Source organism: Crotalus tigris, unplaced genomic scaffold (assembly GCF_016545835.1).
Source record: "Crotalus tigris isolate CLP2741 ecotype Arizona unplaced genomic scaffold, ASM1654583v1 scf7180000024427.8105951120:4207309, whole genome shotgun sequence".
NCBI lineage: Eukaryota > Metazoa > Chordata > Lepidosauria > Squamata > Viperidae > Crotalus > Crotalus tigris.
The window spans coordinates 2,945,610-3,067,505 of record NW_024100595.1 but is presented as its reverse complement, the minus strand read 5'-3'; the positions used below and the strand labels follow the sequence as shown (position 1 = coordinate 3,067,505).

Here is a 121,896-nt window from a genome sequence, read left to right as displayed (position 1 = left end):
GCAGCGCCATGGCGGCCATGCCCTCTGCCTGCACCCCACAGCATCAACTGTGCAGGATGGGGTGTGAGGGCAGTCTTGGCAGAGCTGCTCCGTGTGAGCCACGCTCAGGGATGACTCTCCTTCAGGGGGGCTGCTGGTGAGGAGGGGGTCGTGGGGGGAGGCGAGGCTGGGGCAACGGCATGTGTACGCACAGAAAGGGCTCTGAGTGCCGCCTCTGGCACACATGCCATAGGGTCACCACCACTGCCCTATACCATTTCAGATAAGTGACTGTCCAGTCTCTTCTTAAAAACCTCCAGTGATGGAGCACCCACAACTTCTGGAGGCAATCTGTTCCATTGGTTAATTGTTCTCAGTGTTAGGAAGTTTCTCCTTAATTCCAGGTTGCTTCTCTCCTTGATAGTTTCCATCCATTATTTCTCGTCTTGCCTTCCGATGGAAAATAAGTTGACCCCCTCTTCTTTGTGGCAGCCCCTCAAATATTGGAATACTGCTATCATGTCACCCCTAGTCCTTTTCTCTAGAGTAGCCATATCTAGTGTCTGCAACTGTTCTTCATGTTTTAGTCTTATATTTATTATATATTCATATGTTTTATACCGATGCATCCATTTCTGAATCAGTCTCTCTGTAAAAACAGGCCACTGTGCTAATCCACAACATAAATGCTGTGTCAGAAGTAAGTCTTCATCCTGTTTCATCCAAGCTGGGAATAAATAGGCAACATGGAGACTGCTTTGGGAAGAAGGTTACAGTTTATTGAAGAAGCAGAAAGATGGTACTTGCAGGAAGGAGCAGAGGAAAGGAAAGAGAGAGCACATGGGCAGTAGGGTTTTTTATACCCTCTCTAGCCTTGTTTGGAATAGTTTCCTGTTCCTGTGGCATGAACCTTGAGGCTGTTTCTGAGTGTTTGTCTAGGCCTTGATATCTGTGGTTTAATCCTATTATCATATCCTGCTTCCCAGGTGATGGGGCTAATGACTCCTAGAGTTTGGGTGGGGTATGCAGATCTTCTCTTTGTCTTCTTGATTGCTCTGGCTCCAACTTTCTGATGGTTTTACCTCTGCATTTGTATGGGGCTAAAGTCTTGCTTGGGGCAGAGAGATAGATTTGGGGCCAGGTTTGGTTTTAAAAAGTCCTTTTGAGGAAAAATATATTTTTCTGCCCTTTTTAATATTTCTTTCTCTGGGCTAACTTCCCTCAGCTGCTTAAATTCCATGTCATCAATGAAATGAAATGCAAGCAACTCTTGAGGATTATAGTGGCAGAATGAGAGAAAGGAAGACAAGCCAGATGGCGCAAAATAGCATTTATTGCACATGGGAAACATAGCAAACATAGCCTACCTTGTCATCCTTGAGGAGCTGCCCCAGAGGCCACCACTAAAAGGCCCTGCCTGCTCCAAGCACTCCCCAAACCCTCCAATGCTGATCCCAGGTTATGCACGTATAAGCTGATTCAGGTGGATTTGTGGCTTTCTAGGTCAAAACAGCTACTTTCAGTAGCAATGAAGGAGAATATTTCTAGCTCAGGGCTGACATGAGGGTCCCTTAGTGCTCTCTGAGCTTTCTTTCTTGCGAACATTTCATTACCCTATCTACTATAGGTAACATCAACAGTACTGTCAGTTTATATTCTGGTGTCTTGCCTCTCTGGGTGAGTGGGGGCAGTCTTAGGGATTCTTTGGCTAGGCTGTTTACTGATGGCTCTGTGGCAGTTTCTTGATTGGGGTATTGCTTACTTGATTGTTGGTCTGAAGTTGACCTTGAAGTTAATCTATACCAGTGATGGCGAACCTTTTAGAGACTGAGTGCCCAAACTGCAACCCAAAACCCACTTATGCATTGTCGTGTGCCAGGTGGGCGTGGCCCATTGGGTGGGCATGGCCCATTGGGTGGGCATGGCTGCAGTGGTAATGGCAGACTGGGTAGGACTAAAAAGTTCAATCAATCAATTCCAACTTTGCAAGATCTTTTTTTCCACCAGAAGTTGAAATTGACTGATTGAACCTTTTTTTTTTTTTGCACACAGAAGTGGAGGCCTAAAGCAAAAAGATTTTATAAAACCCAACTGAAGGCCTAGGACTGGGGTGATGGTGCACATGCCCACAGAGAGGCTCTGAGTACCACCTCTGGCACCCGTGCCATAGGCTCGCCACCACTGATCTATACTGATATGAGTGCTGATTACTGATGGGGAGGTGCTGGAGTTTTTTTCTCTTTGGGGCTAGTTGATTGTCTCTTTTGCCTATTCTATAGATGGTGTTAAAAATCTATGTGTCTGTTGATGGCTGATTGTTGATGGCTGATTTGTCCCTGGAATTTTTAGACTTGGTCTGTTCTAGGATTGTCACATTTTCCCAATTAAAACTATGGTTAAATCTGTCTACATGTTGTGAAATTAAAGAATTTTCCTTATGCCTTCTGACGGTCAGTTGGTATTCATGGATGCATTCTGCCAGTCTTCTGCCTGTTTGTCCTACATAGTGATTGTTGCAGTTCTTACATTGTATGTTGTAGATGACTCCTGTTTTTTTCTTCTGGGGTTGCTGGGTCTTTTGATTTGCTTATAATGCTCTGAAGGGCTTTTGTTGGCTTGTGTGCTATGTAGATAAGTAGGCTTAGCAAGATCGGAGGCTGAGCTGCCAGATTTTTGCCCCAGCGCTGGCTAGAGTTTCGGAGCCCTTTTCAGAAGCGGAGCGTGCAAAACTGCACCAGGCGAAAAAGGGTGGACCCCCTCAGCCAGATCTTCTCCCCCTCCCGACCCGAACGAAAATGGGCCTGAAATGCAGCGACGCCTTTCATGGTGCTTCTGTCCTCTTAGAAGCAACCAATGCTGGATTCCCAGAACAGCTCAGAACTAGATCCGGAGTGTGCTAATCCCTGCGGTCTATAAATCCGTTTTAAATGCTTCTAGATTCCTTTGACATTTTATCCATAGGGTTGGTGGGGTTTTTTTTGGGGGGGCGCCTTTCAAAAAAGACGCCACCCCCGGTTCCACAACAGAGGCTCAAAAGGACAGCTTCTTTCCCTGATTTCTCTTCAATTCCCCCTCCCACTTCGTCCTTTGGTTGCGCCCAGGCTGTCGTCGTGATCTCATGCCCACCCAGCAGGTTGGGCTGATACCATTTCGATTCTGCGAGGGGGGGGAAAGCAGTTGGCTTTCTAAACTTCTTCCCGCGGAGCTGGAAGTATTATTTCCAAATAAAGAAACTTCGGGTGGAAGCTTGCATCGGCGAACAAGAGAGTCTTTTTTTTTTTTTAGAACGCAAGGCAATTAGCCTCATTCAAAGGACTCCCCTGGTCACCCCTATCATCTAAGATGGTGCTGCCCAAAAGGAAAGGGGAGGGGCGGGTATATTTGCCGCGAAGGGAGCGGCCAGGACAGGCGGTGAAGGCGACGCGGAGGGAGGTTGCTGGGAAGCTGCAGCGATGGCATCCAACGGTGAGAAGGCCAGGGGAGACTCATCGGTTTTCCGAAGAGACCGCGAACGGGATGCCGGGCTCTCCAACCGTTGCAACGGGCGGGGGCGCGCGCGCAGGGTTTTAGCATGATTTCAGCAGGATCAAGTCGCTAGTCCTCGTGGTCACCGGGAACGGGCCATGGGGCACTAGGGCAAATGGGCTTCCGTGGAGAGGCTTTACCACGGGGTGCCAAATCAGGGGGATGCATTGCGGGGGGGGGAGAAAGGAAGACGGACGTGCCTCGAACAGAACCCGGAGCAAAAGAGGACGCTTCGCCCTTTCATGCTTTTGGGTGGGACTGCTAGAAGAATCCGCGAGTGAGATTTCAGGGCTTCCGTTGAGGCGGGGCTTTGAGAGCGCGCAGGGCGGCCGAGAGGCGAGGCATCGGTCAAGATGAGGAGTCGGAGTCGCGTCTCTGCCCTGTTTATCGTGGGGAGTGGGACAAGCCGCCCCCTTTGACATGTGGATGGGGCGGTCAGAGCTCTCGACGTGAGGCTTTGGGCTGGTTTCTAGAGCCTGGCCTGTAAAGAGAGCAAGAGAGAAGATGCGGATGCTCTTACCGGGGAAAGGAGATTGAATGAATAACTTTTTCCCTGTCCGCGGAAGGGTTTGCGCATCACCATCGGTCTTAACTGCGCCATCCGCTGCGGCCATTTTAGGAAAGCGTGTGACCCGGGGGGGGGGCAGGGAGCAGAGAGAGAGAGAGAGAGAGAAACGGGGTTTCCGCGGAACTCTTGAGGGACAGGGACAACCACGCATGCGCAAGACGGAACGTTCGAAAAATCGGGGAGAAGCTGGCTTTTGAACTAGGCAATCGGGAGTACGCATGCGCTGCCTCGTCTAGCCTGGCCCGCGAGTCTGTGGGCCGACGGCGCGTGCGCGTAGAAGCTGCACTTTTTTTGTCGCAGTGGTACATCCGGGTTCTTCCTCCGGTTGCGCCTCTGAAAAGAGTTAGAATGCCGGCTCGCCCACGCGCCCTCAAACGGCTGCTTGGCCGCTGAGGGAGCGCGCGCTCCTCCCCGCCCGTTTTCCCTAGTGGGCTGTAAAAGGAGCTGCTGGGCTCGGCCCCAATTCCACACACTCCTCTTCAGCCAAATCTAAGTCTATTTAAGCTCGTAACTGAGCCTTAACAGCTGTTTCTGCTCTTATGGGTAGGTGAATTATTCCAGTCCTTGTTAAGCTGTCACTCATTTTGACAGCGCTGCCTTGGTTTTTTTCCCCCCGCTGTTTTTATTAATTGCTTGTTATTGCCATCATGGGCTGTTGGATGGTTTTTAAAAAATGGACCTTTGAACAAGGAGAATTGGAGAACTTAGGAATTGCTTGCTGTCCCAGACTAGAGCTGAAGGAAGACCTTATTCACTGAATTTGAGAGAAAACACTATTACATATGCAAAGGTGATCTTTTTCACCTAATCCAAAACATGGAATGCAGTAATTGAGGCAAAGCAAAAAAGCATTTATTAATAGGGAGGATCAGATATTTTTATAGAGTACAGAAACAAATGATGGATACATTAAGTACATGTGAAACATCAGTAAACAAATGATCAAACAGACATTGATTATATATGAGACTTAAACAATAGAAGACATTGATTCTCATATATTCCACAAGTGGCAGATTTATGGGTGACACACTCCCTGTCCTAGTCAAGTTTGTATCTCAACACTTGCAAGTATATTCAGGGACTTCCAGAATAGACTTTTGTGTAGTTGCTAAAAAAGCAAGTTCTTGACATACCAAAATGGCCTTGACTAAGAAGAGAAAAACATGCTTTCTTAAAATTATGAGAAGAGGCCTAGATTGCAATTGTTAAAAATGCATTGTTAAAATTGTTAAAAGTCTAATAATAATGAAGTCTAACATTCCAGGTAACAGTTTGTTCTCTCAAACTTTTTAATTCCCACCCCCTCCCTTTCTGGACTGAAAGGATTCTTGAATTTTGCCAAAAAAGAGTTCTGCAAATCTGATCGAACCAATCACCAGAATCATCCCCAGCTGTTGCCTAAAACTCAAGCATCCAGATTGGTGTAAAGATGAAAAATATGGTCTCTGAATTTGGAAAGAGACACTAACTTTGCAAAGTTCTTTTTTTTCACACATGCACTCCATGAGTCATGGATACTTCAGGCAAAGCAAAAGATGATTATTAAAGAGGGAGGGGGGTCAAGTTTTTGTAGATTACTAAAATGATGCTTTCAGTATATCTGATGCATTAGAAAACAATAAACAATAGAAGATATTAATTGGATATGAGAAATAGTAGAAAGTACTGGTTCTAGGTAACATTTTGCCAGCAAGAAATTTATGGGTTACATACATCATGCCTTTTCTGAGTCAGGTTTCTATGTTTTTTAATATTGGCGAGTGTATCCCAGGATTTCTAGAATATGCTCCTCATTTAGTTGCTAAAGGTTGATTTTTTTAAAATATTAAAAATATTAGTTTGGTTAAAAAGAAAAAAAACATGGTTTCTGGAACTTCAAAAGGAGGCATGGATGCCATGTTTAAATGCTAATATCATCATTAAAAAACTAATGAAACCTGAAATTCCAGATAACACAGCTACAACAAAGTTAAATGTGCTGTTACAGGGCAAGCTCTGCTTTTTCACATTTGTGTTGTGCATAAGGGGTAGCATTTGAAGTGTAACAATATATTTTATTGTCACATTCTGCAAACCTCATGCCAAGGTGGCACACAGATTTTAGAATTTTTTTATGCAATATTGTGAACCAGCACTTGGATACAGCTCTTTGTACAGATAAATGGGCTACAGCGCTGAGACTGCTTTGGTCGCACTGACCGATGACCTCTGGCGAGCCCAGGATAGGGGTCATTCCTCTATCTTGGTGCTTCTTGACCTCTCAGCGGCTTTCGATACATCGACCATGGTATCCTTCTGTGTCGTCTTGGGGAGGTGGAGGTGGGCGGCACCGTATTGAGGTGGTTCTCCTACCTCTCTGACAGGTCGCAGTCGGTGTTGGCAGGCGGACAGAGATCGACCCCTAGGCGCCTCGATTATGGGGTGCCTCAGGGCTCGGTCCTGTCCCCCCCTCCTTTTTAACACCTACATGAAACCGTTGGGTGAGATCATTCGGCGACACGGGGTGAGGTATCATCAGTATGCGGATGATACCCAATTGTATATCTCCACCCCGTGTCCTTTCAGTGAAGCAGTCGACGTGATGTGCTGGTGCCTGGAAGATGTGAGGGTCTGGATGGGGGTGAACAGGCTTAGACTCAACCCTGACAAGACTGAGTGGCTCTGGGTCTTGCCCCCCAAGGGTCATCCTGATGGTCCATCATTGGTCCTGGGGGGGGGGTAAACTTACTTCCCTCAGTGCAGGCACGCAACTTGGGTGTCCTCCTGGACTCACAGCTAAATTTGGAACAACATCTATCGGCTGTGGCCAGGGGGACCTTTGCCCAGGTTCGCCTGGTGTACCAGTTGCGGCCTTATTTGGACCAGGAGGCTCTACTCACAGTTACTCATGCCCTTGTCACCTCAAGACTGGATTACTGTAATGCGCTCTACATGGGGCTACCCTTGAAGAGCGTTCGGAGGCTGCATTTGGTTCAGAATGCAGCCGTGAGAGCAATTGTGGGTGCACCAAGGTACACCCATGTGTCACTTATCCTCCGCGAGCTGCACTGGCTTCCTGTGGGTCTCCGGATGCAATTTAAGGTGTTGGTTATCACCTTTAAAGCCCTTCATGGCTTAAAACCAGGTTATTTACAGGACCGCATACTGCCACATAGTTTCCAGAGACCGGTGAGGTCCCACAGATTGGGCCTCCTTCAGGTCCCGTCGGCCAGACAATGTCGGCTGGCGGGCCCTCCGGGAAGGGCCTTTTCTGTGGTGGCTCCGACGTGATTCGAATTACTCCCATCTTGCCGGCCTTCAAGAAAGCCATTAAAACTCTCCTGTTCCGGCAGGCCTGGGGTTGATGTCCCCGGGGGTGGGGGGGGCGGGACACGATTGGGACATGCTGTATGAATGCACTCATTTTTATTGTTATATTTATTGTTTTAATTTTGTATGCCGCCCTGAGTCCCTAGGGATTGGGCGGCATATAAATTTTATAAATAAATAAATAAATGGCCAATGCTATACAACTTGTGACATCTCAGAAATTGAAATAAAACTCTGGGCATCTATTGGCCCTGATTCTTGGGGATGCTGGGAAGTGTAATACAAATTGGGGATTGCCTTTCACTGTGTTAGGTTCTCTCAAATTTGTAAAGTGGATCTGTTTTAATTCCCCCCCCCCAATTCTCTTGCAGATTATAGCCAGTCAGCAGCAACACAGAGGTAAATAACATTGGAATTAATTTTCTATTTATGAGTAACATGTTTATTATATTTTGTTTATCAAATTTAGCAAGTAAACTGTACTAATAACCATAATTTCTTACAAATAGTATGTCTAACCCAGTTGCACTTAGGGGCTAAAGTACAGAAAATTGCTTAAATTAACTATCTTAACTGTGTATCAAATGCATTAAAATAGTGTGTATCCATATCTTACTGATCCTTAGGGAATATTGCTTAACATTTCATTTATTTTAGAATATTCATTAAATTTCCTAATGCAATTTGATAACAGGATGACCCCATAATGCTCAAGTTTCCAAGGGCTGTTGGAAAGCCATTAAAATTGTTCCAACCATAGAGAATATTAAAGCTGTTTTTAAAGAAGTTTATAATGTATTGCCTATTTCTGAGTATTTCCAGAGTTACACAGCACATTTGTGGAGTTATCAGCTATCTTGGAAATGCACCTACAACTTTTGTAATTTAAATGGAGTACACTAGATATACAATGAAAAGCAAAAATACAGTCTGAAAGTTAATTGTGGAAATAAGTTCCTTACTTGGCTGATTTTTATCTCTTCTTTTCCACTAGTTATGGGGCCTACCCAACTCCACCCACACAAGGTTATTCTCAACAAACTAGCCAGCCATATGGACAGCAGAGTTATGGTGGCTATGGGCAATCAGCGGATACTTCTGGATATGGCCAAAGTAGTTACAGCTCGTCTTATGGTCAGACGCAAGGCTGTGAGTACAGTAGTCTTTATTTTTCAAATTCATAACTACATAGGAAAATGTGAGAGATCAGTTGAGCTGGGGAAATAAGTGATTCTGGCTTGTTTTTTCCAAGTCAGTTCTATAACACGCCAACATATAGACTTGGTTTATAGAGGCAAAAGTATGAAAATGACGCTGTTGCATCCCATCCCACGATAAGGTTTGGTGATAATTATTGCAATTTCTTTGCTTGTTCACTAAAATGATAGAATTTGATTTGGGATTAGCAAAATGACTACCTGTAAGGTTGTGAGACCTTTTGTATTTCCTCACTTGGCAATGGTATCTGTTCATTAAAACATCCCTGTTAAGGCTGTGCTGTACTTCAGAAGCAAATGCAGCACCCCTCTGCGTTATTAAAGTAACCGTGTCATTTTGCAGGATGATATAGCTATTGTCGAAAGGCTGATGCAGCTACGTTGTCTTGGCAACAAATATCTCTTTAATGGGTTGTAGGCAGGTGTTGTGTTACATGCTCCTGCATATTCCAAACAAATATACTTTTCGAACCAAATAACAAACTCTTGTATTTAATTCAAAACTATAAGTAATGGTAGGAAATCCTGCAGCCATTCATATGACACCAGATTTAATGCTGATTTATTGCTGAACTCCCCTTCCCTTCTTGTTTTAAACATAATAGCTGGATATGGCACTCAGTCCACACCACAAGCTTATGGCTCATCCACAGGATATGGCAGTAGTCAGACTTCACAGTCGTCCTATGGACAGCAATCATCCTATCCCAGCTATTCTCAGCAACCAACCAGTTCCAGCACTGGAAGGTAAATGAGCTAATTCCTTTTGTTGTTGTTGTTGTTGTTGTTGTTGTTTTCTGTTCAGAGTTGTGGGATGGGCCTGGAGATGGGAACCTGAAGAATCCTAATAGGATAAAAACATGAGCGTACTTTGAATGAGCTAGAACGGTATTATTTACGCTTGTTTTTTTGTGTGTGTCTGTGTGTGTGTGTGTGTGTGTGTGTCTGAAATCTGCAGTTATGGCACCAGTTCCCAAACTTCCAGTTACGGGCAACCCCAAAGCGGGGGTTATGGCCAGCAGTCAAGCTATGGCAGCCAGCAGCAAAGCTCTTACGGGCAGCAACCTTCCTACAACCCACCTCAGAGCTACGGCCAGCAGAGTCAATATGGCAGCAGCAGCAGCACTGGAGGAGGTGGCGGCAGTTGTGAGTAGATTTTTTTTTTAAACTCATTGTCCTTCGATTCACACATGTGGCTTCATCTTGGTTTAAATTTTGGCAAAGGGGAAGTCTACAGAATATAATGTCTGATTCCGGTGAGATGGGGAGTAGGACCACTGCAAGAATTTTATTCTTCCTACTCGTGTTTTCTTATTGTCGGAAGTCAAAGATCATGTCGTGTAATCTAAAGTGGGGGGTTTTTTTGTTCTGTTTTTCCTTCATTCTCCAGCTGGTGGCTATGGCCAGGATCAATCCTCCATGAGTGGAAGTGGTAGTGGAGGAGGCTATGGCAGCCAGGATCAAAGTGGATACGGGTCTCAACAGGACCGCAGCCGTGGCAGAGGCAGTGCAGGAGGAGGTGGCGGCGCCGGATATGGTAGAGGTGGCTTTGATCGGAGTGGTGGTAGAGGTGGCAACAGAGGTGGCCGTGGAGGTGGCATGGGGTAGGTGTCTAATAGGTTGTTGTGGTAGAGGGAGCGGGTTTTTAATTTTTCTTCTTCTTAGTATTTGAAAAAAGCTAAGTGTTTCTGGGAGGGTACAAAATTTGAAAAACGAAAACAAGTTTTGGTGGAAAAGGCTGGGAAAACCACCTTGTACACAATTGGTGTGCCTTTTTTTTTTTTTAATCCGGGGTGAATTCTTAATGGCTGTCAAAAAGGTATTCTGTTACCTGCATGTGAAGGAGTTAAAATTACTTTCTGACAAATCAGTCATTACAGTAAACAAGTTGGTGCATGGGGTCAAATACGGTATTTTCATCTTGTAATCCTACCTGGATTTGTTGACCAACCTCAAAGGTGCACTTGATATGAGTATCAGTACCGTTCCTCAAAGGTGGATTATACTTCTCTGTGACACGTGTTACAGTCGTGTACAAGTACGTAGAGGATTCTCATACTACAAAACACAATACTACTAGAATTTTTGCAGAAAGGAGATTGATAATAGGATTGTCCTTCAATTCCACCCCAGCGTAAACCTAACGAGGGACATGGAAGGGGGCATGGTTTATATGCTGATAGCAACTTGAGGTTTCTATGATTGTTTCAGCAACATGCTTCTGGGCAAATTGTAAGCCAGCTTTCCTTGGGGTGAATGCTATGGTTTAGCCATGTAATGGCTGTCAAAATTGGGTTTAAACGGATGTGTTCATGTTTACTCATTTCTTGTACTTGTGGTTTACGAGTGACCATGTAGTATCCTCAAACTGTTCTCGGGTACTTGTACTGCCTCCTTTTTTTTTTTTTTTTTTAAATCAAGGGGTGACTAAAGTTGGTATTTGAAAATAATTGCCAATGATTGCTAAGCAACATTGACCATGTGGGGTTCTGATTGGGGGAGACAAGATAGTAGAGAGGTGAGTATAGATCTGGGTAGTTGAAGGGTTGTTTGCTAATGAAAAGTTGTTGCTCTGTTAACAATACCTGCTCTGTTAACAAATTCTGCATTTTGTGTGCCACAGGTGTGAAAGTCAATGAACTTTAATCAAATCTCCACCTTCCACATGTTAGTTAAGGGTCTGAGGAAGGGAGCGAGATCTTTAATGGCAGGCAGATAATGCAGTGTTTAGAGCTGAGTGATTTAATATTATGAGTATTCTGATGAGAGAATGGGTTTTTATACATGCTTTCAAAGCAGATATCTGCATGTAGGATTGTATACAACAAAGGCTTTGCAAAAAACAATAATTTGAGAAAAGTGACCTAGAAATACAGTGTGCACGGTATGCAATATTTTAAAAACAAGCTTGGTTCACCAGTCATGCCAAGACTAGGAACACCTACAAGGAAAACAACTTTGTCCCAAAAGCTGCATCAGGACGCCACATGTAACGGGTTCAAGATCGGAAGCAAGATTGACTAAACATTAGCAATTGCAAACCTTTTCAAGGGTATCATGCTTTATTTAAAAAAAATGCTGAGGGCAAGAAAAAGGTGGAGCAGGTTGTCTTTAGATCTTCAGGAAGAATCAAACATAAGTGTTGGCCAGCATCTTAATGGATATGGTGTAGTTTCTAGCAACAAACCTTTTTAGCCATGGAAAAAGCATCATTATCTTCTAACTTATCTCCTCAGCGGTGGTGAGCGAGGTGGTGGCTTCAATAAATTTGGTGGTAAGTCCAAAGAGTTCAAAAACTTGAACCACAAAAGTGTATTTCTATTATATTATTTTTCGGAGACTCTGTTTGTATGCCAAAGAAATGAAAAGCCACCGTTTATCAGATTAAAAACCTATGGGAGCACTCCCTGTTGTGGCACATATGCCAAAATGGTTGGTTGTATCTGTGGTGCCGATTTCCACGTTCTGGGTTTTCTACTCAGCCAAGTTCTTCGGGCCAATTTTGGTTGTATGTTATGCAACAAGACTGGAAAAAATATGAAACCTAGACTTGTGTTTTGTGGGAGAACACGTGGAAAAATTCACTTCATAAATGTTGGGCTTGTGTGTTGTCCCTTGTTAGAAACACACATGCAAATGTTGGCTTAAAAAGTGTTAATGGAAGTGCATGCAGTCCTGAAGAAACATGGAAAAAATGAAGGTTTATGTTACCTTGTTTAAAAAAAAACTACTGGTACAAGAAGGAAATGCGAGGGGCCGCTCCCTTCAAACCGGAATGTATAATTTTGTCTGTATGAAACTCTTAAGAGCTCTTCGACACATAAATGTTTTCATGGGCTTCTATTTTAAAGAAAGTTTGGTTTTAATATCATGAAGTTTCATAAAAGGTGGTCTTTTTTTTTTAAAACGTGAATGTACCAAAGTAAACTAATTGGTTTTAAGGAACGTTCCCATAGTGTTTGCTGAAAAAGGCTTGGCACAAAAAATTTTAAACGGTCTGCATAGGATTGTTAATGCATTTGAGACCAGTGTTGGGCATACGCTTTCAAAAGTAATTATGATTGGATGTGCTGAAAGGTGTCAAAATGTTTTTTAAAGAAATCTGTGTATAATATGTTAATAGAATGGTGGATGTGAGTAAAGATAAAGATGGTTTATCAAAACTAAAGATCTAATCTTGTAAAAGGACTTACTCAAAATGTGTTATGTGGTATAATGTGGTGTGTCTACTTAAAACACATAGCTCTTGTGTTCAAGAAAACGAAATGGAATAAGTTGCAGAATTCTGCCACAGGCCTCATGGTGCTGGAGATTTAAAAAAATAAACTGATCAAGGGTCAGTAAAAGACTCTAATGTGACTAATGTATGCTATGAAAGTGGAAAAAGTAGATTCCTCTGGGTGGTTTCGTCCCGTACCGTTTTGAGTGTGTCTCTGGAGGCCATGCTCCTCCCTTCCAAGCTGCAAAAATTAGGTTCTATATGTCCTGGCGGAAAGAATGCTTAAACTGGTTATGTAATAATCTCATCGTTAAGACATGGAGTGCTTCTGACTGGGCGGGTATGTTTTCCTATATTCTAATTGTGAGGCTGCATATGTTCAACACTGGCCTGTTTCTAATGTGAATCGTGATGGTGATGTGAAAAAAAAGGGGAGCCCACTCTCTGTCTAACTGAATCTTTCCTTCCTTGTTTTCATGTGACAAAAGGACCACGGGACCAAGGCTCACGTCATGATTCTGGTAAGTGGTTGTTTGACTGGTATACTCATGCCACTTAATAATCGAAACAAAGCTTTGAACTGATCACAAGTATTCTGTCTTAAGGACTTGTGTTCCTCAAGACCAGTGAAGCAGTGCTCAAGGATAACTTGAGACTTTGATGGGCATCTTCAAATGGGCCTTGTGATCTCTGGGATGCTTGTGAATACAAACTATTAAACTAGCTGATTTCAGTTGTGTTAAAAACCACTGTAGAAGAAATAAACTTTAACATAATAATGCAGGATTGAAGATTTTTGGTGGCATTTAACCAAAGAAATTTCTGTTCCCTTTGATAAAATGGAATGTGGAAATGGAATTGAAAATTTGTACAACCCAGAATGGTTTGATACTAAAGTGTTGTTTGGGATTTATTTTGTTTAAAAGTCTTAATTCTTTTCTTGCAGCTAGTGAGCAGGATAATTCTGACAATAACACCATCTTTGTCCAAGGACTTGGTGAAAATGTAACCATTGAGTCGGTTTCAGAATACTTTAAGCAGATCGGCCTCATCAAGGTAAACAAATACTCTGCACTATCATGGATCCCTTTAGCAATACGCTGGTGGGACTCCAGAGGACCACCATCTAGTTTGTGAATCACATATAAAGACAAAATTTGTGTTGCTCTTGAAGCAAGAAAATAGTTGATTCCAAGATGATTTCACATGTTTTTATTTGTAATGTTATCTTTCACCTAAAGGCTGGTTAACATTTTCATACTTCACAAGACAAAATTTATATAACAAACAGAAAAAAGGCCCTAAACATTTGGTGCTCTACTTAAGACTGGGGCTCCAGTGCAAAATGGGAACGCTTCTGTTTGTTTGCTTGCTTGCTTATTTGATTGATTGCTCTTTGTTGATTATACAGTAAGTGTCAGCTGCTATGGTTCTGTGTTTTTATTACTTTAATTTAAGCTGCCCGGAATCCTATATTTGAGATGGGGGACAGTCTCCAGAAATGAGCCGCAAACCAATATTGTCCCTAAATAGTTGTATGAGCAGGTATGGTAACATGAAAACGTCATTTGATCAGGATGTCATCTCTCCTGTCTTTTTAGATGAACAAGAAAACTGGGCAGCCTATGATTAACCTGTATACAGACCGTGAGACAGGAAAACTGAAAGGAGAAGCCACGGTTTCTTTTGATGATCCCCCATCTGCAAAAGCTGCCATTGATTGGTTTGATGGTAGGTCGCTGATTTGGAATTGTATTTTTATTGCTGGGAATTGGTCTGGCTGTGTTCAAGGTGATAGGATAGGATAGTGATGGCGAACCTTTTAGAGACCCAAGTGCCCAAACTGCAACACAAAACCCACTTATGTATCATCGGGTGCCGGATGAGTGTGGCCAATTGGGTGGGCGTGGCTGCGGTGGTAATGGCAGATTGGGTGGGACTAAAAAGTTCAATCAATCAATTCCAACATTGCGAGATTTTTTTTTCCTGCAAGAAATTGAAATTGATTGATTGAACTTTTTTTTTTTTTTTTTTGCACACGGCAGAGACCTAGAGCGAAAAGGTTTTATAAAACCCAGCTGAAGGACTGGGGCAACGGCGTGCGTGCCCACAGAGAGGGCTCTGAGTGCCACAGGTTCACCACCACAGGGATAGGAACTGTCTCAGTGTCATTGGAATTTAAATGAAATTAAAAAGTAGTGTTAATGATGAACACAGTAGTGGACAAAAGTGTTTTTCCCCCCAATTCTATAGGGAAAGAGTTCTCTGGCAACCCAATTAAAGTTTCATTTGCCACTCGGAGAGCAGACTTCACCCGAGGAGGGGGGAATGGCCGTGGTGGAAGAGGCCGTGGTGGTAGAGGAGGTGAGTAATGGAACTGAACTGAACTGAACTGAAAAGTAATGAAGCATCTGCTTATCCATCTTCTTGCCGTGCTACATATTATTGTCCTATTTTAAGAGAAGAGCAAGAATTGGTCCTTCAGCACAGCAGTGAAGGTGAAAGAAGGGGCCAAGTTAAGTGGTAGGAGGTGGAGATAAAATGGATGGAAATATCTTACAATGTAGTACTTCTTGACCTCAGCAATTGGAAGATGTTTGAAATGGCCGAGGTTGAGAAATGACTGTTAACGATGGACGAGGCAGTAAATCCTGGCAAGAAAACGTTCTTAGTTGCTGCCTTGAATTTTCCTTCAGGACCAATGGGCCGCGGTGGATTTGGTGGCGGCGGTGGCAGTGGCGGCGGCGGCGGCAACAGTGGCTCCAGTGGAGGCAACCGGGGTGGTTTCCCTAGTGGCGGAGGCGGCCAGCAGCGTGCTGGAGACTGGAAGTGTCCCAATCCGTAAGTTAAAATCTGTAGCAATTTGGGTGGCAGGGAAGACGGCAGCGAGTGGTGAATTTATTTGATTTATCGTGGCTTTCTTCCCATGATGTCTACTGTAGGACGTGCGAGAACATGAATTTTTCGTGGCGCAATGAATGCAATCAGTGCAAAGCACCCAAACCAGATGGGCCTGGGGGACCACATATGGGTGAGTATTAGAGAGTGCATCGGCTGCACTTAACTACTACAGTTCTTACCACCAGAGAAGCATCATCTGCAAGGAGTGAGATTTCTCGTTTGCGTTGGGTGGGGAAGGACACAAATGTACGATGGTCTTCGGCCGAGATAGTTTTTGTTTTCGTTTTGTGAAACGCGTAACATGCTTTGTCATGGAAAGGTCTAAAGATAGGAAAATAATAGTTGTGCTTTTGAGATGAGCAATCTCTTCTCTTTTCCCAGGGGGCGGATTTGGTGAAGAACGACGTGGGGGACGGGGAGGCTTTGACAGAGGCGGTTTCCGGGGAGGCCGAGGGGGAGATCGAGGTGGATTCCGCGGTGGAAGAGGCGGAGATAGAGGCAGCTTTGGACCAGGAAAAATGGACTCAAGGTAAAATTTATTTCTAGGAGTGGGATGGGATAAAAAGTCTCCCAGAGGCTGTATTAGGATCTGTATCAGGCTTTTCACTCCTAAACACCTACCAGTTTCACCCATAATAGCTTGCCTCTGGAGCACTGCTAACTATAGCTAGTAGTCACAATCTGTAATTTTAAATTGAATTTTTTTTTCCTTCTCACTCTGCAGAGGGGACCACAGACAAGACCGTCGGGAGAGACCTTATTGAGCCAACATAAAGATCCCAGACCATGTGAATTTATAAACTTTTTTTATTTTGTATGATGTCTAACTTCATTGCAGATTGTGTACCCCATGTTGAGTTTGTGTACAGACTTTGTATGCCTGTCCTATTTTTTTTTGTTGACTGTACTTGGACTAATCCCAGATTACAAAAATATATTTTAGTTGTGTGGTTGTAATTGCAAGGCGGGGGCGGACATAGAGCTGAATAATAAAGATGTTTTCAGTCAATTCTCAAAATAATTGTATTGGTTTCATGTCATGCAGGAAATGCTACGCCAAAGAGATTGCTTTAAATTCAGTTTGTCCTTCAGAGAGACTCCCAGGGCTAATTTTGTAAATTTCAGCATACATTTTTCCTGTAAAAGGTTTTTATAAATGTTCTGAGTAAAAACCAGTGTAGAAATGTTGGCATTTATTAGGCTCATTTGTTTTTAAAATCTCACATGTAAGAATACAAGGAACAGAGTCTCATTAAGAGTCTGATGTTGCCATTCTACTTACTTACATCACTGAAATTCCCATGAAGTACAGGCAGTCCTTGTTTAGCCGCCACAATTGGGACAAGCGGCTTGTGACACTAGTTGCTTACGATGTTACTTCAGCTGTTCTTTGCTTTACAGACCTGCAAAAGTTCTAAGTATGAGAACTGGTCACAAAGTTAACTTTTTTTCATCAGTGTTGTAATTGCAGATGGTTGCTAAAAGAGGTCTGCCTTCACCGAATGCAAAAATTGACCTTCACTGGCCTTTTTAATGTGTGAAGTGCAAATAATTGAGATTGTAACCTGGGCAGACCTTTGTCTATGCAAATACAGAAAGATGGGAATGTGGATGTACAAATAATCTCTCATCTTTACGCTGATTGTGTAAAATGGATGCAACTAAGGAATGAGGTAAAACGCCTACAGAAAGATGGATGCATTTTACAGTAAGTCTGGAAGAGGGAGAGCAGGTTCTAAAAAGGAAGAGGGAAAAACAATCCAGATTTTTTTTTTTTGACACAAGTTATCGGAGAAAACAGAATAAGCGTTGATAGTTTCCCTGTCAAGGACCAGGGAAATCAAGAGATCCATGCAGTTCCAAATGTGTATAAAGATTTATTGTAAGCTTAAGCTCTCTATAAGAATCTGAACTATTAACGGAAAAGGGTGATAAGAGAGGTGTTTAAGGTGAGCTGGCTCAGCCTGGTCATCTACATTCCCAACTTCCAAATGTATCAATTTCAATTCCTAGATCTCTCAGCAAGAGTCAAGCTGGCTGGGATATTAACCTCAACAGGATTACATAAATCAGTGGTGCCCATTGTCCAACTGTTCATACAGAAGAAAGATTATGGCCTTAGTTGCTGGTATAATTATAGATGTTGCAATTGAATATTCTAGACCTTCCACTTAGCAGTTCTTGCCTTTGTAGTGTAAGTTTTTCATTACCCCCATCTGTTTATTAGATTTATATGCTGCCCATGTCATCTAGAGGTGTCTCTGGGCAGCTTACAAACATTAAAAAGTGGTAAACATTAAAACGATTAATAAAGATGAGCCATACGCTGTATTTTTGTACGCAGAAATTGGCTTAAGAGAATACTTGCTTGTAATCATTTGAGAATTTGGTTTCATCCTGATTCTGACCCCCTTCGGTAATCCTTGCATCCCTGTTGAATCAATTAACCCAATATTAAAACCCTTCTTCAGGATCGATCCTTAAACATTCTTGCACAAGATCACGATCCAGTTCTATCCTGTTGGTCCAGGTCTGTTCCATTTCTCTGTTATTTAGAAAAGAATATCAGAGAAAGTAAAGCTAAAGCATCCTCGATTCCAAGCATTTGGGTGTGCATCAGATAAACTAGTTTACCAAGGACTTCAAACTGGCTCGTTTACAAATGATCCGACATTTCTTTCAGCCCTTCCTTAACTGCATAAATTTGGTAGGCAATAACAGCTCAGAAGAAGTCGGAGATCAAACTGGGCCATACAAACAGGATAGGGGGGAAAAAGGACATTGTAGAATTTGGTGTAGATGACACAGTATTTTTGCCTGAGGTAACATCCTATCCTTGGGTGCACATATACACATGCGCACGCACGCTCACACACTTGTAAGTCAGCCTGATACTCACCCTGGAGATAACTGCATTTCAATGCTGAGAACAGATCCTTTTGTAAGTACTTGTTTCCGTCCTTCAGGTTTAATAAGATACCATGTGATTGTCAATTATTCAATTACTGGAGGCCACAATGTTCTGTAATGGTGGATTTCCGGCTGTCGGAGAACTGGAGACAAGTTAGGATTATGTAACGACACAGAGGATGTCACTAATATTAACCCTGTGCATTCCATCAATTCCCTTTGTGACTAACAGCTGAGTAAGGGGGATCGTGGCAAAGCAGGTGCTCCTTTGGGTTACACAAGGGTGAGGTGGAAGATCAAAGGGTAGTGACAAGCAGAAGAGTTGACAGCAGAATAAGATCAATTAAGCCCAGTAATCCAGTTTTAAATTCTTCAGCACGATCCCATTAAATCAGCTTGAGTTGTCCTTTATCTCTGCCTCAATAAACTTGCTGTAGAGGAAAAAGTACACTTGCCCTGAGCAGTGTTATAACACAGGTTTCTTAATTATGATTTATCCCATCTTTTTGAAAGAGGTTTTCTGAATATTAAGAGTTAATCTAGGGAGAGCCAAGTTGGATCTTTCAGCTTTGGAAAATTATACTGCTTGGAAAAGGATGACTGACTGATTACAAGACAGGCAAAGAATTGGGTGGGTGAATTCTCTGTGAATTCCTTTTTTTTTCTTTGCAGGCCACTGAAATGGAAATTCCATTCTTTTCTATTTTCTGCTTGATCTTTCCCATACCTTAAGGCAGGTATATCACATTTAGCAAGCAGAGCAGTCAGAAAAACTACCACTGTAGTAATTACTACCCCAGATTATTTTCCCCCAAAGAGATATTCCCTGGACACAAAGCTCCAATCTGCATCTGGTCTTGTAAAACCAGTTTTTGGCGACCGCCACCCTTGGGGGGAAAAATGGTATTCTTGGTCAAGATCAAGACCTGAGATAAATCCCTTGATCTCAAGTCAAAAGAGTTTTGCATGAGAAAACTGGATTTGCCAGTTGCCCTTTGCATATAATCTGCAAAAGGTTGTAAGGCAGTGACTCCTTTAGGTCAAGAATTCGAAAGCGGAGAAACAGTTTTCTGCAAGAGTCAGTAGACATAGTACTAGAGTCGCCAAGAAGCAGAAGATAAATTCATTCACACCTGTTCATTTAAAACAGTGGTTCTCAACCTTTCTAATGCCGCGACCCCATAATACAGTTCCCCATGTTGTCGTGACCCCCAATCACTTATACATCACCATGTGCCAGGGGCATGGCCAAAGGGGGAAAAAATGGTGGACAGCCTTGTTTGGCGACCCCCGTGAAATGGTCATTAGACCCCAAATGGGGTCCCGACCCACAGGTTGAGAACCACTGATTTAAAACAAAAGATTCTTTGAAGCTTCAGTTGGTCAAATGGTTCAATCCAATGATATTGTCCAGCTAAGAAGATAAATTATCCTGGCAATAGAAATTTATGTTCTTTGGCTTTTTCTTCCCAGATAGGCAAGTCTGAAATATCAGCCTCACCTGAGAAAATTTAGGCAGCCCTTACATACTTGTACATATTTTTTTTTTTCGATTTGTCTTTGTCTCTCAGACAAGAATTTCTATTTGAGCCAGCTCTGGGTCAAAGGAGGCATGGAAACTTTGCAGAATGCTCCAGCTTGGCTTTGTAGCCTCCAAAAGGAGTAGAAAAACACATCCCATTGTCATGTTCTTTTGGGGGTGTGGGAAGTCATCCCCCCAGAGAAGGAAATATTAAAAGGGGAGAAAAATATATTTCCTCAAAGGATCTTAAAAACGCAGAAAAGCATGCCCATTTTTCTTAATAGCTCCAGGTCTCCCTCCCCAAAGCAGAAACTAGCTCTGTACAAATGCAGATGGAGACTATTCAGGAAAGTTGGAGCTAGAAGCTTAGGAAGACAAAGACACCTAAAATCTACATACCCCACCCAAAGTGTTAAGTCAGGACATAATAGGATTAACTCACAGATGCCAAAGGGACAGAGGTCAAAATACATGACACAAGAAATACAAAGTCTCAAACAGGAACAAGAAATAACCTCCAAACAAAAGGCTCCAGACGGTATAAAAACCCACTCCCTACATGTGCTGGGCCCTTTTTCTCTTTTTTCTGCCAGACCCATCTTTCTGTCTGGCTCTCCTCTTCAATAAACTGCAACCTTCTTTCTAAAGCAGTCACCATGATGTTTATCCCCGGCTTGGACTGAACCACGATGAATACTTTTCTTCCAACGGGGATCCAGAAACCACGTGAGAGCAGGGCCTTCATGTGATTTCCAGGGGGTCTAGAGCACACCACATTCTTATGTGGCCTCTGGAGCTTCTGAAAACTCTGTGTGCTTTTGGGAGGCTGCAGGCGTTACACAGTGTAGTGTGCTCTTTCTTGCACAAACTCCAGACTCATGGAACAGGACAACTTGCCATGGCCAACTTGGCACAGCCAACTCACCATGGGACAATTCAATAAATGCAAAAGTTAAATTAATTTCAACGGAACGTGGCCAATAATAATAAAGTCAATCCAGAAATACAAGAATTAACAATAATTTTGATGAAAACATGGTCGCCAATAATAAAAGTGAAATACAGTGTTGAATTGTCCCGTGGTGAGTTATCCCATGATGAGTTGGCCTTGGCGAGTTGGCCACAGTGAGTTGTTCTAGACCCCTCTAGTAATCACAAAACAAGGCCCTCTTCTTGCATGGCCTCTGTGGCCTCCAAAAATAAATTAACAAGTGCCAAAAAATTGTACGTTGGATTCATGCAAAAACTAGAAAGGGATTGGCTGGTTGGTTTTAGTTCTCTGTGATTTGTGAGCTCAGCTATTATGGTCTGTAAACTACAGATTGCAGCTTAATGCACTATGTGGGCCTATCCAATTGTAGATTGTCCAATAAGCCATGGTTTCATACAGCTTAACTGATGGCAGGCAGGTTTCTGGCCTCTGCTTAAATGCCTCCAGCAAAACAAGGGAAATCTACTATAATGTGGAACAACGCTTAACTAGTAAGATGTTTGTCCATCCAGAAATAAGTGACCTCCAACATCTACTTTTTAAAAGATAAATCTTTGCTTCCAGTAGGATGTCAACTAAATTAGTGGTCCTCCAGGGGCCCTAGGACAGGGCTTTTCAACCTTTTCACCCATTGTACCACTTTTAGGATATGGCAATATCTGAGTACCACCAGTCGCCTAGCAAGGTGTCGAAAACTTGATGACAAAAAAAAGGAAAAAAAGTGATAAAGTACAGGTAGTCCTCGACTTACAATAGTTCGCTTAATGACTGTTCAAAATTACAATGGCACTGAAAAAAGTGCCCCCCAAGCACAGCCAAGCAAGATACCTGCCTGCCCACCCGGCGGCGCTCTTCCTCCTGTCCGAGGTTTTCATTGTTGTGAGCATTTCTGTTGAGGACTGGTGGGGGGGTGGGGGGGTGGTTTTTATTCCGTGGTTGCAGCAGGTTTTGGTCACTTCACATGACCCTGGGACACTGTGACCCTCATAAATATGAATCAGTTGCCAAGCATCTGAATGTAAATCACAAGACCCTGGAGATGCTGCAACATTCCACCTGATCGGCACTTCTTCTGGGCTCAGCAGAAGCACCAGGATCAGTGCTGCTTTCCAGCTGATAGGTGCTTCTTCAGGGCTCAGCAGAAGCACCAGGATCAGCGCCGAGCTCCAGCTGGAGCCTGGCGCTGATCCTGGTGCTTCCACTGACCCCTGACAGTCCCGAAGAAGCGCTGATCCTGGTGTTTCCACTAAGCCCTGACAGTCCCGAAGAAGCGCTGATCCTGGTGCTTCCGCTAAGCCCTGACAGCCCTGCAGCTCCAACCATCTCTCGCTCAGGCTTGTGCGGTGCTGCCACCAGTTCAGCTCATTCCCCTCCCTCGCTACCACTTTTCTAGGATGGTCGCGTACCACCTGCCAGGTGCCAATGTACTACAGGTGGTACCCATACCACTGGTTGAAAAACTCTGCCCTAGGATATATCAAGGGGGCTATAGGCAGGGCACAGAACAACAAAGTGTATTATATTACAAATTTATTTATTTATTTTATGAGACTTATATACCGCTTTAAGTGCAAGCACTCTCTAAGCGGTGTACACCAGTAAGCAATGTATATATATATTTTACATTGCCCCCAACAATCTGGGTCCTCATTTTACCTACCCCGGAAGGATGGAAGGCTGAGTCAACCTTGAGCCGGTGAGATTTGAACCGCTGACCTGCTGAACATAGTTAGCTAAAGTGGCCTGCAGTACTGCAGTCTAACTGTTGTGCCACCTCGGCTCGTGTCATTGACTGTGTCATTGACAACCAAAACTGCACTAGCTGTTGCCTGACGTTCCTATTTAGTGATACGGGCTGGACAGGATTGGTGGTGTTGGGGATAGGAGAAAAACAAAATTGGAGGGGGGCCAGAGGGGAAAAAAGTTGAGAAACATTGATCTGCATTTCCCCTGGAGATGCTGCAACATTCCAATTTTATTATATTTCTCTCTCTCTCTTCCTAGCAAACGCTTGGGGTGGTATACAGAGAATTTCCCCTGCCTACTTTATCACCCCAAAAATGCTATGAGAAAGATTTGATGCAGTCAAAGATCACCTCAGTATTTTCTCCGTGAAGCAGGGAGCTGGACCCTCACTGTTGAGACTCTAGAAAGAGTACAGAGAAGAGCAACAAAGATGATTAGGGGACTGGAGGCTAAAACATATAAGGAACGGCTGCTGGAATTGGGTATGTCTAGTTTAATGAAGAGAAGGACGAGGGGGGACATGATAGTAGTGTTCCAATATCTCAGGGGCTGCCACAAAGAAGAGGGAGTCAAGCTATTCTCCAAGGCACCTGAAGGCAGGACAAGAAGCAACGGATGGAAACTAGCCAAAGAGAAGCAACCTAGAACTAAGGAGAAACTTCCTGACCGTTAGAACAATTAACCAGTGGAACAACCTGCCTCCAGAAGCAGTGAATGCTCCAACACTGTAAGTTTTTAAGAAGAGACTGAAGAGCCATTTGTCCGAAATGATATAGGGTTTCCTGCCTGAGCAGGGGGTTGGACTAGATGACCTCCAAGGTGCCTTCCAACTTTATTATTATTATTATTGTTGCAGAACAGAACATTAATTAAAGATGACGAATCTGCAAACTTTCCATTAAGGCCTCTCTGTTACCCCAAAAGACAGAACTGACATACTCTATCCATACATGGAGAATGGATTTTAAAATAATGGGGCAAGACCTCTTATTTTCTCCCCTTCATAGCAAATGGTGTAGATCATAAAACAGTCTTCAAGGGGGAAGTGTCCTTCAAATAATAAGATAAAAGAGTTGGAAGGGACCTTGGAGGTCTTCTAGTGCCACCTCCTCCTCAAGCAGGAGACCCTATACCTGTGGTGGCAAACCTATGGCACGCGTGCCACAGGTGGCACGCAGAGCTCTCTCTGTGGGCACACGTGCCGTTGCCCCAGCCTCGCCTCCCCCCGTGACCCCTCCTCACCAGCAGCCCCCCTGAAGGAGAGTCGCCTCTAAGCGTGGCCCACGCAGAGCAGTGCAGCCAAGGCATGGCAGCCAGGCAGCGTAGACAAGACTCTGCCCTCACACCCCATCGTGCACAGTTGATGTTGCAGGGTGCGGGCAGAGGGCGTGACCGCCATAGCGCTGCTGGGCTGCCTGGGCGATCTGCGGTGGGCCCTGGAGGTGGTGAGTGACCCTGCGGGCAGGTGAGGTTGGGGATGGGGGGGCGGGGGCGGGGGCGGGGCAGGGGGTGGAGCAGGGGCGGGGCCAGTTTTTGGGCACTCGGTCTCTAAAAGGTTTGCCATCACTGCCCTATACCATTTTTGACAAGTGGCTGTCCAATCTCTTCTTAAAAACTCCGGAGATTGAGCACCCATAACTTCAGAAGGCAAGTCGTTCCACTGAGTAGATAGTAGATGATAACATGAGAGTAGATGTTGAGAAATGGCATCAGAAGCAGAGAAGTGTACTCATCATTGTGGGCATGCTCATCACAGCAACCTTGCGTGCAAGTTTAGGCTGATAGTGAATTGTCCAAGACCTGTTTTCCGAACTGATTATGAACTTTTTCCACAAGGCAACACTTGAGCCACCCACATCACCCAGCTCCTAAACACAAATCTCCTTTGCATCCGTCTAGCACAGACATGTCAAACACACGGCCCGGGGGCCGGATGTGGCCCGCGAAGCGGTTTCATGTGGCCCGCAAAGCCATCCTGAAAACAGTGAGGGAACGGCCCCTTCTGCCTTGGCCCTGGCCCAGGCCAGCTGGGAGCCAATATACAATTTTGTGGTGGCCATCTATGCTGAAACGCATTCAGTCTTAGCTCCATAAGCCCCCTCCCCCCTGCATGGCCTGAGAGGAACAGTGAGGCTCCTCCACTGGACCATGCCTTGGCCCTTGCCCCGGTCCCACCCCCTTGTGCCAGAGACCCTCAGATCTATCCCACTCCTGCCCAGGCCCCCACAGGCGACCTTAACACGAATGATGTAGAGCTGGCCACACCCACCCAGTAGGCCACACCCATTCCATCCATGCCCACCCAGTAGGCCGCACCCACCCTGGCCACACACCCCCGGCCCCCTGAGGGCAACCGCAATGCTGATGCGACCCTCAATGAAATTGAGTTTGACACCCCTGATCTAGCAAAACATAGCATACACTTTCAGAAGGCTACAGCTTCATCCAGATGTGCTGGTAAACTCATCTGGGAATGTTAGTAGCCAGGAATGCTTCTTGTCCCGAGGCTTACCTGCTGTGGCCAACAAGCTGACTCATGTGTCGCGAGACAGGAAAACTTTAATTTTCCTCTTGCTTCCTGACAGACATTGAGTCATTCCTTCGTGCGTGTCATTTGACCGGAACACAAAACTTGGGAACTCCTGGAATGTGTAAGGATTGAAACAGCCTCTCTGGGATTGTAACAGCTGACACCAGCAGATCTGTGGGCCAAGAAACAGAAGAAGAGAGAGGGTTATAGTAAGAGAAATGGGATCTGAAGTCCAAAAATACCTACTTCCTTCAATTCTGTCTGAGTCTACTTTCTTGTTTGCCTCATGGTTGCTATCAATGAAAGTATCGTTCTCTTTCAACCACAGATTGAATATGGATTCCACTAATCTGGCCTTTCCATTTACCAAAGTTTTTTGCACCTCTGTCCCTCTTCTCAAAGATGTTATCTCTGGCACCCATTTCTTCTTCAGATTCTTGATTCCCCACTCAAGTACCCCATCATCCCATTCTTATCTCTGAATCCAACAATAATCTTTCCTCCCTTATTTTTGTACTATCAATTGCAACTTGCAGGATTCTCCCAAGGCAGGGGTGTTCAACTATGACCCCTTTACAATTTGTGGACTTAAACTCCCAGAATTCCTGAGCCAGCCATGCTGGGAGTTGAAGTCCACAGGTCGTAAAGGGGCCCTAGCTGCCCAATCCTGCCCCAAGAGTAAATTTACCATGGTTCGTTCAGTTCTCTCCATTTTCGGGGTTGGAACGAAAAAACAGATCCATAAACTAATCGCAAAGGGTGGGGTTGGCCCATCAAATTGCCAGAACCACCCACCAAGGTTACAGTAACCTAAGTAATTTACTTAAGTAGTTTTTATGCAAACACCGTCTCCTATCCAAACATGCTATTTGTTCTCTAGAGTTCATATAGAAAATTTATTTCAACCGAGTTTCCGCTTCCTGCTTGGGAACTCCCTGTTTCGTCAACATTTATATTGCGGACTGTTTAGTTTTATATATCAGAAGATTTGCAAACATTTTTTTTTGCATTGGGACAAGAGTCATTGATAGAAGATAAATATTCAAAATAATAATTGTCGTACTGAACCAGACCCAAAGTCCACCTCTTCTAGTTTCTTCGTTCCCACAGCGGGCAACCAGGTGCTCTTGGAAACCGAAATAAAGGATTCATAAGGACAGGGGTCTCCAACCTTGACAATGTTAGGACTTGTGGACTTCAACTCCCAGAATTCCTCAGCAGCCATGCTGCTGAGGAATTCTGGGAGTTGAAGTCCACAAATTGTAAAGTTGCCAAGGCTGGAAACCATTACATAAGGACAGTCATGTCTCCTATCTCTTTGTTTTTAAAGGACTGGTATTCAGAGATTGATATTCTTTTGTGGCAGTTGTATAAACCATCATGACTCTTTTTAGTCATTTATTTAGCTGCCAGAAGTAATAATTCCTTTAGATGGCATACCTAATACTCAATGTTTATCTTATTTACATGGATGTGATGTGGGCCTTAAAACACATGGATAATATAATAACAAGATCTTAAGAGTTGTAACTGGGGCATCAAAGACCACTAAAACCAGTATGGCTTCCCAGATTGAGTTCATCTCTCATGTAGAATCAGCATGCAATTTGTTTGGCATGGGGTGAAGCCAGCACTGTGATTTCTAAAGCACGATTTAGGGCTTAACAACTTAACAGCTACAGTGATTCATTTAACAACTGTGGCAAGAAAAGTCATAAAATGGGGCAAAATTGACTTAGCGACAGAAATTTGGGGCTCAATTGTGCTGGTAGGTCAAGGACTATGTGTAATGTAAAGATAGTAACACAAAATAATATAGCTGTTCCACCCAAAATATCAATTTGGCGTATTCTCTCTCTTGTCAAACATCATCCACTTATCATCCATGGTGATAAATGCTTATATTTTGCAGTTTTCCTGCTCTTTAGAAGAGCATCACATCAACAATACCTTCTGAGAATCAGGTTGATGTAACAAGTTAAAAATGGAGTCCAAACATTTTGAATTCACCTCTATCCTTGAATGGAGCTATGGAAGTTTAGTATATTTTTGCTTCGCTTTCCATTTGTAAGCCTGGGTCTAAAAGTGATCTCAGAAGACTACTGTGTCAATTAAATTAATACTGGTTATCATAATGCAACTTTGAGGTTTAAGGTAGGAAACCTGATAGCCTTCCATCCAACCTGGCTTTTTGCCAGCAAATTGATTGCCAGCTTTTTGCCAGCTGCATTAACAGAGGGATAGAATCAAGATCACGGGAAGTGTTAATACCACTTTACAATGCCTTGGTAAGGCCACACTTGGAATACTGCATCCAGTTTTGGTCACCACGATGTAAAAAAGATGTTGAGACTCTAGAAAGAACAACAAAGATGATTAGCGGATTGGAGGCTAAAACATATAAGGAATGGTTGCTGGAATTGGGTATGTCTAGTTCAGGGCTTTTCAACCAGTGGTACGGGTACCACCTGTGTATATTGGCACCTGGCAGGTGGTACGTGACCATCCTAGAAAAGTGGTAGCGGGGGAGGGGAATGAGCTGAACCGGTGGCAGCACCGCACAAGCCTGAGCAAGAGATGGCTGGAACTGCAGGGTTGTCAACGCTCAGCGAAAGCGCCAGGATCCGTGCCGCTTTCCAGCTGATCGGTGCTTCTTTGGGGCCGTCAGGGGTCAGTGGAAGCACCAGTATTAGCGCCAGGCTCCAGCTGGAGCTTGACGCTGATCCTGGAGCTTCTGATGAGCCCAGAAGAAGCACCAATCAGCTGGAAAGCAGCACTGATCCTGGTGCTTCTGCTGAGCCCAGAAGAAGCACCGATCAGCTGGAATGTTGCAGCACCTCCAGGGTCTTGTGATTTACATTCAGATGATTCATATTTATGACGGTCACCTTAGTTCTCCTAGAACTAAGGAGAAACTTCCTGACAGTTAGAACAATTAACCAGTGGAACAGAAGCAGTGAATGCTCCAACACTGGAAGTTTTCAAGAAGAGACTGGACAGACATTTGTCTGAAATGGTATAGGGCAGTGGTTCTCAACCTTTTTAATGCCGCGACCCCCAACTGGTCGTAAGTCGAGGACTACTCAACCGGTAATAAGTCGAGGACTACTCAACTGGTGCAGCACCGTTTCAGAATTGGACTTTTGGTGGGCTCAGCAGGGCAGAGACAGCCTGGACAATTCCTATTGGCTTTTGAAAGCCAACAGAATTAGACTCTATTCAAGACCCAAATGGGGTCCCGACCCACAGGTTGAGAACCACTGGTATAGGGTTTCCTGCCTGAGCAGGGGGTTAGACTAGATGACCTCCAAGGTCCCTTCCAACTTTATTATTATTATTATTATTATTGTTGTTGTTGTTGTTGTTATTTTACAATCCCCATTGTCTCCAATCTGTCTGGAATTGTTATCCATAATTTTTAATTAAAGGCATTTTTAACGAAGTAAAAACCATGAGAGAGAATACAGCTAATAAAAAATATATCATAATCAGGAAAATAGAAAGAAAAGAAAGAAAAGGAAAAGAAAGATTATAAGGGAGATATTTCTGATCTTCTTGACAGTGGTTATAAAATTTTTACTTTGCTCCTCTTCTAGGGATACATTATTACTTCTTTATTTCCATAAGCTACCCTTTCTGATCTTGAAACCTCTAAATCAGAAGTTCATTTTTCTTTTTTCCATCAAAAAGTCCATAAAGGGTTTTCAGTCACTAATAAACAGTTGTTGATCTTTCTCTAATCCAACAGATTAATATGCTAGTTCTATTATCTTTATCAACCACTGTACTGCTGTGAATAGTTCAAAGTATTTCCATTTTTGCTCATACAATAACCATGCAGCAGTAATCATTTTTAAAAATAATCTTCCATGGGTGTTTTCTAATTGAATGTCTATTAATTCCAATGAGAAAAATCCTGGTTCCAGTTGAATGCTGATCTTTAAAAATTTTTGTATCATTATATGCATCTGAACTCAGCAATTTCTGCCCTTTCCACAAGGCCCCTTGACATGTCCATGTAGTCCACATTTCCAAAAGAAATTTGATGAACGTTCGTACATTCTAGACTGTTTTTCTGGAATCACACACCAACCTTTTATAAATATTCTCTTTTCAGTTATAATCTACATTACAGTCCTTTTAACTACATATTTTCCCACTGTTCCATCAGTATGTTGGAGACCATTTTATCATATAATCGTTCACTTCTGTTTCAGATTTCCATAAAAATCATCATATCAATTATATGTTCATCAGGTGTACACAGTTTGAGTTAAAATTCTGTCTTCTGCTGCTTAATTCCAAATGTCCAGTCATCTACCTTAAATCTTTCTCTTAGTTAGGCATACAAAAACTGCTGAAAGTTAAATTCCTCGGTAGCCAGTTTTCTCTTGATTTCATTTTATATTCCTGTTCTAGCAACTCTTGATAAGGTACTCATTTTTCTTTACCTGTTGTTTCTTTTCTGTAAAATGTTTCCTGTGCTGAGAGACATTTTCAGGTGCAGTCTGGTTTTATATTCTCAAAATGGCACTTCCAAAATATAATGATTCTTAAATCAGCACTTAACCTTAACTTTATCATACCACAGAAGACCTTACCTGAGAATTGTTATCCAACATATTTAGAAGTTGGACATTATAAACTGATCCAATTTCACATTAACTTCCAAAGCTCTTAGGCTGGCTTATTCCAGATGTGTTGAACAATTTATGAACGCAAAACATCATGGTTGAAGCAAGTGATCATGGGAGTTGTAGTCCCAGCCTACAGCAAGCTCCCTTCCAACTCTGTTATTCTGTAATGAGTCCGATATGGAAAGATATTGTTAAGAACTGTGGCAATCTACAGTGGCAAAAATGTCTATCTGTCATCTGTCTATCTATATCTATCAATCATCTATCACAGAAATCTGATAGCATTTTTTTAAACTAACAAATTATATTAGAAGGCAGCTTCATGAAAACTTATTCTTTTTAATAATAACACGCTAGTCAGAAAAGGTGCTGCTGGATTATCCTTAGATAACTGGGAGATTGTGATTATCTGGTTTACTTCTCTCACAAGTCTGTCGTGACAAAGAAAATTAGGGGACATCAAATATATCTGTTCACTTAATTCCTTGGGCCAAATGGATTAAGAAGGAAAATACAATCGGGACTTAATTTAACATTTCTTACTTTAGTGAACTTCAGAATAAATCGATACAAACAAGATAGATGGATCTTCTATAAATTTCAGACAAGAATGGAACTAACATCAAACAACAGGCAAAGCTGCTTGAAGTTGTTTCCCCTTAAACTGGCTATTTACCGTTATCAGAATAGTAGATTTTTCCTCATTCAACAGTTTGAAAAAAAAATCCCATTTGCTATTTAGCCGACATACGGCTCTATTCTCTTTGTTAAGCTGATAAGAAAGTATAAGCAACATCCTTATAGCATGACTCTAAGGCTGGCCCAGTTTCTCGGCTTTGCATCTGAATGATGAAATATCAGAGATCCCGTATCGGAATTATATAACAAAACCTGAAAGCTGGCCCTCCTTTAAGGTGTTAGTTTCTTTACTCGTCGAAGCTTCTCAAACTGTTTTTTCTCAGTCTTGGCCACTTTAAGATGGGTAGACTTCAACTCCCAGAATTCCCCAGCCACCCATGAAGTCCACCCATTTTAAAAAACGCTATTTTAGAGCCTGTTTGCCTTTTGACGACCATTACCCTTTCCACAAACCTTAGAGAAGACTCAAAGGGAAGCTAGCAGGGTGATCCTCACTCCCTTCAGATGCCTCTTCCCAAAAGCCCCGGCGGGGAAAACTCAATTTGGGGGTTCGTTGCTCGTGGACTGAAAAAGCCAGGGGTGGCTGGCGGGTTCTGCTTTGACCCCCCCAAAGCTTAAGCCAGCAACCAGGTGGCGGCGGCCGCCAGGTGAGGGAGGACGGCCCTTATGCAAATGAGAGCGTGTCTGCCACTTCTTACTGGCTCTGGCCCGAAGGACAGCCCTTCCCCGACAGGTTAGACGGCTTGTCCGTCATCGGCGAAGGTAGAGCCGCGAACGCCGCCTCCCGCCTCAGTGCACCTGCCTGCCGGGCTGTTCGAAGGATCCTCCCGCTGGGGCTCCCTTCGCCGCTTCTCTTCAGCGGGCAGCGTCGTCGCCGTCGATCCACCTGGGTCCCGCCATGGAGGGGCTGCGGGGTGGCCTGAGCCTCGCCGGGCTCCTGTCGTTGCTGCTCGTCGCCTGCGGTACGTAGAGGAGGCGAGAGCCGTCTGGGGCACCTTGAAAAGGCAGCGGGCATCTCCTCTTGCGTCCCGCGCACCTTGCAGTTTGGCCGCGGGCCACTTCTCGCGATCCCGCCCCGGTTTGGAGCCGAGTCTCGTTTGGCAGCAGAGCAGGCTTCGGGCTGAGTGGCTAACAGCCGCCGCAAGTTTCCTTTGGTGGGGCGGATCTTTCAAGTTTCCAGTCCTCAAGGCTTTAGGAGCCAAGTTGGTTTTGCAGCGCAGGGAGGGGCATCAAAAAGCATGTCCTTGCTTGGGGGCAGTGAAGAACTTGGTGGCTTGGATCGGAGAGAAGGGAGGTGGGCTCCATGCAGATTATGCTGGTGGCAGCCCTGAGATTCACCCCTGACCGTTGTATCCAGAAATATATTTCTTAACACAGAGAGATCGTAGCTTACCTGGGGTGTTTAGCTTTTAAAGCTTGATGCTTCTTGTGCCCAAGGCCGGGGTTGGTTGTTCCTGCCCACGGAAAGATTTCCTGCTTTAAGAAATCCTTTCCTTAATTCTGTTTCTCACGGTTCCAGGCTTAATTTGGATCGTCTTTTGAAAGATCTTCCCAAGGTGGTATGATCAGAAAAGAATACAGAATTAACAGAGTTGGAAGGGACCTTGGAGGTCATCTAGTCCAGCCCCCTGCTCAGGCAGGACGCTTGTACCGCTTGTACCGTTTCAGACAGATGGTTGTGCAATCTCTTCTTAAAAACTTCCAGTGTTGGAGCATTCACAGCTTCTGGAAGCAGGACTTCAGATTGAAGTCTTAAGCTAATTTGTGATGATTAAAGGAGACCCCCCAAACGTTGTATTCTTTGTTCTTGTTTTGAGTTGTATGGAAATGTGCTTTTAGTGCAGTCCTCTGCTAGAGGGGTGGGGTGACAGGTCTTCTTTCTGAATGCTTGGGCTGAAAAGCCCTCAACTCTTCTCGGGTTTTATTTTAGGATTAACACTCCTTGTTTTCCCACCCTTCTTCCTGAAACCAGCTTTTGAGCATGACTAGCAAAGGGTGCCTTGCCTAGAAGATTGCAAGGGGGCAAAGGTCTGTGCATGGGGGAAAACACAGACAGAAAGAGAAAGGGGAGGAAATGTTCCTTGGAATGTCTTAAGGAAGAAGAGTTGCCATCTTATTTCCCCCCTCCCCCCTCCCTCCTCCCCCTGTAGATTTCCTGCTTTTAGGAAGATGTTCCCCAAGGAAAGTTGCTTAGTTGTTACATCTCTAGCCCTGGAAAAGCTGCGCTGACTGTATTTTTTTGCCTGCCAGAATTTTAGAAGGAAAGCTGCAACACTACTCTGCGCTAAATATTTAAAAGGAAGGGCTTGTAGGAATAGGAACCTCTGGTCTGATGTGTTAAGATCCTTTTTAGTTACTCTTTGAAAAAGGTTTAACCGTTTGTGCGCAAGCTCCAAGCCTTCAACACCCTTTCCAACAGATGTAGAAATATAATGGTATCTGTTGGAGGTGAGAAGTGAGATTTTTTTTCCCCCTTCTCTTCCGGAGGGAAATGCTTTCTTGCAATGTGGAGGGGGGAGCATTATCTCCTTTTTGGTAGCTACACCCAAGTCTTTTACAAGTGATCCAGCCAATGGGGCTGGCTTCTGAACCTTGCATTATCTTCTTCCATCAACGCTGAAACTCAAATACACTTCGTAGAAGTGGCATTAAAATCCAAGTTGTTCCTGGAATGTTCTGCACGTGTGTTTACGTTTGTCTGTCCTTTCAAGCCTGCAGTTGGCCATGAGGTCTGTAATCAGACAAAATAAGATATAAGATGTTTTGCCCTCAGGGCTCACTCCGTCAGCAGTAGCAGTGCTCAGTCCTGGAACGTAAGAATAAAGTCTAGGTCAGTGATGGTGAACCTTTTAGAGCAGTGGTTCTCAACCTTTTTAATGCCGCGACCCCCAACCGGTCGTAAGTCAAGGACTACTCAACTGGTGCAGCACCATTTGCAGAATGGGACTTTTGGCGGGCTCAGCAGGGCAGAGACAGCCTGGACAATTCCTATTGGCTTTTGAAAGCCAATAGAATTAGATTCTATTCAAGAGAGTCTATTCTGTTGGCTTTCAAAAGCCAATAGAATAAAAGGGAGTAGCGCAGCTAAGGAAAAGGGGGAAAAAATGGCAGACTGCGTTGTTTGGCGACCCCTGTGAAATGGTCGTTCGACCCCAAATGGGGTCCGACCCACAGGTTGAGAATCACTGTTTGAGAGACCGAGTGCTCAAACCGCAACCCAAAGCCCACTTATTTATCGCAAAGTGTCAGGGCCCCATCAGCACTGTGTTGTCCTCAGGAGGGTGGGGGGTGACCGTGGCCCACTGGGTGGGCATGGCTGCGGTGGTCATGGCAGACTGAGTGTGGCTGAAATGGGCGTGGCCGCCTTGATATAGCCCATGGGGGGGGACTCCTGTGGGGGCTGGGCAGGATTGGGGGAGTTCCAGGGGGTCTCTGGTGGGTGGGGCAGTCGTCAGGAGGCTCGTCCTGTGGGGTGAGGCAGGGGTGCCATTGCTGTGGGGTAAAGCGAGGCAGGGGCAGCTACTGCCTGACACCATCAGCCCCTGCACACAGAGGCCAGCAAGCGCATGGGGGCGTGCTCTACCACCTCTACTCAAACTTGCTAGCCAGCTGCTTCACCTTCTTTGTGCTGGGTGGGGCCGCCACTCTGGGTGCCAGCGGTGGCCTAATGGACCTGCATGAGCTGGCAGTGGTGGCAGGCGTGCCCACAGAGAAGGCTCTGAGTGCCGTCTCTGGCACGCATGCCATAGGTTCGCCATACTGATCTAGGTAGTCCTTGACTTAAAACAGTTCATTTAGTGACCGTTCAAAGTTACAGTGGCACTGAAAAAAAGTGACTTATGACCATTTTTCACACTTATGACCATTGCAGCATCCCCTATGGTCACGTGATCAGAATTCAGATGCTTGGCAACTGACTTATATTTATGATGGTTGCAGTGTCCCGGGGTCATGTGATCTCTTTTTATGACCTTCGGACAAACAAAATCAATGGGGATATCAGGTTCACTTAACAACTGCAATGATTCAGTTAACTATGGCAAGAGAAGTTGTAAAATGGGGTAAAACTCAATTTACAACGGTCTCACTTAGCAATAGAAATGGCCTCAGTTGTGGTTGTAAGTCGAGGACTATCTGTAAACAGCATCCTTTTCTTGACCTTGAGTCACAACCTCCAAACTCTGATACAAAAATAATGGGATGTAATTTTCTGGAGTTTGATGCTTCCTTGTATTTTAGGTTGGCAAAGGGGGGGGAAAATAATTTCATAAAACATAAAGCACAAATTTAAATTACTCGAGATCTGTAAAAACTTATTAGTCAATAAGAAATCAAATTATATCAGGTTGGTTCATGCATTGCGTTGAGACATGATATGACTTGCTTAGTTACAGCTTAGTGAGATCCATGAACCCCAATCATGGCATGTAAACAGCCATTATGGTATGTAAACCAGCCATCATGGCATGTAAACCAGCCATCATGGCATGTAAACCAAAGTTTACAGTTTATTGCTAGGTTGAAAGAAGGATAGAATGGGTTGGTCAAACCATGATTAAAAGTAACAGCGACTTAGCACAATGTTAAAGCTAGCACCTGATTGATAGGGATTGTCCTGGATTGCTGTCTAATTTGGAAATGCGAAGGATTGAATTTAAGTCCTTCCTCATGCATTTTTTGACATCTGGCACTTAGTAGGTGTGGTCCTTTGGGGGCTATTTTCTTCCAAGGTTACTCTACCTCCAAAACAGGTGCAGGAGTTAAATGTTGAGTCTAAAAAGAGCTTCATGGATGGCGCTATTCTGAATATTCTCAGAGAATTTGCCAAGCACTTGGAGAATTCAGATTTTTCTTGTACTTGTGTTCTTCTTACTAACAGAGATGCCAAATGATAGGATAGCTGTGCCTGTTGTTGTTGAGAAAAAGCGCATTTGTTGAAATTCTACCTCCCAGGTCCACAGGGAAAGCAGAAAACAATGGATGTCTCTTGGCCTTTTTATTTCTCGACTTTAAAAAAAATGGTTTACAGGTAGTCCTTGATTTACAACAGTTCATTTAGTGACTGTTCAAACTTACAACTTCACTCCCAAAAGTGACTTAAGACTGTTTTTCACATTTACGACTATTGCAGCATCTCCAGGATCACGTGATCAGAATTCGGATGCTTGACAACTGGCATGTATTTATGACGATTGCGGTGTCCCAGGATCACGTGATTGCCTTTTGCAACCATCTGATAAAGTCAATGGGGAATCCAGATTCGCTTAACAACGTTACTAACTTATCTACTGCAGTGATTCACTTAACAGCTGAGGCACACAAGAAAGGTTGTAAAATGGGGCAAGCTCACTTAACAAACATCTCATTTAATAACAGAAATTTTGGGCTCAGTTGTGATGGTAAGTCGAGGACTACCTGTATTTGGAACCAGCCACGTCAGCATTTTAACACCCTGAGAAGTAAAGTTGGTTGTCATTTGCTCACGACTGAAGCTGATGGCTCTGAGAATAATAATAACAACAACAACAACAACAACAGACAAGCACCTGCAACATAACACCCAGACTTAACAATTGTCGATAAGAAAGACAAAAAAGTCTGGATAGTGGACGTGGCAGTGCCTGGAGACAGCAGAATAGACGAGAAAGAACTGGAGAAGATAACAAAATACAAAGACCTACAAATAGAAATAGAAAGACTGTGGCAAAAGCAAGCAAGGGTAGTACCAATAGTAATAGGCTCCTTGGGTGCAATCCCAAAACAACTGGAGCACCACTTGAACACCATTGGCATTGACAAATTCGCTATTAGTCAATTGCAAAAGGCGGCCTTACTAGGAACTGCTTCCATCCTGCGACGATATCTGTAATACCATCAAACATCCACATCTGCCTATCCCAGGTCCTGGGTAAGGACTCGATAGGTAGACAAAATGCCAAATCCAGTCTGAACATCTGGCTGACTGTGCAATGATCAATAATAATAATGATGATGATGATGATGATGATGATGATGTAATGCAAGTGTGTCCCGCAGGTATTCAGTTCTTGCTAGGGCTGAGCCCTGGGAGGTGGGTTGGTGCAAGAGGGCATGAGTAGGTCAGGCTGGTTTCTTTCAATGACTTTTCCTTAAGGGTGTGGCAGGTCTGAACGTCATGAACAGGTAGCCTAACAAGTCTGCCTGGATCTGTTTTTAGACATCCTTGTTGCTCATGCAGCCACAGTTTTGTCATGAAGGATCAGATAACAGGATTGGCTTGAAGCCCTCAAAATAGCTACTGGATATCAGCTTTGACAAGAAGCTTTTTCAGGGTGTTACATTGTGCTGAGGACGCTGCTCGATGTGGGAGCAGATTTGTGTGACAAGAAACCTCAGTCCATGCTGAGGTTGTGCTGCAGACATACCAGTAAACGCGGTGTCCCCCAAAAGGACGTTGTTTCAAAAATCCTACCATAGGAGATCAGGATGGTTGGGCCAAATATTTTTATGTGCAATAAAGCAGGGATCCCCAAATGCCACATGGCATCGATGGATGAACGTTGACATCACATTGGATGTACAGAGATGCTGCTGGATGAAAAAGGATGAACAATAGTTGGTCAAAAGCCCATTTTGATTATCTAGCTCAGCTTGTCTTAGTGGCTTCCAGATGTGTTGGTCTCTGATTTCCATTATCCCCTGCCAGCATTTGATTAAGAGAGGTTAATCTACCTGTCTCAGGGTAGACATGCCTCAATCTTTTCAACAGAGGTACTGAGATTATGGAATAATTGCGCCTCATCATCTGTCCAAGTTGTTTCACCTCTAATTTATAGGTGCTTGTTGAACCTAAAGTCTGACAAGGAAATTCTGGTTCAGTTCAGGCTTCTGTAGTCCCATAATATCAGCAGTGTTCAAGAACTGAACAGACTTATTTATACCAATAGAAGAGAATATTTGTGGCTCAGGGCTGAACTGTGCGATCCCCGGTGCTGTCTAATCTTGGTGGTTTTCTTGCAGATGTTTTATTAATCCAATCTCATTAGTGCTAGGTATGATGATATTCAGCGCTAGAATTGATGATGTTACTTAGTTGGGTAATGAAATGTCTTCAAGAAAACAACCAAACTCAGAGAACAACAAGGAACCCCTCAGACTTATTTGTGGTTCAGCAATGGAATAGTTGAAACAACAGAAAAAAAAATAATGTTTTCTTTTCATTTTTTCTTTGAAACACCATGACTCTATGAAGTCGGGATGGGGGGTGGGTTCATTCTCCATTTGTAAGAATTCTGCCTCAGTTCATCTTCCATCTTCTGAGCCTCAGCCACTTTTGCAGGACTTGCTTGATGACTTTGCAGCTCCCCTTCTTAAGAACTGTTTAGATATGTTGTTTATTTATCTATTCAATTTGTTCGCCGCCCATTTTGCTGTGATGTGTGTATTACAAATAGAACAAGGCTAGTTAATGCAAAACCTATCCCCTATCCTGGGCATCACAAACCATTTCTAGGTAGAGAAGATAATTTTTGGAGAAAGACTGAACCACCCTCAGAATAATTGGGAAGCACCCCTCTGAGGAGGAACAGACGTTCTGGAATTCTCTGGAATGTTCTTGTATTGCACATGCAGAAACCAATCATGATACACATGCTATGAAAATAAGGACGTGGATGGGTGTGGTTGATTTGATTATCAGATAGAGATCCCCTCATCTGGAATATTCATTTATTTAATATAGTATTCTTGTTAAATAAGGATAGGAAAGCTTATAACTATCTGTAGACCCATTATGTAAGGCAGTGGTTCCCAACTTTTTCTATACTCCGCACCCTTAGAACGCTTCTGATATATTCTCGCACCCCTTACAAAAGTTTGAAATAATGGCAACAAATTATGCGTATACACTAAATTTTGACATTTCTAAACCCAAGTTTTCGCACCCTCTAGAATATCATCTCACACCCCTTGTTGGGAACGCCTGATGTAAGGGGAGGAGAATCTATCAGGTTTTTTTTTTATTTTTCTTTTCAGCATCCAGCCGGGGTGGATAATGTTTGATTTTAGATTTATTTGATATTTGGGTCATTTCCCCCCTTTTTTGTCCACAATTCCCCCCCCCCTTTTTGTTATTAGTGTTGGACGTATGTTTTTCTGTTTTGCATTTAATTCTTGTTGATAAAACAAAATAAATACATATAACAAAAAAAAAGGATGTGGATAGGTGCATGTGCATAAGTAATATATTTTCACTTTTGTGTGGAGTGGAGCTGAGGGGATATTTTGACAATGCAGGACTGGGACAATGCAGGCCAGTGATTCAGGAGAGTGATTCAGTGATCACGAGAAGAGTTAATATCATTCTCTAATGCCTTGGTAAGACCACACTTGGAATACTGCATCCAGCTTTGGTCTCCATAATATAAAAAAGATGTTGAGACCCTAAAAAGACTGCAGAGAAAAGCAACAAAGATGATTAAGAGACTGGAGGCTAAAACATATAAAGAACTGGTTTCTGGAATTGGGTACATCTAGTTTAATAAAAAGAAGGATTAGGGTGATATCGGAGCAGTGTTCCAGTATCTCGGGGGTTGCCACAAAGAAGAGGGAGTCAAGCTATTCTCCAAAGCCCCTGAAGGCAGGACAAGAAGCAATGGATGGAAACTAATCAAGGAGAGAAGCAACCTAGAACTAAGAAGAAACTTCCTGACAGTTAGAACAATGAATCAGTGAAACGAATTGCCTCCAGAAGTTGTGGGTACTTCAACACTGGAGGTTTTTAAGACGAGATTGGACAGCCATTTGTCTGAACTGGTATAGGGTTTTCTGCCTGAGCAGGGGGTTAGACTGGAAGACCTCCAAGGTCCCTTCCAATGCTGTTCTTCTGTTAAACTGCTTTTGAGAGATTGACTATTGAAAACAGGGCTTCAGAAGTTGTATACTGATGCACCTTCTTGCTTGGGTCTTTAATCTCCTTGTTTGATTTTAATTTTGCTTATCATGGTGCAGCCTTCAGCCAGTGGGGCATGATAGGGTTAGTGATGAAATGAGCAATGAAAAAGAAGATTTAGCCATGTTTCCTATGTTCCTGATGCCGCTGAAACTGGAATGGACTTCAGAGGAGTTTGGTATGGGTCTAGGACAGGGGAAGGCCACCTTGGCTCTTTTATGACTCATGGACTTCAACTCCCAGAATTCCTGAGCCAGCCATGCTGAGGGGAAAAAGAGAGGTTTCCATGCTGAGCCATGCTGGCTCAGGAATTCTGGGAGTTGAAGTCCACAAGTCATAAAAGAGCCAAGGTTGCCTATCCCTGGTCTAGGACAACTCGACATGGCCAACTCACCACGGGAGAAGAGTTACACGAATATCAAAGAAATGGTGGAACAGAATCATCAAAGAAAGGATGCCAAAGGCGGGACAAAATGAAGTCCGAATGACAAAAATTAAAACAATTTTTAAAATAATTTTAAATAAATCGAATTACTGAATTGTCCCGTGGTGAGTTGGCCATGACAAGTTGTCGCATTCTGGTTCGGTGTAGCCTCGCAGGTCAGGAAATAAAATTCTCTGGAAGCAGAGTTGCCGCAAGAAAAATCCGGGCAGGAGCAGAGAAGAGACTGACTCAGATTCCTTAGCGCAACCTCAGGAAGAAACCTTGGAAAAGCCGGCGAGAAATCACCTTTCTCTCTCTGTCATGATATCACCCGGTGTAATTTCTAAAATGAAAAGTACACGGGCTTTGATACCGTCTGCTACGGGACCTTTGCTCTAGAAAGGGCTGCGGCTTTATATTTTATGATCTGTTTCCTGCATCTTGTGAAAGAGGCAGAATGCATGGGATGAGGACAGCTTCCTTCAAGGAGGCTTCTGCTGGATTTCCACCCGTTGCCCCGCTGTTCGAGGCAGAGGGGCTTGGGAAGGTATCCTGAGCGAGTTCTTAGGTTGCAGTGTGCTCAATTCATTTCCTCCAAGATGCTTCTAAAGAAAAGTTGTGGCGCAGCCTTGGGCCCAAATTAAGACCAGATCAAAGAGTTAAGGCAGGGGTGTCAAACTCAATTTCACTGAGGGCCACATCAGCATTGTGGTTGCCCTCAGGGAGATGGGTGGGTGTGGCTAGGGTGGATGTGGCCTACTGGGTGGGTGTGGATGGAGTGGGTGTGGCCTACTGGGTGGGTGTGGCCAGCTCTACATCGTTCGCATCAAGGGTTCTTGTGGGGGCCTGGGTAGGAGTGGGACAGATCTGAGGGTCTCTGGCAGAAGGGGGTGGGACCAGGGCAAGTGCCAAGGCATGGTCCACTGGAGGAGCCTCACTGTTCCTCTCAGGCCATGTGGGGGGGGGGCTTGTGGAGCTAAGACTGAATGCGTTTCAGCATAGATGGCCACCACAAAATTGTACATTAGCTCCCAGCTGGCCTGGGCCAGAGCCAAGGCAGCAGGGGCCGTTCCCTCACTGTTTCCAGGATGGCTTCGCGGGCCACAGGAAACCATTTCGTGGGCCGCATCCGGCCCCCGGCCCTTGTGTTTGACATGTCTGAGTTAAGGCCACACGACCAACAGAATCAAGGGAAAATTGACTTCCTGTGTACATTAATTAAAGCAACACACTACAGGTGTAGATAGGCAATCCTTGACTTTCAACCATTTGTTTAGTACCCATCCTCAGTTATAACAACATTGAAAAAAGTGACTGACGACCATTTTTCACACTTACAACCATTGCAGCAGCCCCACGGTCATGTGATCAAAATTCAGACACTTGGCAATTGATTCATATTTATGACGGTTGCAGTGTCCTGGGGTCATGTGATCGCTTTTTTGTGACCTTCTGACAAGCAAAGTCAATAGGGAAGCCAGATTCACTTAACAACCGTGTTACTAACTTAACAACTGCAGTGATTCACTGAACAACTGTGGCAAGAAAGGTCGCAAAATGAGGCAAAACTCCCTTAAGAAGTCTCTCGCTTAGTCGCAGAAATTTTAGGCTCAGTTATGATCCTAGGTCAGGATGCAGCTTTCCCATCATGGTTATAACTTGTGATCGTAGTCAGTTGGGTTACCCATATGAGGAATTCAACTTTACGACTTTTTGTGATGGTCATTAAGTGGTTGTTAACTGAAGCAGTGGTTCACTGGAAAGCTGCATCCGAGTTGTAAGTACATTCAGGTAACTCCACCATAACTCTAAGTGACTGTAAGTTGAGGACTGTCTGTATGGGAATGGGAAAAGGAGTGTCCTTCTTGTTTATGAAAAGTGGTTTATATAAATCACTTTTCATAAACAAGAAGTATAACCGAGACATTACAAGGTGTCTTTATGTCCTTTTAATATTGTTTTTTTTTCTTCTGTTTCATGTTTTGTTCCTGTTTCTATTCTGCAGTCATGAAAGAGGCCAGCACACAAGGTAAGAAATTTGTGAACGTTGCACATTCCACCTGTCCTCTTACCTTTCCTGTTTTCCTGCTGGCTAGTTGAACTCTGCCCTCCCCTCTTTAAATCCTGATTTGGTTTTGTTCCTAACAATCATAGTTTAATGATCATACTTCTTTCTACGAAAATCCTCAATTCTGTGACTTTTCAAAATGGGAGTCTCACTTATTTATTCTTGGCCTTCGAGACTGAAGTGACTACGTGCATGTGCTTCCACGTGTTAGCTTTTCAGCAATAAAAACAGGAAGGTGCTGTTAAAGTAAAGGACAGAGATTTCCTAGCTGTTGATTATATTTCTTCTGTTTCCTAGCTGTTGATTATATTTCTTCCCCTGGAACAGAAGCATACTCCTAATTTATCCCATGGCTGTACTTGGCGGCCAACAATGAATGAGGCAATGCAATGAATTCTAGAATGATTTTTTTTTCCACTCATGAAAATTTCATCTGTCTGCAGTGTTGTGTGGAGTGCCTGCCATGGGACGGATCGTGGGCGGTTCTGATGCTCGAAGTGGACAGTGGCCATGGCAGGTCAACCTGAACTTCAATCGTGATCATGCCTGTGGGGCAACCCTCATTGCCCCCCAGTGGTTGGTTACAGCTGCACATTGCTTCCCCAAGTAAGTTAAGTATCCCTGAAAGTTTGGTCTAGTGGTGAAGGCACCAGGCTAGAAACTAGAAGATTGTGAGTTCTAGTCCCGTCTTAGGCATCCAGTTTTGATCACCATGATATAAAAAAGATGTTGAGACTCTAGAAAGAGTACAGAGAAGAGCAACAAAGATGATTAGGGGACTGGAGGCTAAAACATACAAGGAACGGTTGCTGGAATTGGGTGTGTCTAGTTTAATGAAGAGAAGGACGAGGGGGGACATGATAGCAGTGTTCCAATATCTCAGGGGCTGCCACAAAGAAGAGGGAGTCAAGCTATTCTCCAAAGCCTCTGAAGGCAGGACAAGAAGCAATGGATGGAAACTAACCAAAGAGAGAAGCAACCTGGAACTAAGGAGAAACTTCCTGACAGTTAGAACAATTAATCAGTGGAACAACCTGCCTCCAGAAGCGGTGAATGCTCCAACACTGGAAGTTTTTAAGAAGAAACTGGACAACCATTTGTCTGAAATGGTATAGGGCAGAGGTCTTCAAACTTGGCCCTTTTATGACTTGTGGACTTCAACTGCCTGAATTCCTCACCAGTGTGCCTGGCTGAGGAATTCTGGGAGTTGAACTCCACAAGTCATAAAAGGGCCAAGTTTGAAGACCCCTGGTATAGGGTTTCCTGCCTGAACAGGGGGTTGGACCAGATGACCTCCAAGGTCTCTTCCAACATTGTTGTTATTGTTGTTATTATTGCTGGCTGGGTCATTTTGAGCCAATCTCTAGGAGACAGTGAGTTCTAATCCCGCCTTAGGCATGAAAGCTGGCTGGGTGACTTTGGGCCAATTATTCTTTCTCAGCCTAATCCACCTCCAAGGTTGGTTGTGAGCGAAGTAGTAGTAGTAAAGTACAGGTAGTCCTCAACTTACAACAGTTTTCTTAGTGGCCATTCAAAGTTACAACAGCACTGGGGATGCTGCAATGGTCATAAGTGTGAAAAACGGTGATAAGACCCTTTTTTCAGTGCCGTTGTAACTTTGACTAGTCACTAAATGAACAGTTGTAAGTCAAGGACTACCTGTACAGTTCAGTTTGTGGCTATGTCTCATACTAGCTTGATGCGGTCTTACTGTTAAGAAGTAGGATATATTTAAACATTGCGGGGAAAAAGGTGGATTATTATTGCCTTCTTGCCCACGCTTGGGTACTTCCTAGGGAATCTGTTTGACCCTCATTGGAAAGAGAAGGATGGATTTGGGTGCACTTGGGATGATCTTACAGTCTTAGAATCTCAGAAATGATGTAAACCAGCTTCCTCTCTGCAGGGCAAATCCAATCGAGATGTATGACGTGACACTGGGGTCCTTCCAGCTGAAAAACCCCTCCCCAGACATCCAAGTGACGCTAGTAGAAGAGGTGATTAAGCATCCTGACTTCCATGAAGATGAAGGCTCTCAAGGGGACATTGCCCTGGTGAAACTCAAAACCCCCATTACATATTCTCGGACTGTTCGGCCGATCTGCCTGCCTGCCTCTTCGGTCACCTTCCCGCAGGGCATGACCTGCACCGTCACCGGCTGGGGGAATGTTCTTGCAACTAGTAAGGACAAAAGATTTTTATCTAAAGATTCCACCTAGGGCTGTAATCCTTATTCTTTGCCAAATCTAGCGCCTTTGGGTGGTGTGGTAGTATAAATCCCAGAATTTCTCATTGGCTAGCTGGATAAATGTGGCGCTTGTAGCTTCAGTTGTACCCAAAGGATGCCATCTTCTTTTTCTTGTGCCATATCCGTTATCTGATGTTGGCGATCACGCTGGCGATCCTGTTTTTATCAGCAGCCGCACGAAAAAGTGCTGCTGACTTTTGTCCCAACCAGTCCCTTAGATTTTGAAGCCACGATGTTCTTCTTCTGCCTGGACCTCGTTTGCCTTCCATCTTTCCCTGGAGGATTAAATGGAGTATGCCGTATTTTTCTGGGTGTCTGAAATATTCTAACTTTTGTTTTTTAATTGTTTTGATGCTTTCCCTTGGCGTTCCCAGGCAGCTGATTTAAAGTATGCAAGGATGCTGATATATCTGAAATGGGGAACCACTTCTATCTAATGCAGGTTTCCTTGCTGCAAATTCTTGCACATTCACGATTTAGTTTCCTTCCCTTCTTATCCCAAATGATGTTTGTCCAGTTTAATATTAGAGCAGTTGATTTTGGGTGTCTAACATTTTACAAGTGGTCCTTGACTTACAACAGTTCATTTAGTGACCAAAGTTATAATGGCGCTGAAAAAAGTGCCTTGGGACTATTTTTCACACTTAACGACCGTTGCGGCATACCCGGGGTCAGGTGATCAAAACTGACATGCTTAGCAACCGACTCACATTTATGACAGTTGCAGTATCCTGGGGTCATGTGATGACCTTTTGCACCCTTCTGACCAGCGATGTTTATGGGGAAGCCAGATTCCTTTAACAACTGTGTTGCTGACTTAACAACCACAGTGATTCACTTAACAAGTCTGGCAAGAGATGTCTTAAAATGGGACAAAACAAATTGCTGTCTTAGCAACAGAAAGTTTGGGCTCCATTGTGGTCCTGGTTGAGAACTACCTATATTTCTATGGCATCCGTTTTTTATCCTTGTCTAAAACGCCCGAAAAGCTCGAACAGCATTCTTCAAAATGAAAAAGGTCTTCTGCAGTCACGACAGAAGCCTGAGACTGAAAATCAGGTTTGTCAGATGCTATATTTTTTCTATCCTGCTCTATGGAGAGTTGGTCTCTGACAGAAGGCCACCTGAAGAGACTAGAAGCATTTGAAATGTGGATTTACAGGTGGCTGTTATGTATATGCTGGGTTGACAAGATCAGAAATGCAGAGGTGATAAGCTGCCTGGGAAAGCCAAGGGAAATCATCAAAACAATTAAAGAACGAAAATTAGAATATTTCGGACATGTGATGCGACACCCAGAAAAATACGGCATACTCCATTTAATCCTCCAGGGAAAGATGGAAGGCAAACGAGGTCCAGGCAGAAGAAGAACATCGTGGCTTCAAAATCTAAGGGACTGGTTGGGACAAAACTCAGCAGCACTTTTTCGCGCAGCTGCTGATAAAAACAGGATCGCCAACGTGATTGCCAACGTCTGATAATGGATATGGCACAAGAAGAAGAAGAAGATCTGTTTTTTAAAAATCAAAAATAAGAGGAGCTTGCAAGGGTATAAATATGTAAAAGAAAACAATAAAAGGAGACATCCTCTAGTAATAATGATCATTGACAATCCATGAACCAGCTGGGTTATTGTTTGAGAGATATTAACTAAACTGAGAAGCAGAATGACCATTGGCAGGCAGAAAAACAGTGGGAGCAAATTCCGACTTTCTGCTGGCTTCCCACAATGACTTGTGGGGAAGCTGGCAGGGAGCATTGGAAATGGCAACCCCGTGACTTGGCCAAATCTCAATCCCACAGAATAATAGGTCCTGGATTTGGACGCTTTCTTTAAGTTAGCTCATTCAAGATAGGATAATTAAAAAAAAAATTGTTACCCTATGATGCACTGCTTTGCCCAATTAAAGATTAGAAACAGATGAACAGGGGAATTTTAATAGTGCATGGATAATAAAAATAGAGCAGCAGTTGGAAAACTTCTAGAGAAGGCAGTCAAAGCTTTGAGGAGCTGCAAACAGCCCTAGTTGCCAGAAATTATAGTGCCAGATTCTTCTAGACCAGTGCCAGAGGCGTCACTCAGAGCCCTCTCGGTTGGCACACGCGCCACTGCCGCCAGCAGCAGGTCCATCAGGCCACACCGCTGCCCGGAGCAGGAGCCGCACCCAGCACAAAGGAGGTGAAGCAGCCGACTAGCAAGCTTGAGTAGAGGTGGTAGAGCAGAGGTCACCAACCATTGTCGATTGGTGGACTGGAAGAAAAGGGAGGGGGAAGCATTTTACATGCGTGCATGCGCGCACGGGGCTGTGAGCATGCACCTGCTGCAAATGGGGTAGGGCTAGTGCCTGCGTGAAACTCACTAGCCCTGCCCCATTCTTGCATGGGTGCAGCACCTTGTATCTGCACCCTGTGGTGCAGCAGCGGCCGTTTTTGCGCCTTGCAGCACGGTGGCCCATTTTTGCGCCCCCAGTTTTTGCGTGCCATAGGCGGCACTCAGAGGCACCCCCCTGCCCCCCCCAGGGCACCACAATGCTGATGCAGCCCTGGCACTTTCCGATAAATAAGTGGGGTCTGGGTTGCAGTTTGGGCACTCAGTCTCTAAAAGGTTCGCCATCACTGTCCTAGACAATAGTTTGAAGCCATTAATGGGAAAATGCAGATGAATGTAAGTCAACATTCAGAATGCCCGAATGCCTCCTTTACAGGAAAAGGCTTTAGAAAAAGAAACGGTTTGGGATGGTTCAGCCTGGAAAAATGTCGACTGATCAAGGTATAGGAAGTCACGTATGGCATGGAGAATATGGACAGGGAGATTGTCTTCTTCTCTGGAAAGAGTTGGATCAGGAAGACTCTAATGAAGCTGGGAAGAGATTTAGAATAGAGAAAAGAAAGGGCGTCTTTACGCTGCCCATAATTTATTTTATTTTATTTTTAAAATTTATAAGCCGCCCCACTCCCGAAGGACTCTGGGCGGCTAACAATAAAAAACACATAAAACATAACAAAACAAACAATGCAAAGACAGTCATCCAGGGGCCAGGTTTTATAAACCCCAGGCCTGCCGGAAAAGCCAGGTCTTAAGTAGCTTGCGGAAGACCAACAGGGTGGGAGCAGTCCTAATCTCTGGGGGGAGCTGGTTCCAAAGCGTGGGCGCCATCACAGAGAAGGCCCTCCTCCGCGGCCCCGCCAAATGGCACTGCTTGGCCGACGTGGCCTGAAGGAGGCCCAGCCTGTGGGATCTACCGGACGCAGGGAACTATGAGGTAGTAGGCGATCTCGCAAATAGCCTGGCCCTGAGCCATATAGGGCTTTAAAGGTAATGACCAACACCTTGAATTGGACCTGGAGACCAATAGGCAACCAGTGCAGCTCACGGAGGATAGGTGTAACGTGGGTGTATTGAGAAGCACCCACTATCACTCGCGCGGCTGCATTCTGGACCAACTGTAGTCTCCGAATACTTTTCAAGGGTTGCAGTAGTCCAAACGTGAGGTGACAAGGGCGTGAGTGACTGTAAGGAGAGCCTCCCGGTCCAGGTAGGGTCTGTGGAGTCCATTACCAGAAGAAGTACTGTGGAGTCCATCAACCAGAAGAATTGATCTGTGGAGTCCATTACCAGAAGAATGGGGATGGTTACTGGACTGGATGGAGACTGGACACATTCAGGGAGAATAGCTCCATCAAGAACTGGTGGTCTTGAAGACGTAATGTTATTTCTGGGTTGGAAAACAGGGAGTCTACAAAGGGTAGCTGCGATGTAATGACAGAAGGAGTCAGGCTTAGCTCTGGGAGCTTTCCAGAGACATCTGGTTGGGAGAGAGAAAGTGCTGGGCTAAGAAACATGTTGGATTAATCCAGGAGGAGATACTCTTTTGGTTACCTGAGGTTGGTCAGCAGTTGTAGAGGAGAACCACTTGCCTTCCAGGAATTTCTGAAATCTAGCATTTCTTAGTTTGGGTTCCCCACCCAAGGGAAGACTGTCCCTCCTACTTAACGCTTAGAGATACATCCTTTGGGAGGCCTTGCTTCCACACTGACGCTATACCGTCTCCTTCCCTGTAGCGAGTCTTCCCTCACCCATGACACTTCAACAACTCGAAGTGCCCATCATTGATCTAGACACCTGCAAGTGCCTGTACAGAAGGAACCCAGATCCTGAGGAGTCCCACACCCTCCACAATGACATGATGTGTGCTGGCTTTGCGGAAGGCAAGAAGGATGCCTGTCAGGTGAGGCCACTGAGAGGAGAAAAGGTTGGGGGTGCCATTAATTGGCCAAATGTGGTGATTGTGGTAGTGTCAACGCTGCAAATATTGTATATTCTTGCTTTTGACAATAGGCAGAATTGTCTGGTAAATATGGGGTTAATAAAGAGCAGAAGGGCCGTTGGGGGTAAAGTCCGGGAAAGAAAGAGGAAGAAAACATTTGACCTTCACACTAATTGGATAATGTGATATATGATGGCTAATTTAGGGAGGGAGCATGCTGATAATTTAACTGCTCAGAGGAAGAGAACTTAGATCCTAGCATCCCTCCATTGTGCCTGTGCCGACATTTTGTAACAATAAAAGACTTTTAGGAAAATAAATGCCTGGAAGTTCTTTGGAATGTTTCATTAGCCGGAACCACATCAGGTAGGACACGAGGTCCTGAAAACTGCAGGAGTTCTCAGTCATTTTACTAGGATTATTTACTAGGGTTATTAAATGAGGCTAATAAACAGTTGGGTTTTTCAGCGCTTTAGGCTAGACCAGCATTTCTCAACCTTAGCCTTGTGTGGACTTCAACTCCCAGAATTCCCAGAGCGCTGAGAATTTCTGGGAGTTGAAGTCCACACATCTTAAAAAGTTACCCGGTTTGAAAAGCACTGCTTGTAACCTCTCTCCATTTCTGATCCCTCTTCGTATTGTCAAACCGCATGCTTACGGAGTCCCTACTTCTTTTCCTTTGCAACTCCCCGCCCCCCAAAAAAGACCCCAACTTGACTTTTAATTCCTTTTTTCTTAGGGTGATTCCGGAGGCCCCCTTTCCTGTTTTGTTGACAACTCCTGGTTCCTGGCTGGCGTGGTGAGCTGGGGAGACAACTGTGGGGCCGCCAATAGACCTGGCGTTTACATCCGCCTTCCTGTCTACGCCGACTGGATTAAGGGAAAAGTCCCAGAAGTACAGCTTCAACAAGTGACAGTCCCTCCAAGGCCCACCCCCGAAGAGGCTTTGTGCTCCAATTCTACAGGAGGGGGAGGCCCCTATGACGACATCCAGCCCTCCCCAGGCTGGAACCGGCCCCTTAGCCCGGACAAGAACCCTCCCAACAGTTCCGCTTCCATAGCCTGCATGGTTGGTCTACCACTTCTCCTCCTCCTCCTCCAGAGCTGCCTGTGGTAATTTTTTACTCCCACCTCAAGTTGCGCAGGGAATGTGGTTGTCTTCCTGTTTTTTATCCTCCTGGGGATGGTCTCACTATTTCATCGCCTGCTGTGCTTCAAGCTTTCTCTCTGCACCCATGGGGTGCAGAGAACACAGCGGGATTCCATTAGGAAGCGGTACGAAGCCCAAACAGACTCCTGAGGTGGTCATTGCGCGTGCCTCTTGTAAATCCACCTGCGGTCTGGGTCTAGCATGTGGTTTTTTAAAAAGTTCACACTTCACTCCTATCCGTGGCTTTTACTCTCTAATTCATAATTTCCGGGAGTATCTTTTTTTTTGCCTCTTCCCCACTGGCCACGACTTGCTTGGCCTTTTAAAAATCATAGTTGGATACAAATCTGTAATAAACCTTTTTTTTGCTACTGCGGACATAATTTCATAAGTCAGTGGGAGCATAGTCTCCTTTTTAGGCAAACTGTATGACTAATCTCTTTGTTGAGTATCTGGCGCTCTTCTCCAATTGCATTCCTGGCATACATTTTGAAACGTGATCGGTTTCAAGACAGGTTCCTCTCTCTGCCCAGTTCCTCCTTTCCTGCTCATAATGTGAATGTGTAGCCTTCCTAACTGTTGCTGTGAAGGCAAGGTCCTCCACAATAGTTGGGACATTGTTCGAGGACCAAAGTTGAGCCCTTTGAAGAGAATCAGTCAACCGAATCCTTTCTTCCTTAGGATTCAATTGAGATCGCGCTCGGGTATCTTGCCCAACTGGACAGTTCAGAGAGCAGCACAATGTACCCTAACGTAATTTCTCCCTCTTAAAAGATCCCTGTCTTGCCAAGTATATAATGCCATTAGTAACTTGGATGATGGGGGATTTTCACAGGGTTAGCAGTTCTACTCTTAGGCTGTTATGGTCTCAGCTTATGAGGAAGAGGTCAAGGACACTGTTGGATAAGTACAGTGCAGCCACCAAGCTCTGAAAAAGGCATATATTCTATAGGGCCCCTTCTACCCACGTTTGGTTTACTTGACCCTCATTTTTCTCTCTTCCGGGCTCCCTCTCTGACTTGGTATTTACCCACCCCTCCTTCTGGCTCACAGACTGAATAAAAAAAAAGACTCAGCGGAGGTGCTGGGACTTTGAAACCAACCTGTTGCCTTTTGATCTTTGGCTGGGTGATTAGGCCCACTTCTGCTTGCAGCTAGCTTTGCGGTTTTGCCTGATTTAAGCTGGAATTGTGCAGGGGTGGAAACTTAGCCTCTGGATGTTTCTGCTGTGTAATTTATGAATCCCTCCAAGCTGGGGCGAAGGCTGAGAGCAGAGATTCTGGGCTGTTCTTGTGTGTGGACACCTCAGTTCAGAGATACCATCGGGTGGTTTTCGTTCTGGGTTACCAATTGTCAGCCTGACAGATTTATGGAGTAGTACGACTCCCGATGTGAAGGAGATGAAGGGGATTGCTTTTTTCCCCAAGGATGCTTGGACAGAAATGCTGCCAGCATGGACGCCAAATAAAAAGGAGTGGGACTCCTTTGCGGGAACTTCAATGATGATCAAAATTGCCCTCTCAGGGGAGGGGGGGGAGGGTTGCAATTGTATTAGATAATTTATGTTTGCACACACTTTAAAAAAAAGAGTAATGTACACATCATCTTTTAAGGAAGGATTGAAATCAGTTGCTGCTTTTGAGATGAAGGGTTTTAATAAAGTAAATGGTAATTCTACACTAATAACGGCGTTTATTTGTTGCCAAAGGGAAGCTTTGTGGACTTTTATCTCACAAGAAACGTCACGGGGGAACTAGAGAAAATGTACAGATTGCGAAGCAGTTGCTTATGAGTATTAAGATACACAGGTAGAGTTCTCCAAAAGGCATGCAGGAAGTGGATGCCAAACAACCGGGATCTGGATTGTCTACAGCCGAGCATAATGACTCATGCAATTGATCTTGTCACGTGAGCTGTACAGTGAATACCTGGCATGAGGTGGTCAAGAGTTTGGGATTATGATAGATGTGCAATTCTTACACAAAACTGTCACCAGACCCAAGCTAATCAAGAAAAACAAACCAGTCATATTGGGCAAGTGAGGCTTCATTAAGGTTGACTGTTAGGACGATTAACACCTTGGCATGCTGCTGTTAGTCAAACCATGTGGAAATGAGGAAGAGGTGCATTAGTTAACCCCTTCACAGCAGGGTGACAAGTGATAACTACCTGTTGTGAAAAGGACATAGTTTCTGTGACCTAAGCTTATTGATACAAAGCCAGTCTTCACTTCCTGCTATGGGATTGTTCCTCTTTAGAAGGATCTTTTCTCTAGTTTACCTTTCCCAGGGTCGTTCCTTGTCATTTACAGGTTTTTTTCATTGTGCCCCCATTAAAGATCAGCTGTAATTCTGGTACATTAGTCATAAAATGGCACAGTAACTTGTGTTATGTTTTTTTTTTATTAAAATATTTCTTAAGCAGAACACACTATATATATATGGTATACACATTAAAAACTACAGCAACTCTGTGAATAGATGTTCCTACCCAAGACATCCACCACAAGCCTCAGGGTCCCTCCCCAAATCACTCTCCCCCAAAACAACGAAAGTATGCAAGGACCTCAGCGGAAACCGGTGGTGCAAATAGCGACAGGTTTTTCTCTTCGGTCCACTTGATCGCTTCAAGAGACTTCTGATCTTTTGGCAAAGTCCCTCCTCAGTTGATCACCACCAAACGCGGTTCATGCCATGGAAGGGGAAATATCAAGTAATTCCACCATAGCCTTGTAGTCAGTTTTCTCCAATCCGGAGTTCGTCCATTCGTCTGAGTAAAGGCTGTGTTTTAGAAGGGCAGCTAAGTTTAAAAGCATGTTTCCCCCCCCCCCGCTGCTCTTGTTCAGCGTTTTGTTCCAAGAAAGAACCATTTACTTTGAGGCACTGTAAAAGGAATTGGTAAATTCCTTTTAGTTACATCATAGAAGCCAACACTGCACTATGGAACAGCCTCGGAAGTGACATCAGACTTTTATATGTGCCTATTTCCACTTTCCTGAGTCTTTAACACCCAAATCCTGACTCTCGTGCTACGGGTTACCAAGCATTGTAACTCTAATACATCTTATATTTTTGTCAGCACTGACCTTAAATGTTGACTGTGGAGCAAGTGATACTACTTGAAAACATTCTCTCCCTCTTTTCCCACTTTGCTAACAGCCGTGGGACAGTGGAAGGATTCAAGCTACTTATCTAGCATAACTAAGAACATGTATGAGCTTTGATAGAATGTACAAACTTGCCTCCCTTTGAAGATATGGAGAGCGACAACAGATCTACCAAGAGGGACCATTTTCTCAAGAATTACAGAAGACACAGATTTTTTTTCTCTTCAAAATGTTGAGCAAGGCTGATTGTTTCATATTTCAATAAGTTGGAGATCTCTTTTGGAGACGTCAATCTTCCTTCTTATGATAATCAATAATCTAGTTTTCCTATTACTGATAGTAATCACGGCTTCCCAACTTTTGTTGACTATGTGCTCTCCAAATAGCCAATCCCTGCATTTATTTACTGCTCAGGTCTCGTTCTGCCACAGTTCTGCCATACTGAATGACCCGCTTGATTCTGGGATTGGTAACATCCCGAAGTCAGTTAGAACTGTCAATTCGAAATAATAAAATGATTTATCTGCTCTTTTTATGATATGAATGAAGATACCAGTTCCGACTTAGAGAAGACACCAAGTTTAGAAAGAAAGAAAGAAAAAAAGAAAGTTCTGTATCGAGCAACAGAAAAAAAGGGGGATAAAATAAGTAGTCTTCATTCAAATGAACCCACCTGTTTTCAGGTGTTTCTCATAACCCCAAGCTACCTGTTCCATGTATGCCTTTTCAGTACAAGACTGACAGCAATGTTAAATTAGTGAACGTCTTCCAAAATAAAAAAAAGCAGATGTGAAGCCAAACCCTTTCCATTTTTCAAGTCAGTTTTTCCTTCACTTCTTGGAAATCTTGGCTTGCTTGTGTTTAGGAGGTGCCCATCTCAGGCAGAGAGAATCCACTGGAGAGAGAGAGAGAGAGAGGAAAAAAAAAAAAGGGGGGGGGAAGGAAATAAGAAATCTTAATGGGTCTGAACAGGTAAGTGGAAAAGGGCAGAGCAGTCAAACAAAGTCCATCACTATTTCAAATATCATGGGCATGGATGTCCTTCCTGAGTAGGCTGATGAAAATTCAACAGGTTAATCAAATTGAGTGTTAGAGAAAGCGCAACAGATACCATCCTGAATAAAATTATGCCTTGGACTAGTAACAGCAAACACAAAGGCAGGTGTGCCCTTTACCTACAAGCGTTCATTTAGGGACTGTCTGAAGTTACAACAGCATTAAAAAAAAAAAAAGACATATGACTATTTTCCACACCTACAAGCGTTGCAGCATCTCCAAGGTCACGGGAACAAAATTTGGATGCTTGGCAAGTGGCTCATATTTATGACGGTTGTGGTATTCCTTTTGTGACCTTCTGACAAGCAAAGTCAACGAGGAAGACAGATTCGCTTAACAGCCGTGACTCTAACTTAACAACTGCAGTGAGCCACTTAACAGCTGTGGCAAGAAAGGCTGTAAAATGAAGCAAAACTCCTGTCTCGCTTAGCAACAGAAATTTTGGGCTCAGTGGTGGTTGTAAGTCGAGGACTACCTGCAAGGGCCTGGCAGATTCATTCTGGATTTAAGAAGCCCTCTTGGTCATGCAGGCCACCGCGCAAGTGTTTATGCCTTGTTTGTACTGTCTTCGCAACACTCGTGCCCCTCCCAACCGGCAGCTCCTGACCGAGCCGCTTTTTGAAAAGGAAAGAGATCTGGGAGGGGGTCCAAATAATCTCCCTGCAGCTCCTGTTACATAAATGACAAATACCGCAACGTCATCCGCTCCCTGGGGGGGGGGTGGGGTAGAAATAACAATACCTCTTTCAGCAAAAACCTGCAATATCTTGACTTCTTCTGAGATAACTCTTAGTAGATACCGGGCATGATTGCCAATAAACTGAAAAGCGAATTCTTTGGCTTAATTGAGGAAATGGCTTTATAGTGTGGTGAAGAGCCGCTGAAATGTTTCCCCTTTGTAATATACAAATATTTCAGTTTATTTGTGTTTATATTATACCGCAGCTTGTGCTGCAAAACAGGAAAGATCAGGTGTGCATAAACTGCGGTGGTATAAAGCCGAGCCAAGGTTAGATAAACATCCAGCTCTGACTGGAAACTCTGACAAGAACTGCATGCCAGAAGGACACACTATTTGCTGAATGATTTACGTCCCACCAAATATCAAAAGAGACATGCTCTTTTCTAGGCTGCTGTGTTTTTCCTTGGGGGGGGGGGGAAGCAACGCTTTCTACCGAAAAAACAATCTCGGCCTGTGAATGAACATCACTAGCAATAGGCTTCAAATAAAAGGCTAGCATTCGCTCAGCACCTCTTCTGCAATTCCAATACGGTAAACTGAATAAATAATCCTCCCCGGCTAGCTTATGGGAGTTAAGTATTAACTGCCCAGGTTAGTGCAGGGCAAATGAAACCAGTTGCTTCGGAGACTTAACAGTTTGAAGTCCATTCCTTGGAAGGAATCCAGGAATGTCAGTTTAGTTGGGAATAAAGGGCACAGCAAAGACTGGAAAGCAGTTCCATGAATCAGGAAAACTAAAAGGACAGGTTTGGAGCAAGGAGCCTTCAGTGTAGGCAGTAGCTTGAGGAGAGTCCCCATAAACACGAAGGTAAAGAATAGGCAAACTTATGGCACGGGTGCCAGAGGCGGCACTCAGAGGCCTCTCTGTGGGCACGCGTGCCGTCGCCCCAGCCCCGCCTCCCCCCACAGCCCCCCTGGAGGAGAGTCGCGCCAGGCAAGGCCTGTGCGGAGCAGCACAGCCAAGGACACGGCAGCCGGGCAGCGGGGACAAGACTCCACCCTCGCACCCCATCTCGTGCAGTTGATGCTGCGGGGCACAGGCAGAGGGCGTGGCCGCCATGGCACTGCTGGGTCGCCTGGACGATCTGCGGCTAGCCGTGGAGGCAGTGAGCGGTCCTGTGGGTGGGCGGGGGCGGAGCGGGGGTAGGGCAGCTGGGGACGGGGTGGGTGGGACCAGGGCGGAGGGGGGGGGGCAGGGCGGGGGCTGTTTTTTGGGCACTTGGTCTCTAAAAGGTTTGCCATCACTGCCTTAGACCAGTGATGGCGAACCTTTTAGAGACCGAGTGCCCAAACTGCAACCCAAAACCCACTTATGCATCGTCGGGTGCCAGATGGGTGTGGCCCATTGGCTAGGTGTGACCAATTGAGGGGATGGCCCATTGGGTGGGCATAGCTGCGGTGGTAACGGCAGACTGGGTGGGACTAAAAAGTTCAATCAATCAATTCCAACTTTGCAAGATCTTTTTTCCCCCAGAAATTGAAATTGACTGATTGAACTTTTTTTTTTTTTTGGCACACAGCAGTGGAGGCCTAAAGCGAAAAGATTTTATAAAACCCAGCTGAAGGATTAGGACTGGGGCGATGGTGCACGTGCCATAGGTTCGCCACGAGAAGTTGAAATTGACTGATTGAACCTTTTTTTTCTTTTTTTGCACATGGCAGTGGAGGCCTAAAGTGAAAAGGTTTTATAAAACCCAGCTGAACGCCTAGGACTGGGGCGACAGCGCGCGTGCCCACAGAGAGGGCTCTGAGTGCCGCCTCTGACACCCTTGCCATAGGTTCGCCACCACTGCCCTATACCAGGGCTTTTCAACCTTTTCACCCATTGTACCACTTTTAGGATATGGCAATATCCGAGTACCATCAGTCACCTAGCAAGGTGTCAAAAACATAATGACAAAAAAAAGAAAAAGAAAAAAGTGATAAAGTACAGGTAGTCCTCGACTTAAAACAGTTCACTTAGTGACTGTTCGAAGTTACAATGGCACTGAAAAAAGTGCCGCCCAAGACACAGCCAAGCAAGACACCTGCCTGCCCACCCAGCGGCGCTCTTCCTCCTGTCCGAGGTTTTCATTGTTGTGAGCATTTTGTTGAGGATTGGCAGTGGGGGTGGGGTGGGGGGGGTGTTTGGTTTTTATTCCCCCCATCTGCTGGGTGGTTGCAGCAGGTTTTGGTCACTTCACATGATCTTGGGACACTGTGACCGTCATAAATATGAATCAGTTGCCAAGCATCTGAATGTAAATCACAAGACCCTGGAGATGCTGCAACATCCCAGCTGATCCGCGCTTCTTCTGGGCTCAGCAGAAGCATTAAGATCAGCGCCGAGCTCCAGCTGGAGCCTGGTGCTGATCCTGGTGCTTCCACTGAGCCCTGACAGCCCCGAAGAAGTGCCGATCAGCTGGAAAGCGGCACTGATCCTAGCGCTTCTGCTGAGCCCTGACAGCCCTGCAGCTCAGGCCGTCTCTCGCTCAGGCTTGTGCAGTGCTGCCACTGGTTCAGCTCATTCCCCTCCCCCGCTACTTTTATAGGATGGTCGTGTACCACCTGCCAGGTGCCAATGCACCACAGGTGGTACCCGTACCACTGGTTGAAAAGCCCTGCCCTGTACCATTTTGGACAAATGGCTGTCCAGCCATTTGCCTCCAGTGATGTAGCACCCACAACTTTGGAAGGCAAGCTCTTCCACTGATTAATCATTTTGTCAGGAAGTTTCTCCTTAGTTCTAGGTTGCTTCTCTCCTTATTAGTTCCCATCTGTTGCTTCTTGTCTTGCCTTCAGGCGCTTTGGAGAATAGTTTGACCCCCCCCTACTCTGTGGCAGCCCTTGAGATATTGGAAGACTGCTATCATGTCCCCCCTCATCCTTCTCCTCATGAAACTAGACATACCCAATTCCTGACAACTGTTCTTCTTAAGAATGCTGCTTAAGGAAAAATTGGGAAACTGAATTAATTACAGTTAGTCCTCAACCACAATTGATTCCAGAACTACTACTGCTAAGCAATGCAGTCGTTAAGTGAGTTGCGCCCCTTTTTATGACCTTTCTACCACACTCATTTAAGCAAATCACACGGACATTAACCGTAACCAGCTTCCTCCGTTGACTTAGACTTTGGAAACCACCAGGGAAAAGTCACAAATGGCAATCACGCAACCCTTGGATATTGCAACTCTCGTGAATACAGACCGGTTGCCAAGTGCCCAAATTTTGATTACAGGGATTACAGGGACACTGCAATGGTCAGGAGGGTGAGGACTGGTCATAAGTCACTTTTTCCAGCACTGTGGTAACTTCGAATGGTCATTAAATGAATGATCATAAGTCTAGGGCTTAAAGAGATCGCTCTCAAGAACTTTAGAGCACTGGAGATCAGGAAAAACTACAGGCAGTCCTCGACTTACGACCCACAATTGAGGCAAAAATTTCTGTTGTTAAGTAAGACATTTGTTAAGTGAGTTTTGCCCCTTTTTTGCCACAGTTGTTAAGTGAAATCACTGCAGTTGATAAGTTAGTAACCAGGCTGTTAAAGTGAATCTGGCTTCCCCACTGACTTTGCCTGTTGGAAGGTCGCCAAAAGTGATCAGGTGAAGGTCATAAATACGAATTCTGATCACTTGACCAGGGGGATGCTGCAAAGGTTGTTAACTGTGAAAAATGGTCATAAATCACATTTTCCAGCGCTGCTGTAACTTTGAATGGTCACTAAACGAACTGTTTAAGTTGAGGACTACATACATATGTTTCTGAGAAAAACAGACGTATCCATACTCACGCAAGAAAGCTAAAATGACAGAAAACACCACGCACGAGAATAGTTAAAACTGGGAATTTGAAGAAGCAACAGGTGGTGACATGTAGCATTAAAAAGGAAGTCAGTGAGAGACAACACAGTTATTATAAGAACTGCATAGACCAGTGGTTCTCAACCTGTGGGTCGGGACCCCATTTGGGGTCGAACGACCATTTTACGGGGGTCGCCAAACAACGCAGTCCGCCATTTTTTCCCCCTTTTCCTTAGCTGTGCTACTCCCTTTTATTCTATTGGCTTTTGAAAGCCAATAGAATAGACTCTCTTGAATAGAGTCTAATTCTATTGGCTTTCAAAAGCCAATAGGAATTGTCCAGGCTGTCTCTGCCCTGCTGAGCCCGCCAAAAGTCCCATTCTGCAAACGGTGCTGCACCAGTTGAGTAGTCCTCGACTTACGACCGGTTGATTAGTCCTCGACTTACGACCAGTTGGGGGGTCGCGGCATTAAAAAGGTTGAGAACCACTGGCATAGACAAAAAACAAAACAAAACAAAAAGGTTGGGGATTGCAGGCCCAGAAGTTAAATCTAGCAAATTTTAACAATCTGGCAGGAGTTGATTTCAGTTCTGCTCTCCCTGCAGATCTGGAAATTGTACCCAGGCAAAGAGAGAAAGAGAAGGACGAATACCACCACGTTAAAGAGCCCGTGCGGATCTAACGCCGCACATCAGGCTTTCTGAGAGCATGATTAATCACTAGTGCGTCCCGCCCACCGTTTCCCTGTTCGGCATTACCTGTGATAGGCGGCTTCTTATACTGAGCGCTTTTGAGATGTTCCTCCACCAACTTGGGAGTGACGCAGATGACATGCTGCCCCTTCCAATACTTGACCATGTTCAGGGACTGCAAGGTGCTGATGATGTCATTCTGCGTGATGCTCGTCATCTGGCTGTACCAAGGGAAACAACAACATGCGCAACGTCAGCTGGAACGAGTACAAGATAAGGGGAGGTCAGGAGTCCTTTCCAATAGGCCACATTAACGCTCAATCAATCACAGAAGGGCATGCAGTCCTCCCTCAGCACCAGCCTCACTATACGTTGTTAAGCCGTGCCCAATTTTGTGACTTTTACCCTGGTGGTTAAGTGAATCACTGCCATTGTTTTAAGTGAACCACGTGGTCATTAAGCGAATCTGGCTTTCCCCATTGACTTTGCTGGTTGGAATGTTTACAATGTCAGTATATTGCCCCCCCCCCAACAATCCAGGTCCCTCATTTTACCGACCTCGGAAGGAGTCAACCTTGAGCCCCTTCAGGATCGAACTCCAGGCTGTGAGCAGAGTTAGTCTGCAATTCTATTCCATTGGCATCCTTCAGTCTTGAGAGACTATGGCCGTGGTGGCGAACCTATGGCACGGGTGCCAGAGGCGACGCACGGAGCCCCTCTCTGTGGGCACATGTGCCGTTGCCCCAGCCTCGCCTCCCCCCGTGACCCCCTCCTCTCCAGCAGCCCCCCTGAAGGAGAGTCGCCCCTGAGTGTGGCCCACACGGAGCAGCACAGCCAAGGACATGGCAGCCAGGCAGCGTAGACAAGATTCTGCCCTCACACCCCATCGTGCACAGTTGATGCTGTGGGGCGCGGGCAGAGGGCGTGACTGCCATAGCGCTGCTGTGCTGCCTGAGCAATCTGCGGCGGGCCGTGGAGGCGGTGAGTGGCCCTGTGGGCAGGTGGGACGGGAGATGGGAGGGCGGGGGGGGGCAGGGGGTGGAGCAGCGGCGGGGCCAGTTTTTGGGCACTTGGTCTCTAAAAAGGTTCGCCATCACTGGACTATAGTATCGTGCTCTGGAAAGAGGTCCTAAGGCAGCATCTGGTGTGGTTTGAGAATGGCAGTCCCTTCCACATTGAGGGCAGATACAATCTGTCCCCTGTCCAGCCCCCAGATTTTGCTGGTTCCGGGACTGCCTCTTTGCCTCAGCCTCCCACACAAGTGTCTCTTCGAATTGGAGAAGGCCATGCTGTGTCTTTAGCCTCCAGGCTGAACGATCAGAGGTCAAGGATTCCCAGCTGTTAATGTCCATTCCCAAGGCCTTTAGGTCCCTCTTGCCGATATCCTTATATCGCAGCTCAGGTCTCCCTCTGGGGCGTTTTCCCTGCACTAGTTCTCCATACAGGAGATCTTTCGGAATTCGACTATCAGCCATTCTCACGACATGCCCAAGCCAGCGTAGGCGTCGCTGTTTCAATAGTGCAGACATGTCAGACACAAGGCCCGGGGGCTGGATGCAGCCACGGTGTGGTTTCATGTTGCCCGCGAAGCCATCCTGGAAACAGTGAGGGAACAGCCCCCTCTGCCTTAGCCTTAGCCCAGGCCAGCCAGGAGCCAATGTACAATTTTGTGGTGGCCATCTATACTGAAACACATTCAGTCTTAGCTCCATGAGCCCCCTCCCCCCCGCATGGCCTGAGAGGAACAGTGAGGCTCCTCCAGTGGACCATGCCTTGGCACTTGTCCTGGTCCCACCCCCTTCTGCCAGAGACCCTCAGATCTGCCCCACTCCTGCCCAGGCTCCCACAGGTGTCCTTGACATGGTGTAGAGCTGGCCACACCCACCCAGCAGGCCACACCCACTCCATCCACATCCACCCAGTACGCCACACCCACCCAGCCCCCTAAGGGCAACCGCAATGCTGATGCGGCCCTCAATGAAATTGAGTTTGACACCCCTGCAATAGTGTATACATGCTAGAGCAGGATTTTTCAACCAGTGGTACGGGTACCACCTGTGGTAGATTGGCACCTGGCAGGTGGTACGCGACCATTCTAGAAAAGTGGTAGCGGGGAAGGGAATGAGCTGAACCGGTGGCAGCACCGCACAAGCCTGAGCGAAAGATGGCTGGAGCTGCAGGGCTGTCAGGGCTCAGCGGAAGCGCCAGGATCAGCGCTTCATTGGAACTGTCAGGGCTCAGCGGAAGCACCAGGATCAGCGCCAGCCTCCAGCTGGAGCTCGGCGCTGATCCTGGTGCTTCTGCTGAGCCCTGAAGAAGCACCAATCAGCTGGAAAGCAGCACTGATGCTGGCGCTTTTGCTGAGCCCAGAAGAAGCGCCGATCAGCTGGAATGTTGCAGCATCTCCAGGGGTCTTGTGATTTACATTCAAATGCTTGGCAACTGATTCATATTTATGACGATCACATGTCCCAGGATCATGTGAAGGGACCACAACCTGCTGCAACCACCCAGCAGACCGGGGGGGGGGGATAAAAACCAAACACTCCCCGCACCCCACCCCCACTGCCAATCCTCAACAGAAATGCTCACAACAATGAAGACCTTGGACAGGAGGAAGAGTGCCGACGGGTGGGCAGGCAGTTGTCTTGCTTGGCTGTGGCTTGGGGGGCACTTTTTTCAGTGCTATTGTAACTTCGAACAGTCATTAAGCGAACTGTTATAAGTCGAGGACTACCTGTACTTTATCACTTTTTTCCCTTTTTTTGTCATCAAGTTTTTGACACCTTGCTAGGCGACTGGTGGTACTCGGATATTGCCATATCCTAAAAAGTGGCACAATGGGTGAAAAGGTTGAAAAGCCCTGTGCTAGAGATTCCAGCACATTCCAGGACTGCGCTATTTGGGACTTTGTCATGCCAAGTGATGCTGAGAATACGTCGGAGACAGCGCATATGAAAAGTGTTCAGCTTTCTCTCCTGCCGTACGTGAAGGGTCCAAGACTCACTGCAGTACAAGAGTGTGTTCAAGACGCAGGCTCTATAGACCTGGATCTTTCTATGTTCTGTCAACATATTCTGTCAACTTCTTATTAAGCCATACTCTCTTTGTAAGTCTGGAAAATGTGGTGGCCGCTGCAGAGTTTGTCTGCAATACTGCGCTTTAAGCACTGTGCCACAAGGGCTTTTATTTACATTCTACAAACAGCTCTCAACTGACTGGTAGTCAAACCTCCTCTTACCTGAGATCCTTGATGGAAAGGGTGCCTCGGAAATCCCGAAGGATCTCTAGTAACACCCATGACCAATAGCTGCGGTAGCTCAGCTTGCCGAGGTCCGAAAGGGGCTTCTCGGGGGATCCCACTGTGCTTTCAAGTTTGGAGAGCTCATAGCCTGGGGAAGAAGAGATCAGAAGTCAAGGCCTCAAAAGCGTCTCAGTTCAGAATCCAGGCATTTCGAGGGCAAGGAAAAGCTCAGACCGGATCAGACTCACACTTTTTAATAAAGGGACTTCAAAATGGAAAGACTAAATGAGACATGTCAAACACAAGGGCCGGGGGCCGGATGCGGCCCATGAAGTGGTTTCATGTGGCCCGCAAAGCCATCCTGAAAGCAGTGAGGGAATGGCCCCCGCTGCCTTGGCCATGGCCCAGGCTGGCCGGGAGCCAATGTACAATTTTGTGGTGGCCATCTATGCAGAAATGCATTCAGTCTTAGCTCCATAAGCCCCCCCCCCCGCATGGCCTGAGAGGAACAGTGAGGCTCCTCCAGTGGACTATGCCTTGGCACTTGCCCTGGTCCCACCCCCTTCTGCCAGAGACCCTCAGATCTGTCCCACTCCTGTCCAGGCCCCCACAGGCACCCTTAATGCAAATGATGTAGAGCTGGCCACACCCACCCAGTAGGCCACACCCACTCCATCCGCACCCACCCTGGCCACACCCACCCGCCCCCCTGAGGGCAACCACAATGCTGATGCGGCCCTCAATGAAATTGAGTTTGACACCCCTGGACTAAATACGTAGCACCGTGACTCTGGCTGAGGAATTCTGGGAGTTGAAGTCCACAAGTCATAAAAAGGCCATGTTTGAAGACCCCCTGCCCTAAAGCGATCAGGATAGCAGAGGTGTTACAAAAGGGGGGGGGAGGAGGTAGGGCAGATGCAACAGAAGTTAACTTGTCACCGGGGGTAGGTGGGTACAATAGATCTATCTACAGATCCAACCCCAGGAAGCAATTAAGAGACTGATAATCAACTCTGCAATTCATTTTTATCATTCATGGCTGAGAAAAGAACAGCTTACTGAATGCAATGAGGAATTTCCCATAGCCCCGTCTCTGGTAAGGGGGCAAGGTTAGAATACAAGCGACATTATTCCCATCTGGGGATTCCTTTTCCTAGAAGGGGAAAAAAAATCACAGGAGTCAGGTAAATGATGTTATGAAATCTAGCCTCAAGCAGAGTAATCAACATCCAGAAAATTGTATTTCTTTTAAAAATAGTCACCAATTGCACCCATCATATCTGGCAACCCTAAAGGTAACTTTGGAGAAAAGCTTGCTCCACTGTCACGGATAAAATCCATGCTTGCTCTCCTGCTGCAAACTCTCTCTAAGCTGATCTTGATGCTGATTTATTTATCACCTTCCTTCCTTAAAAATTTTTGAATTACTTATTACATGTATACTCCATCGATCATCCAAGAGCTCAAGGTAGTCTGCCTATCAGGTTCTTTTCCAATTTAATTCTAAGAGCAACCTATGACCATAGGGCAGTGGTGGTGAACCTATGGCACGGGTGCCAGAGGCGGCACTCAGAGCCCTCTCTGTGGGCACGTGCACCATCGCCCCAGTCCTAGGCCTTCAGCTGGGTTTTATAAAACCTTTTCGCTTTAGGCCTCCGCTGCCATGTGCAAAAAAAAAAAAAAAAGGTTCAATCAGTCAATTTCAACTTCTTGCAGGAAAAAAAAAAGATCCTGCAAAGTTGGAATTGATTGAACTTTTTAGTCCCACCCAGTCTGCCGTTACCACCACAGCCACGGCCACACAATGGGCCACACCCACCTGGCATCTGACGATGTATAAGTAGGTTTTGGGTTGCAGTTTGGGCACTCGGTCTCTGAAAGGTTCGCCATCACTGCCATAGGGTGTTTCTGACTCGTAGTGATTGACCCTGCATAATTCCAGGATTGTGTGGGGACTTGAATTCAGTCCACTTCTCCACACAGATTTTTGTTATGGAGTCTGCTCCATTGCAGGTTTTTAATATTACATTGAATTTTCGCGGCAATAAAGTGTTCCTTATGTCTGTGGTTAAAGTTTTCCAAGTGCGGTATTGCAGATTTCAGAGGAAACCAGAGACGCCAAGATCTCTCCCTTTCACACACACACACACACACACACACACACACACACACACACACACACAGACATGCACAGAGAGTAATTTCTTCTTCTCTCTTTCCCTGTCATGTTTCTTAAATTATATTTTCTTCTGAGCTTTTTTTTACCAGACACTAATTTTAAAGGCACAGAAATAAGATTCTAAGTCAGTGGTTCTCGACCCCATTTGGGGTCGAATGACCATTTCACGGGGGTCGCCAAACCACGCTGTCCGCCATTTTTTTCCCTTTTCCCTAGCTGTCCTACTCCCTCTTATTGGTGGCCACACCTACTTGGGGGTCACCACAACATGGGGAACTGTATTATGGGGTCACGGCATTAGAAAGGTTGAGAACCACTGTTCTAAGTGCTCACACGGGATGCTCGTAAAATAAAAAGTGAACTAAAACTCTTAATTTGGAAGATTTGCTGAATTATTTGGATCAGCCATGGTTCCGTAGAACTGAAAGCCAGAAGGCTCGGATAATGGACTACAAAATAAAACATGGATGGAGTGAATAGGACCGGTATACATGGCCGCTCTTGTAAAAACTCCCGATCTTCATATGGCCCTGATCTTCCAGACCCTTTCCTTCTCTCCCTTCCCAAAACCACTCCTGATGTCCCTGTGGCCATTTTGTCCCTCCCAATCTTCCTAGGGCAGCGGTGGCGAACCTTTTAGAGACCGAGTGCCCAAACTGCAATCCAAAACCCACTTATTTATCGCTGGGTGCCAGGTGGGTGTGGCCCACTGGGTGGGCGTGGCTGCGGTGGTCATGGCAGACTGGGTGGGTGTGGCCAAGGTGGGCCTGGTCACCTCAATGTTGCTTGTGGGGAGGGATGCCTGTGGGGGCCGGGCAGGGTTGGGGGAGACCCAGGGGGTCTCTGGCAGGTGGGGCAGTGGGCAGAAGGCTCATCCTGCGGGGTGAGGCGAGGCAGGGCAGGGGGTGCCATTGTCGCAGGGCAAGGCGAGGCAGGGGTGGCTGCTGCCTGACACCATCGGTCCCCGTACACAGAGGCCAGCAAGTGCATGGCAGCCTTCAGTGTCTGTCAGCAGCCACAGCCTGCCGGCCCCTCAACAGGCGCACTCTGAGGCTCCACAGCCCGCCGCCAGCAATTCAGAGAAGCCACCTCTGAGCTTGACGGCTGGCCAACAGCTGAGGAGGTGATACGGTGGGTCGTGCCTGGGAAAAGGAGAGCATGCGAGGCCAGGATAGACGGGGGGGGGGGAGGGAATCCAGCCGGGCTAGGATGCATCTGGCCATGTGGGATCTCGGCGAGTTAGCGGGCAGATGGTTGAAGAGGGACGGTTGCCATCTCCGGGACATGGTGCGCGTGCCCAGAGAGGGCTCTGAGTGCCGCCTCTGGCACGCGTGCCATAGGTTCGCCACCACTGTCATAGGGCCTTCTCTCACCCATCACCACTGTTCTCCTTGACTTTTCCCCCTGTTCACATCTATCCCAAAGCACTTGTGCTTAAAGCAACTGTGTTTTAGTCTACAGGGCAAAAGACCCCAAAGAGCCTCCATGTCAGGGAACTGAGCAGCAGGGGTCCAAATGGAGTCAAAGACGCTGACACAAACTTAAGAGACACAACGCACCTAAAACCAGTAGCGCACAAAATATTTCGCGTAGCCGTAGAATTTATCCACTTTTTCGATCACAAAGTTAGTTACAATGCATTCCCCAATCCGTGAACACCAGCAGTCAGTACCTTGGAAAAGTAGCCAACGATATGGGCTCCTTGCCTGTCCACCTCAGTAAGGATGTAGAAGACAAAGGGCTCCACGTCAAAGTAGAGGGTCTTATGATCCAGGAATAGTTTGGCCAAAAGACACAAATTCTGGCAATAAATCTGGGGGGAAAAGGAGCAATAAGGACATAGGCTTCAGACAAAAAAAAATATGAAATCCAGGAGCAAAGAGGAGAAACTTCCTGAGAGTGAGAACAATTAATCAGTGGAACAACCTGCCTCCAGAAGCAGTAAATGCTCCAACACTGGAAGTTTTTAAGAAGAGACTGGACAGCCATTTGTCTGAAATGGTGTAGGGTTTCCTGCCTGAGCAGGGGGTTGGACTAGATGACCTCCAAGGTCCCTTCCAACTTTACTATTATTATTATTATTAAAGAGGAGTGTTGGCTCATTCCTTATTGAAACAAACAAACAAAAATGTATTTCTGAGATAAACTTTCTAAAAGAAGAGAATTTCATTCACAACTATAACTTATCTAAAATTAAAATTTGTTTTTTTAGAGTGAGAAACAGTATCTCCAACTTGTTCAAAAAGCCAAGAATGCATGTAAGAAAAATAAACTTTGTGTCAGGTGCCTTCTTTTGAATCTCACATGCAACTCAATGGTTCCTTTTTTGAACCAGGCCTATCTGGGCCATTCTGTGAGCAGCCTGACAGTCTTCTATAAGTTAATCTTCCAAAGCAATTCTGGATGACACAGGCCTGTTTCAGGGCTGGTCTTGTGTCCCAGAATTATCATTTTGCCCACCCCGATTTGCAATCATTCTGAAGTTGATTCTTTGAAAAGAAAATGAATTCTCTGGTTGCATTTCATATTCTACAGCAGTGCTTTTCAACTTTGGCAAGTTGAAGATGTATGGACTTCAACTCCCAGAATTCCTCAGCCAGCTTTGGGGAATTCTGGGAGTTGAAGACCACACATCTTCAACTTGCCAAGGTTGAGAAACATTGTTCTACAGCAGGGATCTTCAAACCTGGCCCTTTTATGACTTGTGGACTTCAAGTCCCAGAATTCCTCAGCCAGCATGCCTGGCTGAGGAATTCTGGGATTTGAAGTCCACAAGTCATAAAAGGGCCAAGTTTGAAGACCCATGTTCTACAAGTGTCTCATATATTCCATAACTTCCTGATTGGTCTTCTCAAAATTTAGATGCAACCAGTTCTTAACTATGATTTTTTCTGCAGTAATAGTTCAATAGAAGAGCCTTCATGTCAGGGAATTGAGCAGCCGGTGTCCAAAATGGAGCCAAAGACACTGACTTGTAGTGTTATATAAATAAATATATTTTACATTTATATTTACAGCAGATAAGATAGACAGGTACACACTAAGATCATGAGGTAAATCACAGAACAGAGCACATAGAAAAGGGAAACTCCCCCTTCTCAAGCAGCAACCAATCATAACGTAGATTGCCTCATGCAGGAGCTCGCACTGTCCAATCAATCAACTACAACTGTGTGCTCTGTTCCAGTTATTAAATTAAATATCTTAAAACTCCATATTACTATTCACGCTTAAGACTGCCCTTCCCCAACCTGGCACCCTTTAGCTAGTATGTGCTGCCAAATTTGCATCAGCTCCTACATGGACCTTTTCCATTTGTCCCCCAACTGGTCCTTCAGGACTTCCAATGGTGCAGATATCACCACCGTAATAGAGACCCTCCATCTTCCTGAAGTTCGTCTTTCTCTTGCCTTCCATCTTTCCCAGCATCAGAGCCTTCTCCACAGAGCTGAGTCGTTTATATAATATGTCTGCGGTAGGATAATTTGAGCTTGGCCATTTTGCGCCTTGAGTCACAACTCTGGGCTTATTTGCTCAATGAGTCATTTGCTTGTTTTTAAGATACATCCTTTAGAAATTCTGGACAGCTCTCAAAAAATGTTTTTGTTAGTACCGTCACAAGACAACTGGATTTTTTTTTCCCTTGAAAATGTTTTGCTTCTTATCCAAGAAGCTTCAGCACGTGTAAAAATAAGCTAGGGCGGGGGTGGGGAATTGAACACGCGCCACGCACCCACTTACTTTAGGACTGCTGCAGCCAGGCCTCCCACACCCTGACACGCTGCTGCTTGAGTTCTGCGGCCACTTGCAGCCAGATGCCACGTGGCACATCGTGCCAGGCAGGCCGTGTGGAGCATCGCACTGCCGTGCGTGTGAGCAGTGGCACTGGCGCAATGCACCACGCAGCCTCCTGCCATGAGTGGTGGCACTGGAGCGAAGTGCCACGTGTCCAGCCATGAGCGGCTGAAGAACTTGGGCAGCAACGCGACAGATGTTGGCGCATAGGAGGCCTGGCTGCAGCAGTCCAAAGTGGGTGCAGAGCGCGTGGGGCAGCTCCCCCCCCGCCCTAGCTTGATTTTTACGTGCGCCTCACCCCAAAACTATTTTGGGGATAGGGCTTATATTAGGCGCAAACATAAAAATCAAGCTAGGGCTTATTTTCAGGGAAACATGGTATGACCTGGATCAGGGGTCCTCAAGCTTGTCAACTTTTAGACTTGTGGACTTCAATTCCCAGAATTCCTCAGCCAGCTTTGCTTAAAGTTGCCGAGTCTGAGGACCCCTGACCTGGATGGCTGAGAATCTCCATAGACCTGTTGGCACCGTGTTCCATGTAATTTGCGATCTTTGATGTAGCTATTTCTATATCAAAAGATTGAAGGTTGGAGGCTATTGGCCCACACAAATTTTATCTGCATACAGGTAGTCTTCGACTTTCAACACGTTCGTTTAGTGATTGTTCAAAGATACAAAGACAATAATAAAAAGTGATTTATTACCATTTTTCACATGGCCACTGCAGCACCCCCTGTGGTCACGCGATCAAAATTCAGATGTTTGGTAACTGACTCATATTTATGACAGTTGCAGTGTCCCGGTCAACTTTTGCAATCTTCTGACAAGCAAAGTCAAGGGAGAAACCAGACTCACTTAACAACCATGTTGTTAACAACTGCGATTCACTTATTAGCTGCAGCAAGAAAGGTCAAAATTTGCTTAACCCGTCATTCAGCAGCAGAAAGGTTGGGCTCAACTGCGGTCGTACGTTGAGGACTACCTGTGTAGGCTGGCTTATTTAAAAGCAACTTGCAAATGTGGGGAGAGGTAAAATTATATAGTAGTTAATGACTGTTTATGACTCTGCTGAGCGACTGGCTTTCTATCTGATGAACCAGATTTTCCAAACAGTGAAGATGGCAAATGCCAGGTTCCCAAAATAGCAAACGGGCCGCCTAGACCACAAAAAGTGAACACAGCTTAGTGGAAATCCCGGAAACCTCTTACCTTGTGATCTTTGCCATCCACCTCATATACTGAGATGTTGTTTTTGCGGTAGATTTCTTTCCCTGGTGGTTGTCGCCACTCACACTGGCCCTGAAGCAACGATAAGAAGAACTATGGGTACCAAAAATGACAGGTATCTATGGGGTTTTTTTTCTCCTGAGGAATTCTACCTACAAACCAGTTCAATACCCCTTTTGCATCTATTTGTCTTTGACCTGATTATTTTTCTCCAGTTTCATTTTAGCATCGTCTGTTTAGATTTCTCCAGCTGGCAACATTGAAAATAGTGAAACTAAACGCAGGTAATCCTCAATTTCATTTAGTAATCCTCAACTTCATCAAGTTCATTTAGTCGCTGTTCAAAGTTACAACGGCACTGAAAAACAGTGACTTAAGACTATTTTTCATATTTACGATCACTGCGGCATTCCCCATAGCCATGTGATCAAAATTCAGCCACTTGGCAACAACTGACTCATATTTATGACCGTTGCTGTGTCCTGGCATCCTGTGATCACCTTTTGCAACTCTCTGGCAAGTAGTCAATGGGGGAAGCGGGATTTGGTAACAACCAGTTACTACTGTAACAACTGCAGTGATTCACGTAACAACTTGGAAAGGTCTTAAAATGGGGCCAAATTCATTAAACAAAAGTCTCGCTTAGTGACCAAAATCTTGATCCCCACTGCGATTAAGTCGAGTATCTGTACACAAGTTCAAATATACTGATATGCACTGATCCCCAGATGCCATTTTCTCTTTTTGATAAGTGTGTCATTCCACTTACAGCAGGGGTGTCAAATTCAATTTCATTGAGGGCCGTATCAGCATTGTTGTCCTCGGAGGGGGGGTAGGTGTGGCCAGGGTGGGCGCGGCCTACTGGGTGGGCATGGGAGTGGGTGTGGCCTACTGGGTGGGCATGGCCAGCTCTACATCGTTCGCGTCAAGGGGGCCTGGGCAGGAGTGGGACAGATCTGAGGGTCTCTGGCAGAAGGGGGTGGGACGGGGCAAGTGCCGAGGCATGATCCACTGGAAGAGTCTACTGAAACCCCTCCCCTGGAGCCCATCAAGCCAGATATGTGAAGTAGGCAAGGGCTATTTCCAGGCGATGGTGCATTTCTTCATTCCTCACAAAAGGTGACACCTCCCCAGCATGCACCCAGGGGCTGGTTCCTCGCTGTTTCTAGATGGCCTTGTGGAGCTAAGACTGAATGCGTTTCAGCATAGATGGCCACCACAAAATTGTATATTGGCTCCCGGCCGGCCTGGGCCAGGACCAAGGCAGCGTGGGCCGTTCCCTGTTTCCAGGATAGCTTCGTGGGCCACATGAAACCACGTTGTGGCCGCATCCAGCCCCCGGGCCTTGTGTTTGACATGTCTGGCTTACAGGCTCTCTGGTGCTCAATTCTCTCCCACCCCAACCTTCCCCAGCCCCCTGGCAACTATCCTCCCCCTTGCGTACAAGGTGATAGCGGTAAGTCTTCTCAAACTTCATATACTTGAGGCAGTATTCGCAGATCCACAGCTTGGGCTGCTTCCCGTAGTCTTCTGGGAATGGTGAGAAATACCAAGCGTCAATCTCATAGTTCCCAATATGGATTTTGTCCACATATTTCACTTTGGTGATCTGAGAGGGAGACAAAAGTAAGCGGCGTCCTACAAAGACAGTAATAGCCATAGCACTTAAGACTTTATATACCGCTTCATAGTCTTTACAGTCCTCTCTAAGCGATTTTACAGAGTCAGCCTATTGCCCAACAATCTCAGTCCTCACTTCACCGACCTCGGAAGGATGGAAGGCTGAGTCAACCTGGAGCCAGTCAGGATCGAACTGCTGGCAGTCGGCAGAGTTAGCCAGCAATACTGCATTTTGACCACTGTACCACTACAGCTCGTAATACTCCCTTTTCCAAAACTCTTCAAATTTCAAGCCAGACACAGCTAGGCCAGGTATGGATAAATACTCACTGCTTCATGTTCCTTCTCCAAAGCTGCTGTGGTAGGATCCATCTCAGCATACGTCTGCGGTGGGGAAAAAAGCCCAATCTTGTGAGTAACGGCAAGCATTTCCTGGAAAAGCCATCTTCTCCTGCCAGCATAAGGGCAGCAAGAGCACCAAAAATGCAATCGGATACAGGCAGTCCTCCACTTACAACCGTTCGTTTAATGATTGTTCAAAGTTACAACGGCATTCAGTAATTTATGATCATTCTTCACCTTTACCACCATTGCAGCATCTCCAGAGTCATGTGATCAAAAGACACTTAGCAACTGACCAGCAAAGCCAATATGGAAGCCAGATTCACTTAATAGCCGCGTTACTAACTTAGGAACTGCAATGGTTCACTTAACAATTGTGACAGAAAAGGTGGTAAAATGAAGCAAAGCTCACTTAACCGTCTCACTGAGCAACAGAAATATTGGGCTCAATTGTGCTCATCAGTGGAGGACTATCTGTACTCTGTTGTTGTTGGTTTTTTTCCCCTCCCCACCTCTGGAATGGATACAGGTTGTCGTCAACATACGACCATTTGTTCAGCAACCACAGCTTCTCCACTGCCTGAGGCACCCCATGCTCACATGATGACAGCAACATGGAGGGCTGGGATTGCAAGGGTGCTGTGCTTAATGAGAGCAACAATTTAATGATGGTAATAATGGGCTCAACTATGGTCGTGAGTTGAGGATTACCTGTATCTGGCAGCATAGAACAATTCTGCCTTCCCAGCCCCCTCTCCCTTGCATCACCTTTTGGACATGGTTGATTTCATCATGTTTGCGCTTCTGATTGCGCGTGATCTTGCGCTCGGGCTGCTCAGAAAGTTCGTTCATGTATTGATCGGTGTTCTTCTGCACGGCATCTTTGACTGTCTTGGTGAGGGCCAGGCGGTTCTTATCCACCCACTCATCCAGACGTCGGTTGACTGTGAGAGCCAAAGGAGACTTAGGAGATCACAGAAGTCTCACCATTCCCCCTCCAGCCACCCCACATAAAATGTTCTTTAGCTAGAAATTGAAATATGGGAACAAGAAGGTTGATCCACTCTGCCTTGCTCTACTCTGGGGTAAAGAGAAGATAGATTGAAATCTACCGATAAGACTTCTAGATCAGGGACGTTCAACCTTGGCAACTTTAAGACCTGTGGACTTCAACGCACAGAAGTCCCCAGTCAGCATTAAAGGATGCACTTCCCTGATCTAGATCAGTGGTTCTTAACCTGGGCGATATTGCCCCCGAGGGAGCAATTTCATTTTTCAGGGGGGCGATGGAACGAAAAAGGGCGACACGGGGGCAAAGGAATGAAAAGGGGGCGATATGGGGGCGATGGAGCGAGAAGTTTTGGGGACACTTTTGAGACTTTTTCGTACAGTGAATCGCTATATATCTGTCATACAAAAACATCAGATCGCTCACTATTAGTGGATTGAATTGTGTTTTCAAATGTTCTTCCAGCTAGCTTCAGTACAGAATGCCGTACATATGTGAAGACGCATCGCTTATCTTCATGTGCGTTGCACAGCAGCCTCTACCCATACAGTGGCGCGCCATTGGCCAGAATATGGGAGATATGGGAAAAAGACTGGAAATAAATTATTTGCATCGATATGTCCTGATGACAATTTTAAAGAAAACAAAAAAAGTGTTTGCATAAATTGAAGAATTATTTCCTATGTTGTGATTGAGAGGTTGTGTTGGGGGAGGGGGGCGATGACAACTTCCTCATTAGCTCAAGGGGGCGATTCATTCAAAAAGGTTAAGAACCACTGATCTAGATGATCAGTAAAGATTTCTGACTGCCAGTGATTTATCAACAGCAAACAAAAATCACCACCCCAAAGCTCTGACTGTGTCCAAAGTTGCGTACAGTAGCTTCCATTCTAGTACTAGAAAAAACTAAAACCCTGAATCAACATTAAGCAGAGTCTTCATCCTGTTCACCAATAAACACTCTTTCAGCTTCTTCCCAGAGCAAAATATTGAACTAAAGGCATATAATTTTTGTTCTGCTTCTTTTTTCCTTTTTTTCCTACAAACTGGGATAATTGGCAATTTGGGTTACATCACACTGTGCTAAGGCACGCTACGATGGTTCTTTATCTAACACTTTATCATTAGTGTGCAGAAAAAAATACAACCTTACTTAGAAGCCTACCTAAAGCTACATCTAAACTAAATCTCTCTATGCTCATCCGATCTCAAAATGACCTGATGAAACAATTTATGGAAGACTGCAGGGAAAAAAAAAACATAGTTATATTTAATTAGATTAATTTAGCTGGTTAGGAATTCAAGGAATTATCATTCCAGTTTATCTTCACGGCATGAGATTAGGGAAGACTGAACTAGCTAAGACACCTCAAACTTTCTCATCATTACACAGATCAGAATCTCAAAACGGCACTTACATCCTACATAGTGAACATAAAATTCCTCTCTGGCTTCTTGTTCGTTGAGACGAGACTGAATCACCTCTGCAGAATCTGAAGGGGAAGAAACCATCAGTCTGGTTAAAGGACATTTCAGTGATGAAAAGTGAGAAATACAAGTCAGTAAAAAGACTATGAAACACTCTCTTCTTTCAAAAGGGAAACAAGCTAGCATGGAAGTAACCTATGAAAGTTTAGTTCATTCTTACCAGCGAGGCTGGAACCATAGATGTGGGTCTTGTGTAACTAAGTTCAGGAGTATGAACACATAGAAGTTTCCATTTATTTCTACAATACGTAGAAGGATACTTTAGATAAGCGTAACAGAAGAAAAGCCTAATGCTCACTGGAGAAGGGCCTAATGCTGGGAAAGATTGAGGGCAATAGAAGAAGGGGACGACAGAGAATGAGATGGCTGGATGGAGTCACTGAAGCAGTGTGAACTTAAATGGACTCCAGAAGATGGTAGAGGACAGGAAGACCTGGAGGAGCATTGTTCATGGGGTCGCGATGGGTCGGACATGACTTCGCAATTAACAACAACAACAACAGAAGAATAATGAGAATGCACACAGTTACTCCGTGAATGTTTAGTTACAATTAAATTATATGATATTCAATGGATTACTGTCAGATATGCTAAGGATTACAGTCTTAAATGACTGTATTGAGGCTTGAAGCTAGAAGGATAGTCATCAGGCTACTGTTTCAATCTAGCTTTTGGGTTATCATGTATTAGTTTATATGAAAAAGATCCATCCAGGGTGGCTCAAAAAAAAAAGTGTTACCTGCTTCAGATACGATATATGATAGTTTCCTTCTTCTCCATGGGGAAATTGATTAAATGAGGACACCCAAGCATTTCACAATTACGTGTGGCTCGTATTAATGCGGTGTATTACGCTACACAGGATGAATTTGGCTTTCGCGGTTTTACAGCCTTTTTAGCAATAATTAAAATAATTTGAGATGAAAAGTTGTAAATCTAGAATTGTCTTTATAAATAATAATTACTGTGCTAGTGTTGGAGTTTCAGGACATCTAGTGACAAATGGGCTACAGGATTCAGGACTGTTGGCTCAGCAAGTATCTACCCATCATAAATATACAAAGATTGAAAACGGAGAGATAAAGACAAAATGGCCACCAGTCCATTGCAAAAGGCAACATTACTTACAGCAGCTTACACCCTGTGAGGATACTTTTAGTGCCATCAAACAACCTTCATCTGCCTATCCCAGGTCCTCGGGAAGGATTCACGGGTAGACAAAAATGCCAAATTGGGGCTAAACATCTGGCCGACTGGGCAACCAACCACGACGATAATTGTAGAACTCAAAACAGGCAAGCACCTGCCACACCACATCCCAGAATTAACAACTCCCCCTTGTGTTTTTTCTCCACAACAACCCTGCCAATGAGGTCGGGCTCCCGACAGAATGGCCGGCTCAAAGACGGCCACGACCCTTCCACGGACGAGGGTGGACTTGAGGGTGGCCTTCCCCAATATTTGAACTACTACAAGCCACGGGCTGTCCTGATCGTTGAGCCAGGCGCGCGTTAACGACGACCGGGAGCCCTTTCCGACGCCAAGCACAGACCCAGCGCTGAGTAACGGAGGAGAGGGGGCACTTACGCCACGTTCCGTCCCCTCGCCGACACAGGTAGGTCTCTCCGATCTCCACGGTGACTTCAGCCTCGCGAGAAGGCGGCGACGAGGACGGGCGGCTCTGGCTGCCCAGGCCTCCCGCGCTGCCTTGCCTCGGCGCCTCCTCTTCCTCTCGCCCCCCCGGCCCCAGGCGTCGTGGGTCCGAGCCGGGGGGGCTCCCCCGGCCCCCTCCGCCTTCGTCTGCAGAGGAGGCCGTTTCGCCTCCTCCGGACCCGGCCGCCGCTGCCATGACAACCGCCACCGCGACAACTCAGGCGCGCTGAGGACGCCCCGTTCGCATCTAACGGCTCTCCCCCCTCCCGCCCATCTTGCAGGCCCAAGCCGGAAGTGATCTCTCTGGGTCATCATAGAGCGAAAACGTCCCTGCGAAGGCGCATACGAGTGACGCCAGCGAGCCTTGGTCACGTGACACTGCTCGTTCACCTTGCCCTGGGTTGCTGGGAAACTGAGTTCCCTGACTGCCTATATACGTATGTCTTCTTAAAGTAAGCCTACTTGATAAATCTGGTTGGCTGTAACTTGAACCATGGATTCTGTGGTTCTTCTAGTACTTCATTAGGGTGGCCAATTGATTGTTTTAAGAGAAAACTATGACTACATTAAAATTTTGTTACATATTTTTGAATTAAAAAAAGGTATAAAGGCTGGTATTACCTGATAAATTTTTGTAATTCTTAATCTGGCCATGGCGCAATCAAATTCAATACTTTTTGAAAATAAAAAAATAGAACACTACACAATTTCTCCTAGACTGTGTTCTGGATAGCTCTCTGAAAATATGTTTTGAAAGGAGAAACTATTTTGACTATGTAGTACTATGTAGGGAATATGTAAGACATGCTTTGTAAAGCAATTGATGATGGCATCTGTACTATGATCTTGGTTTGTAAATATTTTGAATATCCTTTCAGCATTTGAAAAACCAAATATTGCATAGTACAATACTAATCAATATTTGGCAGTGTTTGAAAGGAGATGGATGGTATTAATACCACTTTACAATGCCTTGGTAAGGCCACACTTGGAATACTACCTCCAGTTTTGGTCACCACGATATAAAAAAGATGTTGAAACGAAGAGTACAGAGAAGAGTAACAAAGATGATTAGGGGTCTGGAGGCTAAAGCATATAAGGAAAGGCTGCTGGAATTGGGTATGTCTAGTTTAATGAAGAGAAGGACGAGGGGAGACATGATAGCAGTGTTCCAATATCTCAGGGGCTGTCAGAAAAAATAGGGAGTCAAGCTATTTTCAAAGGCACCTGAAGGCAGGACAAGAAGCAACGGATGGAAACTAATCAAGGAGAGAAGCAACCCAGAACTAAGGAGAAAATTTCTGACAGTTAGAACAATTAACCAGTGGAACAACCTGCCTCCAGAAGCGGTGAATGCTGGAAGTTTTTAAGAAGAGACTGGACAGCCATTTGTCTGAAATGGTATAGGGTTTCCTGCCTGAGCAGGGGGTTGGACTAGATGACCTCCAAGGTCCCTTCCCACATCATCATCATCATCATCATCATCATTATTATTATTATTATTATTATTATTGATCATCGCACAGTCAGCCAGATGTTCAGACTGGATTTGGCATTTTGTCTACCTTTCGAGTCCTTACCCAGGACCTGGGATAGGCAGATGTGGATGTTTGATGGTATTACAGATATCGTCGCAGGATGGAAGCAGTTCCTAATAAGGCCGCCTTTTGCAATTGACTAATAGCGAATTTGTCAATGCCAATGGTGTTCAAGTGGTGCTCCAGTTGTTTTGGGATTGCACCCAAGGAGCCTATTACTATTGGTACTACCCTTGCTTGCTTTTGCCACAGTCTTTCTATTTCTATTTGTAGGTCTTTGTATTTTGTTATCTTCTCCAGTTCTTTCTCTTCTATTCTGCTATCTCCAGGCACTGCCACGTCCACTATCCAGACTTTTTTGTCTTTCTTATCGACAATTGTTAAGTCTGGGGTGTTATGTTGCAGGTGCTTGTCTGTTTGAATTCTGAAGTCCCAGAGCAGTTTAATTTTATCATTTTCTATGACTTTCTCTATTTTATGATCCCACCAGTTTTTGCTTACAGGCAAATGATATTTTTTGCAGATCTTCCAATGCACCATTGTTGCTACTTTGTCATGCCGCTGCTTGTAATCAGTCTGTGCAATCTTCTTGCAACAGCTTACCAAGTGGTCCACTGTTTCTTCAGCTTCTTTGCATAGGCGGCACTTACTGTCTGTTGCTGTCTTCTCAATTTTGACTTTGTATGCATTTGTCCTTAAGGCTTGGTCTTGTGCAGCCAGAATTAGTCCCTCGGTCTCTTTCTTCAATTTTCCTGCTCTTAGCCATTGCCAGGTTTTATTATTATCTGCTTTCCCAGCTATTTTTTTCATGTATTGGCCATGTAGTGCTTTGTCTTCCCATGCCTCTATTCTGTTCTTCATTTGGTCTTTCTTGTAGGCCAGTTTGGTCTCTCCAGTAGTTAGTAAGCCTTCCTGATATACTAATTTCAGTGCATCTTCATCATTGTTCTTCAGATATTCTTCCAAAGCCATTTTTTCTTCTTCAACCATCTGATGTACTTGTAGCATTCCACGCCCACCTATTTGCCTTGGTAGATAAAGTCTATCAATGTCACTGCGTGGATGAAGGGCATGATTCATTGTCATTATTTTTCTGGTCTGCCTATCCATTGCTTTTAGTTCTGCTTGAGTCCAGTCCACTATTCCAGCTGTGTACCTAATGACTGGGATTGCCCAGGTGTTGATTGCCTTTATGGTATTTCCTCCATTGAGTTTGGATTTTAAGATCTTCTTCACTCTCTTGATGTATTCACCTCTAATCTTTTTCTTGACTTCAGTGTGCTTGATATTGTCAGCTTGAAGGATACCCAAGTATTTGTAGTACTCTTCCTCATCCAGACTCTTAATGTTATTTTCGTGGGGCATCTTGATTCCTTCAGTTTTCACTATTTTTCCTTGTTTGATAGTAAGTGTGGCACATTTGTCCAAGCCAAACTCCATTACAATATCTTGGCTATATATACGGACAGTGTTGAGCAGCGATTCTATTTCAGATGATGTTTTTCCATACAGCTTCAGATCATCCATGTAAAGGAGGTGGGATAGTCTGGCAGATGTTTTTGATGTTTGATAGCCATGTCCTGAGTTATTCAGTATTGTTGACAGAGGAAACAGTGCAATAACAAATAGTAATGGTGATAATGAATCTCCTTGAAATATTCCTCTCTTGATATTAACCTCTCCCAGCTTCTCACCATTGATTTGCAACTGTGTCTTCCATTGTGCCATTGATCTTTGCACAAATTTTCTGATGTTTCTACTGACTCCTGTTATTTCTAGGCACTTTATTATCCAATCATGTGGCAGAGAGTCAAATGCCTTTTTGTAGTCAATCCATGCCACATTCAGGTTGGTCTTCCTTCTCTTGCAGTTTTCCAAGATCATTTTGTCTATTAGGAGTTGATCTTTTGTTCCTCTGCTATTGGGGCGGTTTCCTTTCTGCTCAGGTGGAAAGAGATTGTTTTCAACTAGATGCTGTTGTACTGCATCAGCTACCACACCAGTTAGTAATTTGAAAGTTGTTGGTAAACAGGTAATTGGCCTGTAGTTGCCTGGTGTTGCCCCTTTTGCTGGATTTTTTATTATTAGGTAGGTTTTCCCAGTTGTTAGCCACTTTTCAATTTCTCCTCCTTGTAGTATATTGTTGAACTGCTTGGAAATGAGTGGGTGTATAACAGTTAGATGTTTCAACCAAAACCCATGCAGTTCATCTTCACCTGGTGCTGACCAATTTTTGATTTTCCTTGCTCTTTTTTCTACCATTTTTGTTGTTATTACTAGTTCTTTCATTTCAACTTCTGTTTTATTTGCATCCACCTCTTTTAACCAAGCCGCATCCTTGTTGTATTTCTTTGGGTTATCCCATATCTGCTTCCAGAACTGCACTGTTTCTTCCTTGTCAGGTACTGACTGATTCCTTGCAGTTTCTCCATTGATGGATTGGTAGAAACGTTTCTGATTGGATTGAAATTGGAGGTTCTGCCTATAGTTTGCAATTCGAGCTTCATATCTACTGATTTTCCTGGCTATAGCTGTTATTTGTTGCTTTATTATTTCCAGTGCTTCCTTGATCTTCCTTGTTTCTAAGTGGTATTTCTTGATTAGGTATTCTTTGGTCTTCTTGTTCTTCAGCTTCTTTTCTTTCATCTGTTCTAGCTTGCTTGCATGTGATCTTAACTTGCTGATCTTATTTTCTAGTCTAACCTTCCATTTTTCTGGTGCACTGTTTGTTTGTTTTTCTTCGTTGTTGATTTTGCATCCCAGGTATTCTGTTATAACTGCAGCTGTGCTGTACATTACTTGGTTTGTTTCTTGCAGTGAATTGGTGCTTATACTTGATATTGCAATATTTGCATCTTTTTTTTTTTATTAAAAAGTTTTATAAATTTTACAGAAAATAAAAGACAATACAGAAACAAAAAAACAACATATACAAATAAAAAACAAACATTACCCAACAAAAAAACCCCCTTCCCCCACCCCTACCCAAACCCCCCCTTCCCCCCCCCAGGGCCTCCCAGAGCAGAATATAGGCTTAATTAAAAAAAATTAAAAAAAATTTATATTTAAAAAAAAAGAATATAAAATGAAAAATATATGTATATATAATTAAAAATTATGAGAAAACTATATAATATTTTTTATATCAAGTTTAAATTGTATGAATTTTATCCATTTATCCCAAACAGCAAGAAATTTCTCTTGCGTTTGTCCCTTTAAGAAAGCCGAAATCTTTGCCATTTCCGCCAAATGAGACACTTTAAGAAACCACTCCTGCAATGTAGGCAAAGATTCCTTCTTCCAATATTGTCCTACTAACAGCCTCACAGCTGTAATCAAATTTAACATCAATATAACCTCCTTTGTATCACAATCAATAACTATACCTAACAAAAATAATTGTGGAGTAAATTTTACCCTCCTTTTAAAAATTCTCTGGATATTCCACCATATCTTAATCCAAAATGCTTTTATCTCTCTGCACGACCACCAAATATGATAATAAGTAGCATCCATACAACCACATCTCCAACATTTAGGTTGTAAGTCAGGGTACATAAAAGACATTTTTTGTGGATCAAGGTGCCATCTATAAAACATTTTATAAAAATTCTCCCTTAAATTCTGTGCTTGTGTAAATTTGACATTTCTCACCCAAATAGTTTCCCAGGTATCCAATGGAACTGGCTCGCCAAAATTCTGCGCCCATCTAATCAAACAATCTTTAATTAGTTCCGTTTCTGAATCCAATTCAACTAAAACCCCATAAATTCTCTTAATGTGGGTTTGTCTTGGATCCTTCACTTGCTTGATAAGATTTTCATCTTCTCTGAGAAAACCCACCTTACAATCCATCTTCCATCTATCTAATAATTGCCTATATTGGAACCAAGAATAAATAATATTTTCTTGTGCTAACTCTTCCCGTGATTTTAACTGCCAGTTTTAACCATCCCATTTAAGTAACTGTCTGTAAGACACTGTATCCATTTTAACCCCTCTTTTTATTCCTTCTATTGCATGCCAAGGTATAGCCCATAATGGTACTTTAAAATCACTTTTATAATATTTTCTCCAAACCCTAAGTAAAGAAGTTCTTAAGATATGAGATTTAAAAGCCCAATCCATTTTTTTATTAAATATTAAATAGGCATGCCACCCAAAAAGTAGATTCCATCCCTCTAGGTGAAGTATATCAGAATTTGTCAAATTTACCCAGTCACTAACTAATGTTAAAACCACCGCATCATAATATAATTTCAAATTCGGCACCTTGAGTCCTCCCCTCTCACGGAAATCTTGCATAATTTTAAACTTAACCCTTGGCTTTTTCCCTGCCCAAATGAATTTATTAAGGCCTTTCTGCCACTCAGTTAAATTGATCTCATTCTTCAAAATCGGTATCATTTGGAACAAAAAGAGAAACTTGGGTAGAATATTCATTTTTATCACTGCAATTCTTCCCATAAGGGATAATTGCAACTTTTCCCAATTCTTCAAATCTCTCTGTACCCTAACCCACAACCTTTCATAATTATTTTTAAATAATTTTGCATTAGAAACAGATAACATCACCCCCAATTATTTGCATCTTTTAATGCTTGTGCTAGCTGTTTCTTTGGAACAAGCTTCAATGCAGGTAGCCTTATTCTGTTGTTTTTGTGCTGTTCTAGATGCTCAGTTATTCTTTGTTTCAATTCTTTTATTTCTTTAGTTAGAGGGTTTTGTTCTTCCTGAGGAAGAGGTGCCTGGTTTCCAAATGAGAACAGTTGTATATCTCTGCTGGATTCCTTCACTGCCAACTCCCCCTGGTTTGCCTCTACATTCTGAATTACTTCTGATAAGGCTTTGATTTCTTTGCCCTGGGTAAACCTTTGCAGTTCGTCCAATTCTGTTTCTGTGAATACTTTACTTCGTGTTATAAATCGGCGTTGATCTGCTAGTCTCTGTTCTGTTATTTCTGATTCTGGATGTTGTTCTTTCCAGAACTGGTGCATTCGTTTTAGATATCCTCTTCTTGTTGGACTTGATCTGTAGTAACAGATCATTATTTCTTTGTTTTCAATCACTGTGTATCTGCGACGGGTAAACATCTTTTCTTCCAGTAGTTCTGCAGCTGCTGGCCCTGGTTGCTCAGCCAACAGTCCTGAGTCCTATAACCCATTTTTCACCAGATATCCAGGAACTCCAATATCTAGCGCGGACCTTGTTAACCCGGGCGACGTCCGAGCCGGTATGGCATTCTGCAATTTACGTCTCACCATATTTTTTATGGGAAAGACACTCTTTGTCTGACTCCTCTGATGAGACCTGTCCAGTATGGTTGAACCTCTGGCATAGCTCTCATCTTCCTCAGAGTACACAAGCCCCACAACCACGTCAAGGTAGTGTCTCACTGGGGGTATTATTATTATTATTATTATTATTATTATTATTATTATTATTATTATTATTATATCAGCTTTTGAAGCTATCCAAGAGCTGTTCTACATTGGCGTTTAGTGTTTTAATAGTTATCAAACATGCAGAATTCAACATTTAAAAACTAAGATGTAATAATATTTGACAATGTCTGATAAGTGATTCATTATATAATTCAATACAATATATGTAGATTTCTTTTATTTAAATTTGAAACAGTGATCTCAAGTTTCTGTTCTTATGTTTTAAAGTTAAATTGCACCTTCACACTTGGGACTTTAAAATATGAACTTATTCAGTTTTGAAATGGTAATGCTTCTAGTATTTTAAGTCCACAACAGATAAATAGTATTCAGAAGCAGCTCACACAGACATCATCCTAATTCACAATGGTATCAGAAGGAGGAAGGAGGTTCAGTAAAATCAGATTTTAAAGATTTTCTTATTATGGATGTTAGACACAAAAATAGTCACAAATTGAAATCCACTCTGAGTTATAAATAGAAAAGAAGTTTATTAGACTTCACAACAAAATCTAAAAAAATAACGGTTTGCAAAGCGTGGTGGATTCAGGAAGGCAATGCAATGTAGCCAAGCACTGAACCACACCCCAAATTCCAAAATCACATATTATTATACATCCTATTGCGACACCCCATTCCCTCCCCCATGGCCCCATTGGCTTAGGCTTTGGAGGTTACAATCTATCAGAAGTGCCTAAACAGAATACATTATACTAATAAGATCCCTCCCCTACTATCCTATATCAATTCTAGAGGAGAGATGTCTCCCATCTTCTACACCTGTTACATCCAGTAGGGGTAACAGGCACCAAAAGGTACTTAAAAACAATTCCTAGATGGTGACTCACACTGGGCCCCATGGTAACGCCTGTCCTCCCACCTTCCTCCACCTGAGGCGTGTATGTTCCCTATATACTCAAAGCATCTTCTCAGGCAATTGATTATACAATGATAATGATAAAATAAAAAATATGATTACATGATAATACTAAAAGCATATATATATTTATTTTTAAATTTCCCCCACATGGAGATTCTCAGTCATCCAGGTCATCCCCCACTCTCAAAAAAGGCACCTGGACTTTGTTGCCTTTTGAAAAACAAAACAAAAGCACCTTTGGCACAAGTTCCCTGACATTTGATTCAGGGCAAACGGTGATATTAAGCTGGAGAAGCCTGAGCTTTCCCCCCCCACCCAAGGATACCGCGCCAGACACCTGAGGGTCCTTCAGATATTAATTTACAATTCCCAGAAATTCCAACCTCTATAGCCTATGAGGAGGAATGCTGGACGTAGTTCAGAAACATCTGGAGCACTGTAGTTCAGAAACATCACTAGGGCACTGTTTAGCCTGGTGGAGGTTGTGCTTTCCAGCTGTAAGTCGAATTCAGTTGAATGCCCTTTTATTCCCCATAGGAACTATTTTTGGTGAAAACTGCTTGATAAAGAGTAAAGCAAGTACAATTAATTTTACCCTGCGTCATTAGTTATTACAGTTAGTATTATGCATCACATCCAGTCTAATAAAAAGAAGGGCCAGGGGCAACATGATAGCAGCGTTCCAATATTTGAAGGACTGACACAAAGAGGGGTTTTCCAAAGCACTTGACAGGACAAGAAGCAATGGATGGAAACTAATGAAGGAGAGAACCAACTTAGAACTAAGGAGGAATTTCTCAACAGCAGGAAAAATTAGCCAGTGCAACGACTTGCGTTCAAAAATTATAGGTGCTCCATCGCTGGAGGCTTTTAAGAAGAGACTGAGCAGCCATTGATCTGAAATGCTATAGGGCAGTGATGGCGAACCTATGGCACGGGTGCCAGAGGCGGCACTCAGAGCCCTCTCTGTGGGCACGCGTGTCGTCGCCCCAATCCTAGGCCTTCAGCTGGTTTTATAAAACCTTTTCGCTTTAGGCCTCCGCCATGTGCAAAAAAAAAAAAAAAAGGCTCAATCAGTCAATTTCAACTTCACACGGAAAAAAAAAAAGATCTTGCAAAGTTAGAATTGATTGATTGAACTTTTTAGTTCCACCCAGTCTGTCGTTACCACTGCAGCCACATCCACCCAATGGGCCATGCCCACCCAATGGGCCATGCCCACCCAATAGGCCACACCCACCCGGCACTCGACAATGCATAAGTGGGTTTTGGGTTGCAGTTTGGGCACTCAGTCTCTAAAGGGTTCACCATCACTGGTATAGGGCAGAGGTTCTGGTATAGGGCAGAGGTTCCCAACCTTTTGGGCACCAGGGATGGGTTATGAGGAGAGAGGTTTTTCCATGGACTACAGGGGGCGTGGTTTTGTTTGCTGCCTGCATCCTGCATATGGGGCTTTGCTTGTTTGTGCAGACAGTTTGCTAGCATGCCACAGACCGGTACTGGTCTACAGACTGGAGGTTGGGGACCCCTGCTATAGGGTCTCCTGTTTGAACAGGGGCTTGCTCTAGAAGACTTCCAAGGTCCCTTCCAACTCTGCTATTCTGTTATATTGCAAGTATTTCAGATAATTAAACTGAAGTGATTCATGAAAATACATCACCTACCAAGATCTGAGAAAGGTTGATTAAAAAGAGATAAGGCTCATGATATCTTGTGTAGAATGTAATGCACACGATTATCTGATATATTTTTTTCACTGACACTTTTTTTTGTAAACTTTTATCTGATGAAAAGAGGAAGAATATTTTTTTTTACTTTTATAAACATGATGCACTGCAGACAAAGCTTGAGGTTGTAGGAAATTACATTTTTAATGAGCCATAACTGAGAAACATTGATGAAAGCATATGATTACAATAAATCTGATACACCATCAGTACAAAATTAATAAACTGCACTGGGGCAAATATTCTATACACAGCCTTTTACTCATTTGTTATTCAAGAGTAACACTAAGAAACTTACTTAACATACAAAGGATAGGGATGTTTCTATTGCTCTCTATGGGAAGGGCCAGCAGAAATGAAAACAAGGCTTTTGTTTTGTTAAACATTGTTAAATATACTCTTTGATTTCAGACAATTTTTAATGCCCTATTTTTTGAGTTTTAAGCTAAGTGCTATCATAGTAAGTAAAGCAATGTTTGGAACAGCCTGCCTCCAGAAGCAGTAAATGCTCCAACACTGGAAGTTTTTAAGAAGAGACTGGACAGCCATTTGTCCGAAATGGTGTAGGGTTTCCTCCCTGAGCAGGGTGTTGGACTAGATGACCTCCAAGGTCCCTTCCAACTTTTTTATTAATTAAAAATTTCACATTGCTCCTCAAATTCGTTGCAGGAATTGCTTTATCTTATATTCTAACATCCCGTTGTTTGGTATCATATTCCCATGAGTGCCAGTTTGGTGTTGTAATGAAAGCATCCAATAGAAACCATGAGATTGAGTTCTAGTTCCATGGCTCTCACCTTAGGCACAAAGCCAGCTGGATGATCTTGGGCCAGTCACCTTTTCTCAACCCTAGGAAGGAGGCAATGGCAAATCATTTCTGAAAAACCCTCGCCAAGAAAACTGTAGGGAATTGACCAGTCTCTGAGAATCAGTACTAACTGAATGGGGAAAAAAAGTATTTTCCTAAATTTACGGTTTTGGGATAACTGGGTTACAGCAACTTAACTGTTTTGACCCTGCTGGTAGCAACATTTTCTTAAAAATTGGAGGAGGATGGATTAACATAGAAAAAGTGGATGAATGATTTCTCGGAATTATGCAATATGTGACATAAGTCATGAATCAGTAGAATGCGGTAGGAATTATTTAAGGCTTTGAACCCAGCCAAAAATATCTACAGGTAGTTCTCAACTTACAACAATTCATTTAGCGACTGTTCAAAGTTACAACACTGAAAAAAAAAGTGAGTGATGATCTTTTTTTCACACTTACAACCACTACAACATTCCCATAATCATGTGATTAAAATTCAGACATTTGGTAACTGGCCTGTGTTTATGACTGTTGCAGTGTCCCAGGGTCATGTGATCACCTCGTGACCTTTTGACAAGCAAAATCAATGGAGAAGCCAGATTCACCTAACAATTATATTACTAACTTAACAACTGCCGTGATTCACTTAACAACGGTGGTAAGAAAGATCATGAATTGGGGCAAAACTCACTTAACGACTGCCTTGCTTAGCAATGGAAATTTTGGGGTCAGTTGTTGTCGTAAGTCGAGGACTGCCTGTATTTCCTTGTAACCATGACTTTAGTGCAGGGCTTTTCAACCTTTTCACCCATTGTACCACTTTTAGGATATGGCAACATCTGAGTACCACCAGCCGCCTAGCAAGGTGTCAAAAACTTGATGACCAAAAAAAAAAAAAAGGAAAAGAGTGATAAAGTACAGGTAGTGCTTGACTTACAACAATTCGCTTAGTGACTGTTTGAAGTTACAGTGGTACTGAAAAAAGTGCCCCCCAAGCCACAGCCGAGCAAGACACCTGCCTGCCTGCCTGGCGGCACTCTTCCTCCTGTCCAAGGTTTTCATTGTTGTGAGCATTTCTGTTGAGGATTGGCAGTGAGGGTGGGGTGGGGGGGTGTTTGGTTTTTATTCCTGTCTGCTGGGTGGTTGCAGCAGGTTTTGGTCACTTCACATGACCCTGGGACATTGTGACCATCACAAATATCAATCAGTTGCCAAGCATCTGAATGTAAATCACAAGACCCTGGAGATGCTGCAACATTCCAGCTGATCGGTGCTTCTTCTGGGCTCAGCAGAAGTGTCAGGATCAGTGCCGAGTTCCAGCTGGAGCCTGGTGCTGATCCTGGTGCTTCCACTGAGCCCTGACAGCCCCAAAGAAGCGCCGATCAGCTGGAAAGCGGCACTGATCCTGGCGCTTCCGCTGAGCCCTGACAGCCCTAAGCTCCAGCCATCTCTCGCTCAGGCTTGTGCGGTGCTGCCACCGGTTCAGCTCATTCCCTTCCCCGCTAGGGTGTAGGATGGTCGCGTACCACCTGCCAGGTGCCAATGTACCACAGGTGGTACCCGTACCACTGGTTGAAAAGCCCTGCTTTAGTGAGCTGATATAGTTACTCCAGTACAGACCCAGTCTGTAACTGATATAGGATTTATGTTTGTGCACCCTGTTAATTATCTGGAAGTGAAATTCAACAGGCTTGTACATTATGTCTATGACTAAATTATTTTAGCAACTGATTGGAAAGTTGTTATTTTTAGCAAAGTGATTCTTTATAACGTCCGAGTGAGAAATGGAGACATAACACAGCAGTGAGACAACAGGCAGAAATGATTATAGGGACTTTTTGCGCACTGAAGCACATATATTTAATCTAGCAAAATACCTGGGACAGAAGTGGGTGCAACACCGAACATGCCAGGGTATTCTACAATTATTGTCCTATCCCAGGAACACTAGGAATTTCAAGGCTTTTGTTCTATTATAGAAAGTCCTCGACTTATGACTGTAAGTCCTGCTGGTTGTTAAACAGGTCACAAGACTGCGACCAATTTTATGATCTTTTGTGTGGTGGTCGTTAAGCGGATACGGCGGTTGTAAAGCAAATGCCGCAATCATTAAATGCTCTGGTTGTTAAGTGAATCCATTGCCCACAATGGGAGGGTTTTTTGCTGAAACCTGGAAGTAAACACCAGTTTCTAGCATTAAAAAACCCCTGTAGATCCTGGTCATGTGAACCGTGGGACCATGCAAATAGCTGTAAATATGGTCCAGTTGCCGAGCAACCCAAATGCAATCATGTGACAGCAATGAAGGGCCTAACACAGGGGTAGGCAACCTCGACGCTTTGATGACTCATAGACTTCAGCATAGCTGACTCAGGAATTCTGGGAGTTGAAGTCCATGAGTCATTAAGGAGCCGAGGTTGCCTACCCCTGGCCTAACAGAACTTCAGATCTGGGTCATAAACAGCCCAGGGGAGGCTCTTTGTCCATTGCTAAGTGACCCATCATAAATTGAGGACTACCTGCATTCTTTCTGCCCTAACTAACGAGAGAATCCATGAAACTCACAGTTCATACTACCTTGTGCTTATTCCTCCAGCTGGTTTTGTTTCAAAAAGGAGAGTGACTTCACCATTGTTCCCCCATCCAAACACGCAACTGCCACAATGAAGCAATCAAGTTGAAAACTTGTCTATTCCAATGTTGTCACATAATACTAGGACCAGACCACAGCCCATTTCAAACATGTTACCTGATACAGGAAATTCAGTCTCAATGATTGAAACACTAGTTTCTGTGGAAATGACTAAGTTGTAGCTACGTGTGTTAAGTAGGATTCTTAATTATTTAACTGTAGAATAGCATTTGGTTTCATTTTGTTTTCATCCTGGCTCTTACGAATGAAGTTCTGAAGCTAATTCAAGAACATTGACTTAAAAAACAAGCAAACCCCAAATTTGTAATGATCTGATGATTGACTTAATTAATGAGAAGCTCATATGTGACTTTTGGAGATCACCACCTTGTCTATTGCTCACTTCTTGAGATGAGTCCATGAGACGTCACAGGTTCACCACTAATGATGGTTCCTCCCGCCCATGGTTTTTGCAGTAAAGGATACACAGAGCTTGAAATGGATCTGGTACAAGTCATCAGCAGAAAAAGTGAGCAATCCTATAGATTCTGAATAGCCATAAAAAGATTGGTCTGTTCCATAATGATAAAAGGGCATTTGTAAGGTTTTTTTTACAATTATTCTAAAATCCAATCAATAGTCAAAATGTTTCAGCTCTCAGACAGAATTTTACAGTCCGGCAGTGAAAGGAATTATACTTTGAATAAGAACTGCTGGAAGACTAGAATGGAGTTTTAAGTCAGTTTGTGGTGGGATTTTGTGCGTGTGTGTGCATGTGTGTGTGTGTGTAGTTATCATAAACATGCCATCTGAATAACGTCAACATTAATGAAACTTCTTTAAAGGGTTAATATTTTCTAGATAATACTGTAATTAGCTCAATAAAAGAAGTTCAGAGTACAATTTTACCTTTATCTCAGATTAGAAAAAAACAAAAACTCTAGAAAATAAATCCTACTATGCTTTCCCGACAAAGTATGAACAAAAAAATAAGATCCTAAGAAAATCCTTTTACTTTTTCTCACAGCAGATGGAAAACTAAAACCCACCTATGTCATGACCTGTATGGTAACAAAAAAGCGAAGTCAAGCACAGTAATTAACTTTGGGTTTCATGTAACATTTAAAACAAGTTTGATCCAGTAGCAGAATAGAATACTTACATTGTGTTAGTTAACATACAGGTAGTCCTTGACTTGCAGCCACAATTGGGACTGGAACTTCTTTTATTAACTGATGCGGTCATTGAGTGAATCATATGACCACACCCCATTTTACAACCTTTTTATGCAACTCATGCAGTCATTAAGCAAATCTGGCTTCCTCCATTAACTTTACTTGTCGGAAACCAGCTGGAAAGGTTGCAAATGGCAATCATGCAACTCCAGGACACAGCAACCATCTTAAATACAGGCTGGTTGCCAAGCAACCGAGTTATAATCACATGACCGTGGGAATGCTGTGAACGGTCATCTCTTATTCGGCACCGTTGTAACTTTGAGGACTACCAGTAACAAGATGTCAAGTTGGTAGCTCTTGACACTATTGTAAATTGGCTATAATGGGAACTCTCTGAAGCGGCCTGGCCTCTGTCTTAGGCACATACTGCATAAATCCCCCCCAAAAGAAAACTCTGTAATTTAGGGAAGTGCCTCCTTTAAACCAGGATGCAGGTGGAATCATGAAGGGGGCCACCCATTCATTTAGTGACATTTACTAAGGTAGAAATATGGGTGGTCCTTGACTTACAACCATGTGCTTACCGACCATTTGAAGTTACATGAAAAAAGTGACCTCTGACCGTTTTTCACCATTACGACCGTTGTAGCATCCCCACAGGTCACATGATCAAAATTCAGATGCTTGGCAACCGGTTCACATTAATGACGGTTGCAGCGTCCCGGGGATCACGTGATCCCGTTGAAACTTTCTGACAAGAAAAGTCCAGATGCACTTAATAAATATGTTACTAATTTAAAAACTGCAGTGATTCATTTAATAACTGTGGCCAGGAAGGTCATTAAAAGGGGCCAGATTCATTTAACAACTGTCTTGCTTAGTGACAGAGGTTTTGGGCCCAATCGTGGTCATACATCGAGGACTACCTCGACGTAGTTGGAACCGTCTCAGAAACAGCTTTAACCGTTCAACAAAAGATGCTATCCTAGGGATCAACCATATTTGGCAACGATTCTGCCTCTGACTGGAACGGGAGCCCTGGTACTTAAAAGGCCAGCCGCCGGGCCCCGGGGCACACCCTAGGAGAGTAGCATATTAACACTGGTCCCCAAGTTAAGGACAGAAACCTGCTCTTCCCCTGGGTGGACGTGGGCCAGGTGACGGGGAAACTGCTGCTTGTATCGGAAAGTTTTCCCACAGGCCGAGCAGGCGTAGGGCTTCTCCCCCGTGTGGATTCTCTGGTGTTTGACCAGTTTGGAGTTGACATAGAAGCCTCGGCCACACTGGGGACACTTGTAGGGCTTCTCCCCGGTGTGGATCCTCTGGTGCTCGATCAGAGACGAGCTTTGGGAGAAGCACTTCCCGCACTCCTCGCACCGGTAGGGCCGTTCTCCGGTGTGGACGCGGTTGTGCGAGACAAGGTGGGTCTTCTTCTTGAAGCGCTTCCCGCAGAGGGGGCAGGGGAAGGGCTTCTCCCCCGAGTGGGTGCGCTCGTGCTTGAGCAGGTTGGAGCTGAGCGAGAAGCGCTTCCCGCAGAGGGCGCAGCTGTACGGCTTCTCACCCGAGTGGGTGCGCAAGTGCTTCACCAGGTTGGAGGTGCGGCTGAAGGCCTTCCCGCATTCCCGGCAGGGGAAGGGGGTCTCTCCCGTGTGGGTGCGCTGGTGCTCAGTCAGAGCGGAGCTGCGGCTGAAGCCCCGTCCGCATTCGGGGCAAGCGAACGGCTTCTCGCCCGTGTGGATCCTCTGGTGGCCCATCAGGGTGGAGCTCTGGGAGAATCGTTTTCCGCACACGTTGCACACGAAGGGCCTCTCCCCGGTGTGGATTCTCTGGTGCTCGATGAGCACGGAGCTCTGCGAGAAACTCTTTCCACACTCCGTGCAATGGAAGGGCTTGTTCACTACTCTGTGGGGCGCGGTGGGTGGAAGAGCAGGTGGGGGTTCCAGGATCCCCAGGAGGTTGATGAAACCTGGAGGATCCTGGGAAACCTCTTTCATCCGGCGTCTTCTCACCTGGCTTCTCCACCTCGGGTCTTCTACTTTGGCTTGGTTTTGGCAATCCTCAGCTCTCGAATAGCTATCGGGGACTTCAAGCTCTGCCTGCTCTTTCCCACCTTCATTAAGGACCCCTCTTGGTGTTTCTTCTCTCTCCATACTTCCCAGCATTAATCCTCTCTGCTCCAGGCTCAGAGTGGCTTCTAGGCCCTGCTTCTCTAGTCTTCCTTCTGGAGCTTCCATCTGGAGATCTTCCATCTCAAGAAGACTTCCAATCCCAACACCTGCAGAGAATAGAAAAAATAGAGTACAAGTAGTTCTCAACTTACAGCCACTCAATTAGCGACCGCGTGAGGTTACAAAGGCACTGAACGAAGTGACTTACGATCAGTTTTCACACTTAGTGAACACTGCAGCTTCCCCAGGGTCACGTGATCAACGTTCGAATGCTTGGCAACTGGCATGAATTGATGACAGTTGCACTATCCCGGGGTCATGTGATCCCATTTGTAACCTTCCCGGCACATCTTCTTCCTTCTGTTCTGGCCACTTTTTACAGAGGTACGACTGAGAGTGTTTTAACAAACTGCATCACTGTTTGGTTTGGTGGTTGCAATGCGTCAGATGGATGGTCCATACAGAGGGTGGTAAGGACAGCCGAGAAGATTATAGGATGCTCGCTTCCCGTTATTCAGGATGCTGCTTATAAGTGTTACGTGCTTAGAGCTCGAAACATTGTTAGGGACACCACATACCCACTTCACGGTCTGTTCCTGTTACTTTCCTCTGGGAGGAGGTTTTGAAGTATTTATAGCAAAGCTACTAGATCAGTGGTTCCCAACCTGTGGGTCGGGACCCCATTTGGGGTCAAATGACCATTTCATGGCGGTCGCCAAACAACGCAGGCCGCCATTTTTTCCCCCTTTTCCTTAGCTGTGCTACTCCCTTTTATTCTATTGACTTTTGAAAGCCAATAGAATAGACTCTCTTGAATAGAGTCTAATTCTATTGGCTTTCAAAAGCCAATAGGAATTGTCCAGGCTGTCTCTGCCCTGCTGAGCCCGCCAAAAGTCCCATTCTGCAAACGGTGCTGCACCAGTTGAGTAGTCCTCGACTTACAACTGGTTGAGTAGTCCTCGACTTACGACCGGTTGGGGTCGTGGCATTAAAAAGGTTGAGAACCACTGTACTAGATTCTGTAACAGCTTTGCTCCTTATGCCATCCGTCTTGTAGGATTTTTTTTTTTTTTTTTTTTTGGCCAGGTATATTTATACATTCGAACTGGACTGCGATGTTTCTCTGTGTCATATATGCGTATGTGCATGGGAATATCCATAATGGGTTTTTTTGACCGCTGAATGCAACGAAATTTCATTTTAATGTATGCTGATTAGTGTACATTTAAAGTGACAGTAAAGTTTCTATTCTATTCTATTCAGCTGGCTTCTGACAAGCAAAGTCAATGGGGGAAGCCAGATTGGCTTAGTGACCGCATGATTCACTTAACAGCTGCAGTCATTCGTTTAACAACTGCTGCAAAAAAGGTTGTAAAATGGGACAAAAAAATCACTTAACTCCCTTGTTGTCAAAAGTCGAGGAGTAGCTGTATACAGATATCACTTTCTCCTAACTCAGGGGTAGGCAACCTTGGCTTTTATGACTCATGGACTTCAACTCCTAGAATTCCTGAGCCAGCATAGCTGGCTCAGGAATTCTGGGAGCTGAAGTCCATGAGTCATAAACGAGCCAAGGTTGCCTACCCCTGTCCTAACTGGAGCCATTTTTTGCATGGAAAGTAATCTTGTATCCAAAACAGGTGTCTACGATACATTTGCTTCCTTGACACTCTGGGACCTTTTCACTCCAACCTTCCACTCCAGTTTTCAGTAGCCTAAATCCCAAGTTTTCCTAAATATGGGGCATATTTGGGAGGAGGGCACTCTGACTCCTCTCTTTAATAAGCAAGGAATGCTAAAACAACCTGGTGTCTCCAGATATGATGGGCTGCACTTTCCACAACACCAGCCAGTATGGCTACTGACTTAGATCACTGGGGATTATACTTGTTGTAGCTCCCACGGCCTTGTGGAGTCCTTGGTGCTTTGAGCTTGGTGGATTTCTTGCAGACATTTCATTACCAATTTCGTTAAAATCAATGACATTTTGTTTTATTATCAGTGCACCGATAGCAGTGTCCCAATATCTAAGGGACTGCCACATAGAAGAGGGGATCAACCTATTGTCTAAAAAGCACCTGAAGGCAGGACAAGAAGCCATGGATGGAAACTCATCAAGGAGAGAATCTAAAACTAAAGTGAAATATCTTGACAATTAATCAGTGGAACAACTTGCCTCCAGAAGTTGTGGGTGCTCCAACACTGGAGGCTTTTAAGAAGACACTAGACAACCATTTGTCTGAAATGGTCTAGTGCAGGGGTGGGCAACCTTGGCTCTTTTATGACTCATGGACTTCAACTCCCAGAATTCCTGAGCCAGCATAGCAAAGCATTGCATAGCTGGCTCAGGAATTCTGGGATTTGAAGTCCAGAGTCATAAAAGAGTCAAGGTTGCCTACCCCTGGTATAAGGATTTTCTGCTTGGATTAGAAAACCTCCAAGATCCCTTCCAATTGTGTGATTCTGTGATTCTGCACTGATGATGTTATCTAATTAGGTAATGAAACATCTGCAAGAAAACCACTCAGCTCAGAGAGCACCAAGGACCTCACAGTTCAACCCTGAGCTACAAATATTCTAACCACTCCCATAATCTTTCTACAAATCCATATATTGTTTTTCAGTTGTAGAAAGCACAAGGCAGACAGAGAATCTTGTGACCAGGAATCCTTCATTGAGAACATAAATCCAAATAACAGAAAGCAGAATTACAGAAAGTGCATCTCAACATGACGGATTCTTTTTACAGTAATCAGAAGGCAGGCAGTGTGTGGCATCACTTCGTAACACAACTTAGATTGGCCAATCTAATTTTCTGGGTCTGCACAACAGAGTGAACTGCTACATTGCATGCCAGGCTGACATGTGATATACCAGGTTGTGGCTCAGTGCATCACGTTATCACTAGCTATGAAATTCAATTCATCTGTGGCTGAAGGCAGCTGCTATCTGGCCTCAAGATGTTCATTGGGCTGGTTGAAACTGAATGCAAGTTGAGCACTCAGCCTGCAGAATTTAATTTATAGGGCTTGGGGGGGGGGGGAAAGCCTTTAGTGTAGAAATTAAACAAGCAGATGCCAAGAACCATTCCCAATCCTGAATCTTTTTAGCATAGTGCAGCAAACTGAGACAGGTTTCAAAAGAGGAAACAGAAAAAATTGCAGATTTCAAACAGCTGCATCTCTGCAATTCCTGGCATGCTGGAGCCTTGGGCAACTAAATAATCTACTTAAATGTTTTCCTATATTTCAGCTTTTCTAATCAGCCAATTGTTCTTCCATTGTGGTACAGAATCAGTAGAAAGAAAGAATTGTAACCCCATATGGAGAGCATAAATTAAAAATACATAATATTTGAATAAATTAATGTGCTGCCTGTCATTTTTGTTTAAAACACTCCTGTTTTAAAATATCCCTTCCATCTCCCCTGTCTCACTTCCTCATTTCTCAACTCCCCCAAATGCCTTCCTGTCAGTGATACAGCTTAAAACCCAGTTCTGATATACAGAGTTGAATATTATTCTGATTTCCACTTTCCTGGTTTTTTCAAGACTACGTCACGTTTTCAAGCCGTACACAAACAACGAGCCTGCAGAAGAGTCCCATATAACTAAAACATCTTGCATAATTTGGATACTAATAAATTACACCAGCTTGCTGCATGGTCTTGCCTTGCCTAGACAGAAAGAAGCTCTTAAAACTGATCCCTTATTTTCAGAGGGATAAAAGAAAGCAGCAGCTTCTGTCTGTTTTCTCCGCTCCGCTTCCAATGGCTTCAGGCTCATTAGATGAGACCTTTCTTCTTACCTTTGTCTCTGGATGTCTCCCTTGCTTGCGTCCCTCCTAAATGCTCCCCTTCCATCTCAAGATCGTCCAAATATCCCGGGAGATGGATTTTGCGAAATCCTCACACTTTTGTTTTTTCCCCTAAGGCACAATCAAAGAGCAATTGCAAAACACCAGACAGTTATAACAATCCTGCGGCTTTGCAAATCGGTAATGCCTACAGAATGATAGAGGGAACCCACTGATGACGTCATATCCTTGAAGTTCACATGATGCAGGGGGGAATTAGAGAGGGGCGGGAGAGAATCTTGGGGGTGGTTGCTAGGAAACCAAAGGAAACACTCTAGTTAAGGACCGGGAAGGGCGGGAATGAGGACTTTGCTTCGGATGCATTACGAAGAATGAGAACAGCCTTTTTAAAATATACAGCTTCGTGGAGGAAATCTGCTTACCTTGATTCCCTGCTTATTTTGCAGCTGCCAAAAACAAACTGCCAAAAACTGTGTCCTTTTAGAATGGGGGAATTTTAAGAGTCTGCAGAATCGTAATAAAAATTTTGGAGACTTTTAATGTATAGAGTAGAGAAATGAATAGAGGAATGGACGCCAATCTCAGGACCCTAGCCTAGGGCAAAGAAGGAAGAAGGATACCAATAAAGGGGAATATTTGTCGCCTAAGGTTGCTTTTATTTAGGATCCTATTATGATTTATGTTGATTGGTTTTATTTAGTATCCTATGTATCACTGAGTGTTGTATCTTATGATTTATGATGATTGTATTTTATGATTATGATCATGATTTATCACTTGTTGCTTGTATGCACACTGAGAGCTTATGGGCGGGAGACAAATTCCTTGTCTGTCAAATCAAACTTAGCCAATAAGGAACATTTCTATTTCTATGGTATTTCCAGTGCTTTTTTCTAAAAAAAAAAAAAAAAAGGTGCCAGAATTCACACATGTCATACAACCCGCCTTGCCTACCCTACAAGGTTCCATCCAAAAAAGGTGCCGGAATTCTGTTCTGGGCGTTCTATGAGAAAAAAAGCCCTGGGTATTTCTATTTCTATTTTAGGATCCTTGGTGCTCTCTGAGCTTGGTGGTTTTCTTGCAGACATTGTCAACCCAAACTAGAGAACACTAGCACTGATGATGTGACCTAGTTTGGATTATGAAATGTCTGCAAGAAAACTACCAAGCTCAGAAAGCACCAAAGAATCCTGGAAGAAGAAGGGTGCTGGAGTTTTTGTTTTTTGTTTTCTTCTTCTTAAGGTATTTTTTCAACAGTTGCTATTCTACAATTGTAGACAGCTCATTTCAAAGGGTTTAAAAATACAACTGGCAATCTGCTGGCTCAAAATATCCATCACCCTTATTCAGCTATGGATTAATTTTTTTTAAAAAAAAAATTGTCCTAGTGCAGGGCTTTTCAACCTTTTCACCCATTGTACCACTTTTAAGATATGGCAACATCTGAGTACCACCAGTCTCCTAGCAAGGTGTCAAAAACTTGATGCCCACTCCCCTAAAAAGGAAAAAAGTGATTAAGTACAGGTAGTCCTCGACTTACAGCAGTTCGTTTAGTGACTCATCAAAGTTACAATGGCACTGAAAAAACTGCCCCCCAAGCCACAGCTGAGCAAGACACCTGTCTGCCTGCCCAGCGGCACTCTTCCTCCTGTCCGAGGTTTTCATGTTGTGAGCATTTCTGTTGAGGGTTGGCAGCAGGGATGGGGTGGGGGGTGTTTGGTTTTTATTCCCCCCGTCTCTGGGTGGTTGCAGCAGGTTTTAGTCACTTCACATGACCCTGGGACACTGTGACCGTCATAAATATGAATCAGTTGCCACGCATCTGAATGTAAATCACAAAACCCTGGAGATGCTGCAACATTCCAGCTGATTGGCACTTCTTCTGGGCTCAGCAGAAGTGCCAGGATCAGTGCTGCTTTTCAGCTGATTAGTGCTTCTTCAGGGCTCAGCAGAAGCACCAGGATCAGCGCGGAGCTCCAGCTGGAGCCTGGCGCTGATTCTGACGCTTCTACTGAGCCCTGACAGCCCCGAAGAAGTGCCGATCAGCTGGAAAGTGGCACCGATCCTGGCACTTCCGCTGAGCCCTGCAGCTCCAGCCATCTCTCGATCAGGCTTGTGCGGGGCTGCCACCAGTTCAGCTCATTCCCCTCCCCCGCTACCACTTTTCTAGGATGGTCATGTACCACCTGCTAGGTGCCAAAGTACCACAGGTGGTACCCATACCACTGGTTGAAAAGCCCTGTCTTAGTGTACAGTTTTGTCCTAGTGCAGTGATGGCGAACCTTTTAGAGACCGAGTGCCCAAACTGCAACCCAAAACTCACTTATTTATTGCTGGTGCTAGGTGGGCGTGGCCCACGGTGGGCGTGGCTGTGGTGGTCATGGCAGACAGAGTGGGTGTAGCCAAGGTGGGCATGGTCACCTCGATGTTGCTCATGGGGAGGGACTCCTATGGGGGCTGGGCAGGGTTGGGGGAGATCCAGGGGATCTCTGGCAGGTGGGGCGGTGGGCAGGAGGCTCGTCCTACGGGGTGAGGTGAGGCAAGGTGAGGCAGGGCGGGGGTGCCATTGTCGCAGGGCAAGGTGAGGCAGGGGCCAGGGCAGCCACTGCCTGACATCATCGGCCCCCACACACAGAGGCCAGTGAGTGCACGGGGGCCGACAGTGTCCATCAGCAGACACAGCCTGCCGGCCCCTTGACCGGTGCACTCTGAGGCTCTGCGGCCCGCCACCAGAAGTTCAGAGAAGCCGCCTCTGAGCTGGATGGACAGCCGACAGCTGAGGAGCCGATGCAGTGGGTCGTGCTCAGGAAAAGGAGAGCATGTGAGGCCAGGAGGGATGGGACGGAGGGGAGGGAAACCAGCTGTGCTGGGATGCATCCGGCCATATGGGACCTCGGCGAGTTAGCAGGTGGCTGATTGAAGAGGGACAGTTGCCCTCTCTGGGGCATGGCGCGCGTGCCCACAGAGAGGGCTCTGGGTGCCGCCTCTGGCACATGTGCCATAGGTTTGCTACCACTGTCCTAGTGTATAGGTTTCCTATAAAGCTCTGGAACAATTACTCTATAATAGCATATGCCAGCTTGTTGATATGATTGTCCCTTCTTTTCAGGCTGGGTTCCACGTCATGAGAAGCTGCTACGAAAAGGTTTTGGCTCTTACTTCATTTATCAAAGCTGGATTCCAAAAAGAACTAAAAGTCTGTAACTGGCTCTCAAATTTATCAATTTATCAGAGTGTTTGTTAAATTTGTTTTGGTATAGTACTGTACAACCACAACTTATGTTCACCTCCCACCATTTTTTGCATAGAATTGGCATGATAAGATACGCCAGTAGTTCCACTGTGAAATGAGCGGAGATAAAAGATATCCTTGATGAGTTACACCAAGCAAATAAATAAATGAAGCAATAATTCCATTTGCAATCCTACAGATTACAATGTGTTATTATATTACAATGTATTATAATAACACATTGTACTCCACTTAATTAAAAAAAAGGAAACGTGTACTTAGCAAAAGGTTGCTTCAAAACGCTTTTTTATGCCTTCAAAAATTATAATGTTTAGGTACAAGGCTAGAAAACGAGGGACTCTGAGTTCTAGTCCTGCTTTAATCACGAAACCCAGCTGGGTCACTCCCAGCTAGTCACTCTCTCTCTCAGCCCAACCCACCTCACAGGGTTGTTATGGGGAAAATAGGAGGAGGAAGATATGTTGGATATGTTCACCAGCTTGAGTTATTTTTAAAAATAATAAATACATAAATAGATAACATAAATACTCTAAGACTGGCTAATTGTATGCCAGTTTCTGGGACATGAAGTTCACGTAAGTTATTGAGGTTGATACACACTGGTTTATATTATAATACCGTGTTTCCCAGAAAATAAGACTCAACTGGAAAATAAGCCCTGATTTTTTCCCAGATGCTCATAATATAAGCCCCACTCCCAAAATAAGCCCCAGTTAAGATTGTCAGACAGACACGTTTAGTACCATATTTCCCCGAATATAAGCCCTACCTGGAAAATAAGCCCTAATAATGCATTTTTTGGAGCAAAAATTAATATAAAGCCCGATCTTATTTTAGGGGAAACTCAGGATAATATAAATAGCAGCTATTGCTGGTTCTGATTTTTATGAATGCTTACCTAAAATGTCAACCAGTAAAGGTTTTTCTATCCATTCATGTCCGACTCTAGGGCACGGTTCTTATCTGTTTCTAGGCCAAGGCAGCCAGTGTTGTCCGAAGACATTTTGCATTATCATGTGACCAGCATGGCTATATGCCAAAGGCACACGGTGCGCTATTACCTTCCCACTAAAGTGGTACCTATTTATCTAATCGCATTTGCATGCTTTCGAACTGCCAGGTGGGCAGGAGGTGGAGCAAGAAACTGGAGCTCACCCCATTGCCCGGTACTTGGGACTCAAACCCAAGCTATCAGCTTTCCAGCTGACAAACTCAGCATCTTTAACCACTGAGCCATCGCACCCCCACAAAATGTCAACAAATGTCATATTATCATCCTTTTATAAAATCCGATTGCCCAATTGACAGCACAGTAGTATCTTCTCTAGTCTATGCTTGTTTATTTATTAATGGAATCCCCCCCCCAGAAGTGAATGGACTCAAGACAGCTTACATAAACATACAACACAATACACAATCTATATGATAATTATCTAGAAGAAGCAACTAAGATGATCAAAGGCCTGGAGACCAAAATTTACAAAGAACGGCTGCGGAATTTGGGTTTGGCCAGTCTAAAGAAAAAAAGAAATAGGGGAGACATGATAGCAGTATTCCAGTATATGAGGGGCTGCCACAAAGAAGAGGGGGTCATGTTATTCACCAGAGCACCAGAGGGCAGAATGAGAAAAAATGGTTGGAAGCTGATCAAAGAGAGAAGCAACCTGGAATTAAGGAGAAACTTCCTGATAGTGGGGACAACCAATCAGTGGAACAGCTTACCCCCAGGAAATGTGGGCGCTCCATCGCTGGAAGTTTTTAAAAAGATACTGAACAATCACCTATCTGAGATGGTATAAGTCCCTCTTGCTTGAGCAGGGGGCTGGACTAGAAGATCTCTAGGGTCCCTTCCAGCTCCTATTCTATTCCATTCCATTCCATTCCATTCCATTCCATTCCATTCCATTCTACTCTACTCTATTCTATTATATTCTACTCCAATCTACTCTATTCTATTCTATTCTATCCTATCCTATTCCAATCTATTCTATTCTATTCTATTCTATTCTATTCTATTCTATTCTATTCTATTCTATTCTATTCTATTCTATTCCAATCTACTCTATTCTATCCTATTCTATTCCAATCTACCCTATTCTATTCTATTCTATTCTAATTCTAATTCTAATTCTAATTCTAGTCTAGTCTAATGTATTAAAATAGATCTAAATCTTAATCTTCAATTTAATTCAATGCCAAGAGTAGTACATTCCAAGACTAATGCCTGGAGGCCTTCAGACAAGCCATGTTTTCACTTGCTTCCAGCAGATCATGAGAACAGGGGTCATCTTTGCTTCAGGGACCAAACTTTTCCAGACAGATCTTCTACAAAGAATTCCCACTGTTAGGCCCTCTCCCATTTACCTTCTGGTAGATGGGGACCCTCAGCAGCTGTTCCCTAACTACTCTGGTAGGAGGAGCTGAAACTGAAGGAATGTTCAAAAATTCCAAACTTACAGTATTTCAAGGAAGTACACTTTATATACAGGTCAATTCTTGAACATTTTTGTTTCAATTTAACTGTGTCAATGACTGCAATAGAGGGTTGATCAGAGTTTTCAAGGTGAACAATACTTTTTTTAAAAAAATATGAAATCAATAATTAAAACTTTTAACTCTGTTATTTTCCAACGCCAAATCTTGAGCAGGCACTTATAAAGCTACTAGCACCTTCACTCTAAGTTCTTTCTATTATTAGGTTTGGGTGAGGGGTCCTTGGTGCTTTCATGTTTGTTTTCTTGCAGATGTTTCATTACCCAAATAAGGTGACATCAGCAGCGCCAACAAGGAGTGGGATTTGCTCTCATTTTACATTCTGGTGCAGGGGTGTCAAACTGCCAGCCGGTTGCCTCATGCGGAGGCCAAGCCTACCCCAACTCCGGCAATGCGGAAAAAGTCACGTTATGTTGCAACACGTCACGTGACGCAGCAAGTTTGACACCCGTGTTCTAGTGGCTTGTCGTGTCAGTGTTGGGGGGATGAGTCTTGGAGGTTTTTTAGTTGGTTTACAGTTAGCTTGTTTGGCAGTTCCTTGATTAGGATATTGTTTACTTCTTGATTGTTAATCTTGATGTTAATCTATGGTCATCTAGATGTTGATTGCTGGTAGGGAGCTGTCTTGGTCTTTTTGTTCCTTTTTTGGCTCTTTGATTATCTCCTCTGCACTGTATGTAGATGTTATTTGCGTCTGAGTGTCCATTAATAGCCAATTCGTCAGAATGCCAGGCTTCTGGGAAAATGGTTTAATTTTCTATCTTCGTTGCTTCATCTCCCTTCTAGGTCTTTGATGAGAAATGGATTTATGGCCTCCAGTGCATTGTACATTTGATCTTTGCACAGGTGGTCCCAGCCAGGAACTAACTTATAGAGCTCTCGCATTTTTGCCTGATTAGTTTCCCGCGAGCAGATTTTTTGGTATTGTTCTTCGTTTAGGATGGAACCATGCAATTTATCCAACACCTGTTCCACTGTGGTAGTTCGCTGAATCAGCTGCTCCCTGAACCGGTCGATGAAATGCTGGTGAGAAGAACTAGAAGGCTGATTCCCTGTCAAGAAACGACAAGAAGACAAGAACTCTGTACATGCTCACAGGATAGTCTTAAATGAGCTGCGAACTCATTCCCTTTGTCTCAAAGCTGGTGTTTCCCATCCCAAGCAGCTTTTAGAGGAGTGATCATCTATTCCCAGAATTCTTGGCGATGGCCACTCTGGCTATGGCAGTGGTGGCGAACCTATGGCACTGGTATCAGAGGCAGCACTCAGAGCCCTCTCTGTGGGCACGCGCGCCATCGCCCCAGTCCTAGGCCTTCAGCTGGGTTTTATAAAACCTTTTCGCTTTAGGCCTCCACCACCATGTGCAAAAAAAAAAAAAAAAGTTCAATCAATCAATTTCAACTCCTGGTGGGAAAAAAAAGATTTTGCAAAGTTGGAATTGATTGATTGAACTTTTTAGTCCCACCCAGTCTGCCGTTACTACCGCAGCCCAGCCAATGGGCCACACCCAGCCAATGGGCCACACCCACCCGGCACCCGAAGATGCATAAGTGGGTTTTGGGTTGCAGTTTGGGCACTCGGTCTCTAAAAGGTTTGCCATCACTGGGCTATGGCATTTGGGATGTTGAACTCCCCACATCTGGAATGTGTTGCACAGAATGAGAAACACTTCTCACGGCCTTGGGACCGGGAAGAGCAAGTTAATGGTTTCTAACAGCATTTTCAGTCCTTCCCAAATTGTAGAATTCTAATATTCTAACATAAAACAAACAAAGGAAGTGTTTTAGAGGAAGTGGTAGGTAGAAGTCACTGTGATGGGAAACAGGGTGTGCAAAATAGCGTTTATGCTGGCTAATTGCTTGAGTTTGACTTCCTTCCTGTGGAGGCACATCTGAATTGCCCTGCCTTGGCCAACTTATGTTGAAAGGGAGAGAAACTTCTCATTTTTAAAAATCATACATGAAACTTCTTAAAGTTTCTACGAAATCAAATTACATTTCACACTGCTGTTATATCAGTTATTTATGAATGAGTGATAGCAAGCCAAGTATGTATGTAATTTTTCATAGGGACTAGTCTGTTCAGCTACTGCATAGACTGTACAAGAGTAAGACTTAATGTGGGTGCCATTCCAATATGTTTTTCAAGACTGCATTTTTCAAAGATTGTTCCCTTGTTTATTTTGGTTTTATTGTAGTCCAATTGTTAGAAAGAGCAGAACTGGACTACAATTGTCAGAAAAGGAAAAGAATGCTTTAAAAATGTTTTAAAACCCCAAATATCACAGCCAGAGTGGCATTGTCAAGAATTCTGGGAGTTCTTTCTAATGCAATTTTGTTCACAAATTTTACAGGTAAGCTTTCCAGAAAAATAGATTAAAATAAAAAGCCAGATAAAGTTCCATAATTCATTATGGATGTTAAAGGTTAAATTGGAATACTGTAATTAAAAATAAAAAATTAGGTAAAACTTAAAAACAGGATATGGATATGTATAAGCAAAAAATATATTGATAAATATTTCAACTGAGCTTGTTATAATTATAAATTTACTCGTTTAAATATGATATAGCAAATGTTAAGGGAAATAGAGGAGGAATTTTTGATGATGTAACCTGAGATATGTACTAAAGATTTTGTTATTGAATTATTGACTACCCAATTACCACGCTACTTTCTAAATACTTAAATGTAAAACTGGAAAACCAATAAAATTTGTTATTTAAAAAAAAGTTCCATAGTTCATAAATGGAAAGGAAATTATGTAACAAGTGAAAGTAAAAAGGTGAGACTTTTATAAGAAGTTTAAAAAATGTCTTTCAAACTTGTTAGGGAACAGTTGAGTAATACTGAATAAGTTAATGACAAATGTCTGTACTGTGTAACAACTGCATAAACATCCAAGGAAGAATATTATAAAAGATGTGAGAATGAGAAAGGGGGTTCATAAAACTTTAAGAAATGCAAATGGAAGCCAAAGATGGTTTTAAAGGTATTTTAGGAAAAAGATGCACACCTTGCTGTTTCTTTTTTCAATTTAATTGATTGAATATCTATAATTTTAAAGTTTTCTATAGAAATTGAAGACAGCAGGATTTTTTTTTTAAACTTAGGCACCAAAGGATGCCAACCCAAACAGATGCCCACTTTCTTGATCTGGATCAAGCGAGGGGCTTTGACAGGTCCCAAATTTGCCCCCACACAACATGGACTTTGTAATACTTGCAATATGGTTTTTGTAGTACTGTTACACTGGCCAACTAACATGGGCTTTCTTGTATTTTAAATTTGCCCTTTTCAAAATGTATAGCAAATGATTTGCCATATGCTTGAAGAAAAGCCTCCCTTTTAGAAACCAGGAGTTTCAGCTGTTCTCAAGCCTCTATGAACAAGAGTGAGTACAGGTAATTCTCGACTTACGACCATAATTGAGCCCCAAATTTCTGTCGTTAAGTGAGACATTTGTTAATTGAGTTTTGTCCCTTTCTACGACCTTTCTTGCTGCAGTTAAGTGAATCCCTGCAGTGGATAAGTTAGCAATCTGATTGTTAAGTGAATCTGGCTTCCCCACTGACTTTGCTTGTTAGAAAGTCACAAAAGGGGATCACATGACCCTGGGACACAGCAACGGTCATAAGTATGAACCAGTTGCCAAGCATCTGAATTTTGATCACATGATTAGGGGGATGCTGCAAAGGTCGTAACTGTGAAAAACTGTCATAAGTCACATTTTTCAGTGTCACTTTGAATGGTCACTAAATGAATTGTTGTAAGTCGAGGACTACCCGAATTGAGCTCAATGATGGGAAAAGTTGAGAATGTATCTTATCTATATCCCTTCTGACATTATTCTTTGCAAATGTTTCCTCTGCTGTTATCCAGAGCAAAATGCTCTTTTCAGTCTTAGTTGCTCACATATTATTGGATGTTTTCATTCTTATGATACAACTGGACAGATGACTTTTCCCTACCCAATCAAAACCTTTTGATGTACTTTTTTTTATTATGCAAACTATAAAAAGGGACGGTGTGATTTCTCCCCTTTGTGTGTTCTCTCTCTCTCTCTCTCTCTCTCTCTCTCTCTCTCTCTCTCTCGCTCAATCAATCAATTAATCAAAGAATCCTTTTTAGTTGAAACGTTTCAAATAAATTGTAATTTAAAAGATCTCCCTTGTCTCGGTAATAAATTGGGGTCTAATATACCTAAGTCCTCATCTTGAAGCCGGATTTGGCTATCACCCCCCTCACCCTCTCCTTACCAATTCCAGAAAGAGCCACAAGTTTTTCGGCTTGCGGTCTGCAGTTGGAGCGTCTCAGCACCGCGGCTGCCACCTCCGGGGCGTAATCCTCGGTGTAAAAGCTGAGCAGGAGGTCGCTCAGATCCAGCGCGTCCGCCTTCTCCAGCCGTCCTTTGGGGATATTGTCGTAGCCCTGTTTGACCGGGAATTCGTGGAGCCTGGCTTTGAATTTTTGGAGCTCGCCCTCCGTCAGATCCTCCAGCGTCTCCTCCAGGCATTCCCGGATGGATTTGGGCATATTCGCGGCCCGCCCGTCGGGATCAGCCCCACACCACCAGTCGCTTTGGAGGGAGGAAAATTAGAAATGGGAGGGGAAAAAAAGTCGTTTCGGTTTCGCTCCTTTCAGCGGGTCTTCCTGATCCGGTCTCCGGAAAAGGGAGGACCCATCGCCGCCCTGCAACTGATGATTTATCAGCCTCTTTCAATGTTTGCTCCTCTTTGCTGAGGAAAAGAATCGGGCCTCAGGCCCACACCCGGGGCTGCCGCCAGAACTGAGCCCCGTTTCACCCAAAGGAGCTTAAGAAAAATCTACCCATGAAGGAGAATATTTGTAGCCCTGGGTTGACATGAGGGCTGCTTGGTGCTCTCTGAGCTGGCTTGTTTTCTTGCAGACGTTTCATTACCCTAATTAGGTAACATCATCAGGGCCAGTCTGGTGTGGGTCTCTAATCATGAGCCCTGTCGTTTTTTGCCCGCTTTCTTGGGCTATTTTCCATCCAGCTGTGCAGTTGATTGGAGGTTTGTACCTGACCCTGGTAGGTAGGGCGTGCTGTCTTAGGCATTTCTGCAGAAAGAAAAATGGTTCTTTAGTAGAGGTTTGCCTGCAGGCAGTTTTTTCCCATTTGCATGCCGTCTGAAGTGTTTGACGCCCAGATATGGTACCAATGAAGGAAAATATTTGTAGCTCAGGGTGGAAATGAGGAGTCCGTGGTGCTCTCTGAGCTTGCTGATCTCATTGATCCATCTTAAGTCTCTTTTGTGGATGCTTTTTATCCAGTGGGATCTATTCTGTGACTGCGTAGTCCACCTGCCATCAGTTCTTCTTGCTATGGGACCAGCTCATTTCCATTGCAATTATTTTACTCCTTCGATGATACTGTGTACTTTTGTTCTCTAATAATCCATCTGCAGGTTTTTCTATCTTGTCTTGTAATGCTGAGTGTGTATCTTTCCATGGGTTTTCTGCATCACGTGTAGCTTTTGTATCAATTGTGTGGTTAGTGTCCATGTTTCTCTGGCATATGTTAGAGCAAGTGGCACAGACTGATCGAAAACTTTTCAGGCACGGGGGTGGGTGGGTGGGTGGGAAGTTGTTCTTGAAAATGATGCTTAGCTTGCCGAATGCCTGCCAATTCACCATTCTATTAGCTTAGCTTGCCGAGTGTCTGCCAATTCGCCGTTCAGTTTCCTTTATTGCAAAGTGTCAAACTTTGCAATAAATGCGAATTTTTCCCCATTGCTGGCAATGGGGTGGGTGCAGTTTCGGCATGACGAATCCGGCCTGTGGGCCAGCAATTTGACATCCCTGCTTTATTGTACCACCTTCTGTTGAGATCCATTGGCCAAAGTATATGTAGTGGTCTATTACATCTAGTTCTTCTCCAGATACAATTTTTCTTTCTTTCTTTGGTGAATGTATTAAATATAACCTGGCTTTTTCAGGTTTATGCAAAACCATCATACGTTGCAGTAAATGCAGGCTTGGTGCCAAGTGACCAAAACACAGTCACATGACCACAAGGGGTGGGTGATGTCAGAACTTGAAACTGGGTCATGACTAGCTTTTGAGGGTTCCGTTGTAACTTCGAACAATTCCTAAGAGACTGGTCATAAATCAAGGGCTACCTGTATTACCATCATAAGTTTGTTCTACCTAAATAAACCTTTACACAATACATTTCAGACAAGGTTAATTTTTCATTTGTTGCATCTTCTGTGAAAACACAACCCCTTCCGTAACTGATTCCTTTAAATATTGGCATTGTACTTTGCTTAGACCTTTTTTTTTTGTCTTGTATTGCTAATCTTGCTAGAACTTTCACTTATATATTTGTTTATATACATAAAAGTTTTACAGTAGTGCTAAATATTAATCTCTCCTTTTTTTGTAAATAATCCCAGAGCAGGCAGATGATCATGTAGTTTTTCTACTTAAAAAAAACCTTTGAGATTTATCAAATCACTAAATTTTGTTATCTAGCCTCAAGAATGCAGCAGATGACAGAGGCATATTGAAGATTGTCTCCCATATCAGTTAATTATCTTTTTGTCTTGCTGGCCTTTGGCTATAGTAACATTTTGATTATATGCCAACTTACTCCATCCCATCATTTATATCTGTGCCCGTATTTCAAAACTGTAAATCAAAACAGAACATATATTAACTAAAACATTCCACAATGCATACAAGTTCCTTTGCTTGCAACCCTGTTTTAATCTCATTCTGTTTTTTGAAATAACAAAGCAGCACGTGATTAGACGATGCTTTATTTTGTCATGATACAAGTATGCGTGAATTGGGATTTTTGACAAGATTGTCTGATAAAAGGCAACAATGGGAATGTTCAGACAGAGATCAGGATCAAACAAAGTCCATCTGCTACTTCATTGAGGCTCACAGCCATTTGGTTATGCTTTCCTTTAGGTTGGCTATATGGGACAAGCTGGATTTTTTTTTTCCATCCCTCCTGACATATAAGAATTGGTAACTTTAGGAATTGGTATTTCAGTTTGCTTGTTTGCCTTTTTCTGTCCTTTCTTCTTTCTGCCTCTTTTAGAATTGCACTGGGACTACCTTGATTTTAAAAATACTAGACATTTTGTAAAGAATAGAATAGAATGGAATAGAGATGGAATAGAATAGAATAGAATAGAATAGAGATGGAATAGAATGGAATAGGAATAGAACAGAACAGAGATTAGATTAGATTAGCATAGAATAGAATAGAAATAGGAATAGAACAGAACAGAGATTAGATTAGATTAGCATAGAATAGAATAGAAATAGGAATAGAACAGAACAGAAATTAGATTAGATTGGATTGGAATGGAATAGAATAGAATAGAATAGAGATGGAATGGAATGGAATAGAATAGAATAGAATTTTTTATTGGCCAAGTATGATTGGACACACAAGGAATTTGTCTCTGGTGCATAAGCTCTCAATCAGACAAAAAAAGTGATAGGTCATAGAACATAAATCATAGTTACATATGATATTCATACCATATCAGGAATAACATGGACCACTATTTCTATCGTGTGTAAGCCACCTAGAGTCACTGTGAGCAAGTAGGCAGCTATATGTAAAGCTTTGTGAAGAGATATACAGGATAAGGCTGAGTGCTATTGCTATATAAATTTTCTAAAAAAAAAATAAATTTGCTAGCTTTGGGAGTGCCAGTTCAGTAAAAGGAATGTTTGGAATCTAGCTATTTCATGAGTTTTTGTCAGCCTTGCTAGGTAGACCATACCAAGAAATCAACTCCACAGGAAAGCTAAAAACATTTTGTGGTTGACTATAATAATAAAAATCTTGCAAATCTGATTAGGCTACACTGTACCTCCTCCTCCTCCTTAGATACAAATATGCTTTTTCCAAAAGATGCTTTGAAAACGTTTCGCTTTTCATCCAAGAAGCTTCTTCAGTTTAAGTGTCTTGAATGAGAAGTGACACGTTTTCCAAGAAAAAAAAAAAACAAGAAAGGCCAGTTGCTTTTTTGGGGGGGGAAATAACACCTTTGGGACAACCGTGACCGTAAGGATCTCCATAGACACCTCCTCCTTGGATATTTCTGATTGTTATCTGGATGTTCTGGACTTAATAATACATTAGCCACTTTTGACTAGTCCAGGGGTAGGCAACCTCGGCTCTATTATGACTCATGGACTTCAGCTCCCAGAATTCCTGAGTCAGCTATGCTGGGAGTTGAAGTCCATGAGTCATAAAAGAGCCAAGGTTGCCTACCCCTGGACCAGGCAATGGCTTCTGCATATCTCTATCAAAACCATCTTGTTTGCTCTCTAAAGGAGTGTTTCTCAACCTCAGCAATGAGGCGTGGACTTCATCTGCCTAATGGGTGGGGAACTCTGGGAATTGAAGTCCACACAAATTTCCGAGATTGGGAAACAACTGTTCTACTGCTTCCCTACCTCTGGTCTTGCGATGGAGGCTAGAACCAATCATTTGAAGGAAGAGACAGGTGGCTTGGTGGGCACCAGGTGAGGGTTCCCATTACACCAGCAAGCATAACCAGTGATAAGGGATGGGGGGGGGGGAATTACAGTCCATAACATCTAGACAACACGTTGTTGTTGCATAAGTGCTTAAATTTCTTTGGATAAAGAGCAGTTTGATTTGGAATGCAATAACAAATTACGTGTAGGCAAGAGGAATGTGAATGTGAAGAGGGGGGGTCAAGCTATTTTCCAAAGCACCAGTAGGCAAGACAAGAAACAACGGATGGAAACTAATCAAGGAGAGAAGCAACCTGGAACTAAGGAGAAATTTCCTAACAGTGAGAACAATTAACCAGTGGAACGGCTTGCCTTCAGAAGTTGTGGGTGCTCCATCACTGGAGATTTTTACGAAGAGTTGGCAGCCATTTCTCTGGAATGGTATATGCTTGAGCAGGGGGTTGGACTAGAAGACCTCCAAGGTCCCTTCCAACTCTGTTATTGCACAGTGGAAAGGCTCCCCAGAAAGAAATGTGGAAATCCCAATTAAATAACTGCGGTGATTCACTTAACTCTGGCAAAAAGGTCATAAAATGGGGCGTAACTCGCTTAACAACTGCCTTGCTTAGCAGCAGAAATTTTGGGCGCAATAGTGGTTGTAAGTCGAGGACTACCCATACTATGTCAACTCAAGAAAACAGAACAATTCAATAACCAGGTCAGCTGTAAATACAGCTTCTGGGTGGAAAGATACTCCAGGTAAGTCCTCACCTTACAAGAGTCGGTTTAGTGACCGTTCAAAGTTACAATGAAACTGAAAAAAGCGACATGGCCATTTTTCACACTTGACCACTGCAGCATCCCTATAGTCGTGTGATTTACATCCGGATGCATGACGGTCGCAGGGTCCTGTGGTCATGTGATCCCCTTTTGCAACCTTCTGACCAGCAAAGTTAATGGGAAAGCCAGATTCACTTAACAACCGTGTTACTAACTTAACAAGTGCAGTAATTCAGTTAAGAAATGTGGCAAGAAAAGCCATAAAATGGGGCAAAACTCACTTAACAAATTTCTCACTTAGCAACATAAATCTTGGGCTCAGTTGTGATCATAAGTGGGTGTAAGACTGCCTATATATATATACCTCTGTGGGATTCCTAGGACGTGCGTAACTGGATATTTTATGCCCTGAGATGGTGTCTCACTTCTACTGCCTCACTGCCTTTCGAGGTCTTCAATGAGATACTTTCTTTTCTTCTTCAGAACCTCATAGAGCAAATCCTTGCCATGACGATCCCAGCCAGGCATCAGGCTGAAGAGCTCCCTCATTTTAGCCTGGTCTGTTCCCTTTATCATGATTCCTTGATATTGCTCGTTAGTCAGGAGAACTCCGTACAGCTGATCCAGAATTTCTTCCACTGTGGCGGTTCTCTGAATCAGGGCGTCTCGATGGCGTTCAATAAAATGCATTCCTGGGGCCTGAACCTCTGTTAAAATATATATATATATGTTTTCACAATTCAAGGCACAGCTTGACAATCAGGAGAATATTTGTTAAAAAATGAATGCTTGCTACATTAGGAGCCAACTGTCTTCTCGGTCTCCAGAGGAGATTATACAAAGGCTCGTATAAATTACAAGGCTACAACCATTTAATTTTTCAAACAAAAATATTTTTTTATTTAATTGTGGGGTTTCATGAATACTACTTTGGGGAACATCAAATATTTTGGTTGTAGTAGACTCAGTGTTGTCAAGCTTGTATCGTTCTATACAAACAACTTTGGAAAAATAAATCCAAGGTATGAAGTGAAGGCTAACAGGTGAAATGAGTCTTTATAAAATAATATGACCAATCAGCACCTTTCACATCAGGCTTTTAATTCAGCAAAGGGAAAAGACGGATTTCCCAAAACTGGCTCCTGAAGAGAAAATGGGTGCCCTTCTTTCTTTGCATGTTTTATATATATGCAAATATGTTGCCTTTTCCAAGGTTTTAATATAATCTCCCTACCATTCCTTGGAGTTTTAGAGAGAAATCAGATATTGCTGTGAAACTGAAATTTGCTTAAATTTGTACTAAGCAAACAGTCACGCAGGCTGATTCTTGCCTACTGATGGGGAAGTTAAGGGACTCACCAGCTTGTCTTGAGTGGTTGCTGAGCTGGGGCACAGGTTCCTGAGCAGAATTGCAGGCATCTGAAGGGAAAAAAAAAAGGTTACTGTGCAAAACCAGCAATAAATGGACAACGCACAAAACTTTGCCTGATATTCTCTGAGAGATCGTGTGTGTATAGATCAGCTTGAGAAGCTGGAAAATGTTGCAAGTGAACTTCCCAAGGAAGATGGACATATACAGTACAATCAGTTTGATGGACCCTATTGGGTTTCAGTTTGGGATTATACCTGAGGCTGTGGTATATATTTTGATTGAGTTCTTATTTTCCACCTAGATATGAATCTGTGCTGGCAGCATTAGACTGGATTGCATTTAGGAAGATTCTCTATGTGAAGACTATGCTGTACTCTCTGGTTTTTGGAGGACCTCCAGAAGAGGATGCTTAGAATGATGCTGGAGGAAAACAAGGAGTGAAATTGACCAGAAACAGACAAGAGTCTTTATTATTGTGGTGATAAGAGCAGCAAAATATACTTCATTTCTCTACTCTTATTGTGTCCTCTGACTGTTGGCCATCTCTGTTCAGGGCAACCTGATTAGGGTGTCTCCATGGTGCATGGAGACACCAGCTACAGCCCTACCTGAATAAAAATAAACTTGCTATGATAAATCATGTCCTGATAATTTATGCTTGGTTCTGTTCCTGAAGGTGACTTGTAACTTCAGTTAGCACAATTTCTGCAACAGAAACAGAGACTAGATTTGGATGAAATGAGTGCATCACATCAGTTCATCATCATTCCCTCTTCGTTTGTTTTCAGACACAAAGTATAAAGCCCTTTGTGGCTTGAGATTACTGTATCTAAAGAAAATCCATTTTCATTTCTGCTCTTACTTCTGTCCTAACCAAATACAATAGTTCGATCATATCAAAATATTGCAGGCCTAAGAATTTTCAACCCTCTGGGCACCTCACCCTGCCAAAGAACATCCAAAGCGGTCTTTATCACCTTTTAGAAAGACATTTTTCTTCCAAGCCTCCTAATACAGTAATTAGTGGTGCCCTGATCTTTCTAACTTTTGAGTGCTGCTTTTCTTTTCTGTTCCTGGGTTACACTTTATTGCATTATACTTATTATATACGGTGTTTTAATGTCTCATATCTTTTATAAAAGATATAAAATGTTAGCAATGCTTTCATTGCTTGGATTTTATGGCTGTACAGGAATATACACACACACACACATGTAGGTCTTTGGTTATTCGGGTTTTCTCCTGCGTAAAATTGGAAGTGTCTTGGCAACGTTTCCAATTTTACGCAGGAGAAAACCCGAATAACCAAAGACCTACATACAAACACCAGCGAAAACCTCAGAATATATATGTGTGTGTGTGTGTGTGTGTGTGTGTGTACACACACACACACATAATTTTATTAATTGCTGAGCTTTCGTTAAGAACCTGTTAACATCATCAGGTTGTTAACGAAAGCTCAGCAATTAATAAAAAAAAAGCCTTTTATCTTACATCCCAGAGCTCTTTATTTTTATCTGATTGAGTTTAAATGTCCATACCTGGGATTCCTATATTTAAAATTGTGCTTGCTGGGTGGCATGCACTGAATAACTGGTAAGCAAACATATGTAAAACTGGATTTGGTTTCCATAGAAATTATAAAATATATTGTATATATAAAATATGAGAAAGGGGGAGGGGTAGACCTATTTCCTAACCAACCTTTGGAAAGAGAAAGCAAAATCCTAGCAAATAATTTCTCTGTGGAAACTGAAACCTTTTTTCCCCCCATTGGGTGGTCGGCTGAGGTTGAAGTAACTTAACCTCCCCCACAGCTAAACGGTTCTCCGGCTGCACTCAACTCCCCCCACGGAGCTACGGGGCTGGGAACTACGGCCCAACCCATCTGGGGCTTGCTAGGTTAGAGAAAAGCCCGGGTCAACCCCGGTCCGGTTTTCCTTCCGTAGCTAAAAGCGCTCATCCCCTGCGCTACCTCTCCCGGTGTCCTTGAGAAGCTTCTGGGCTTGAGGCTTGCAGTCGCTGTCCCACAGCACCGCGGCCGCCACCTCCACGGCGTAGTCCTCGCAGTAGTATCTGACCAGCAGGTCGCTGAGTTTGAGCGCGCCGGCCTTCTGCAGCAGCCCCCGGGGGATGTTGTCGAAGCCCGGCTTGACCTGGTACTCGTTGAGGTTCAATTTGAACTTTTCGAGGTCGTCCTCTTCCAAGTTCTCCAGGGCTTTTGCCAGGCAGCTGCGGACGCTCCTGGCCATCGCGCCTCTTCCCCGAAAAGGCGGGAACTCGGGAAGAAAAAAGAACAAGAAAGACGCGGAAAAAGGCTGGCAAGGGGGGGAGGGCTCGGGAGCTCGATCAACGTTACTTTCGGTTTTTTTTTTTTTTTTGCCTCTTGCTTCCCGTTCCGGGCTTGGTCTCTTGCTGCGGAGACCTCTGGAGATTTCCGGAGGAGGGTCTGGTAGGGTTGAGGATTCAGACGTGCAGTTTGGGCAACGCGTGACTTCTTCAGGGACTGAGAAGAGGCAGTGAGAGGGTAATTAACACTGGTAGCCTGCTTGGCATCGCACTGCCTCTTCAGAGGCGTGGAGCTTTAACAGATCTTAATGTAAATTGGGCCCGTCTACAAATAAATTAGGTTTATGGAGCTTCTCAGTCATCCAGGTCCCGGTTGTCCCAAAGGTGCTTTTTTCACGAGGCAACTGGACTTTCTTGGGTTTTTTTGAAGACGTTTCGCTTCTCATAAGAGAAGCTAGAATAGAAATAGGAATAGGAATAGGAATAAGAATAGAATAGAATAGAATAGAATAGAATAGAATAGAATAGAATAGAATAGAATAGAATAGAATAGAATAGAATAGAAAGCTGAAAGGGACCTTGTAGGTCTTCTAGTCCAGGGCTTTTCAACCAGTGGCACGGATACCACCTGTGGTACATTGGCACCTGGCAGGTGGTATACAACCATCCTAGAAAAGTGGTAGCAGGGGAGGGGAATGGGCTGAACCGCACAGGTGGCAGCACAGCACAAGCCTGAGCGAGAGATGGCTGGAGCTGCAGGGCTGTCAGGGCTCAGCGGAAACACCAGGATCAGCGCCAGGATCCAGCTGGAGCTCGGCGCTGATCCTGGCGCTTCTGCTGAGCCCAGAAGAAGTGCCGATCAGCTGGAATGTTGCAGCATCTCCAGGGTCTTGTGATTTACATTCAGATGCTTGGCAACTGATTCATATTTATGACGGTCACATTGTGAAGTGACCAAACCCTGCTGCAACCACCCAGCAAATGGGGGAAATAAAAACCAAACATCCCCCACCCCATCCCCACTGCCAATCCTCAACAGAAATGCTCACAACAATGAAAACCTCGGACAGGAGGAAGAGCGCTGCTGGGTGGGCAGGCAGGTGTCTTGCTCGGCTATGGCTTGGGGGACATTTTTTTCAGTGCCATTGTAACTTCGAACAGCCACTAAGCGAACTGTTGTAAGTCAAGGACTACCTGTTACTTTATCACTTTTTTCCATTTTTTTTTTTTTTTTTGGTCATCAAGTTTTGCTAGGCGACTGGTGATACTCGTATATTGCTATATCCTAAAAGTGGTACAATGGGTGAAAAGGTTGAAAAGCCCTGTTCTAGTCTAGCCCTCTGCTTGAGCAGGATAATCTAATAATCAGACAGGTGGTTGTCCAGTCTCTTCTTAAAAACCTCCAGTGATGGAGCGCCCACAATTTCTGAAGGCAGCTGTTCCACTGGTTGATTGTCCTCACTGTTAGGAAGTTTCTCCTTAATTCCAGGTTGCTTCTCTCTTTGGTCAGTTTCGAACCATTGTTTCTTGTCCTACCCTCTGGTGCTTTGATGAACAACCTGGCCCCCTCTGTCTTGTGGCAGCCCCTCAAGTACTGGAATGCTGCTATTATGTCACCCCTATTTCTTCTTTTCTTTAGACTGGCCCAGTGGTGGTGGCGAACCTATGGCACACGTGCCAGAGGCAGCACTCGGAGCCCTCTCTGTGGGCATGCGCACCGTCGCCCCATTCCTGCCTCCCCTTGTGCCCCCTCCTCACCAGCAGCCCCCCCCCAGAGGAGAGTCGCCCCTGGGCATGGCCCGTGCAGAACAGCGCAGCCAAGGACATTGCAGCCGGGCAGCAGGGACAAGACTCCGCCCTCATGCCCCGTCGCGTGCAAATTATATTGTGGGGTGTGGGCAGAGGACATGGCCGCCATGGTGCTGCAGGGCTCCCTGGGCGATCTGCAGCTGAGGGCCATGGAGGCGGTGGGTGGCCCTGCAGGTGTGTGGGGCAGGGACAGAATGGGGGGGGCAGGGGCAGAGTGGGGAGGGCAGAGCAGGGGTGGGGCAGTTTTTGGGCACTCGGTCTCTAAAAGGTTTGCCATCACTGGACTAGCCAAACCCAAATCCTGAAGGCATTCTTCGTATGTTTTAGTCTCCAGGCCTTTGATCATTTTAGTTGCTCTTCTTTGAACTTTTTCCAATGTCTCAATATCTATTTTGTAGTATGGTGACCAAAACTGGTTGCGGTATTCCAGGTGTAGTCTCACTAGGGTTTTATAAAGTGGTACTAATACCTTGTGTGATCTTGATTCTATGCCTGTTTATACAATCCAGGATTGTATTAGCTTTTTTTGGCCGTTGCTACACACTGCTGGCTCATAGTCAAGTGATCGTCCACTAGGACTCCAAGGTCCCTCTCACTGTTACTGTTTTTGAGCCAGGTCTCGCCTAATCTGAAGTTATTCTCCTATGTTGCACCAAGCATTTGAGTCTAGTTGCCTCGTGAAAAAAGCACCTTTGGGATAACTTCAGTTTGTTTGTTTCCGCCGAATCCAACATTGTGTTCATTTTATCCCGCACAATTTAAGCCAATCATCATGCTGAAAGAGAAAACGGGGGTTTAATGCTTTATTTCTGGTACTCTGTTTGGCATCACATTGCATCTTCAGATGTGTGGAGCTAAAAGAAAGTAATGCAAATTGAGTCTATCTAGAACAGTGGTTCTCAACCTTTCTAATGCCGTGACCCCATAATACAGTTCCCCATGTTGTGGTGACCCCCAAGTGGGTGTGGCCACCAATAAGAGGGAGTAGGACAGCTAGGGAAAAGGGAAAAAAATGGCGGACAGCGTGGTTTGGCGACCCCCGTGAAATGGTCGTTCAACCCCAAATGGGGTCCCGACCCACAGGTTGAGAACCACTGATCTAGAAGCATTTGAAATGTGGATCTACAGGCGGCTGTTACGTATAAGCTGGCTTGACAAGATCAGAAATGAGAAGATGATAAGCCGCCTGGGAAAGCCAAGGGAAATCATCAAAACAATTAAAAAACGAAAGTTAGAATATTTCGGACATGTGATGCGACACCCAGAAAAATACAGCATGCTCCATTTAATCCTCCAGGGAAAGATGGAAGGCAAACGAGGTCCAGGCAGAAGAAGAATATCGTGGCTTCAAAATCTAAGGGACTGGTTGGGACAAAACTCAGCAGCACTTTTTCGTGCGGCTGCTGATAAAAACAGGATCGCCAACATGATCGTCAACGTCCGATAACGGATATGGCACAGGAAGAAAAAGAGGATAAACACTAATAAATAAATTCAGTTTATTTATTAGCCCAGTCCAATACTGTGATCGTTTTATCTGGTACATTTTGAGTCAATAATCACGCTGAGAGATAAAAGTGAGGTTTAATGTTTTATTTCTGCGCAGAGGTAAAATGGATGCTTGGGACCCAAGTCCAAATGAAGCAAGATTGCTGACATTCAACAAATTGTTTTTATACCATAATATCACGTATAAAGAATTTCCGGATATTTCATCGCTTGTTCCTGGTTTATTGAAAACATGCATGACTCACATCCCATAATAAGTAAGGGAGGGTTCACTTGATAAGCTCTCGAGCTCTGGGTGGTTTCTGTAACCTGCTAATGATAAAACTTTTTACCTCTGGACCTTTGCCCAAACTTCCTTAGCCATGGCTTAAGCAGAATACCACATCACATTTTTTTTATTAAAAGTTTTAAAAATTTTTATACAATATATATCCCAAATCCCTCCCACCCCACCCCCTCCCCCACTTCCCAGAGCTGATTACAGGGTTACAAATAAACAATCATAATCTAACTAACATTACCCAACTATACTAACAATCAAATCCATGACATACTTTAACTCCTTTTCAAAATAAATATTAACAAATTAAAAATGAAAATAATAATATAATTAAACCATAATATTAAAAATAGTATAAATTCAACCATATTAAACTATTAGTAATAATCTAAAATTTACTCATAAGCTAAATAATACTTTTTAGTCTCATATTTATTCTGAATATAATCTATCCATCTTCTCCAAACCCAAATGTATCTTTCTTGTGAATAATCCTTCAAATAAGCGGAATTTTTTGCCATTTCTGCTAAATTAGACACCTTGACTATCCATTCTTCCATAGTAGGCACTGAATCTTTCTTCCAATATTGCCCCACCAGTAATCTTGCAGCTGTTATAAGATTCAACATCAAATTAATTTCTTTAACATCAAAGTCTACAATAACACCTAATAAAAATAATTGTGGCGTAAACTTTATCTTTCTCTTAAAAATCTTTTGAACGTTCCACCAAATCTTAATCCAAAAAGCTTTTATATTTCTACAAGTCCACCAAATATGAAAATAATTGCATCTAAGCTTCCACATCTCCAACATTTGGGCTGTAAATTAGAATACATACAAGACAGCTTTTGAGGATCCAAATGCCACCTGTAAAACATTTTATAAAAGTTTTCTCTTAAATTTTGAGCTTGAGTAAATTTTACATTTCTAACCCAAATTGTCTCCCATGTATCCAATAGAATCGGCTCTTGAATATTTTGAGCCCATTTTACCATACAATCTTTAACTCTCTGTTTCAGAATCCAATTCTATTAAAACATTATAAATTCTCTTTATGTGGGCTCGCACATCACATTTTCTTGTTCCAGCAATTGTCCCACTTGCATAATACTGTTAGCACACAGGTAGACCTTGATTTATGACCACTATTGAGCGCAAAATCTCCATTGCTAAGCAAGGCAGTTGTTAAGTGAATTTTACAACCTTGCTTGCCACAATTGTTAAGTGAAGCGCTGCTGCTGTGAACATAGTTATTAAGTTGAATCTGGCTTCCCACTGAATTTGCTTGTCAGTAAGTTGCAAAAAGGGATCACATGACCCCGGGACGCTGCAACCATCATAAATACATGCCAGTTGCCAAGCGTCTGAATTTTGATCACGTAACCCCAGGGATGTGTTGTAAGTATGAAAAACAGCTATGAGTCATTTTTTTTTCAGTGCCATTGAAACTTTGAACAGCCGCTAAACAAATGTTTGCAAGTTGAGGACTATCCGTAGCTACACTCTAGAATGGGTCAGCTAGAGGAATTCTGGGAGTTGAAGTCCATGAGTCATAAAAGGGCCGAGTTTGAAGACCCCTGAGCCAGACTAACACTGCCTATAACTGAAACATTTGTAATTAGCCTCTTTAGCGTCTTCCAATACCTTCAAGGTAGATGTTAGTTAACTGAGGAATCTAATAATTCAGGAAAAGCACAGACTGATTAAAATAAGTCTCTCTAACTAAAGCAAATTCATGATTTATAAAAGCTCTTAATAGTTTGTTAGCAGGTTAATAGCCTAGCCCAGTGGCTCTCAACCTGTGGGTCGGAACCCCATTTGGGGTCGAACGACCATTTCATGGGGGTCGCCAAACAACGCAGTCTGCCATTTTCCCCCTTTTCCTTAGCTGTGCTACTCCCTTTTATTCTATTGGCTTTTGAAAGCCAATAGAATAGACTCTCTTGAATAGATTCTAATTCTATTGGCTTTCAAAAGCCAATAGGAATTGTCCAGGCTGTCTCTGCCCTGCTGAGCCCGCCAAAAGTCCCATTCTGCAAACGGTGCTGCACCAGTTGAGTAGTCCTCGACTTACAACCGATTGAGTAGTCCTCGACTTATGACCAGTTGGGGGTCGTGGCATTAAAAAGGTTGAGAACCACTGGCCTAGCCCAAGGCTAGGCAACCTTGGCTCTTTTATGACTTATGGGCTTCAACTCCCAGAATTCCTGAGCCAGCCTGGCTCAGCTTGGAAATCTCTCCCTTTTCCCTCAGCATGGCTGGCTCAGGAATTCTGGGAGTTGAAGTCCACGAGTCATAAAAGAGCCAAGGTTGCCTAGCCCTGGCCTAGCCCTAGGGCCTACGCCCTCACTCCCTGGCCATATAGGAGAGGATGAGAGATGCAGTTTGATGCATCTGTAGGATACCTGACTGGATAAAGAAGTTTTAATGTATCCTAATTCTTTATATGAAATTTAAAAGCACCAGCTTGGAACTTCAAGGTATTTACAGCAAGTCGTTACAAAATTTTAAAACCTGGACAAAAAAAAGTCATGTAAACAATTGTTCTCTTGTTACAATTAATGGCTTTAAAAACAATCACTTTTGGTAGTTGTGACTCATTTCATGTTTGGTCCCCTGAGAATCGGAATATTCAGGAAATACAATAGTGGGCAAAGAAACAGTAGGAAAGCAACACCTTGTTAAAAAAAAAAAAACTTCTTGGCCAGAAGAAGATTCATATGAGGAAATCTTACAATGCTGGCACAATCAAAGGCACTTGAGTTTGGTAAGGATAGGTGATTTGAGTCAAATGACCAGGCTCAAATTACCCTACTTTGGTCACACAAGGAGAAGACCCAGCTGTCTGGAGAAGGCTCTAATGCTGGGAAAGGTGGAAGGAAAGAAGATCACTAAAGGAGAGTATTTGTAACTCAGGATTGAAATAAGGGATCCTTGGTGCTTCTAGTACAGGGGTTCTCAACCTTGGCAACTTTAAGACTTGTGGCTTTGCTGGCTGAGGAATTCTGGGAGTTGAAGTCCATAAGTCTTAAAGCTGCCAAGGTTGAGAACCCCTATTCTAGTAGTTTTCTTGCAGACGTTTCATTACCCAATTAGGTAACATCATCAGTGCTAGCCCTAATGATCATCACTAGCACTAATGACGTTGCCTAGTTTGGATAATGAAATGTCTGCAAGAAAACAACCAAGCTCAGAGAAGAGAGGAAGAAAAAAAGAGGACATGAAGCAGCAAGATGGATGGATTTCGTTACAGTGATGATGGTTGCACTGTTGGAGGAGCTAGATGGAGGAACCTCCTGGAGAAGATCTATGTCAGGGGTCTTCAAACTTGGCCCTTTTATGACTTGTGGACTTCAACTCCCAGAATTCCTCAGCCAGCGTGTCTGACTGAGGAATTCTGGGAGTTGAAGTCCACAAGTCATAAAAGGGCCAAGTTTGAAGACCCCTGATCTATGTGATCATTAAGGGTAGATAACAACTTGATGGCATGTAGTCATAATCAGTATTTCCTTTTTTAACATGGTTCATCTATCAATTATGAGACAGAAGAAAACTGCAACATTTTTCCCGGGTTAAGGATTTGATGGCCACAAAGCTCGTTGAAACTACCCAAAACATGACTAATTCGAAATCATGCCATGCTAGAATTTGAAGGCTTCGGATCCATCCAGACTGAGTTGCTTGAAGCAGAGGACCTTCAAAGACTTGGAATTTGAG

At 44.0% G+C, this 121,896-nt stretch overlaps 6 protein-coding genes and 1 long non-coding RNA gene across 7 annotated transcripts; 2 read left to right on the top strand and 5 right to left on the bottom strand.

Annotated features, from left to right (window-relative positions):
- Positions 1 to 3,331: 3,331 nt before the first annotated feature.
- FUS (FUS RNA binding protein) lies at positions 3,332 to 16,739 on the top strand. The gene is made up of 15 exons (XM_039330303.1): positions 3,332 to 3,444; positions 7,756 to 7,783; positions 8,379 to 8,533; positions 9,207 to 9,348; positions 9,560 to 9,747; positions 9,992 to 10,205; positions 11,838 to 11,875; positions 13,309 to 13,341; positions 13,767 to 13,876; positions 14,422 to 14,551; positions 15,074 to 15,184; positions 15,517 to 15,661; positions 15,763 to 15,851; positions 16,103 to 16,250; positions 16,446 to 16,739. The coding sequence occupies exons 1-15, from the start codon at positions 3,432 to 3,434 to the stop codon at positions 16,483 to 16,485; spliced, it is 1,584 nt and encodes a 527-aa protein (XP_039186237.1). The 5' UTR covers positions 3,332 to 3,431; the 3' UTR covers positions 16,486 to 16,739.
- Positions 16,524 to 31,350, bottom strand: LOC120302226. Its single transcript, XR_005555099.1, has 5 exons — positions 31,150 to 31,350; positions 30,022 to 30,218; positions 25,403 to 25,592; positions 18,621 to 18,774; positions 16,524 to 18,266 (listed from the first exon to the last, which is right to left on the bottom strand). It is a non-coding gene; the product is annotated as an uncharacterized LOC120302226 (long non-coding RNA).
- A 119-nt stretch (positions 31,351 to 31,469) lies between these two features.
- On the top strand, positions 31,470 to 51,466 carry PRSS8 (serine protease 8). The gene is made up of 6 exons (XM_039330307.1): positions 31,470 to 31,658; positions 42,055 to 42,078; positions 42,561 to 42,723; positions 44,024 to 44,298; positions 48,428 to 48,594; positions 49,373 to 51,466. The coding sequence occupies exons 1-6, from the start codon at positions 31,595 to 31,597 to the stop codon at positions 49,748 to 49,750; spliced, it is 1,071 nt and encodes a 356-aa protein (XP_039186241.1). The 5' UTR covers positions 31,470 to 31,594; the 3' UTR covers positions 49,751 to 51,466.
- Positions 51,467 to 52,166: 700 nt separating this feature from the next.
- On the bottom strand, positions 52,167 to 76,013 carry KAT8 (lysine acetyltransferase 8). The gene is made up of 11 exons (XM_039330304.1): positions 75,658 to 76,013; positions 74,001 to 74,075; positions 72,342 to 72,517; positions 71,562 to 71,615; positions 71,056 to 71,220; positions 69,594 to 69,683; positions 66,262 to 66,402; positions 63,470 to 63,563; positions 62,408 to 62,558; positions 59,233 to 59,387; positions 52,167 to 53,784 (listed from the first exon to the last, which is right to left on the bottom strand). Exons 1-11 carry the CDS (start codon positions 75,917 to 75,919, stop codon positions 53,720 to 53,722), a joined length of 1,428 nt encoding a protein of 475 aa, XP_039186238.1. The 5' UTR covers positions 75,920 to 76,013; the 3' UTR covers positions 52,167 to 53,719.
- A 14,692-nt stretch (positions 76,014 to 90,705) lies between these two features.
- On the bottom strand, positions 90,706 to 96,115 carry LOC120302222 (zinc finger protein 501-like). The gene is made up of 2 exons (XM_039330305.1): positions 95,910 to 96,115; positions 90,706 to 92,210 (listed from the first exon to the last, which is right to left on the bottom strand). The coding sequence occupies exons 1-2, from the start codon at positions 95,962 to 95,964 to the stop codon at positions 91,015 to 91,017; spliced, it is 1,251 nt and encodes a 416-aa protein (XP_039186239.1). The 5' UTR covers positions 95,965 to 96,115; the 3' UTR covers positions 90,706 to 91,014.
- Positions 96,116 to 101,632: 5,517 nt separating this feature from the next.
- On the bottom strand, positions 101,633 to 106,299 carry LOC120302225 (apoptosis-associated speck-like protein containing a CARD). Its single transcript, XM_039330309.1, has 2 exons — positions 105,923 to 106,299; positions 101,633 to 102,716 (listed from the first exon to the last, which is right to left on the bottom strand). The coding sequence occupies exons 1-2, from the start codon at positions 106,197 to 106,199 to the stop codon at positions 102,436 to 102,438; spliced, it is 558 nt and encodes a 185-aa protein (XP_039186243.1). The 5' UTR covers positions 106,200 to 106,299; the 3' UTR covers positions 101,633 to 102,435.
- Positions 106,300 to 110,515: 4,216 nt separating this feature from the next.
- Positions 110,516 to 114,576, bottom strand: LOC120302224 (apoptosis-associated speck-like protein containing a CARD). The gene is made up of 3 exons (XM_039330308.1): positions 114,266 to 114,576; positions 112,278 to 112,337; positions 110,516 to 111,625 (listed from the first exon to the last, which is right to left on the bottom strand). Exons 1-3 carry the CDS (start codon positions 114,540 to 114,542, stop codon positions 111,354 to 111,356), a joined length of 609 nt encoding a protein of 202 aa, XP_039186242.1. The 5' UTR covers positions 114,543 to 114,576; the 3' UTR covers positions 110,516 to 111,353.
- Between the last annotated feature and the right edge of the window lie 7,320 nt (positions 114,577 to 121,896).

Excerpts from the sequence above, each read along its gene's own strand:
- FUS (XM_039330303.1), top strand. Across the intron at positions 8,534-9,206 it reads TTATGGTCAGACGCAAGGCT|CTGGATATGGCACTCAGTCC; the intron begins GTGAGTACAGTA and ends TAAACATAATAG. Across the intron at positions 14,552-15,073 it reads TGCCATTGATTGGTTTGATG|GGAAAGAGTTCTCTGGCAAC; the intron begins GTAGGTCGCTGA and ends CCAATTCTATAG.
- PRSS8 (XM_039330307.1), top strand. The coding sequence starts at position 31,595 with ATGGAGGGGCTGCGGGGTGGCCTGAGCCTCGCCGGGCTCCTGTCGTTG. Across the intron at positions 42,079-42,560 it reads GAAAGAGGCCAGCACACAAG|TGTTGTGTGGAGTGCCTGCC; the intron begins GTAAGAAATTTG and ends ATCTGTCTGCAG. Across the intron at positions 42,724-44,023 it reads GCTGCACATTGCTTCCCCAA|GGCAAATCCAATCGAGATGT; the intron begins GTAAGTTAAGTA and ends TCCTCTCTGCAG.
- KAT8 (XM_039330304.1), bottom strand. The coding sequence starts at position 75,919 with ATGGCAGCGGCGGCCGGGTCCGGAGGAGGCGAAACGGCCTCCTCTGCA. Across the intron at positions 74,076-75,657 it reads GCGAGGGGACGGAACGTGGC|ATTCTGCAGAGGTGATTCAG; the intron begins GTAAGTGCCCCC and ends CTTCCCCTTCAG. Across the intron at positions 72,518-74,000 it reads TTATGTTCACTATGTAGGAT|TCAACCGACGTCTGGATGAG; the intron begins GTAAGTGCCGTT and ends TGGCTCTCACAG.
- LOC120302222 (XM_039330305.1), bottom strand. The coding sequence starts at position 95,964 with ATGGAAGGGGAGCATTTAGGAGGGACGCAAGCAAGGGAGACATCCAGA. Across the intron at positions 92,211-95,909 it reads GGAGACATCCAGAGACAAAG|GTGTTGGGATTGGAAGTCTT; the intron begins GTAAGAAGAAAG and ends TATTCTCTGCAG.
- LOC120302225 (XM_039330309.1), bottom strand. The coding sequence starts at position 106,199 with ATGCCCAAATCCATCCGGGAATGCCTGGAGGAGACGCTGGAGGATCTG. Across the intron at positions 102,717-105,922 it reads TGTGGCTCTTTCTGGAATTG|GGAATCAGCCTTCTAGTTCT; the intron begins GTAAGGAGAGGG and ends GTTTCTTGACAG.
- LOC120302224 (XM_039330308.1), bottom strand. The coding sequence starts at position 114,542 with ATGGCCAGGAGCGTCCGCAGCTGCCTGGCAAAAGCCCTGGAGAACTTG. Across the intron at positions 112,338-114,265 it reads TCTCAAGGACACCGGGAGAG|ATGCCTGCAATTCTGCTCAG; the intron begins GTAGCGCAGGGG and ends TTTTCCCTTCAG. Across the intron at positions 111,626-112,277 it reads CAACCACTCAAGACAAGCTG|AGGTTCAGGCCCCAGGAATG; the intron begins GTGAGTCCCTTA and ends ATATTTTAACAG.